This window comes from Limanda limanda, chromosome 2, assembly GCF_963576545.1.
Source record: "Limanda limanda chromosome 2, fLimLim1.1, whole genome shotgun sequence".
NCBI lineage: Eukaryota > Metazoa > Chordata > Actinopteri > Pleuronectiformes > Pleuronectidae > Limanda > Limanda limanda.
In genome coordinates, this window is record NC_083637.1 from 31037473 (window position 1) to 31159620 (window position 122148).

The 122148-nt window shown below is 41.1% G+C and overlaps 3 protein-coding genes, 2 long non-coding RNA genes and 1 other non-coding gene across 6 annotated transcripts; 1 reads left to right on the plus strand and 5 right to left on the minus strand.

The window, feature by feature from the left end:
• The first annotated feature begins 12516 nt into the window (after positions 1-12516).
• On the plus strand, positions 12517-74152 carry mtus1b (microtubule associated tumor suppressor 1b). Its single transcript, XM_061085672.1, has 15 exons — positions 12517-12817; positions 27498-27719; positions 30027-30245; positions 33915-34088; positions 46023-46141; positions 46479-46799; positions 60853-60919; positions 62498-62621; positions 62766-62856; positions 63884-63989; positions 68082-68155; positions 68725-68823; positions 70208-70324; positions 71515-71612; positions 73062-74152. Exons 1-15 carry the CDS (start codon positions 12517-12519, stop codon positions 73273-73275), a joined length of 2346 nt encoding a protein of 781 aa, XP_060941655.1. The 3' UTR covers positions 73276-74152.
• Positions 40000-41228, minus strand: LOC133022508 (uncharacterized). The gene is made up of 3 exons (XR_009683013.1): positions 40561-41228; positions 40348-40441; positions 40000-40256 (listed from the first exon to the last, which is right to left on the minus strand). It is a non-coding gene; the product is annotated as an uncharacterized LOC133022508 (long non-coding RNA).
• On the minus strand, positions 48806-50057 carry LOC133022515 (uncharacterized). Its single transcript, XR_009683015.1, has 3 exons — positions 49986-50057; positions 49831-49909; positions 48806-49180 (listed from the first exon to the last, which is right to left on the minus strand). It is a non-coding gene; the product is annotated as an uncharacterized LOC133022515 (long non-coding RNA).
• Positions 74147-78527, minus strand: LOC133019270 (fibrinogen-like protein 1). Its single transcript, XM_061085684.1, has 7 exons — positions 78333-78527; positions 77424-77592; positions 76144-76303; positions 75955-76052; positions 75771-75859; positions 74647-74852; positions 74147-74556 (listed from the first exon to the last, which is right to left on the minus strand). The coding sequence occupies exons 1-7, from the start codon at positions 78525-78527 to the stop codon at positions 74331-74333; spliced, it is 1143 nt and encodes a 380-aa protein (XP_060941667.1). The 3' UTR covers positions 74147-74330.
• Positions 78528-85210: 6683 nt separating this feature from the next.
• trnar-ucu (transfer RNA arginine (anticodon UCU)) lies at positions 85211-85301 on the minus strand. Its single transcript is given in 2 exon segments — positions 85211-85246; positions 85265-85301. It is a non-coding gene; the product is annotated as a tRNA-Arg (tRNA).
• Positions 85302-87601: 2300 nt separating this feature from the next.
• On the minus strand, positions 87602-117191 carry patl1 (PAT1 homolog 1, processing body mRNA decay factor). Its single transcript, XM_061089309.1, has 20 exons — positions 117133-117191; positions 112570-112675; positions 109291-109518; positions 108893-109153; positions 107786-107874; positions 104825-104905; positions 101177-101377; positions 100690-100791; positions 100111-100197; positions 98661-98881; positions 97554-97698; positions 96254-96371; positions 96053-96150; positions 95463-95522; positions 95218-95363; positions 94941-95100; positions 91692-91817; positions 88942-89033; positions 88703-88852; positions 87602-88530 (listed from the first exon to the last, which is right to left on the minus strand). The coding sequence occupies exons 1-20, from the start codon at positions 117145-117147 to the stop codon at positions 88509-88511; spliced, it is 2508 nt and encodes an 835-aa protein (XP_060945292.1). The 5' UTR covers positions 117148-117191; the 3' UTR covers positions 87602-88508.
• Positions 117192-122148: the final 4957 nt, after the last annotated feature.

Here is a 122148-nt window from a genome sequence, read left to right on the forward strand (position 1 = left end):
ATCTGTTAACGTCACACAAATATAGGCACACACAACAACTCCGTTTGATATTTAATCCAACAGTCACGCTTTACCAGATATTTACAATCAGAAGCAGTTTAAAATTCACAGGAAAACCTAGCATGTCCACATTGCTATGAGCAAGATGGCTTCTTTTCTCCTTATTTCCTCAGCATAAACATTCCCGTTCCCTGTCAACTACAGGGCTGACTCAAATGCAGACAGTGCCCTCTAATGGTGTAGAATACCCAGCTACAGATTGTTTATTAGGTATATATGTACTTGTCGTAGAGCTTACATCGGATCAACTTAAAGACGTTTAGACGAGTGTGATCATAACAAGATGGAGATCTAAAGTTATCAAAAGATCAACTTTTCGTCAGAGCGTGTGACCGCGGCGTGGCATCAAAGTTTGATTAAACGCCATCAAAACACGAGCATCTGTATCTCGTACATATTTGGTCCAATCGAGTCCAAACTAGACACATAAGACAAGAGACACGACTTGATGACATCTATACAGAAATCGTGACTTAAAATCACAGTGCCCCCTGGTGGCAGCAGGAAATGTCTTATTTTTGGTACGTCTTACACTTGGAAGTATTCCTCCACATCCACTTCGCGAAACTATGTCAAACTATGTCAAATGGGTCTCAAGACATTGATAATGAAGATATAAGAATACTGTGACTTTTCGTCAAACGCCATATTAATGGCGTGGCATCAAATTTCATCAACTTGCCATGACACACAAAAACGCTGTAACTTCCATGTTCATGGGTCCATCTCCCTCAAACTACATGTATGTGTCAACAGCCCCCCCTTGAAGACTGTCAGATGTTTTTTAGGAATGGGTGTGGCAAAATAACCGACTAGCGCCCCCTAAAGGGTAGCCCCGGCACTACGATTGGCCTACATCTACAAAAATCTATAGGGACGTGCGTCTTTTCATGACAAAGAAATAAGTCTCTTGAGTAGATATGCTAGAGTAAACAGGAAGCCCGCCATTTTGGATTTAGTGGCCATTTTGGCCATATTCTGCATATTTACTTTGATGTACTTGTCGTAGGGCTTTCATCAGATCAACTTAAAAGTTAGATGAGTGTCTTCACAACAAGATGGAGATCTAAAGTTATTGGAATTTTTACTTTTCGTCATACCATGTGACCTTGGCCCGGCGTCAAAGTTTGCTTACACACCATCAAAACACGAGCTTCTGTATCTCAGGCATATTTGGTTCAATCTAGTCCAAACTAGACATGTAAGACAAGAGTCGTGACCTGATGACATCTACAAAGACACCATGACTTAAAATCACAGCGTCACCTACTGGCTACAGGAAGTGAAGCGTTTATCCTTGCCCCAGTGCGCAAACGCATGCAACGCGGAGACAAGCGCTTGGTCATCGAACGCTCTCTCTTCCCCGACCGCAACAGACTTGGAACCGCCGGTGTGCTCGGGCCCGTTAGTGCTACAACGTAGCCCTAGTTTCATTTGTTCACCGTTGCCTTTCTCGGCTTATCAGATTACACTGGTATCTTAAGCTCTTTCTTTTTTTACTACAAATGCCTCCTTTTCTGGTTCCCCCTAGACTCTTGCAGCCAATAATAGCAAGGGACACACACGCTGCCTAGCAATAGCCAATCCAGTTAGTTGGGACGGTCAGTTCAGACTACTCCTACTTTTTTGGAGGTGGAGGACGACCCTGAGGGTAAGATTACCTGGCAGCCTCAACTTGCAACACCCCCCCCCCCACACACACACACACACACACACACCACACACACGCACACACACACACCTTCCTCAATGACAAGTGCGGGAGGGGATTGTTCACACACTCAAAGAGGAGGAAAATGTATGTGTGTGTGTCCATTGAGGAATGTCTTTTCCCTTTTCTCAAAGTCAGAAACAGCAGTGTATAATGCCTGTTACACACACAGACACATACAGACATACACACACATAATCAAACACACACAATTTTTTCTTACTTGGGAACTGAGCAGCATGTTCATGTTTCAGAACCAAAAAGGGAGGTGTTTCCCTCTTTTTTCTCTCCCTCCCTCTCCTGTCTCCTCCCTACTTTCAGCCACCGTCACTGCATGCACAGTCTTTCCTTGCCTGTGTGCTCTGCTAACACACACTTGGACACAGTCGTGTTGGAATAAAATAAGAGGCAAGGAGTGTAATGCAGTGCAGCTAGGGATGTTTGTTTGTCCGTGAATGTGTGTGTGTGTGTGTGTGTGTGTGTGTGTGTGTGTGTGTGTGTGTGTGTGGAGGAGAAGGATTGTGTGTAGGACTGACAGCTGAGTGTATGTCTGTTTGAAGTGAGGAGTCCATTCGAGCTGAACAGGCTTCCAGGATTTTTTGCTGGACGTGTTTTGCAGCAGTGCATTCCAGAAAGAAGGAAACAGACAAGTAAGTTTTATCTATGGCACCAGATTTATACCAGATCAGCACATTCATGAGTGAGCATTCTGGAACAGACATTATTTCGTCTGTAAAGTAAATGGTCTCTGCTCTTTGAGATGTTTACTTCTTTGCCAAACAAGTCAGTCATTACAAACAAAGTTGTAATTGTAATTTTTTGCTGGTAGCATGGACCATGTTTCATGATTCTGTACATGTTACTGTACAGTCCAAGACAAATTCCCATACATTGGTGTTGAGAAAAGGTTTTAAGTTGGGGATTCTGAACTGGGAGGAGCATTTTTGAGTGTGTCAGCGCTTTTTTCAAGGAAAAAAATCATAATGGGTGTCTCTCCATTCAAATACGACATAGGGCCACAGCAATGCCAACAACACAACAAATACCAAAAGGCAGTAGCAATGTCCATACAAAACAAATGCTATTGAACAATAATAGCTATTTTTTGCACCTGTATAAAGATTTATCAATATATATCTTTACACAGGTACACTGTCTCCAATGAGAAAGAAGCCTCTTACAATTGCATTCTACCTGAGTATGATGAAAATGTATAAACCTTGAATGTGGAATCTTAACTGTCAGGTTTTTTTCTTGACAGTTGATCATTAAACTGTTGTGTGGTAGCCTACAACAAACCAAATATGTTTACCATGAGTTGCAAGGCAGGTGCTCCAGTAGTTATAACAGTTAAAATGTGGCCTTACGCTCAGGGGTTGTGGAAATTAGGAGTCTTTTCTCTCTTCGCCAAATCACTATTGCTGCATCGTGCACCACTGACTCCATGGTTCCATGGTTTGGCAAAAGCAAGCTGGGTTTTGCTCACATTTGGAGCGTTGCTGGGCATTTTCAAACCTGTTTGCAAGGCAAAGGTTTCAACCTGGAAGATCATCTCATCCACAGCTCGCATCACCCCGGAGTTTGGCTATGCATTCTGTGAGCACACTTACGCATTCAGGCGAGCGAACCAAGGGTACTTGATTTGGATCTCTGCAGCCTCTTGGCAACTGATTCGCAGGGCTAAAAAATTGCTAGTGTCACAATTCAGCTCCATTCAGCTCCATTCATCATTCATTTCACCTGTCACTCACCCCGCCTGCCCGTCACTCAGCCTGTCAGTCACGCTCATAAGTCCAACTAAATTCACCTGCGCACAAACCTGCTCCTCATCATTAATTAAGCTACTATTTAAGCCCCAGTCATACACACACACACACACACACACACATACACAAAGTCCTTGCCAGATTGTTCTTTGCCATGCAGGACTCTCCAGCGTTTCTGCTCGGAGTGATGACCCATTGGCGACCCTGCCTATACCTGCCTCACCTGAATCCTGAAAAACAACTCAGCCTTTGTACCTGACAACGAGATCTGCTTCCGCAATTCTTGTTTCTGCCTGTTTGTTTTATCTTGGCAATGCCCCACTATGAGTGTTTCTACTCCTCAACCTGCACTCGCCTGTGGCAAAGATCACAGACACATATGTGTGACTTTCTCAGATCATCTGCCTGCTTTCTGCAACGGTGTGAGTTCCCGCATCGAGCTGTGCTCCTGCTCCGCACACTCCTCACCTGATCCCTGTGTCAACCCGTTCAGCTTGAGTCCACTGTTTGAGCCCAAACCCCCAGTGATTCCTTTTACTTAACTTTCTGATCACCTGTCTGCCTTTCCCAGAGTCTCCTGAGTTCCACAGTAACATGCTGATTCTCTAATTATAAAGGAAACACTCAACAAAGTTCAAAGTCCGAAAATATACAATGAGGCATATGGCTGCTGTCAACAAATTGTAAGTTGGATGAAAACTGCTCTGAAGTGTTTTAGTAGTAGTATTAGTTGTTACATCAGTAATTAATCCTTTTATTAGTTATGTCATCATCAGTTAATCCATTAAATCTTGATTCAGATGAATTGGCTACAATATCCTCCTTGGATAGCATGAGCAAACTGTTGGATGATTTAGTCTTGTACAGTATCAGACATCCAATTGTCTGTTCTACTCATCAACTCCTGATCTTTTGGAAGATCATAAGTGTAGTCCATCATAACTTCCTACAATATTCCATCACGTGTGACATCATCCCTTAAACCGGCAAAACTACATCCAAACGAAAGTAATAGGGAGCACATTGAGCTGCTCTTCTGGGCAGGCTTAACTTCATCTATCACTGCTACAGTAGTAAGATGCAAATTTACAAATCCTAACATGAAGTTGACATTACCCACCCTCTTCTGCCTGTGATTGACTAGTGATTGTTGACTTTGTTGATTGGATTGGTTAGGTTTTGGAAAGAGGAGTAGAATGATTCATTCCAAGGCAGCGTAGAGCTGGTCATGTCAATGTTATAGAAAAATAACATCTATGCACCACCAGGGGATGGTGCAGCGCATTCAGCACATTCAGCACCCCCATCCCCGCAGCCTTCCATGTAAAAGTAGTTTGGATGCTGGTTGAGGGAACAAGAGGTGAGGTCAGGTTGATGGCACTGTGGCAAAACTGAGCACATAAACCGGTGACATAGTTCTTCCCTTGTTATCTTTGAAGCAAGTGGGAATGATGGTTTCCAGATTCTTTGTTGAGATGATTGCACATGTAACTAAATCCTTTCATTATGTACTTATCGTCTGACCTGAATGTGGCAGAATTGTGGTCGTCTTTTGTGTGAATGATGTTTATTACTATACTTATTATACCTGATATTACTATTGTTGGTTTATGGATAAACTGTCAAATATGTTTTTTCGATTAAGGATATTTAATGTTAAAGTCATCCCAGAATCTTTATTTAACTTAACCAGTAGACCAGTTTGATTGAATTAAAATGTTCATGTGATTTTATGAAACATAGTAAACAGTCATGATGTACTATATAATGGTACAAGACAGATTAACAGAATGCTTTGCACAGTCTACCATCTATAAGTTGTTTCAGGTCCAAGGTGAGAGTGACTGTAAAGACTGATGGATTAATGACATTACCTGCTCATGATTGAAGTTTAGTGAATGGAGGTGAGGTGTCATTGTTCCCAGAGGAGGCTCAGTCTGTATAAACAGGATAACACAGTTTGGAGTGTAGTGGTACCTCCAACAGGCCACACAGGGTCTACCTTGAGGCCTCGTAGGAGCTGCTTTCAATATTTTGATGATTGAAAACTCCACAAGTTGCAACTTACACAGTGTAGCCATTGTAGAGCTCTGACTCAGTGTGAACATTTCTGACCATATATGGGCAGATCTGCTCCTGTATTTGAATGATGGAAAACACTTAAGTGAGTGCCAGAACCAATTCCGGAACCTCTCCTTTTTTTAATCGGCTTCATTCCAGTACCTTTTTAAACGGATCCAGTAACTGTCTAGGATCAGAAAGTAGTGTGCAGCTAAACGTTCATTAAGGAGATGAAGGTGATTTACGCACAGTACTGGCCTAAGAATGCAAGTGCGATGTGTGGAGAGACTGAAGTTGAATTGCTGTGTCAGCGCTTATACATTGACAGTCTCTGCGCAGTCATTTGGGCCTACAGAGTGTGCAGAGACTCCAATGGAAACGACATCCCCGATAAACCAAAGGAGCTATTTGTTGTTATCAACAGTGTTGTTAAGGCCAGGCTTCGGACATAGAGGCAGAGACAGAGGCTGAGGCAGAAGTAATGTCAAAGTAGAGTTTTAATGGAATGTCCAATAAGTAAGCAGGCAGGTAGACAGGCAGGTAAGCAGGTAGGCAGGCAGGCAGGCAGGCAAGCAGAACCCTGGAGCTTGAGTCGGGGCAATAATCCAGCTGCTGGTCCTGAGCAGGAAGACAGGCAAAGTCAGAACACAGGACTAACAGGAAGTTACAAAATCTAAATAGGTACGATTAGCGGCAGCTATAACTGACATGAACTGAGTCTATAGTCCGGCGCAGACTGAGCAGCTGGTCAATCAAGGCCCCAACTCCAGCACACCAGGTTCTCATCAGTAATCAGCCAAGCCACCTACACACCAAGAGAGAGAGAGAGAGAGAGAGAGAGAGAGAGAGAGAGAGAGAGAGGGAAAGAGAGAGCCTAGTAGGCAGGTGAGGCAGAGGGCATGACAAGTGTTCCCATTTCAAGTGCGTTTGAGTGTGGATTTTCTTTAATGAACTTGATTTGCACTCAAAGCGTGCCTCTCTGACGGGCTTAATTTTGAACATTGTGTTGCATTGTAGCACCATATATTTGTTAACTTTGGTGAAGTAAAGTAAAATAAATTCTAAAGTAAAATACAGTTGAGTTTCTCTCTGTGGGAAAAAAATATCTTGTGACGTTGTTCTCAAACAAAGAACCAAAGAAAACCAAAGAAACAACATCCTACTTGGATGACAACAATCATTGTTGTACAGTCAACAGTACCCTACTGCACAATATTGAAATATTAACCCATCAAAGGGCACTCTGGCACTCTTTAGCTTTCTACCTGTTAAACATTCACTGTTTGCTGAATCCTGCAATAGGGATATTCTGCGTTGAATGTTAGCTGCCATACATAGAGAAGTAGAGAAGGGTCAACTGTGTGAACTCAAAACAATCTAATAATGTCATAATAAAAAAAAAGAAATACATACAAATAATAATAATAATAATAATATTTATAATAATAATAATGTAATAAAACAATAGTAATATTAAATTGTTTTGTTTTTTCAGGTGTGAAGCATGTGGCAAATGCAGGGGGTGATTGCATAGCATGAGATAGCTTGAAGGAGATGTTTTCTTGGACCTTTCGTCTCTTGTGAATATTTAATAGTAATTAAATAGCCTTAAAAGCCGACGCATGCTTCTGCGTTTTCAGGGAGATTTAGAAGAACGAATATGGACCAAATAGAAGAGTGTTTGGCAGAAGAGATCCGAAAGTATGACCACTTGTATAACCCCTCACTGACTGGCGGATTCTTCCGCCAGAAAAAGACTTTGAGGAGCCGCAGTGGCGATGTAATTAAACAGTTGACGACAACTGCCACACACAAAGAAGGCGTCCCTAAGGTCGTCTTCGACAAAAAACGTTACTCCGCCTAGTGTTCTGGCGGCTAATTGCTTTGCAACACGCGCAACCCTTAGAGAAGCATAAATTAAAACGAGTCCTTTGACACAGCTGCGTGAAAAGCCGCAGACGCAATTGCAGAAGCATGTGCCGGCCTTTAAATGTAACAGACAGACAGTCATGAAAAAATATAGCATCACAGATGCTGCTGCTGAAATGTTCACTGAATATAGTCTAACCATACTGAAACAACCTCTATCTCACATTACATGGACATGTTCAGATTGTCTCTTTTCAAAATTGTATTTTATGTAATTTTGGCATCTCTAATGAATGAGTAGACCATAGTTTGAAATAGTTAACACTGTGCTATGCCTACAGTGAAAAACCACCTTGTTATTTACAGAATTTTGATTTTGAAAATCTGTACCCATAACTAAATAATAGTGTGTAGTTGTTTGCTGTTTAATAATGCTGGCTTTTATGGATCATAATAAATTCTTTGGTTAAACAGGAGATATGAAAAGATATTTTTCCCATTTATTAACCCTGTGAGAATATATTGTAGGTTCATATTGAACCTACAGTATATTCTCTTTAATAAGTAAAAAAATTATAACATAATCCATGTCCGTCTCTGTCTAAGTATGACAAATAGTCATCTTTAGAATATTTACCATACTGGATCAATATTTTTCATTGTGCATGATCAGATTTTTTTGTGCTGCGCATCTCCTGACATATTGCAGTTAATAAAACAATATGTATCGCATCTGCTTTGGTAAACTCAGTCGACTTGTTGTCCCATAGCTATTCTCCAAATTTGTTATATTCTTTCTATTTCTAATGTCTTAATTCACTTTGTATCCGCTGAGTCAACTCCCACATACGGTGGCCCTGAGAGCTCAACACACTGCAACTTAAGAGAACACATTACAGAAACACACTACATTTACAGAAACGCGCTGCAACTACAGAAACGCGCTGCAAATACAGAAACGCACTGCAATTACAGAAAACGACAACCGAAGTGTTTCCAAGGGATGCCTAAAAGTGATAGACACTGTTGCCACAGGAACCACAAAAACGTCCAATACTTCCAACAAATTCGGTTCCACAAAATGGACAATACATTGATATATTATGATAAAATAAATCTTGTTTGGGTATGGTTATTGAGTTAAAACCCATCTATGTATTCTGTATACATAGGAAAGACAGACAGTTGTCCAGGTGGAAAAGATTGCTGCAAAAATTAGCAAAAATTATGTGAACCAGTGCTAAATGATATCCAAGCAGGATGTGAATAGGAAAAGCAGTGTTCCTTGACAGTCTACAGTGGCAATGTGAATGCTAGGGGCAGGCACTGTCTGTTTTTATGCCTCCGGGCATTGGGCTGACAAAGAACAGGAGTCACTTTTGTGGGGAAAAGCCTTTGGGAATAATCAACTGTTGCCTTTATACGTCCGGGACAGTATTCGAACACTGCTTCTATAAAACACTTATAGGATGGCAAGGAGGGATTATGATGGTGACAAAAACAGCAGAGAGTTTAGTGAGGAAGATGAGATGAGGGAAAGTGAGTGGGGAGAGGTGGTAAGAAGCAGAAGGCCGGGAGAGCGAGGATTAAAAAAGGCTCTAGTAAAGGTGGGTCGGATAGCGAGGAAAGAGACCGCAAGGAGAAGGAGCAGAAAGAGGGAGTGCTTAATGTTATGGTAAGATTTGAGGGGGAGGGTGGAGTAAAGAAAGTCGATCTGCTTTAACTTGTAATTAAAACATATAAGAGTTTCTAGGAAATGAAAACTTGCTGATTGGATTTAAAACTGAGGCGCAGGTGGTTGAAGGCAATAAAGATTAAAGCTTCCAGGGTCCAAGAGTCAGGGCACAGATGTCAAGTGGCTGAAGGGGGGGATTTCCGGGGTTCCCCGCAGTGTTAATATGAAGGAACTTGTGGAGAACCTAAGGGTGACTAACAGTTCATTGAGGGGGGTGAAAAGAATGACTAGGGGAATAGAGAATATAGAGTCGAGGTGGAGTTTGATGAAAAAGTTCTCCAAAGGAAATATATCTTGTATTTCTAAGATACAGTGTAAGAGAGTACATATCAGCCAATGAGGTGCTTAAGCTGTCAGGAATTGAGCATGTGGCCAAAGCAGTGGCGTTTCTACATAAGGGGCACAGCCCCACCAGATGGCGCTGTTGTGCAGAAAGCCAAATTCTGTTTTATTTGAACTAAACCCCTCTGCCTCGCCTCATGTGTGCAGTGACAGCTGGCATACAGTATTGAAATATTATATTTATTTCAAATGCCAACAAGATAAAAAAATGTTATGCTTTTAGATGCAAGTTATGCAAGTCATTGTGAAAAAGATTTGTGTTGCACTATGTGGAGTGTGAGTTTTTTTCATGCTTCTTTGTAAGTGGTTAAAATGTGCAGTGTGTTATAAGTGAGGGAGTGGTTCGTGAACATTAGGTGCACTGTCTCTGGTATGTGGTTTTTAAAGATCCACTGAGCTGGTGACAGGTTTAAAACCTGCCCCAGCGTTCTCTATAATTGGCAGCCTCAAGGTTTGTCTTAGCACAGGGTGTGTCACAGGTCAGCTCTGCTACACATACAGTAACCTTAATGCCGGGTTCACACCGGACGCTGAAGCGATGCGTAAAGGCCGGCACATGCTTCTGCGTTTTCACAGGCCCGGAAGCGTAAGAGCCCTTCCGGGCCCCTTAAGTACTTACGTATCCCTTCTTACGTGCTTACGTGCGTCGCCCAATTTTTCCATTCTCTTCTGTTTGCTCCGTTCAATGTCGGGTGTCGAGGGTAAATTACGTATTCTCCACTCAAGCCTATGAGGAGAGTACGTAGACACCCCCCCTCTCTCTCTTTTTATCTTTATGACTGCTTGTGTGGCTGTAGTGGGGGCAGAGGGGGATATTCATAATGTGATTGATAAAATTGGTAAAATTAAAACCCCAGGACAACAGAAGGGGAATACAAACTTTGGGATGCATATATGATCATTTATATCATATAAAATATGTTATCAATATCGTTTAAAATCATTTTTCACTGTGTTTCCCGGAGCGATACGCTTGCGTCAAGCGCAAAAAATAGACTCATGCTATCTGATCATGATCAGACAGCACGATGCAGGAGTCCGCCTTTACAATCGAGGTTCTCTAATTCGCGGTCCACCATCATAATCCACAATGGGCCGGGTCCGTTTTTGCAATGTTTTTGGAGAAGGGTTTGATTACAGCTAATTAAAAGGACTGTGGTACATATCCTGATGATAATGACAGATTGATTGTGTTCAGTAACGTACTATCAATTAGGGGCAGAATTTCTTTAAGTATTTTTTTACGAATTGGATCTAAAATACAAGTTGCAGGATTAGAAAATGAGATTATTTTGGTCAGCTGATCAAGGGCGATCAGAGAGAAGTTTCCTAAATAAATATCAGGATTCTCAGCTGTTTCTGAGATTTCTGTGCTTGATAGGGTATTCATGCTGACGGCAGGAGATGGTTGATTTAATTTATAATAGTTAGAATTTTAAAGAACATTAAAGAAAATCGTAAAGATATTGCTATTCAGGAATGGAGGAATACTGGGTTCGATGGAGCTGTGACTCTCTCAGCCTGGCTACAGTGCTGTAGAGAAACCTGGGGTTGTTTTTATTTTTCACTATTGGTGTGGAGTAGTAGGCAGCTCTTGCTTTGTGGAGGGCCTTTTTATATGCTTAACACTATTCTTCCAGTCTAGGAGAGTTTCAACACGGTTGCTGGAGCGCCACTTCCTTTCTAGTTGTCTTGACGCTTTTTTAAATTCATGTGTGTTGGAATTTTACCAGGGAGCTAATTTACTATGTTTTACAAGTTTCTTTTTTAGAGGTGCTATGGATTCTAATGTTAATCGTAATGACTTAACAGAGCTATCGCCAAGGTGGTCAATCTCAGTGGAGCTAGGGTTTTTAAAGAATTTGTTGGATAATCAACAGATATTACGGGTTCAAATGTAAATGTAATCTCATCCTTAGATTTAGCTACAGCACTATCAGTTAGACATCTAAAAAATGTATTCTGATAATAAGAAATCAAAGGTTAATAAATGATGGCCTGATAGAATTGAAGAATTTATGGATCCTGTTTAGTGTGATGCTGGTCATATGTGATGTTGTGTGTTTGTTTCGCTTGTGATTCAAGTCAAACAAGAGATTGTTTCCTTTCCTCTACTGCCGTCAGTTATGCACTCTGATTATGCACAGACTGTGTATTTCATCATTGATGACTTGATGATATAATGTTGGCTCAGTACGTGATGTGGCATGTGTTAAGCTGTCTGGGTGGTTAGAGTAGATTTTCTGATGATATTCTGAATTTATTTTGGCTGCTAAGAGTTCCACGTGTGCTTTATTACACCCTATATCATTTCATATTAGCAAATAGAGTATCAGTTCGGCCCAGCTGAGCAGACAGCATCCACATCAAGTAATGCAGTGTGTAGATGGTGTGTAACAGTTATTCATGAGCTCAGCTTTTTAATTCTGCAGGAAAAAAGGCACCTTCATCTTCTGTGAACGATCTCTGCCTACTGTTCTTTGTCTTTGTCTGAGGAGACGAATATTGTCACAGGCTTTTTGAATTAAAAAACATCAAGGATTTTATATTAAAATGTCTTGACCCAAGTAAACATTTATTTTTTCATAACACAAAGGGCTGAGCAATGAGTTGTAGTGTGAAAAGATTGGGAAAGATGCCAGACCCTCATCCACAAACTCACTCCATGTGTGCTGGTGTTTACAGAGGGGAGTAGGAATGGGGTTGGCTGAGGCCCAGGGAGAGAGAAAAATGTATCTTGTTCAGAGAAAGGACTCTCAGGGGGAATGTAAAACACAATAGCAACTAACTTTTTTTTTACCTCTCTGGTGGTTGTAGCACATACTCCAGCTTTTCCTTTTCCCTCTTTCCTTTTCTCTCTCTATTTTCCTCCCCCTCTGTCTTAACTCACACTCTCTCAGTCACTCCTCCCCTCTGCTCCCTCCCTGCCTTTCGTCCTTCCCTCCGTTCACATTTCTGAGTCTGGGCTAAGAATGGCTAACACCATGGTCTCGGTGCGCAGCTCCAAGCTGGGACCCCTCGCCTGGGACACTGTCACTAAACATCAGCTTTTTTTACAGAAAGTCTCTTCCAAACTGGTGCCCAATGCCAGGATGCAGGGGAAAGGCCCTAGGCTGGATAAGGCCTCTGGACCAGCTCTACCTCCAGGCTCAGGGGCTGGACCTCCAGGACTGGGGAGCACCCAGATTGACGGCTCTATGTTAGATGAAGCTCAACATAGCAGTGGGGGTGGATCTCCAACAAAAGTGAGGCAGACCCAAAGTCAGAGCCAGGGTAAGTTAACATGTTTTCTGTCTGTATGTAGAAATTTTAAAACTTTACTTAAAAAAAGCTGAAGTAAATACACAACAGCACGCGGCAGATGGACTGTGCATCTTTACTACCTGTGTGTGCATGTGTCTGTCTGTCTGTCTGTCGGTGCATGCATGCATGCATGTGTGTGTGTGTGTCTTGGAATAAAAACACAGGAAATGAGTGGCCTGACACCGCGCCGCTGCGAGTTGACCGCACTGTCCACACTTTGTCACAGACTCTTTATGTTAAGTGTGCATCAGCTGTAATGTTGCGTAAGAGAGGAACAGTTCAGAAAGTACAGATGACGTACTGCAGCAGCAGGGACTTGCTGGTGGCGAGATCTCCATAGAGCATGATGTTTACCTCTACATGGAAGAGGCCACGGCCGGTCTGACTGAAGTCCTTATGGGTGTGTGTGTGTGTGTATGTGTGTGCGATCCATTCTTCCATCTGACCATTTATCCATGCATCCATCAGTCAATCAATCAATCAATCAATCAATCAATCAATCAATCAATACAAATTTGATTTGCATAGCCCATATTCACAAATCACAAATTTTATCATCAGGTCACCCGTGAGTTCAAGTGAATAGTGCCAGATGTATTAGTATTCCCCACAGGCAGTCCTGTTATAGCGCCTTCACAAAAACGTATGGTCACTGTGACCTTGACCTTTTGAACTTCGACTACCAAAATTATATCAGTTCATCCTTGAGTCCAAGTGAATATTTGATTTTTGCAATGTTATTTGCTAAAATCAAAAAAGTTCATTTTATTTCTCATTAATGTACACTCAGCACCCCATCTTGACAGAAAAAACAGAAATGTAGAAATTTTTGCAAATTTATTAAAAAAGAAAAACTGAAATATCACATGGTCATAAGTATTCAGACCCTTTGCTGTGACACTCATATTTAACTCACATGCTGTCCATTTCTTCTCATCCTCCTTGAGATGGTTCTACTCTTTCATTGGAATCCAGCTGTGTTTAATTAAACTGATTGGACTTGATTAGGAAAGGCACACACCTGTCTATATAAGACCTTACAGCTCACAGTGCATGTCAGAGCAAATGAGAATCATGAGGTCGAAGGAACTGCCCAAGGAGCTCAGAGACAGAAATGTGGCAAGGCACAGATCTGGCCAAGGTTACAAAAGAATTTCTGCAGCACTCGAGGTTCCTAAGAGCACAGTGGCCTCCATAATCCTTAAATGGAAGAAGTTTGGGACGACCAGAACTCTTCCTAGACCTGGCCGTCCAGCCAAACTGAGCAATCATGGGAGAAGAGCCTTGGCGAGAGAGGTAAAGAAGAACCCAAAGATCACTGTGCCTGAGCTCCAGAGATGCAGTAGGGACATGGGAGAAAGTTCCACAAAGTCAACTATCACTGCAGCCCTCCACCAGTCGGGGCTTTATGGCAGAGTGGCCCGACGGAAGCCTCTCCTCAGTGCAAGACATATGAAAGCCTGCATAGAGTTTGCAAAAAAACACATGAAGGACTCCCAGATTATGAGAAATAAGATTCCCTAGTCTGATGAGATCAAGATTTAATTTTTTGGCGTTAATTCTAAGCAGTATGTGTGGAGAAAACCAGGCACTGCTCATCACCTGCCCAATACAATCCCAACAGTGAAACATCGTGGTGGCAGCATCATGCTATGGGGGTGTTTTTCAGCTGCAGGGAAAGGACGACTGGTTGCAATTGAAGGAAAGATGAATTCGGCCAAGTACAGAGATATGCTGGGAGAAAACCTCTTCCAGAGTGCTCTGGACCTCAGACTGGGCCGAAGGATCACCTTCCAACAAGGCAATGACCCTAAGCACACAGCTAAAATAGCAAAGGAGTGGCTTCGGAACAACTCTGTGACCATTCTTGACTGGCCCAGCCAGAGCCCTGACCTAAATCCAATTGAGCATCTCTGGAGAGACCTGAAAATGGCTGTCCACCAACGTTCACCATCCAACCTGACGGAACTGGAGAGGAACTGCAAGGAAGAATGGCAGAGGATCCCCAAATCCAGGTATGAAAAACTTGTTGCATCATTCCCAAGAAGACTCATGGCTGTACTAGCTCAAAAGGGTGCTTCTACTCAATACTGAGCAAAGGGTCTGAATACTTATGACCATGTGATATTTCAGTTTTTCTATTTAAATAAATTTGCAAAAATTTCTACATTTCTGTTTTTTTCTGTCAAGATGGGGTGCTGAGTGTACATTAATGAGAAATAAAATGAACTTTTTTGATTTTAGCAAATGGCTGTAATGAAACAAAGAGTGAAAAATTGAAAGGGGTCTGAATACTTTCCGTACCCACTGTAAACTCTTACAGACTCCTAATGTAACAAATCAGTGGCTCCTTCTGAAGACATGACAGAATAACTGATCTTTCAGTGTTATATAAGACTAAAATAAATCTTATTTCAGTAGGAAGCTCAGTTATCCCCTGATATGTCTGAGATGACTTTACAGTGCACGAACATAAGGGGGAAATCTGTCATGTCAGTCATGAAAGCAACCAAAGGGTTCATGCTTGGCATGTGAAAGGCCATGTCCTTAAATACCTGACATTACTACTGACCATTCCCTGTCAGTTTCTTCAAACAGCAATCATTTCCCCCTCATGTCCGTGCAATTTAAAGTCAACTCAGACATATCACAGGGATAACTTAGCTTCCTACTGTCAGTTACTATAGTTTTCTAGAGTCATGCAGTTGAAAGCAGAATCATGTCCTGTCCGTACTTTCATGTGCCTGTAGGGGACTCAGAGAAACACAGTGAAGTGGTGTAGTTGTTTGCTGAAAAGCATTTATAATCTCCATCTGTTATAAAGTAATACCTAGAGGAAAGTGAATTGGTAATCATCGTTGCAGAAGAGAAGATGTCAATTTTTCAGTTGTCTAGATGCAGATTGTTTGGACTCAGATTTTAGTTCAGACTTTTTAAGTCAGAATTAGTTTAGAGCAATTACAAAGGCATAGAGTCACTAGCATACCCAGATTGGTGTTATCAGATGATTTTGTACATATTACATGTCAGGGCTGGCAGAAATGGCATGCGTTAATCCAAATGCACGACACAGAAGCAGGAGGATATAAGGAATAACCAAAGTTCTTGGTTTATTTACGGAGCAGGGGTCAGATACCAGGCAGTCAGTCCAATGCAAACAAATCCAACAAGGAGTAGGCGAAAGGGAGATCCAGGAAACAGAGCCGAGGTCAGGAGCCATGTGGTCAGTCCGAAGCAAACAATATCCGACAAGGAGTAGGCGAAAGAGAGGTCCAGGGAACAAACAGGTAAGTCACAAAGGGGATCAGGCAGGCGATGAGAAAGGAGGGTAACGCTGGGAGGTAAGGTAAGTAACACTAACGATCTGGCAGAGGGCAAAGGAAACTGGCAGGCAGATACTCTGAAACGACACAGGGATTAGTATGTAAAAATAAGACAAGTGAAAATATTAATAGGAGGGCGAATTCGTGACATTACATGTGTGTTTTTGTGTGTCAATCGTAAGCACGAGGAAGATCTACAGTAAGCCAACTCTTACCTAAGTTTTTTCTTTAACTGAATGCATCTGATTTCTCCTCTGGCATGTCAGAACCAAAGCCAAATCAAGCCAGATGTTTCCTGTTGGCTTCAGTCATAGTACACGTTTTATTACTGATCTACATTCAACACCAGGAACACTGTGTGTGGGTTTGATTTACTACATTTGTGGGGTCCAAAAACCAAGAGCCCACTATACCAATGGAGTCCAACCATTGACTCCAACCACTTTGTAGAAAAATATTGGACCTCACAGGTTTAAAAGACTCTATGATGTATGGGACTTTGATAAGGGTTAGGGACCGAATTAGGTTTAGGTAAGGTCATGGTTAACATAGTTAGTAATGCGTTATTTTATTTGCCAGTACCCACAAAGATTGTATTACAATGGTGTGTGTGTGTGTGTGTGTGTGTGTTTGTGCAGGCACGTGCACAGATAGACCCCTAGTGGTGCTCAAGCACCTGCCCTTTTGCCCTGGATGGGAAAAGTGCCCCTTCTGCTGGAGCCAAATTTTCTCTTCATTCATCAATATTTAAGAATAAAAATTACTCTCTCTGTCATCAATTCCCCCGAAATGTGTTTTGATATCTGACGAGGCATTTATTTGAGTTATTGTGAGAATTTCGCCCCGACGTGCTCCGCGGTACTCACAAGCCCCCGCAGGGCCTTCCCTCCTCCCCCTCCTCCTCATGCAGGAGGAGGGCTCCTGCATGATGAGTCTCAATCGTCAAACGGCTGCAGCCACTCCTTCTCTGACCGCAGAATCAGACACAGGTAACGGCGGTGTTTGTGCAATCCCCGACGTTGTTTGGTGAGAAATTAACCACAACATCATCGCCGCTGAAAACATTACGTCGCAACTGGTCCGACGTTTCCTTAAAAAATAAACTAACAAAAAACTCACGAAATCTGTGATTTCAAAGCCTTGTCCAGTTGTTTACTGACGTTTGTCATGTTTAATGAAGAGAGAGAGGGAGAGAGATACAGGCAGACAGACAGACAGACAGACAGACAGACAGACAGGCAGGCAGGCAGGCAGGCAGAGAATTGAAAGGCAGTTTTACTGTTCTACAAATTAGACAAGTTCACTACTTTTGTTAAATTTAAAATCGTAATTATTGAAATGAAAGGTAGGGCTTACCTGCCCCCCTAAAATGTCTGTGCACGTGCCTGTGTTTGTGTATCTGTCTTTATTACCCACCCCCCACTCCCTCCCTCTCCTCATTGCCAAACAGGACTCATTTTTGTAAGTTAAAGTACGGAAAAGTTTGAATGAATTTTTTTATTTGGACAAATGTCCACAATCTTTCTTAATTAACCGGACAAAATGAGTGCGAAGTAGGATAACTTTGATGTGTAGTTATTAACATGTTTGTTGGACTGTCTGTTTTAATGGGTGCCAGTTAGTCTTCATGGCTAAGACAGGAACTGGCACATGTCCCAAGTCATTTTGGGTCCTGTCACTGCCAAGGTTCAAGATTCAAGATTCAAGAGTTTATTGTCATTTGCACAACGATTACATTAAGGAAGTCGCTTGCAATGAAATGCTTGGGTCACAGGCTCTCATATAGCAATGCTCAGAATATTACAAGCAGACAAAATATCGAGTAAAATAAGATAAAATAGAATATCTAAAATAAAATATACATATCTATATATATATATACACCTAAAAAAAACAATAGTGCAAATATACAATAGTGCAAATATGCTAAGGTGCCGAGTTAGTGGAATTATGATAGATTAGCAGATTGGAGGAGATGAAAAGTCTTATGGCCTGGGGGATGAAACTGTCTTTGAGCCTGGTGATGCGGGCCCGGATGCTGCGGTACCGTCGGCCAGACGGCAGCAGGCAGAACAATTTATGGCTGGGGTGATAGGGGTCTTTAATAATCCGGTTTGTCTTCTTCCTACACTGCTGGGTGTAGAGGTCCTCCATGGATGGTAGCTCCATCCTGGTGATGTGCTGGGCAGACTTCACCACCCTCTGTAAAGCCTTAAGGTTCAGGGTGGTGCAGCTGCCGTACCAGGTGGTGATGCGGCCAGTCAGGATACTCTCTATGGTGCACTTGTAGAATTGCAGAGATTCCTGGCATCCATGTTGAGTCTCCGCAGCCTGCGGAGGAAGGAGAGCCGCTGTCTGGCCATTAGGGATGGGAATCGAGAACCGGTTCTTGTTTAGAACCGGTTCCCAGTGAACCAATTCCTTGGATTCGTTAGCGAAATTCTTTAACGATTCTGCTAACGGTTCCCTGTGCCGTTGCGCATGCGCAAACTTTTTCATTCAGACGGCAGCAAACATGTCAACCAGGCAGAAGCGATCTAAAGTCTGGTTGTATTTCACACGACAAAATGACAGCAACGCCACTTGCAACTCGTGCAAAAGGGCTATTTCGTCGAAGGGAGGAAATACCACCAATATGATGAAGCATTTGAACACGCATGGAATGAAGTTACAGGTGTGTCATGTGTTTGATGCTTGCAGCAGCGCAGCTAACGATAGCGCTGCATCTCTCTCTATCCAAGGTTGTAACAAATCGCCCTGATCAGACCCCAGGGAAAAGTTACGCATTAAATTTTAAGGACACGGGCGGACGCGGCCCGCTGTGTTCGTTGCACACTGCCTGAACAAGTTAACATAAACGAAAAATCACTAATTGGACCGATAACCTTGTTATCGGTCTTACCAAACATTAACTAAATATATCTATAAACGAAAAACACTCAAACAGGTTGCTTATAATATCCTGTATTCACACAAAACACAAATCAAACCCCACATACCCCTGTGTCCGCAAACATTGGCGGACCCATGAACATAAACAAGCTATTTACACACACTCGAACATCAATATTTTCCCACCCCAAGTCCATACATAATCCCCAAACAAACGTCCAAAACAAAATATCTGCATGTGTGGCGAGGTGAGTGTCGCAAACAAATCAAAGTCCACGCTTTCTCACCCCCTTCCAGTGCCCAGAAAAATGTTCAGTCCACGATATAATCCCTTACAAAACTCCCAGGCAATAATCCCGTTCCAGAGAAAAATCCTTGCAAGTTGTAAATGATATCCAGTCCCTCGAACCTCTGGCTGCACCGCCAGCCCGCAGCTCCAAAAAAAAACACCCCTTATCGGGACGTCACTTCCCCATATTTAACACATTTCCTTTACAAAAACCCCATATATACATAATCACACAAATAATAAACAATCACACAAATAATAAACAAATACATACATAGATCCATTTCCTCATTCCTATAGTTTTAAGGTGTCTGACCCATGACATATGTAACTTTTTCGTTCCATAAAGTGCACTGCGGTGACCTTTACAAGGTAAGCTCCTCAAACTTGTGTGAAGCAATTTGCCTTTATTGTGCGTAGTCGATCGAGTTATCTTCTGTCCCGTCGTTTGAAGCATACATTTTAGCTCCGGCATTGGTCTCCCATTATCAGTGATGGGCAGTAGCCACGCGACAGCGGCAACCCGCAGTAGCTCGCCGGCTACTGCGGCTTCGTTCGGCAGTAACGTCGCAGTAGCTCGGCGGCAACTGCGTCGTCGCTCGGCGTAAATAAACCCGTTTGTGCTCTTTTTTCCCCCCCTTGCCCAAAAAGAATCGATAAGAGAATCGATAAGCATGAATCGATATGGAATCGGAATCGTTCAAATCTTATCAATACTCATCCCTACTGGCCATCTTCCTGATGGAGTCTGTGTGGTAGGTCCAGGTCAGGCCATCACTGATGGAACCTGAAGCTGCTGACTAGCTCCACCGTAGTCCCGTTGATGGAGAGGGGGGTGTTCCACGCCTTCTCTCTTCCTGTATTCCACGATCAGCTCTTTTGTTTTGCTGACGTTGAGATGGAGGTTGTTGTCCTGACACCAAATGTCAGGACTCTGACCTCCTCTCTGTAGGCTTGTAGACCGCTCAAGTGCTATTTGTATTTGATGGTATTTCATGTATGTTACAGTATCATTCAGTCAAGGCGTACCCTTTGTCCTGAATGAATATGAGGACACCGGTAACTCAGCTTTGGTTTTCTTTTTCTTTTACTTCTTTAAATTGATGCGCAATCACATTTCAATGAGGAGAGACTTGGTTTTTACTTTACAATATTTATTTTGTAAACACACAAGATATGAATGTTTATGGTCTGTGGCATTTAGACCCCTGTGAGATGTCAGGGTTAGAAGGGGGCGGAGCAGGACATCGAACAGGAACACCCCCCCGGGGTCTAGACACTGGTGGTGGTTCATCAGTCAAGCGATAGTTTTGGATGGCCCATGTCCGTGAGAATTGTCCTATTGGACTTCGCCAATTGTAACATCCTCTGCCCTTAACCCTCACAAGAGTAAGGAAAAACTACAAAACCTTCTTAAAAAGGAAAAACGTAGAAACCTCAGGAAGAGCCGCATGCGAGGGATCCCTCTTCCAGGACGGACAGAAGTGCAATGGATGCCACGAGTACTAGTAGGTATATTGTCGGCAGGTTGTTGCCTTTTTAGTCCGTGATCAGCTCCCACCGTGATCGGGTGCCGCCGTAATCACGATCCGCTGACAGTCTTGGGATCCGTCATCAAGGTCCATGATCTCTGCCAGCATGATGTGAGATTAGGCATGTAGTCGGTTGAGGTCGATGAATATCCTACTGGGGACTGGAGGAGATTGGGGTGGAGGAGGGGTTATGCGCGTCACTGAAGGACGCCTGACTGCGGAAGAGAACAGAAGGGATTTTTAAAGTTTGCCAGGTGCTGAATGATTGGCTGAAAAGCCCGCGCCAGACTTGATTGGACATTTAGAAACGCCCACGATCAGCTGATCACTTTGCAGGTTGAGAGCTCCGTAGATCAGCTGACCGTGTGCAGCTTAAGTCTTCCTCACTGAACTTGCGCTGAGCTTCATTTAACAAGCTCCATGGAAACCCGCAGCTCAACCCATGGACATGAGCTTTACACATAACTCATGCACATGTCCTACCTTAAGGGACAAATTGGTAAAGGAGGAATGAAGTATGTGATAGACCAGTGATTCTCAAAATGTGAGGCAGAACTAATATTATAGCCGAACTAATGTTTTGACGTCCGCATCGCTTTAACGGCGGAGCAGTAAACAAATCGCTCTTTCGCCGTAGCCAGGGGTCGGCAACCCGCGGCTTCAGTCCCTCAGCAGTGGCTCCCTGTACAGTGTTGTGCATGTCGCGCATATTTTTTGGCGAACGGACAACGCACACACTTAGGTCCCGCCCCGCCCCCACTCACTCAATCAGAGACACACACAGGAGATCAGAGCTCGTTCACGTGAAGCAGCCGGTCAGGGACAAACAAGATACAGTGTTCAAAAACCAAGTTGAAAAGAAAGTACGATAAAGCCTGTCTTGCTTTTAAGTTCACAGTCAATGGGGTAGGAAATGAGGAGAGACCAGTGTGTATTTTATTTCTGAAAACTCTATGAGACCCGACAAATTAAGAAGACACTTAGAAACATTACACCCCAGTCACATGCATGTGTTATTTTTGGTTGAGCTTTATCATCCTAGTAACAACGTGATTATGATTTAATTAATTTTTTCTCTATTATTGAAAAAGTAGACTGATGGAAGAATGTAGTGATAAATGTCACCAAAAGTACTTCAATTAAGTTGAATTTAAGCAAAGTTATGGCACTATTTTTTGAAAAAGTGACAAATGTCACAAAAAGTTGTTTGAAAACTGTTTTTTATTTGTACATCAGAAATTCCTGAAAGTAATGTGGATTTAATGTTCATGTGTATTTTATTTAAATACACATGTTAAATATAATCATAAAGAAGGAGGCAGAGGCAACAATGCATTGGGGGGCACTTAGTCTTTATGCTAAAATAATAGACTGTAATATTGTTCTAGAGAGTACATTAGGATTTGAACAGTACCAATGTCAGATTTCTCACAGCCCGGAAAACCACTACAAGCAGGCTCAGTGTTATTTTTTAAACTATATGAGATTGTACCTGACAGCCATTGCTTCCAAAAGGATCACATGGTCACAGTAGAAGAGGCCATTTCAAAAACCTTAGTGTCCACCCACAAAATGATGTCTGGCTTAAAGGTGACAGAATTAACACAGTAACAACCCGTCCACCCATGGCAGCAGTCCTGATGTAGTTGGGACAAGCAGGGCTGCTGGGGCCTCCTTGCTAGGCTGGAGATCAGGCTCCATATCCTCATTGTCATTTAAAACATCCTTGTCCAACATAGACACTAAATATGACACAAGTGACGTTCGGAAAATGACACTGAACAATGTGAAATGATATATGTCATATATGGTGGCTATTACATTGAACCTTAGATTGACCTGAACCTAACCTTAAAACATATCTAAACAATCATTTGTTTTTTATCCCCATAAGGAAGACAAGTTCTCATAATTTAACAGTGTAAAGAGATATCTCAATTCATGATAGTATCCAGTATCACATGTTGTGCCTATGATATCTTAAGCATGAGACCACTAAATGGTGTGCCTTTGGGCATTCAATACATTTTGTTATCAGAAAAAGTATAGAATATTAATATTAAATTATTAATATTTAAAAAATGACTTTATTTGATTATATTTACCTCTGGACACCACCCTTCAAAGGAAGGGAAAAGATAGCCACAAATTTGGAACTCTGATTAATAATTAAATTTATCACTATAACCAAAATTACCATATAGATAGTTAGCAAAGTTAAAGGATATGGAGTTCTTGACAGTGTAGAGGTTGGCAAAATGCACACTAATGCAACATTAATGAAGATTTGTTGAAGAAAAATCTTTACTATGAAGCACCTTATCCTCTATTTCAGTGGTTTTCTAACCTTTTCTGCCCAATGCACACCGAAGGGCAAGCCAAAATCGAAGGGCACACCTGTATTCTTATTCATGCAAAACCCTTGTTATCATCCATTTATACCGGCGTTTCTATCTTTTTTTAAGTTGTTCTCCTTCACACTTGCTTTCAATCAAGGTCTTCAATGTGTCACACACTTGATCACTCCCACTATCTGACAACTGCACCAACAGTATTTTTGCCTGTATACGAAATAAATCTCAGAGAACAAAAGCTCAAAACTGTGCAAACAAACCTCTAACCTGGTACATTCTTAAACATATTAAGGTAGGCCCTTCCCAATAATCAATGTGTGTGTGTTTTCATGTCACATTTTTAATGGGTTTAAATATGTGTCTCATAAATCCGAATCAAACAAACACAAAGTAAACATCAGAACTGTTCAGGTTCTAATAACCTGTAATGAGTGTCGGTGTTTATTGTTAAAGTGTAAAGTGAGTGCAGGGTTAGGGTTAGTGTTTGGCAGGGTCTGGATGCAACAAAGACTAGGATACTGTGATGGAAGGATCTGTATGTAATCTTAACATTCAGATGCTGCGATATCACCTGTCACGTGTACTACCTGGTATTTCAAAGCCGTATTTTAAAAAAGCCAGAGTGCCAGTTAAACAAACATGTGAAGTTCTAACCTTATTAGTGTGGAGATCTAGATGATCCAGTGCCACAGAAAAAGAAACTTGATCCTGGACCTTACAATGTTCCTGAAATTGTGTATAAATTAATTCACTATGATTGTCTAAAACAGGGTTGTCCAAACTTTTTATCCCGAGGGCCACATACAGAAAAAAATACGAAGGTCTTGGCCACTCACGCCGCCACGCCCCCCTGCCCTGGAGCGGACTGTTGACAGTGTGCCTCAATTGCGTCGCTCAGGGCAGGGGGGCTTGGTGGCGTTCTGAGGGACAGCTGGCAGGTCAGGGTTGAGTTGGGCGTCACCTAGTGTCTAAACTGAGAAGCGCAATATAGTGGGCCATAGTCCATTACATTACATTACATTTCATTTAATTTAGCTGACGCTTTTATCCAGTGACTTAATAAGTGCATTCAACCCCGAGAGTACAAACCCAGAACAAGAATCAAGAAAGTGAAATTTCTTCAAAAATAAAGCAAAACTACAAAGTGTTATAAGTAAGTTACATTTAAGTGCTACTAAATTGTTAGTTTCCAAAATTGTTTTTGTGTTATTTTTTATTTTTATTTTTTTTCAATTTTTTGATGGAGTTTGGACACCCCTGGTCTAAAGCCTTATTGGTTAATTTTGAGTGTCAGTGAACCAACAACCTCCAAAGTTTATCAACACTTTTCCAAGGTACACATCATTATCTTGTTCACTCACCATTTACACAGGACCTTCTGACCCTGGAAAGACTTCTGCTCCTGCTGCTAAGGCCCTCAGGACGTGTCTCATGAGTCCAGCCATAATGGACCCGATAGCTTTACACTGCTCATGCAGTACCAGTAGAGACACATTCTGGTAACCTACCAGTAACTCGATCAGGATGGGTTGTTTGCATGCCATAGAGGCTCTTGTTCTGAGTGACCCCTTTTTACCACTCTTACGCCGGGTGCACACCGGACTCTGAAGCGCCGCGCAGCGCTATTCTCAAGCGCGCAGGCGCCAGGCTGTTCACACCGGACGCGCATTTCTCAACGCCGGTAACCCCTCAATTCTGTTTTCTCCGCTTGTTGTTGTATTTAACCCATTCAAAGTACTGGTTTTGGCGTAAATGATGATGGTCTTCATAGCCCCCCCCCTCTCTTTTTATCTTTATGACTGCCTGTGTGGCTTAAGTAGATGGGCAGAGGTGGACAATTAATTATGTGATTGGGAAAATTGGGAAAATTAAAACTCCAGGACAACAGGAGGGGAATACAAAGTATGTTGATGCATATTTGATCGTTTATATATAAAAAAAAAGTGTGTTTCCTGGCGCAATACACTCGCGGCGAGCTGAAAAAATAGACTCGACGCCAAAACCATCGTTGCAGGGCGCTAGGCGCATCGCAGTCAGTGTGAACCGCACAAAGGTTTAACAGGGGGGTGGATAGGAGGCGCCTGCCTTTCCTTGGCGCTGTGCGGCGCTTCAGCTTCCGGTGTGAACCCGGCGCTATGGTTTCAGATTGCAGTATTCTGTACTTACTTTTTTTCTGTGGTTCTGGTATGAGTTTTGTTTTTATTACATTGGAAATGAGGACATTTCGTCTGAGCAAAGGGAGAAGTTTGGAATGAGATTTGGTTTCTTGGGGATTTCCTTGGCAGATTGGTTTGTAGAGAATATATACAGTATAACTGCATACATACTCATATCATGTTCTTTAAGTGAGACGTGGCACTAATAAACATGGTCCACTCTAAGTGTACCTGATCTAAGTGATGAGTTAGATACGCGGTGTGATATGATCAGTCAGTGAGGTGATGTATCACGTTTGTTGTGAATGTTCTGTTGTCCTGTCGTTGGAGTGAACATAAGAGGGGATCCAGGTCTAACCGAAGAAGCTGGCCCGTGCTCTTTTTTTATCCACAGCCTGAGAGTAACTCAGTATGTGGAGGTGAGGGGGCTGGGAGAGCGCCTTCACCTGCACCATAGAGGATCAATCTGCACAGGTGAGCCGTTAGCAGATTGATCCTCATGCTTAAAAGGCAGCGTCTGAGCTGGTTTAAAACCAGTAGCCACAGAGATCATGGTATACTACTAGTATGAACAACTGTCGTTACGTTGCCTGTGCCTGTTTACACTGGACAAAACGTAGTGTAAGATTTTTAGATAGCATTTTTGGTTTTTGGAAGTAGAGATGTGAAGTGTAACACAACAGTGTAGACGTCACTTATAAACAGTCATCGATCCAGATCTCTGACAACCTGTGCTGCTGGCATTAACGCGGAACAACAAGTGTTTCATTTTCTGACACTGAGCTCTGACAGATGCTAAAGTGGTACAAGTTGTTTAATCATTGACTTACAAAAGCAAAGATTTTCAGGAGACTCCTTCATGTCCTTCGTGTTTTTCTTTCCTTTCTTAAGTTACAGTTATTAAATAAAACTTGTTTCTGATATTCTTTGTTTTTGTCCTTCTATAATAAGTAATGTATAAAGAACATACATCACCCATCTCCTGGAGACCTGGGGGCTGATTTGTGTATAACACTTTAGATTTTTGCTCTCCCGGATGGTGGCCATCTTGGATTTTGGGGTCAACAGGATGTCTTAATGTCAAAATGATGTCAGAATCACCATCTTTTTCGTCAATTTACCACAAAAAGTGTCCTCATACATTATTTTAGGTGCTCTGGTTAAAAGTTAATTTGTGTATCAAAAATTACGTTTTCGCTCTACCCGATGGTGGCCATCTTCGATTTCGGGGTCAAGATGATGTCTAAATGGCAAAATTATGTCAGAATCACAATCCTTATGGTCAATTTACCCCAAAAAGTGTATTCATACATTATTCTAGGTGCTCTGGTAAAAAAGTAACCTTTACAAGATAGTGCCGGCTGCCATTTTGGATTCGGCCCTCTAGCGAAAAATGCCGACATTTTTGCGAGGGACATGGGGGCTAAATTTTTTATAAATGTTGTATAGATGTCAAATCAGTCGTCAAAACATATTTGCCAGAGAATGGTCACGGAATTGACGTTCCTGACCCTACTATCAGTTAGTTTTTAAAAAAATAACCTTTGTTGCTGTGATGATTGGATGGGTGGATGCCTATGCTGCGTATAGCTTCGGTGGTTCAAAAAGTAATTTTCTCCATCACTAAAATTGAGAGTTTGAATGACTGGGAAGGTATAAGGCCCTTAGCCAAAAAACTATCAGTATACATGTTGCATCTAAAATTCACTTGAGTTACTTAATCTCTGATCAAAGAGAGAGAAGTTTTCCAGGGCAGGGTTTGGTTACTGTATCTGTGTGTATGTGCTAACTGCCTACAATATGTCACATGATTAACCACCTCTTTTACATAAAGACCTATGGACAGTGTCAAATGCTGTTAAAGGTTCAACTTTGTAAGATTTTTTTTTTTAGCGTTGTTGGAAACTGATTTCACCCTGGTAATTGAAGTTTTTATCAGTGGTCATATGTGTACTCAGTTATACATATGATTGATAGGTTATACAGTAGAGCTTCTATTTCCAATGGAGTCCATTTGACCTGTTTGTTATTAATTGAGCGTGACATCAAATACTTCAATTTAAAAATAACACAATTATTGTTTTGTATATACTCTCATTTCCAGGTATTCCCAAACCTCGCAGCACCGCAGAACAAGCATCTTTGTTGACTGCAGGGAGTCAAGCAAGCTCCTTCTTCAAACCATCAGCCCATCATCAGCCAGCAGTGGGGTCGGCTGGACGGCCTGTTGTACCCACATTGTCAAAACTACCTGTTAAGGGATTGCCCACAAGCTTGAGTTCTCTGTCACTGGGAAGCAACGAAAACAATGGAGCTACAAGCAAAGGTGTGATCTTTGGTGTGGTTCCCATTGGTGTGGTCTTAACTTCCCTCTCTTTCCCGCTGCTTGTGAAGATTCTGTCTCCATTGTACACACACACACACACACACACACACACACACACACACACACACACACACACACACACAGAGACTCACATATACCAAATACAATCAGCTGATAAAAGTGTGCCCACATTTAAGAGGCATTCATCCAATTTCCATTGGATGAATAAAAAACGTCAACGTGCTATAACATTATTATCACATTACGGAGGGAAAGCTCTAAAACATATCCTCAAAATGTTATTGACCTGCAATAGCATAGAGACTTTAGATATGGTGTCGATGCTTGATGAGACCATAACCTTAAAACTGAAGGTTATTCCCCTCTGCAATGACGCCTTTCAAATGGACGAGGCTACTGATAGCATAAAGACTGCTTATTTATTGCTTATATTTGCTTTGTCATATCAGAGACACTCTGTGAGGATTTGCTGTTTTGAAAGTATTACCAAAGTAGAGCCACAGCCGTCGGACCTCTTTAAGCTTCTTGACTATTACCCAACCAAGATGGACAGAAGTGGGAGAACTGTGTAGGATTTTGCTCGGATGGAGCACAGACCATGCAGGGAAAGGGAGGGGGTTGCAGGCACTGGTCAAGCGGGTCTCGCCAAATGCGCAATGGACCAAGAGTGTTATACAAAGAGAAGCGCTAGTGTCAAAGCAGCTTAGCCCTGAACTAAACAAGGTTTGGGCTGATGTTAACGTGGTAAATTTCATCAAAACAAGACCCCTAAAAGCATGGCTGTTCTGTGCTCTTAATGCAGTGTTTCACAGCGAAGCGAAGTGGCTCTTGTAAAGTTGCTGATGTAAAGTTTTGTCGCAAATCTTGGAGCTCAGATAGGAAATTCGGGTGTTTTTGATGGAGAAGAGGATGCATTAACTTGCAAACTGATTAACTATTTCTGATTAAACTGGCCTACCACAGCAATGTATTTGAAAAGCTGAATGAATTAAATCTTCAGCTTGAAGGCAGAGACGAGCACCTTCCACACCTGTTTGAGAAGATCAGTGCATTCACCCGAAAGCTTGAGATGTGGGGCAGGCAACTTGATCAAGGAAATACTGATACCTTTGAGAATCTGAGTAAGTTTGCTGAAACCAGTGATATTGGAGCCACTACAGTAACTCCACATCTTAAAAACCACATCTCTTCCCTTAGGAGGATTCTGTGAAAAGTACTTTCCAAACAACACTGCTCAGTAGGACTGGGTGAGAGATCCATTCAATGCAGCTCCACCTGCTGATTTCAGCTCTACTGAAGAGGACCAGTTCATTGAGATGACATCTGACTCGACCCTGAGGCTGAGGTTTACAGCACAGACACTGAGTGAATACTAGGCTCAATTGAACATGACTTAAGAGTGGCATTATCAAGCCTGCAACCCCATTTTTGCAATGATGTTCAGTGCAAAACAGTCTCTTTGCAGCCACTAATGCAGTGATAAATCTTGAATTATCATAAAGTGACTTGGCCATCGTTCTTGCCAAGTGTCTGCTTGTGTTTTTTTCAGTTAGAGATTGAACTTTGTAACAAAGTGATTGTAAATTTAAATACATTTTTCTCCTTTTTTTAAAAAGTACATTATACATTTAGAATATTCCTCCTCCTAAATGGGGCATGACAGCAAAGGTTTGAGGACGACTGCTCTAAAATAAGATGTAGTCAAAACTTGGAGTTGAGGACATGGCTCCACATGTTGTCTCCTACTCCTCACTCATACAGTCACACACATCACAAGGTTGTTATGGCAATCTGATTACGTTTGAGATTACTAGTTCACATGGTAATATTCAGGCTCTGTATTTAGATGTATCAGAGTCGATGTAGTGCACCTCCACACAGTAAGGCAACACTTTCATTTTACTTACAGAATCAGAATCATCTTCCTAGTCACTTTCTATCACATTTAGCATGTTTTGGAGTGAAATGTCCTCCACATATCAGTGAAACATTGACCCCAAAACACAAGTAAGGACATATTTAATAAAAAACTACAGATAGGGTTAAACAATAATTTGGTGATGTTTGGGGAACTATTGTTATGTCTGGTTTGGATGATGAGGTGTGTCCACGGTTACAATCTGTCCTTTGATGTGATTCCACTTTTATCAGATGTTTATTATTATAAATAGGATTTACAACAGTTAGGTAAGAATGCCAACTATTTCAATGCCCACATTATAAAGTTACATTCTTCAAACTAAACAAAGCATTTTAACCTCTTCCAATGTATCTTCTATCTTTTAGTTTCTCCAGCAACAGGGACAAGGCCAGATGAGCAGCCCAGTAGAAGCATGTGTCCCATGGGCAGCCAGAGTGTTAAAAAGCCCCCAAGCTCCAGCGCAACAGCAACCCAAGGCACCTTTACTACCAGTGACACAGTCTTCAGTGCTAACACTGCTGCTCCAAAGGCTCCTGTCATTAGGAGCAGAACACTGTCTCTGCAGTCAAGGACCATGGCTACAAGTTAGTGTGTAATCTCATTCCTTCACACCTAAAAATTGATGACATGCATTTAAGAGGCTGATTGTGTTTGTGAGTTTCAATTTAATTAGCAGGCTGTTAATCAGCAGTGATCGCTCTTAACAGAGCTGTTCAACCTGTGTATTTTCAGTGACCATTAGATGGCTGCTCTGACAGTTGGTGGTGTGTCTTTAATGGTTTGTAGATTCAGATTATATTTAATGTTCATTGTTAGACTCAGTGTCTAAGTGAGAAAATGTGAGTAGGACCAGTGACCTAAATGCTGTTTCTTGTTTTCCACATGAACCTTTAAGATGAATTTACTGTCTGCCATCCTGTTGATTCCAAAAGGCTGCTGTTTGTTGTTAAAGGCTAAAGGAACAGTGGGCAAAAGGAAAAGTTTAATTAACAAAAAATAGACACATCAAGCTCCAACTGTAGCCCTCCAAGAATAAACAGCTGAACAATAAAAATCGTTTGTAATGATTTTAATGAATGCAGTTATAAATTGCAGAAAATATCAGTGAAAACTGTGAAGAACCTTTTTCTGTGACTTCTTAAAATCCTGCATTTAAAAGCAGTTGCTTACACTTTATGTAAATGTATATAAGTATTTGTATTTAATGCCCCAGCTCATGTTTTCATTTTGGTACCATTGTAGACATGAGATACCTTATCATCTTACTGGTGTATAGCAGTTTCACATATGACTTGTAGATAAAGTCAGAAGAATTGGGTCCGGACTTTACCTGGAGTTTGCTTTTTACACATGCACAATCCAGAGAGAGTTCTCTGCACAGTTCACAACAGTAACAAATCCTCCACATTATTCAGGCAACAGGCGGGGCAGCAGGCAGAGATCATGAGACACACAGACACCCAGCACCACAAACTTAACACATCTTCGTCGGTGTCTACTACATGTATGACACTGCTTTTTCACTGGGAGCACCAACAACACCACCACACACACACACACACACACACACTAGCCCGCTGTGAATCCTCTGCTGTGTTCTCACATCGGATTCTCCAGACTTTGTGCAACTTTATATCAGGGGGCCAGGCATGGACAGTCTGCAGACGATCCGGAGGCTCTCACCTGGATATTTGCGTTCACACACACAGAGAAAGTGTGGAGATTCTCCAGAGTTCAATATATGTCTGAAAGTCATGAGACAGGCAGTCATACTTTGTGTTAAACGCAGGACAGTAGTCATAATAGTCATACTTGTTCAAAAGATGTCTCATTGCTTATTGATTTAACTTTAATGATCATTCCTATTCAGATAAGACATTTAAAATTATTTATTCCAGAACATAATGGCCAAAAACACCACCTCTTCACTGATAATATTTATTTCCTGTTCACTGTGCTGCGCTCAGAGTAAAGAGAGAGAGAGAGAGAGAGAGAGAAGGAGAGAAGGAGGATGCTGTCAGGGTAGGGAGAGCAGGTGACATGGAGGGGAGTGAGAACAGGTTCATGTTGATGTTTATAACCAAATAAGGACACCATACCAGTCAGTAGTTTGCTAATAACAGCCGATACACAATGATATCTTCCAGTGAAGACCAACAACCCTACAAACCTGTCCTGTTTAGTTAACTATCTTGCAGATATTTAGGACTGGATGACAAATAATAATATTTGAACTCTGACATTGTCTGAAAACTCTGATCTGATATTCTCATTATTGGCCTAAATCACTTACATTCCCAAATTCAGTCATCTCTGGGTCATCTATCCATCAAGTTACGTCTGTCACCAAAAACTTTGGTGTCATATTTGATCCCAGCCTACACTTTGAGAGCTATGTTAACAAACTTGTTCAGACACGTTTTTACAATCTCGGGAATAAAATAAGGATCAGATTGATCTTGAGTTTTAAAGACACTGAAATCATCATACATGCTTTTATTTCTTCACGGCCTGAATATTGTAATGGTGTTTTAACATATCTTAAGCAAAAAACAGTCAATAGGCTCCAAATTGTACAGAATGCTGCTGCAAGGCTTTGAACTAAATCTAGGTGACGAGAGCATATCACTCCTATTCTAGCTTCTCACACTGGTTGCCTGTCAGTTTTAGGATTGATTTTAAGATTTATTGATTTCTTTTAGGGCACTTCATGGCCTGGCCCCTAACCACATTATTAACCCCTAACAAGCCTGTGCGCAGCCTGAGGTCCTCAGGCAGGAACCTGCTGGTTGTTCATGAGTCAAGGATCAGGACAAGGGGTGACCGTGCGTTTGCTGTCAGGGCTCCTCTACTCTGGAACGATCTGCGTGAGGAGCTCATGCTTGCTGAATCAGTTTTCCATAATTTAAAACTTTGATATAGTATTGTATTTTCTTGGTGTTCTAATTTCCACTGCATTACATTTCATACATGATTTATTGTGTTTTTATTCTGTTGCCGATTATATATATATATTTTCCTCTATTTTATGTAAATCAGCTTTGATAAGTGCTTTATAAATTAAGTTTATTTTTATTGTGTGTGACAAGGAACCAATGTTGATGATTAAACTGTATATTATTATTATTATATTATATGATTATATATTACCAAATAAGGACATAATTCCAGTCTAATCCGAATACACAGTCTTGGCCTACATGTATTTGTATTAGGGCTGTCAATCGATTCTGAAAGCGTAACATGGCAAAGAGGGTCATTATCATACAACATGCCAGTGTTAAACACCATCAAAAAATATATAGTTATATAAAATACACATAAACATCTTTATATAACCAAGCACACATTTGACTTACAATATAGTATTAAACATTGATTTAAATAGCAAAATACAATCAAATTCATCTTGTGTGTTAACAATAATAATATGTCCCCCCCACTGCTCACTTCATGACTTATGGCCTCAGTTAAGTGTTAGACTTAATAAACACAACGTTTATTTCCTTTTACAGTTTATTTCTTTCAACTCTTCAACTGCAACACATGGAAGCTGCCATTACATTTCCACCCAGGAACAACACACCACGCATGCTGGTCAAAGCATAGGGTCAAAGGGTAAAACACCTATCCCGTAAAGCACATACTAGAGGGGAAATACATGTTAACAAAAGATGTGAATTACTGTACATTAACCTCCACCTATAACAGGGACAAGTTGGCAAGAACCTTTCATTTGTGCTTGAGGAAAAGCGACATGCAGCTGTTTCTGCTGTGTAGTCTGTCTGGGCCAATACTTGTGATCCTATTCACAGATAACAGAGAGAACACAGTGAGAGAGGGCCGGAGCAGAGTGTTATACAAAAATACTGACTCCAGCTGAGAATCAGGCTGTAAAACCATACATATAAAATATCGAGATAACGTTGCATGTATCACGTTATGATAAATCAGCCTCTTGTAGCTCATTCTCTGCATTTTGCGCCGTAGGCAACAGTCTGTGTCGCCTATGCCAAGAGCCGCCCATGGCTGGACTCACTCTCACAACTGTAGACACCTAAACTGTAACAAGATTTGTGTGTATTTTTCTTTCTAAACTATCGATAATCGTGAAAACCGTGAAACCATGATATTTCCTCTGACAATAATTGTGGCACCAATATTTCATATTGTGACATCCCTTGTTTAGAGACGGATAAAAAATCACCTTGGTTTTGCAATGGGCTTTGACTTCTTCTGCATTTTCCCTGCAGGGCTGAAGGCACCAGCAGCCACTAACCACAACACAGGCAAGACGACAGCTGCCAGTCAGACAACAGCAAAGGCTGCTCCCTCTGCCAATCAGGGCTTGACGAAACAGGACTCCCAGTATCCCTTGCAGAGAAGTGGCCTAGCAAGACTTGCAAAAAGTCAGCTGAACAGTATAGGTGAGTATGTGAGAGAGGCTGTTGATGTTATTGTGTAAATTTAGATGTTAGTGTGTAAAAGGCTGTATGTCAGCGTCTAAAGACCACATTAGCCTCACTATAAGGTTTCGTTCTAGACCTTGGCGCAATAGCACAACTTGCAGAGAGAGTTCAGTTTTTACAAAAATAAGTAGTCTGGTAATAAACCAGGCAGGGTTCGATACACAGGGAGTTAAAATCACCAGGGAAAGGTATCCGAAACGTGAGAAAAATAAGTCAAAATATCCAGGCAAACGTGGTCGAGAAAACATAAGACTTGGTGAGATCGCTGGAATGCTGCGTAGAATACGACTGGCACTGGCACTGGACAAGGGGAAGAAACAGACCTAATATACAGACATCAGCTAAAACAAAGACAAGTGGAACAACAGGAAGTGACATAGAACATGCAACAGGATATGGTGTGTGTGAGAGTGTAACCATGACACTGACAAACATTGTATTGCATTGTTACAGCTACTATACAACACTGAGGCGTTGTCAGAACAACTTTTTGCTTAGCGCCAAACCGGGATGATGCCTTTGCCTTTTGTTCTGTTATTTTATAAACGAGTTTATATGATGCAGCTATTTAAAAGCTGGTGTCAGTACTTGTTGCTGATAAAACTCCTTTAAAAATGTGTATGCAAAGCTTGAGAAACATTCAAAAGCTTGTGTTAAATCTAAAATCAAGACTCAGTAAAACTGCTAAGGTGAAAGCATGACATGTGAACCAGTAACAGATCTGACAGAAATCACTAATGCAACTTCCCCAGTTAATTATCTTATATTTCTTTGAATTACCAGTTTTCTGAAATTCTATGTTTAAATACTCAAATGATGCATTATCTTCTTAAATGTGTGATATATACATTTGCAGAACAGAAATCTGAACATTGGAGAAGGCTAGGTTCAAGATTCTTGTTTCATTGTGATGACATATCAGAGCCATAGCTTCTATTAAATAGATTTTGACGATCTGGTTTTATTATTTTATAAATCAGAAAACATTGTCAACAACCATAAAGAAATCAATCTGCCATGAAAACATTCAATAAAGCTGAGAATTATTAAACCCCCTTTTAAATACCTTTAGTATGTTGACAGCACCGAAACTGCTAATTTATCTAAGTACTGCTGAGGAGGAGGACATTCTTGGTTTAGAGTTTGAGAAAAGAACCCATTTTGGAAAAACAAGCCTTTAAAGATATGGATTGTGATTGAAATCTACCTGCAAAAAGTTTAGAAAAATAAACATTCAAATATGTATTTTGGATGTTTTCTTGCATGAAAAGATTTTATATTTTGCTTGTAGGGTTTGATGATGTTGGTTGGTCTTTAAAAGTAGTAGTAGTTGGTGCTGATAAAACTTTTTTAAACATGAGTGTTTTCAGTTATTCACCCTACAGTATTTCAACCTCCCGTTGTCAGGAGTCAGGGCCATGGTCAAACACGTCGCCTCTAAATTTAGAGTAAGCCCATATTCAGACCTTTACAGTAACAAAACAAGAGCAACGTCCATTTTCTACTGCAGTGGTCACCAACCTTTTCAAGCCTAAGGTCACTTTTTAAATTCAAACCTAAGTCGAGATCTACCACCCCGGTATCTTCCTAAAAACCCACTTAGGAGGTTCATATTTACTATTTTAGCAATGTCTGTTCAATGCACAATATTTAGCTTTTCAGTTCAACAATAAGTTTTGCAGAGGAGCTGTTACTTCAGCACAATGTTTTTGCATAGGCTTTGGCTTGAATATTGCCATAAATTTAGAATATAGGACAAGTTGTTGAATATCCCTCGTACGTTTGAAGGTCTTCGGCACAATTTAAGTACCAAGGCCAAGGCCAGTAGATGTAAGAAGGTGTAAAGTGGCCACGAGCAGATGTTAGGGACATTAAGTCCCTTTGCACCTTAGCGTCATCCGGGGTTTTTGCCTTTTAATCAATGATACAGGCCGAACTTGAGGGTACACTGAGGCTCAAGGTAAATCTGACTGGCTACTGGCTTGTATGGCAATACAATGAAAGCCATGTGGCCCACTCAGTAGATAAGACATCAATACCTCTGCCTTTTTAAACTTAATGCTTCCCATTTTAGAACATAGGACAAGTTTCGTTCTGCCGCACTAATTAATGCATACCACCAGTTTGTTATGTTAGTGGCTGCAGCGTTATGCAGTGTGTGATGTTTCTGTTATGGTCTGGCACAGGACCTGTCCATGGATCCCCTGATATTTGAGCAACCTGATGGTGGATGTTGCAAGGACACCCCTGCAGCCAACCTCCACAGGGCAAACTATTGCTCTCCACCCTCGCTGCTCTGCCTCAAATGCCATGTCTGAATACCGTAGCCTTTTTCTCTCATTTGCTTCATCACCATTATTGATCCTCATTCTGGTCCATGTGATGGTGTCTTCAAGTTTCCCTTGCAACCGTCCCCTGCAATGGTTGTTGTGGTCAGGGTTTCTCATGTCCTCCATGTAGGCCCGTTGGTGTTAATCAGACCCCGAATTTGGCTCCTCGCCAACTATTACCCATTTTGAAGCTCTAATTATAACTTCCATTGCCATGGTGAACAGTAGAGGGGAGATAGTGCAGCCAGCCATGATGCCTACTTCGAAACGCTGCCATATGATGATAAAAATCAATCAATCAATCAAATTTTATCTGCAAAGCCCATATTCACAAATCACAATTTGTCTCATAGGGCTTTAACAAGGTGTGACATCCTCTCCCCTTAGAATATACACTTTGTAGCATAATGGAAAGTAAATTAATTGATGGATTATTATAAGTATCTGAGTAGACATATTGTATATGCGGCTGTGGCTGAGGGGTAGAGTGGTCGTCCTCCAACCTGAAGGTCGGCAGTTTGATCCCCAGTCTGACCCATCTGCATGCCGAAGTGTCCTTGGGCAAGATGCTGAACCCTAAATGGCCCCCCATAGAATAACAAAGTGCTGTGAATAGATGCACTGTACGAATGGGTGTGTGAATGGGTGAATGTAAAACTGTACTGTAAAGCGCTTTGAGTGGTCATCAAGACTAGAAAAGCGCTATATATATACAAAAACCAATTACCATTTATATCAAGCAGTCTTGTTTTAATCCTAGTCCATGGTCAGCAGCCACCACGATCCAGATCCACCATCACGATCGGATCCCACCATATTCCACAATCATGATCCAATGCCGCCATCAGGAACCACCGTCACCCTCCCCCTTGATCGTGGTCCACCACCATTATCAGATGCCAACACGATACAGGGTCCGCCATTGCGATCACGATCTCTGATCATAATCCATGATGTGGCCGCAGCCGCTGCCCTGGATCTGCGAACGATAAGGCAAAGAAACTCCAGGGAAGAAGTCAAGTCAGTAACCAGTATTGATGAGACATTCATTTCTTTGATGTGATAAGGATTGAGAACAGAAAGGAGGAGCTGGTAAGAGAAGCTCCATGAGTCGTGTGTCCCCCGACATTCTAGACCTATAGCAGCATGACTCAGAGCAGATCCAAGGCAAGGTCCTGGACCAGCTCAATAAGCTATAAGCTTTATCATAAAGAAAGGTTTTAAGCCTACTCTTAAATGTACAGACGGTGTCTGCCTCCCGAACTGAAAGTGGGAGATGATTCCACAGGAGAGGAGCTTGATAGCTGAAAACTCTTGCTCTTACTCTACTTTTAGAGACTTTGGGGACGACAAGTAAGCCTGAATGGGTTGATATGGTACTATCAGCTCTTTGAGGTATAATGGTGCTATATTATTAAGGGCCTTGAAGGTGAGGAGGAGAATTATAAATTCTATTCTAGATTTAACCAGAAGCCAGTGAAGTGAGCTAGAAAAAGAGAAATGTGTTCTCTTTATTTCTGGTTCTTGTGCTGCAGCATTTTGGACAAGCTGCAGTGTCTTTAACAACTTAGTATTGGAGCCTGATAATAAGGAATCACAATAATCAAATCTGGATGTAACAAAGGCGTGGACTCGTTTTAACCCTAACCCTGTATCTTTTTGAAAAAGAACATGTCTGATTTTAGTGATATTACGCAAGTCCAATAAGGCGTTCCTAGAATTGTGTTTCACTCACAAGTTCCTGACTGTTTCATTGGAAGCAAGGGCTATGTCGTCTAGTGCAGCCATATCATTAGATAATGTATCTCTAAGGTGTTTAGGGCCAAGTATTAGAAACACTGTTTTATCGGAGTTTAATAAGAGAAAATTGCTGGTCATCCAGGTTTTTATGTCCTTGAGACATGCTTGGAGTTAAGTTAATTGATTACATTATTCAGGTTTTATTGACAAGTATAACTGGGTGTCATCCGCATAGCAGTGGAAATGTTTCCTAATGGAAGCATATATAATGAGAATAAAATTGGGCAGAGCACAGAGCCCCTTGGAACAGCATGGTTAACTTTGGTGAGCACAGATGACTCATCGTTAATTTTCACGGAATTGGAAGAGATCAGAAAAATAAGATTTAAACCAGTTTAGGGCGGTTCCTTTAATGCTAATTAACTGTTCTAGTCTCTGTAATAAAGTTTGATGGTCAATTTTGTCGAATGCTGCACTATGATCTAACAGATTGAGGACATATGCAAATCCCTGATCTGAAGCTATTAAAAGGTCATAGTGACTTTTGCCAAGGCTTTCTCTGTGCTGTGATTGGCTCTAGACCCCGACTGAAAGCCCTCATATATATATTATTTTCCTGGAGAAACTCTCTGATTGGCTACAACTTTTTCTAGGATTTTAGACAGGTAGGGCAGGTTGGATATCGGTCTGTAATTGGCTAAAACCCCCGGGTCTAGGGTGTTTTTTTTGAGAAGGGGTCTGATTACAGCTACTTTAAAGGAATCTGGTACATATCCTTATGATTATGACAGATTGATTGTGCTCATTACATTACATTACATTAAATTTCATTTAGCTGACGCTTTTATCCAAAGCGACTTTGCATTCAACCCCGAGGGTACAAACCAAGAACAAAAAATATCAAGAAAGTAACATTTCTTCAAAAATAAAGCAAAACTATAAAGTGCTATAAGTAAGTGCCATTTAAGTGCTACTAAATATTTAGTTAAAAAAATTGTTAGTATTTTTTTTTTTATTCAAGTTATAGTCGGAAGAGGTATGTTTTTAGTTTGCGGGGGAAAATGTGTAAACTTTTTGATGCCTGGATGTCGATGGGGAGCTCATTCCACCATTTAGGAGCCAGGACAGCAAACAGTCTAATTTTGATGAGTGTTTAGCTCACAGTGAAGGAGCAACGAGCCGATTGGCCGAAGCAGAGCGGAGTGAACGGGCTGGGGTGTAACGTTTGACCATGTCCACTAGACGAAAAGCAGTATTATTGTCACAGTGAACCTCTACGGACAGGCCTAATCCCCTGCTGTAACCAACTGTTTCCATGATGTTACCTCGGCGTTCGCCAGTGAAGACAAGGTGGGTCTATCGGCGTTTGCGGACCTTAAGGGGGATTTGGAGAACAAAGGAGAGAGCCGCGGGGGGGCTCGCTGAGCCTCGCGGACCGATCGCGACGTGTGATCTAATTAGCATATGAATCGGAGTCCAGCCGCTGGCTAGAACCTCTCTCTACTCACCATTGGAGGATACCACAGACCCTTGAAACTAATGTCACTCGTGATTGGCTGGTAGAAGTGTTTCTATTGGTCACCTTATGGGTCATTGCAGTGCACACGTGGGGTCACAGCATTCCGCACGTGGGGTAAGCCCCTCCCACACAATATTTATAATAAAAATGTATATAGTAATATTTATTATTATTTATAAGTAAGCCTTTACCAAAAGCACTGCAGTTAATTAAAACTAAACATTCATGTGATGCTATAGGTGAACATATTGTACAGGGAACAAATGTGAACAAGGTATATGTGGAGTGAAAGCTTTATTTACATACAGCAAAAATATTGTACAAAAACTCAGATGAGGCTTGAAATGTTTCTCTGCAGCCTCTGGGTCATGACTTCTTTGTGGGACTCTGTCTGAATCTTCTCCAGTGTGTAGACGTCTGTGGTGTGTAGCTGTGAGATCAGTGTAGCTTCCAGTCTTATATGAAGTGTGGGACACAGGTCGGTGCGCTCCTGGCTGTGGAAGGATGGATCCATGTCATCTGTCCCGCTTCAATCAGCTGTAAACACATTCAGTAAAATTAGCACAGTTCAATGACAACATACACCTTTACATGTAACTGGAAAATTATTTAATGAATATAACCTTACCCTCTTTCTTCTCCGACTACTCCTCAATGCTGATGTAAGGTCTGGTCGGATCATACTGGCTAATAGTGTGTCTTTGTACGTCATGGACAGGCAGCTGGAAAACAACACATGTAACATGACTTTATTATTAATAAACGGAAATAGCCGCGCTGCATCACCGTTGGAAGATCCACAGCAAAAAAACACCAAAACAATTCATAAACAGTTACTTACATTCAATGGCTTAATTTTCTGCACTTTAAATCCGGACTTTCAGCGTCTCAGCCTAACGCCTCTTTGTTTGTGTGTGTGTGGGGGGGGGGGGCTGAGGCTGTGAAAACATACAGAAAAAAGTCACGTTGATGAAAAAACTTAACGAGAACAAACTGTTACATCTAAGTAATTCATACATATTTACACATGCACTAGATCTGCTCCAGCACTCGATGCTGTATTCGTATTATAGCAACTTTCTCGCTATCCCAAAGAGTGGCGGACATGCTTTCAGATGTAGGGTTAGCTTAGTGGTTAGCATGGCGTCTCTAGCTTAGCTCTCACCTTAACTCAGGGACTGTGCGCCCGTCTTCTCCGCCTCGACTCGTCCACACCGGCCCCGCGGCTCTGCCTCCACACGCACTCATCTTCTCCTCCAGGGAAAAGCGTCGCGTCGACTTCAGCAAGTTATTTACCCCGAAGACAGAGTCACTCGTACGGGACAAGCTAAACACGACCCGCTTCCTGTCTGCGGGACACTCGACGCTGCTGCACTGTCACTGTCACCATCAGCTGATGACTCGAGCGGGTGACGTGAGCAGCGGTTACTTCATATGGGATGAGCATGTGACTGAGGCCAGGTTTATTTTTTGTGGTGTTTAGTACATTTACACACATGATTCACGCTGTTCTGTGTTCGTAACCTTATAGTTGAATGCACTTATTGTAAGTCGCTTTGGATAAAAGTGTTGACTGTTTTAATGGAATACCGAGAAAGTTTAATAACAACAATTAGACAATTGAAGTTCAAATTATGAAGGAATTTAAGCTCTATATTGTGTCTTCTTTATATTTAAAATAATAATCAAACTGAGTGGAGATGTATGTTGTAGCCAAACAGCCGGCTGCTGTGTTTTGTCACTGTGCAGTCCATGGGGGATTAAATATTACACTGAAAAAATAAATCATTAAATCAATGAATGTTTCATAGCAATTTTGAAAGTAGTGGTGAAAAGGTACCATTTATAATTCATGGAACAGCTTAGTTTGCCATTGACATGTGAATTTAATGCCAGTATTTTGGGAGGACAGATATTTTTATGGAAAGCCAGTAGAAGTTTGGAGCTTACAGGACACAGATGATCATACCCAGCACCATTTCTTTGCTGGTAGAGGTGTGGTTAACAAATCCTCTGTGCATTTAACCAGCACAATTGAAAAAGTGACTGTAATCATGCCACTCTGTACAGTTGTTGAGATTTAGGATTGTTTTGGATGACAATAAAAATTTGAAATAAAGTGCATTGTTTCATTTCTTTTGACTGCATTGACCTTTGTTCGTGGTATACAATATAATTCATTATAGCACACTTACTTACTTAAGAACAATTTAAAATTTCAGGTTTAATATTTATTTTAAGCCTGGTTTACTCAGCCAGATAGTTTGTTGGTGCCTCTTACACATGTGTGTTATCTGCTCTCAGGGAAACTGATTTGCATTTGTGAAGCTCAGAGCATTGTCATTTGCATGTGAAAGCGTCCTCTAGGAGTTGGAGCAGGGGGGTCAAATCTCAACAGCTCACAGGCTTGACAACTGCAGGAACCCTGAGCGTTTCCTTTGCTGCCTGCAGATACGTGTGAAAGTCGTTAACCGAAGGATGTGCCAACACTTCTCTGCGACACAGATTGACACAAACGCTTCTTTTCATGCAGTGGTCCTGGATGTAGACAGGACCTGATCCGTTCACAGCATGGTACGCAAGTAATAATGTTTTGAAGCGGATGCGGGCAGCCACTGGTAACCAGTGAAGGGAGCGGAGGAGCGGAGCAGTGTGAGAGAATTTAGGTTGGTTAAAAAACAGTCAAGCTGCTGCATTCTGAATGAGCTGCAAAGGTCGGATGGCACTAGCAGGTAGACCTGCAAGGAGGGAGTTACAGTAGTCTAGGCTTGAGATGACCAGGGCCTTGACCAGAACCTGCACTGACTTCTGAGTGAGAAGAGGACGTATTCTCCGGATGTTGTACAGCATGAATCTACACGAACGTGTTGTTACAGTAATGTTGGCAGTGAAGAAAAGTTGGCTGTCGAGTGTCACACCCAGGTTCCTAGCGGTCTGAGTGGGGGTTAACACAGAGTTGTCAAAGTTAATAGTCAGGTCATGGATGGGAGAGTCTTTTCCTGGAAGGAAGAGTAGTTCAGTCTTGTCAAGGTTAATTTGCAGGTTTGTGTGCAGTCATCCACTGAGAGATGTCAGAGTCAGACAGGCAGAGATTCTAGCTTCTCCCTGTGTTTCAGATCGGGGAAAAGAGAGGATTAGTTGGGTGTCATCAGCATAGCTATGGTAGGAAAAGCCATGCGAGTGAATGACAGACCCGTGAGAGTTGGTGTACAGAGAGGAGAGGACCCAGGACAGAACCTTGAGGGACCCCAGTAGTGAGAGGACAAGGTTCAGACACAGATCCTCTCCAACATACCCGATAAGTGCGGTCATTGAGATAGGAAGAGAGCAGGGAGAGAATAGAGCCTGAGACACCCAGGTCCTAAAGGGAGGAAATAAGGATCTGGTGGTTCACTGTGTCAAATGCAGCAGAGAGGTCTAGAAGGATAAGGACAGAGGAGAGAGAGGCTGCTGTAGCAGTGTGAAGTTGCTCAGAGACAGCAAGTAGGGCAGTCTCAGTTGAGTGACCTGCCTTAAAACTAGACTGGTGAGGGTCAAGAAGGTTATTGTGGTTAAGATAGGAGGAGAGTTGATTAAAGATAGCACGCTCGAGAGTTTTGGAAACAAATGGAAGAAGAGAGACAGGTCTGTAGTTATTAACTGCAGACGGGTCAAGGGTGGGTTTCTTCAGGAGAGGATTTACTCTTACCTCCTTCAAAGAATTAGGGAAACAGCCAGTAGATAGGGAAGTGTTGATATGATGGGTGAGAAAAGGAAGAAGGTCAGGAGCGATAGACTGTAGAATGTGAGAGGGGATGGGGTCAAGGGGGCAGGTGGTCGAAGGGGCAGAGGTTACCAAGGTAAGAACTTGATTGGGAGACAGAGGGGTGAAAGAGGAGAGCGAAGGGGGTGAAGATGAAGATGATGGAAATGTAGTTATAGAAGGAGGATCAGAAAATGAAGAGCGTATGTCATCTATCTCTTGTAAAGTAGTTAACAAAGTGGCTTGGTAGAAGGGAGGAAGGAGGAAGGGGACTGGGGGGGTCAAGGAGGTTGGAAAAGATGAAGAAGAGTTTTTTGGGGTTAGAAAATGAGGATTGAATTGCAGTTTTGTATAAAGTGGTTTTGGCTGCAGAAATAGAGGCAGAAAAAGAGGAGAGAAGAGACTGATAAGCGAGCAGGTCGTCCGGGTATTTAAATTTCCGCCATTTTCTTTCTGATGCTCGCATAGTGGCTCTGTCGGCACGCACTGAGTCAGACAGCCACGGAGCTGGGGAGGACTTGCGGACCTATCGTGACGTGAGAGGACAGAGGGAGTCAAGAGAGGAGGACAGAGTAGAAAGGAGAATGTCTGCGGGAGAGTTAGGATGCATGAGTGAGAAAGAGTCAGTGGAAGGGAGGGCTGATAAAACAGAGGAGGCTAGAAAGGCAGCAGAGAGGGAACGAATGTTGCGACGGACAGGTACAGAGTCTGTTGATGTGGTAGGGTTGTCAGTTTGAGATAGTGGTAGAGTGTACGAGATAAAGAAGTGGTCGGAGACATGAAGTGGGGTTACAGTGAGGTTAGATGTTGAACAGTTTCTGGTGAAAATATAGTCAAGGTGGTTACCGGCTTTGTGAGTAGGAGGGGAAGGACTCAGTGAGAGAGCAAAAGAAGACAGTAAAAGTAATAGGTCAGTTGACTTGTCTGTCTGGATGTTAAAGTCACCCAGAAGGATAAGTGCAGGGCTATATTCTGGGAAGTTTGACAGGAGGATGTCTAAATCCTCCAAAAAATCTCCCAGAGAACCTGTTGGACGGTAGAGAACAACAATAGTTAATTGTACCAGATGAGTAACTGTCACAGCATGAAATTCAAAAGACGTGGAAGCGGGTAGAGAGAAAAACTCCATTTGCGGGAGATGAGTAAACCTGTACCACCACCCCTACCAGTGGGTCTGGGTGTGTGGGTGAAAGAGAAGGCAGAGGAGAGAGCAGCTGGGGTGGATGTGTCCAGTGTGATCCAGGTCTCAGTGAGAGCAAGGAAGTCAAGCGATTGCTGTGTAGCAAAGCCAGAGATGAAGTCTGTCTGGCGGGTAGCTGACTGGCAGTTCCAGAGGCCCCTGTGACAAGGGTTAGGGTATGTGTGGAACGTGTGGGACATTCAGTAACGTACTATCAATTAGGGGCAGAATTTCTTTAATTCATTTTGTAGGAATGGGATCAAAGATACAAGTGGTTGGTTTAGAACATGATATTATTTTGGTCAGGTAGGATTTCTGTTCTTGGTAGGGTATTAGTGCTAATTGAGGGCAGGTGATGGTTGATTTGATTTCTGATAGTTACAATTTTATCATTAAAAAGGTCATAAAGATATTGCTATTTAGGGATCGAGGAATATTATTATAACTCCTCTGTGCATTGTTCTATCAGGCTCAAACCTCATTCACACATTCACAGTCCTGCCCTGATCAGGTGTCAATGTGTCAATATTTACATATCATTGAAGTGACATGTTTTATACTTTGATGCACTGCTCCTGGCTGCTTTACAAATGAGCTGAGACAAGTCATTGGGTCATGGTCAGAATTGTGACATTTCCTCAAACTGTGTAAACATTGAGTTGCGGCGAAGGTTCATCCTTTCGCCAAAGGAGACGATGTTGGCATAACTCTACTGTACATTGTCCTATCACCACCAAACTTCTGTCTCATGATCAGAGTCCAATCCTGAACAGCTCTATGTGTCAATATTTCCTCAGGGTCATAGCGCCACCTACTGATTTCCCATGAAACCAGAAGTACTTTGTGAATCCACTCTGATTATCCAACCGGCCCCCAATTACTGACCTATGATCACAATCCTGACCTGAACAGCTCCATATATTAATATTAGTTCAGGGTCATAGCGCCACCTACTGATCAGTGTGAAAGTTAAGTTGTTGTTACATTGTCCAATTGACACAACATTTCTCAAGATCAGAGCCCCTACTTGAACAGATCTATTCATCTGTATGAAATAATAGTGATGGCGTCACCTACTGGCAGCAGGAAGTAAACAATGTGTGCTCGGACCCGCTCAATGCTACAACCCTTTAGAATTAGATTTACATCTAAATCAATTAAAGACTTTTAAAATTTTGAACAAAATGATGGGTTTAATATGTCACTGCATAAAGGGTTAATTTCAAGATTTATGTAAAAATACATACAGAATCAATATGGATGAAACATGTGTGTTTGTTTTTTCATAATTTACTGTCATGATTTATTAATGGGCTGAGTGATGACGTCATGTTGAACGCTGTGCCGGCTGTCCATATTAAACGTCATGGTTCTCTTGCAGTCTGCAAAAACAAACCCCGGGAGGTACAAGTGAGGCCCACAAACACCAATAGCAGCTCGCAGGCAGCAGCGCTCGCCAAAGTAAACAGCCAGAACCAGCTGCAGCCTTCACCTGAACTGGTACGCATTTTTCTTTTTTGTAAGATCCAAATTCAGCTCAGTCAAAAGAAATACACTAAATCAAAATCATTAGAGAAAACTGTGAGTATTACACTGTAGGATTTAATCAGTAAAAGGAGGCATATGGATGTATCTATCCACAACATCCTCATTATCTCTGTCCATGTTTGTCCTCAATCTGTAGTCTACATACTCTCAATCCTGGTGTTGCCAATAGTTTTTCTTAATCTCCAAAGTGAATAGTTTAATTATTTTTTGCTTAATGAAAAACTGTCTTTCTCTAAAAACCAGGTCTTCTGATAATTGTCTATATTGGCTTTATGTTGTGTCTTGCCAGGTACCGAACTTGGTGAATACAAATATGCCAGTAACGGCTGTCCCCCCAATGCTTGTCACTGAAGTCAAAAGGCTTGGATTCAAAGCGAGAACAGGGTCTCGATCCAGCCCCAAAACTGGATGCCGCATACAGAATGCATCCAAACCTGGTGTGGCCCGGGTTGCTGCGGCGGAGGGAACGGTGATTACAGCTAAACAAAACCAGAGCAAACAGCAGGCAGAGAAGAAGAACCAGGTCATCAATCAGCTGAGGAAGCTTCTTGTCCAGGGGAATAAAAGAGTAGAAGCTCTGGCTACAGTCATCCAACATCTCTTCACCGAGGTACTACTATTACAAACAGTGAAAATACTCATACCACCTGCTGTGGAGCAAAAGTTATCTTATTTATTATTTGCAAGGGAACACATTATTTGCATTATGACAGTATGTTGGTCATCAGTGTAAAATACTACTAAAACATAGATATGGATTTGTGTGATAGTTATTAGAGTGCTTCTGTTGGTGATAATGATTCAGAAGTTGCTGAAAGAATGATAATGAAGAAATAACTCAAAGCTGCTTAATTGGCACATTTACAACAAATGGGACCAGGCAGTGATTTTATTCAGTCTTTCAATAAACCAAGTGGATTTCTATGATTTTTTTATTGGTGGCAATGAGAAGTAAGTTGGGTGAAGGGATAAGAGTGAAACAGTGGCTGTTATGCTTTTCTATATGAGTTAACCATTTACATTTGCACTGACATTTTAATAGTAAGATTAAGATTCAGCTTTTAACCCATCTGGTGCAGGACACACAGAGTAGTGGGCAGCCATGTACGGCGCCCAGGGAGCAGATGTTGGGGGAGTACCTTGCTCAGGGGCACTAGACAGGGTAGGGAGAATCCTCTTGGATTTTTGGACAGATCAATCCAGGTTCGTCTTTTTGTTGTTTCTCCGTGGAGTTGAACCAGAGACGAACCAGAGACCTTTTCTGCCCATAGCCCAAGTTTCTGCCACTGGTCCACCGCCTCTCCCTAGTTTTAGATGTAGTTTGAAATTGAATTGAAATAAATGAACTTACTCCATAGATATAAATGCTACAGGTATCTGCTCTCTATAGTCACTGTTTATAGTGATTCTCTGTAGTGACTCTCTATCGGACTCCTAGTGGCTCACTGAAGTTACTCTATAGTTAATCTTTATAGTGATTCTCTAAATTCTAAAGTGACTCTGTAGTGAATCTTTATAGTGATTCTCTATAGTGACTCTGACTCTCTGTAGTGACTCTTTATAGTTATTCTCTATAGTGAGTCTCTGTGATAACTCTCTTTCAGACTTATACTGACTCTTTGTAGTGACCTAGAGGCTTAGCGACGTAGACGCTCGGCTCCGCTGCTTAGAACCTCCGTTAGCTGTAGTTAGCCAGCCCCCGCAAGCGGCCGCGGAACCACCTAGATTAGCACCTAGCTTAGCCTCCGCTAGCAGTCCCTCAACTTGTACCGTGCAGTTGGGAGCCCAGGGCGGGTGGGTGACTGTCCGGAGGGGGCATAGTAGCTTTCCTTAAAAAGCTCATGTTTATAGATTCTGTCCACTCAGCGACGCACCCGTTGAGAACAAACTCTGGTCATTGGTGACTAGGTTCTGAGAAACGTGAGGTTAGCTACATCAGCGACCACAGTCAATTGGATTCCAGGGGCCAGAGTCGGCGATATCGAATCTGAAGCTGCTGGCTAAAACTAAACGTAAATACAGTAAGATCGTATTTCACGTCGGCAGCAACAAGTCCGGGCTTTGTATGTCGGAGGTCACTAAAGTTAATGTGGAGTCGGTGTGTGCTTTTGTAAAAACGATGTCGGACAGTTATTTTATCTGGACCTCTTCCTAACACAACAGGGGTCTCATTTATAAAACAGTGTGTAGGATTCATACTAATAGTGTACTTACGCACAGAAGCCGGAAATGGCGTAAGCAAAAGAAAATTCAGATTTATAAAACAGTGCGCACGCATCCCTGAACGCAACATTGGCTTTATAAATCACAGTCCACCTGGAAACGTTCGTACATGGATCTGCCTCCAAATCTGCCCTCTGGAAGTAGGAAGCAAACCCGTTTGTCTTATTTGTTCTCAACTAGTGGCTGTAGCAAAGGAGTACAACATCAAACGACACTACGAGACCCACGCCGAGAAATATCGCGAATACTGTCTTTGCGTGTTCATTTATCCTAAATATGAAAAGAGCTGATCTTGATTTGGTTCAATCAATTATTTATTTAGAAAACAATGAAAAGTTATGAAAATGTAGCGCCTTTAACCCTAATGGAAGAAGGCAACTCACATTCCTCTAGGTTCAGAAAGTCGGACTCTGACTGGAAATTGAAGAGTGATCATTTATTGCCTCACAACAATTATCATTCAACAGTGCATGGAAATAGGAACAGTGAACCAAAAATAGAGCTCTTTCAATAAAATAATAAAAATAAAATAATAAAATAAAGTTCAAAGAAAAGTGTCCTTTCTTCTAAATCAGAAGATGGGGTTTCAACCCTGTGTTCATTCTACTACCCGGGTAGGTTTTATGGTGAACGTTCTTATCTGTATCAAGTGTATCTGTGTCTTTGGTCTTCGGAGTGGAACCCGATCTCCGTCCGCTGTCAATCGCCTGGCTCGCCACTGAACCACCAAGGGTTCAGAATTCTGATCAATCTATCAAAAAAAACAATCTACACGCATGGTGCAGACACTAGATTTCAATTATCCATATTCATCACATGACTCTAACTCTGATTCTCTGCATATACATATCAAAATGCAGTACATTGTTCCAATCATTGTAAATGGCGATGTACACATTTACAGTACAAATATTTTAACACAATCATTCATCATGTACTTGTATTTAACACAAATAGACTTATTTATCTCTATAAGCAGTATTTATATTCTTAAGCAATATTTATCTTTTTAACTGTAAATGAACTGTATCAATTCACTGACCTCCATGGATTAATCACATTATGTACACAGTAAATTATATCAGATCGATATTATTACACCCTGACATCATAGTCCATCTCTGTCTCTATCATTAAATATTGTGTTGGCCTGGTAGTTTAGCCAGCTACCCATTAGCTATGTTGAACACCATAGTATATCTGAGCTAGCTTTAGCAATGCTACGAGGTAGCTAGCGATCTTTTAGAAGCTATTTTCCCACATATCACAATGATACAGATAGTACCACGGTGGGTTTAAACATTAGGAACATTCCTTTAACTCCGATTGGTTTTATGAAAGTATCTCAGTAAGCAGCATGTTCATCTGAGCTAACATCAACAAGCTAATAACGAAGCTAGCGTTAGCATGTAGCTTACCGGAGTCCAACAGAGGCTTAGGCCTACACGGCTGAAGCAGCTCCGCTCTCTCTCTCGTACAAACGCACAAAGCTCTCTCCTAATAAACAAGAGATTTATCAGTATACTACGTGGGTATTAATCATTAATTTATGAGATTTACATCACTATCATACCCAGGTTCGTCAGCTAAAGGCCGAATTATAGTCGTTTTTTACGCACGCACGCAGCTTCTACGGACTCGTTTTGGTTTATAGTTCCCCCAGAGTTGCGCGTGTTGCAACGCAATTCACCGCCAGACCACTAGGCCGAGTAATGTTTGTTGTTGAAGTCGGCTCTTCTTCGTGTGTGGCACACGTTTATTGACATCGCCACGGCGGCTCCTCAGAGCCTTTTTCTGGCGGACAAATCCGCCGGTTAGTGACGGGTTATACTAGTGGACATGGTTTCGGATCTTTTCTGCCAAGTGCTCTTCTATTTGGTCCAGATTCGTTCTTCTAAATCTTCCGTGGCTTCCGCAGTTTCCGGGATTGAAACCGGAAATGCGACTCCGGACGGGATGTAGTAAGCAGACCAATCACAAGCCTTGCTTATATATAGATATATATATAGAACAACACTTAAAATAATCTGTTTCTCATTATGACAATAGGTTTGTCATTAACCCCACTAACCACACTCATATTTAGAATTTCCCCACCCCATGACAGATTGCACTGACACCATTTCAAAACACTGCTTTCAGTAACTCATTAACAAGTATTGCATTTTAATTGTCCAAAGTGGACAAAAGCAGATCAAACATAAATGACAGTACTAGGGCTATACAGGAATGTGACCTCATGAAAAAAATCAACATCTGAGTCAGAGAAAAAGAGGGGTACAAACAGCAACATATGCAAACAGATGTGTAGGTCCTGCCACAAATACAATGATGCCTATCAATCAGTGTGATCCCTGACCTTGCCTTCCATTGCTGAGCTCCATTACCTGGGGGTTGTAGTTAGTGACTTTAAGTTGCACACATACTTCGGAGTGGTCATAGTCAAATGACTGAGGGAGGGGCTGAGCAGTGACCAATGCGATAGCTCGCCTCGGTCCCATGGTTTTTGGCAGTGGCAAATATGTTCAGAGAGTTGCCTGCTTTTCATACCTGGACACTGCACGCCTGATGTATTCTCCCTTGTCTGCCTGGTCTTTTAGAGTTTGTTCGTGCTTGGTCTCAAAGTGGCGTTTAACGCTTGACGTTCGACAAACCATATTTTCTAAACATAAAGTGCACGGTCCTTATTAAAAAAATAATCCATAGTCTTCATACCATAAGGGCTGAAATGCCCGTGCCTTCAGTTTTTTAGACAGCGGACCTGCCATCGCTTTTACACCTGAGCGGATGCACTCCGCAGAGATTCATGCGGGAAACTGCGAGCAGCGCCGGCTGGGAGGTTTCTTATTATTGTTATTTAATGGCGATTGGCTTCCAGCCTATGGTGCAATACTGGCACCTAGCGGCTGGGAGATGTTAATACAGGCTGCGTGCCGAGTGACAGTTTTCTGGCAGTACCGACAGTTGACATCGAACACAACCAAGATAGCCAAGCATACACACCACTAGACACACAAGGTGTAGTTAGGACACGTGCTGGTAGAGTTGTTAAGAGGGTTAACCGTTTGGTAGACACAATGGCTCAGACACAATTCACTTTTAGGGGTAGGCCAATTCCATCGATAAGAGATCACAGTCCCTTCTTACCCTACTTAAGAGGGGGGGGGGTTCCAGTATAACTTATTGGTTTGAGATACCTTAATTAATGTGTTTATTTTTTTTTCTAACATGTACACTTTGGGACTCATTAGGTACTCTTCTTTGAGAGATGTGAGGCTTGATCACCCTTTTTATTTCTCTGAACCTGGTTACCAGGTAGCTTATACAGCTGAAGATAAAGATTGTACTCTTTAGGTGGACCCGTTCCAGTTTTGACAGGATGTCAGTTGTCTCTGTTGCAATCAGGATTTTGGTGTTATTCAGGAGGGGTGAATGTAGCAGGTATTAGAATAATAGTGATAACTAATAGTGCATTCCACCAAAATCCCTCTGCTTTTGTTTATTATTAGTTCATTGTATTGGGTGTTTGGCGCCCTCTATTGGTTGCGGGTGGGCATTGTATTTATTTTCCCGGTTCTCGTCAGAATCCATTGGAGCTGGCTGAGAGCGGCATGTGTCTATTAAATTACAGAGTTGGGACCAGGAAGCAGAGCTGCAGTGCTAAACACTTGTCTGCACTCCCTCTGGATCAATCACACAACCACATACCCATAACTGTGTCTGTCCCCCGTCCCATAAAATTATGTAAATCAAACAATAACAGAGGGAGAATTCTACACAAAAAACTAATACAAATTAACACAACATCTGCAACAACTCAAGAAACAAAGACTTTTAAATGTATACTTTCAAATATAAGATCATTATTATCATCTGCTTTTTTAGTAAATTAGTCTCAGATCAAACAATAGATGTATTGTCCCTCACTGAGACGTGGCTGAATCTTGATGAATACGTCAGCCTAAATTAATCTTCTTCCCCCAGTCATGTAAATTCACACGTTCCCAGAGAATTCGGCCGAGGAGGTTATTGCTATTCTTAGCCCCAGTCTATCAATTCATCCTAAACCTAAACTAAGCTACAACTCATTTGAATGTCTTGTTCTTAGTCTTCCACACCCATCCAAGAAATACCAGAGGACTAGGTTTTATCAAACCTAGTCCTAAAGACCGATAAAATGATTATTGTTTGTGACTTTAATATTCATGTTGACAATAATAATAATAGCCTTAGCGTAGCATTTTTTTCGATACTAGACTCAATTTTCAGTCAGTTAGTATACCAACCTACTCATTGTATACTCATAGGGCGGCTGTGGCTGAGGGGTAGAGTGGTCGTCCTCCAACCTGAAGGTCGGCGGTTCGATCCCCAGTCTGAACCATCTGCATGCCGAAGTGTCCTTGGGCAAGATGCTGAACCCTCAATAGCCCCCCCATAGAATAACAAAGTGCTGCAAGTAGATGCACTGTATGAATGTGTGTGTGAATGGGTGAATGTGAAACTGTACTGTAAAGCGCTTTGAGTGGTCTTCATCAGACTAGAAAAGCGCTATATAAATACAAATCCATTTACCATTGTTGTAACCACACACTTGACCTTGTATTATCATACGGTGTCAAAATTGAACATTTAACATTTAATAACCTTTGATTTTTCATTATCAGAATATATGCCACTAATAAAAAACTCATTTTCAAGATGTCTACCTGATAGTGCTGTAACTAAATTTAAGGAAATAATTTGGATTACATTTAAACCCGTATTATCCGTCGATATAAACCACAAATTTGGAGGTATGAGAACAAGGTAAAGAACAGTATATTGTATGCCACAGATTCAAAGTTCCCACAACAGGCAGCAGCTCTTATCAGACCTCTTATCAAGGCAGATGTGAGACTGACCAGCGATGTGATGCACACACATTTTAACCAACTTCAAGATTAACCCTAAGCAGCAAAGTTTTTTAAATGTCACTTTGTGAAGGCCATATATCTGGCCCAAACTGCTCCTGCCCCTGTTAAGCGTGTTCGTTTATCCTTTAAGAGAAGATGAGCCGAACTCGGTTTCGTTCAAACAAGTATTTATTTAGGAAGCAATGAACAGGTTAATCATCAGCAAAGTAATGGGATTCCACACACTAGTTGTATCAGAGCGCCACAAACATCCGGCGCCTAACCATTTTATAACAGTAGATTTTCGTTCCTCCTCCTCGAAAGCACGCAGGCGCAAGCCATCCTCCTGGCTTTTGGAATACGGAAGTGACAAGGAGCCACTCCCAATGACGCTATAGTTGCTTGGCAACCTGTTCACTTCATGAAAGGCCTTGACCCAGCAGATGCCATGATGGCCAAACTGTTGTCTATTTGAGCAAAGAATATTATGTTTTCTGCTTCATCAAAACAATCCTGACTCTGTAAACATTCGGATCCTCGAAACCAAAGCAACGAAACAGAATTAAGTCAACAAAGTCACTCTGTCCAACCTCCAGAACTTATCAGACAGCTGCTCTAAATCTATGTGAGTTTAATTAACCTAAGGGAATTACGCTTTAATACAAAAATTAGAAATGAGAACAAGTGAAACATTCATTCTTTACACTAAGCAGCAACGGTTATTGGGCGGCTGTGGCTGAGGGGTAGAGTGGTCGTCCTCCAACCTGAAGGTCGGCGGTTCGATCCCCAGTCTGAACCATCTGCTTGCCGAAGTGTCCTTGGGCAAGATGCTGAACCCTCAATAGCCCCCCATAGAATAACAAAGTGCTGCAAGTAGATGCACTGTATGAATATGTGTGTGAATGGGTGAATGTTAAACTGTACTGTAAAGCGCTTTGAGTGGTTATCATCAGACTAGAAAAGCGCTATATAAATACAAATCTATCCATTTATTAAAATCATTTGTATGAAGGCATAATATCTAGCTAAAACTACTCAGATCTTTATTGTTAAGAGAACAAATATAATTTGAAATGATTCTATCTTTATTTGTTTAGAATTCTGTCAGCCACAACCTATAGTTAAAATATTGAAATCGTCACACCCCCACCTTCCTTCATTTTCCATCTTCACAGACACACACACACAGACAAGCTAAAATTTTAAATCTCAACACACACTGCCTCCTATCAGACAGGAAGTCTGTCACTGCGGTTACATGTGTCCGATTGAAACTCGATTTCTGGCGTTGTCGGGTTTCAATCGAAGATCCATTTCATGTAACGCCACAAATCTAGATTTCTTGTGTCTGACTGAAGTCGGATAACCACCCCCAGATAAGTACATCGGATTTGGCTGTATATCGGACAACGCGCGCATGTGACGTCTTTGCGCATGCTTGAGATCCTGCCCCCCCCCTCCCTGGCCGTGACCCGGAAATGCGCAGTACTCCTAGAGTAAACATGCGCAACATCATGTAGAGGGACGTAGCTTCATCTTGCTCTCCGTTCGTCATCTTTCTCGCATGCTGAGTTGAAGGCTGTTGTTGTTTTTTGTTGGTAGTGGTGACGAGGTCAAGCGGAAATGGCTTTATCACCACTAGCTGTAATGAAAACAGGGCCACCTATCGTAGCGGGGTATGAAATTCTTTCGGACAAGAGTCGGATTTCTCAGTGCCATGTACCCTGAGATAGAGCAGTTAACCCCCCATGGATAGAGAAACCGGGCTTCAGCCGAAATCGGGTTTATGCCATCATGTAAACGTAGTGTGTGATCCACCTGCAGATTTAGTCAGTCAAGCTAAATTGTGACAGCTTGTCCTGGAGCAGAGCAGGGATTATTGTGTTAAATGCAGAGCTTAAGTCCACAAACATGATCCTAGCATAGGTTCCTGAGGAGTCCAGAAGCTGGAGGATGAAGTGGAGAGCCATGTTTACCGCATCGTGTACAGATCTGTTGGCTCTCTAGGCTAACTATAGAGGGTATAGGTCTAGGAGGTGGGGCTGGTGTTGTCCTTGAGGTGGGACAGGACAAGGCTTCCAAAGGACTTCATTGCCACAGAAGTCGGGGAAATGGGTCTGTAGTCATTAAGACCTGTGATCCTTGGGTTTTGGGGTACGGTGATGATGGTGGAGGATTTGAAACAGGCTGGCACCGGACATGTCTCCAGTAAGGTATTAAAAATGTCTGTGAATACTGTAGTGTTGTGCAATAGGAGTAGACTTGACGTTGGCTAATTATTAATAATCATGAAATATGATTATTAAAATAATAAAAATTATCTATCAAAAATAATTAAATTATTAATTGAAGATGATCAGTAATCAAATAACAATAAAACCACTAATGAGAAAATAGGAATTATCAATTAGAAAGTACAAGCTATCAATTAACAATGATAAGGTTATCAACCAAGACTAATGAAAATAATTAGTCAAAAACAATAAAATTATCAATTTAAGAATAATACTATCTATATTAATAATTGAGAAAGGGGGGCACAACCCTGGTTTCCAGGGACCAACGATGTCAAGCTATAATTATCAGTCTCATAATGATAAATGTCAAATTAATAATGTCAATATTTTAATATTAACGATTACTTAATAAACAGTGAAGGCTTCTAAGTTCGAGCACAGGCAATCATAATCCAGCTGCAATCACACACTTATGCACAAATAATCACAGACTACAGATACTTTAATTACAAAAGTATTTATTAAAAAGGGGAAATAAAGTTATAATGTTATTCAATGATTTATCATTTTAACAAGCTCCAATATTTCAAAGATAAACACAGCAGCAGCACTTATCACAATTCAGAAAATACATGTAAAACCTGCGGTCTACCTATGTATGTCTGTGTGTGTGTGTGTGTGTGTCTGTGTCAAAGTGTCTCTCTGTGTATGTGTGTCTATGTGTGTGTATGTGAAATAAAGTTAGTGTTATTTAATGATTTATCATTTTAACAAACTCCCATATTTCAAAGATAACAAGAGCAGCTTATCACAATTTAGAACACGCATGTAACCTCTGGTCCATCTATGTGTCTCTGTGTGTGTGTATCTGTCTGTGTCTATCAAAGTGTCTGTGTGTGTGTGGGTGTGTGGGTGTGTGTGTGTGTGTGAGAGAGAGAGCGAGAGAAAAGAAAGGGGGCGTGGCGATGACGCAGTCACATCTAAGATGGCGGCCGATCATGATTCGTGGAATCAAGGCCTAAAAACTCTCCAAATGGCGGATTGACTACAAAACAAGATGGCGGAGCCGTTATGAATTTAGAGCCAGGATGGGAGGAGAGAGAGAGCGGAGGCGTGGCAATAATAGACTCAAAATGGTGGGTTAACTTGCGTTATTCAAGATGGAGTCTATGTTAATGACACCATGTGGCCGGAGCGCACACTGGTGGTCGTCACATGAATTACACAAAGGAAATTTTAGACAAAGAGAATTCTTATCTCTGCTTGGCTTTGGGGGCCGAATGGTTTCCAGATGTGTTCAGCCTCTCTAAGCATAGATTTAACTATGTAACATGAACTGTATTATAAATACAGATCGGAAGTGTGTATAGGTCGGTTTAGAAGGAGAGAGAGAGAGAGAGAGAAAACATGTCAGGAGAGTTCAAAGAAGCTCTTAAAAATACGCCTGAGATGAGTTAACAGTGATTCACCCCTCAGCCCTCAAGCGAGCGTTGTGGGCCGAGGTTCTGATCGGTGAAATCACTGCAGACTCACACAGACGCTAACAGTGCGGGCGGAGGCGCTTCTCGCGGCCCTATTTACTGCAACACAAAACATTGCGATCAAACCGGAAACCGGAAGTAGCGGCTCGGAGTAGTGGCCGGCTAAAACAATGGAACACGGAGGTTCCACCCACAAAATACACTCAAGTATTAAATCAATACGCTACGTATTAAAACTAACATCTGCCCAGATAATCAAGTCTCTTACTGTACCACCCTCGCGGTGTGTCTGCGCGTCTGCGCGAATGTGTCGGGGGCCAGTGAATCACGTGGTCTCTCTCACGAGCGGAGCTCCGGGCTCGGCCGCTGGACCGGAAAGGGAAGCGAATTATTCCTGCTGTCTTGACGGAATGAAACTTCGTCTTCTTCTGTAACAGCGGAGAACGTGCTGTTTTACAGGAACGGAGTGGATTGCCTCTTACTCTTCAGCGGGATGAACGTCGCGCTTCTGCAGGGGACGGCTGGTTTGAAGCCGTTTGTAGATCGTTGGAAAAACAAAAGTAAAGTCCGTGGGGAAAATGAAACAGTCTGAGATCGTCCAGCGAGAAATTTCCTGTTTGATCTTTCCAAGTTAAAACAGGAAAAGTCCTTTTCAAAATAAAAACGTCGACTAAGATAAAAGAATAAATGAATGAAATGAATTGAAACAAACATCTTATTGCCTCCTTAAGCAACGGGAACCTCTGGTCAGACCGGAGGAGGCCTAACTGGAACGTCAGTGCTGGAGTGAAAAAGAGCAGTTAAGAGAAAAGTAGTTCCCTCCTTAAGTTTGCTGGAACCTCTGGGCAGACCCGAAAGGGCCTAGTGGGAACGTCAGCATCGGAGGAAAGAGAGAAAGGTTTCTGGAAGCACAGCCTTTTTAAGTCATGTTCCAGGTGACTTCCCCCTGGGAGGAGGGGTCAGGAGTCAGTGTGGCCCTCCAGCCAATTGAGTTGTCAGGATTTGGCCCCCAGGGGCGGGCTTACAGTCGGGACCCAGGAAGTGACCTGCTGCCACATGGAGATAAGGGCCCCATGCTGGATTTTTAAATGTAAGGGGTCTCCTGAAGCGAGTCTAAGGTTTTACGACTCTTTGTTCTAAGTCAGATCACTGGGCCTTCCCCAACAGTAGACAGCTGAGCGGCTCAGCGCGGAAGGTTAAACAGAGTCAGGTCCGGCTGCTTTGCAGGGGATCTGTCTCTTGATGAGCTTGTTAACATCCCTCTCCAGGATGGAAAGGTGTGACACTTTGGTAGAGGGGAAGGGGGCACTGTGGTGGGCAGGTGTGGAGAGTCACATGGGGAGCTGGTGTTGGTGCTGCTCTTGGATGGGGGATGGGGGATGGGGTCAGGTCTGTCCAATTGTCTTTCAAAACGAAAGTAGAACTCGTTCAGCTGGTTGCACAGGCGCAGGTCATTAAAGAAGTGGAGAGCTGAAGGTTAGTCGTGTCTGATCTGTCTGAGCCCTTTCCAGACAGAAGCAGAGTCGTTAGCTGAGAACTGGAGTTGGAGTTTCTCTGAGTAGTCTCAGATGCTAATGCTATCTAGCATCTCTCACCGCCCTGCTAGAATTGTACTTGGACTATTTAAACCTGTCCCTGTCTTTACTCCTAGATACAGTGGATCTGATAGGTGCATTAATAATGTAATGAATGAGTATAGTGATTTTTTACAGATCAATACAGATAGTGCTGTAATGACTTTGTATGTGAAATGACGACCCAAAAGCACAACTCTGAAACAGTGTCAAGTTTAAAAAAATAGGTTGTTTTCTTCCAGTTCGCTAAATATGAAAATGTAGTGAAAAGCACAAGACAAGACAAGACGTGGGTATAATGCTGGAACTCTACGTACAAGATGAGAAGAACTGGCACAGGACAGGGCTAAACGCAGACTCTATACAGTATACTAACTGAAGTTAGGTTTACTAGACACAGGTGTAATATATTAGGGAGGGGAAGGTGAGGGTGAGGGTTCTTTTGTCTTTTCTAAGAGTCACAGGGGTCTTTTAAACTGGATGCCAACCACCATTAAAAAGAAGAAGAAGAAATGGCAGCAAGACCTGTAATAAATAACATTTCCACTTCTTTTTGTTAAATTTAGCCCTTAATTTGAAAACCAAACTGGACAAATAAAAAGTCTAGGACTAAAAGTTAAGACATAAGTTTATACCAGTTAGAAATGACTGAGTTAATTTGACCAAACTTTGCCAAAATTATCTGGACAAAAATTTGACCAAAAAAGAAGAAAGGCATTAATTAAACGTAGATAAATGCAGTTTCACCAGTTTCATATGTAAATCTGGTGCTGAAATAACTTGAATTCCTCTATCATACAGTGTGTAGACAGGAGGAGTAGAAACTTTTGGAGGGAGGAGTGGAAGGGGCAGAGTGAGCAGTGTAAGAAAGAGAGAGAGAGAGAGAGTGTGTGACTTTCCACTTTTGATGGGACAGAATCAGTTTGTGTGTGTGTGTGTGTGTGAGAGAGGGTTTGTGTCTGTGTTTTTAAGTGTGTCTCTCTTCATCAAGTCATGGGCTCCACGGCCGGCAAATCCCTTGCAAAGCCCAGGGAGCCCCCCCCCATCGACGCAAGGTGTGTGTGCATTTTTGCCCAGATGTGTTTCTGTGTGCTGCTCTATATCTACTTCTTTGCTGTTTTGTCTGCTTATGGCTCTTCTCAGAGGGTCAGGGATTCAGAAGGAATTGTATCATTGGGTCACAGGAATTCAGGGGTGGTCATCTCTGTCATTAAGGGGTGTATTTTTTCCGACTTTGACACATTTACTTTGTTGGGTGCTGCTGATCAGTCCAACAATCTGGCCCTGCTTCATCTGGATCACAAATATTTCGAATAAGCTTTGAAATATCATACCGAGGTAACAGTGTGCACTGAACTCTCCTTATTTCATATTGTTATGACACCTCTTCTCATTGTCATTGTCTCATTCATGGTTCTATATGGTAAATGGTTTTGTATTTATATAGCGCTTTTCTAGTCTTGATGACGACTCAAAGCGCTTTACAGCACAGCTTTACATTCACACATTCACACACACATTCATACAGTGCATCTATTCGCAGCACTTTGTCATTCTATGGGGGGCAATTCAGGGTTCAGCATCTTGCCCAAGGACACTGCGGCATGCAGATGGGTCAGACTGCCGACCTTCAGGTTGGAGGACGACCACTCTACCCCTCAGCCACAGCCGCCCTATAGAATCATAATGTTCTCTTTTAATGCTCATTGAAACACTTTGATATGTTCATCTCAACTGTGTGTGGCTGTCCACTTGTTTGCACAAGTGTGTGTGTTATTTTTTAGACATCTTTTCATCCTTGATTAGAGTTATACTTTTTTATTTTTAGAAGTTCAGTCACTGATGAAAGATGCTGGATACTGTTTTGTTAATTGTCTTATAGGATTGGTTCCACCCATGTTTCCCCTGTGTTGCTCTAAAACAACTCCCCTGTCGTTAAGTGTGAAGTCTATGATTACAATCACTCACTTTTGATGAGTGCAAGGTCTACACTTGCTTTCTGAGAGCATGAGGCTGTTTCCAAAATAATAATTTACTTACGGTATACTTCACTTGATAGTGTTTGACTTGCTGTTGTCAAAGCCTTTAGTTAGAAATATACAACTTCATACAGTGCACTGACACTACAGCAGCTGACAGCTGATTATTATTGTGAGGGAGGAAGACAAATGTATGAATGAAATCTAACTGCAGCTTCAGCGCCTCTGCTTGTATGTTAAGTAATTCTGTTTAAATGCAGTATCTTGTTTTCTGCAGTACGAAGAGGCCTTGAAGCAGAAGAAGGAGCTGTCACTGGAGCTGGCAAAGCTCCGAGATGAGCTGGGTAAGAGACACACAATACTGCACGCACGTTACTGCACATACTCCCGTGCAGTCAGCTGCTTGCTTCTACCTTCTACCTTCTACATTCTCTCTCGCTTGTTAGTTGCATACAAAACTTGTACTCAAAGCTTATGAAGGGCAGCTCAACAAAACAAAGTGTTATTTGTGGTTTAACACTGATGCCGCTTCTCCTCAGTGAAGGGAAAGACCCAGAGCAGGAGATGCCTCTGCACATGTTGTGAGCTGACTACATTGGTTTTTATAACTTTTTTAATGAGTACACAAGGATGAAGAGATTGTACATGAGCATCAACAAGGTACATTTTGAGACATTAGGGCCAAGCCAATGTGAGGTAAAACAATCAGAGAAACAGACTCTTTCATTTGACAGCATTTCTGCCACCTGCTTGGGCTTTGTACTAAAATCCGGAGTACAAACTGAAAAAGCTGGGAGAGGCTAAGTTTGCTAGGTTGAAATACTTCTTATAATGATTTAATAATTTATTCAACAACCTTTAAGTGCATCAGATGAGCTAAGTTAAAATGTCAACAGCAAATTTGAACAGTAAGAAAAATTAAATATAAAACACAAGGCATCATGTCAAATTCTAAAAAGAACTTGAGACAATAAAAAAAGGAACTTGGTATTTAAAAAAAAAGATAATATAATTAAATAATTAAAGAAAATTGTGAAAGTAACAGAAAGATGGTGAGTAAAATTAAGATGAGCAACATTGAAATTATGCAGAATGTGATGTGGCTCCTGAGATTTAAGCTCTTCATGCAAGGTTCTTTGACCTGACAGCTGAAAGTGAGAGAAAGAAATCCCAACTCATAAACAAAGAGATTCAGAGATCTTTATTAGTTTATCTTGATATTTTGATAAATATTTCAGACTAAGAACAAACTGGAATCAGAATGGTGATTGATAGAGATGGGGGGAAGCATGCATGGGTTTGTGAGTGTTTAAATTAGTCATGAGAGTAATGAGTCCTGCTGCACACTTCTGAGCTGACTTGCAGATGTTTTAGGGGGTTGGATGCTATGTCTGTCGTAAGAGTAATTCAATTGGAATGTGGTTGTATTGGAATGTTGAGAAAGACACACACACAGAGGAAGAATGTTACATGCTGACTGTTCTGGGCCTGTCCCATCTCAGTCCTCTTTAGAATTGCATACTGTAATATGATGACTGTACTGGTGTGTATTGTGGATATGAATCTGATTTATGGTGAAACAGTAAAAATTCAAAATAGTAGCAAAGCACATCTTGTCTCCACACGTTTCACGTTCACTCACAGAGATTTCTACCTGAGCTTATATCTTGTGGCGTAAACAGGTGATCAGTTCAGTCTTTTCTTATTTACCATTAATTCACATCAACTAAACTGTGAACCATTAGGACTATCCGATGAGATCATCTGTCATTTTCCCTTTTGAGTGAATTATGGATGTAGGTTTGATGTGATAAAAAAGGTTCACCCCAATTTTCTCAGGCAACAAACCTAAACTATAGACCATTGATGCTCTTTCAAAGGTACAAACTAACATCCAGCGCTCTCTCGTTGTCTTCTTCTAGTCACAACATCACAGTGCTGTGAACGTCTGGAGAATGAGAGGGATGAGTTGCGCCTCTGCTTGGAAGAGGCTTTGAAAAGGCTAGAGGAGCAGCACAAGGAGGAGCTGGCGCAGCTGGAAGTCAGGTACGCATTCACCTCTGCTGGGATGGGATTTTAGAAAAAAGCTATAACTCTGCAGTGTTACCACAGTGTTATTACTGAAAGTTAAAGCCTGCAGACGTTACTGTTCTGAAAATGTTTCTAATTGTGTTTTTCTGTGTGTGACAGACTGAGAAGTTTTTACCAAACAGAGTGGGACAATGTCCACCAGACGTACCAGGAGGAAGCTGACAAGTGCCGCATGTTGATGAAGCAGCAGGTGAGAACACACACACATTTAAATATTATTGTAGCTGTCACTATGCATAAAAAGGAACAAGTAGTTGTCTGTTAGTCCTGTAAAAATCTGGTTTTCTTCTGAAATAATGAGTTAACGATGTCAGGTAACAGGGACACTACCCCTTATAAAGCAACCTGACACATAGCGAAACCAGTTCCTCAGACCATTTACTGAAACTGTAACTGCTGTCCTTTGGAAGCAGTCTGACATGTGGTCTATGTGTGTGAAACTTGACCATTATTACTTAAGACGATGGCAACACCTGTCCACAATCTGATCGGTTCACTGGACATTGGTTTGACTCTTGGGGGCAGCTGGGTCTTAAGAGGTAGAGTAGGTCATCCGCTAACCAGAAGTTTGGCGGTTCAATCCCAGTCTTCCCCATTCCCTGGGCCAAAATGTCCATGGGCGAAGATACTGAACCCCAATCCCACAGTGTGTGAGTGATATGTGACAGATAAATTGTTGTATATTGATGCACTGTGTGTGTGAATGGCACAAACTGCACTGTAAAGTGCTTTGAGTGAATGGTACATTTTCTGTATTTAAATAGTGCTTTTCTAGTCTTGACCAATCAAAGCACTTTACAGTACACTTTTACATTCACCCATTCACACACACATTCATACAGTGCATCTATGTGCAGCAGTCTCTCTATGAGAATGGCAATTTGGGGTTCAGTATCTTGTCAAAGGTCACTTCGGCATGCAGACTAGGTAAGACTGGGATTGAACCCCCAACCTTCTGGTTAGACTGTTGCCTTGGTGACATCCAAGATGCATCTTAGCATGACTGTGAATGTGAGGCTGAAGTAACGTCATACTGCACAACATGATCAGGGATGGGATTTTCACACTTTTCATCCATGTAATAATCCGTGTTTAACCTTGTTTAATTTGATATATCTACCATTGTTTTGCTATATCTGTGTTTGTTGTAGTAGCATCTCCACTGTCCCACAGACACTTTGATTTTTTTTTTGATAACCTGTGTCTGCTGTCTTCAGGTCGAGGAGCTGAGGAACCAGCAGGAAACAGAAAAGAAGAACCTAGAAGTGAGTCATAGACAGAGGATGGAGTCTGTCAAAAAGCAGTATGAAACCTCAATACAAGGTGAGTGTAATTGCGACGAAGCATTACGAGATGTCTGGTTAATTTTTGGATATTATTACTACATTAAGTGATAAACATATGACTAAATTATGTACTTGGGCTGTTCCATCTCACTGTTAAGCTTGAAAATATGTAGTGGTTTATGTCTAAATATCAGCAGAATATTTGATCTTTTAGAAGTAAATAAGGAGACTGACATTAAGTGAATGCAATCATTAACAAGAACATTATCTATCATACAAAACCTACCGCTACCCCACACACCTGTCATTAGTTGCAGGAGGGTATCTACAAGCAGTAATACACAGACACAGTTGTTGTTGTTTTTTTGCATTTGCATACATATAAAACTTCATAAATCCAAATAATGAAAAATAAGAAAATTTGTTAGCAGAGATAAGGAATCAACAGATTCATATAATGGACATTTCCTCTCTTGTACAACAGCAATATAAATAAATAAAGGGAGTTTGTTTGTGCTGGTTGAATGATTTATATCTATTTAGTGTGTAAATATAAATTAAGATTATACTTATACTAAAAAATGGTTTAATGTATTTTCTTAACACAATGAGCATGAATGTTCAGTGTTGTGAATGGTATGATGGTATGATAACAACCAGCCTTGTACAACAAATGTAGTGCACATGGTGTGATGTAAGAGTAAAATGTTTTCATGATGAAACGGCTGGTGCTGCTCCTCATTTACCGCTCAAGCGACAAAATAAAAAATTTCAGTAAGGCTTTGTAGCTTTGTCATGACACACAACTAAATGTACATACTAAACTGACTGTCGTGATAAATACGAAAGGCCCTTTGAGAGATAATTACTACTTGGTCTCACACAGACCAGTATACTCTCTCAGACACACTACTATACAAACACTACTACTATCTCTCTCTCTCTCTCTCTCTCTCTCTCTCTCTCACAAACACACACACACACACACACTACTATTTTATCTTACATCAACCATCATGCTCTCTCACACACACTACTATTTTCTCTTACATGCACATCATACTCTCTCACAAACACTACTACTCTCTCTCTCACACACACACAAACTATCACGCTCACACACACACTACTATTTTCTCTTACATGCACATCATACTCTATTACACACACTACTATAGTCTCCTACATGAACCATCATACTCTCTTACACACTACTATACAAGTCTCCTACATGAACCATCATACTCTCTTACACACTACTATACTCTCTTACATAGATAATCATACTCTCTAACACACACTTCTGTAGTATCTTACATGTACCATCGTTCTCTCTCACACTCTTCTATACACTCTTACATGTACCATCATACTCCCTTTTTGTACTGTCATACCTCATAAACACAACACTGATCTCTCTTGCACATATATATTATATTTGAAAGAATAATAGCACATGTAAGAGAAATCAATTGTACACGTGAATGCAAATAACCATGTGCGAGGAACAAAATGACAGTGAATGATTTGATATGTGAATGAGAATAGCAGTGTGTAAGAGAGAGTGATTGACACGAAAGTTACATTGAATTCTCAGTTCCTGATTAGTTATCTCTGATGAGGCCTGGTTTCACTGACAGGGGCCTGTGTCTGAGGAGGACACTCGGAGGTTATTCAGACCTGGTTCGTCAGGTGCACCAGGGGCACTTCCTCGCCTGACGCCTGGTCACTGGCTGCGGTTGCGCCACGGATCGCTTTTCATTTCAGTGTCCATTTAACAGATCAGAGTCAGATCCTGTTGTTCAGCCACGGTTCAGGTCTCGCTGATTTTCTCCGCGTGGTTTGCAGCAGAATATACAGAAAAAATTTAAATCAATGTCAATGTTAATCTTTAAAATTGTCACAAATATAAATGATTGCAATACTGCCTGTTCACATTTAAAAATATAAGCACACCAGCATTTCTGTAGACCAAATCTACATATTTGTTTTGAAATGCTTTTAACCCTTTGATACACAACATGGGTCAAAAGTGACCCGATGGAGTTTGAATTGTAAATATCTTTGCAATAAATGTATTTCATCATTCAGAATTCCAGGAATTTCTCAATTAACTTGTTTTTGATCATTACACACTCTTATTTTTATTTGTCCTTATTTACTTTTTTAATAAAAATCATTTTTGTATCACTACCCCTCTAAGGCACAACATGGGTCAAAAATGACCCGTATTCATTTCACATGTTATTTCATGCATGGCTGTGCTTCTTTGCTATAACTTTTAAAATCTATTTATTTAATCATTTAATGTTACAAAGTATTAATTAAAATATCTTGTTTTTGATTACTACAAATCATTATTTTCATTTTCTTTGTCTTAATTTTTGAACTAAAATGGTTTTTGTATTACTACATCAAGTTTACACACATGGGTCAAAAATGACCCATGTATGCAAGTGTGAATTTGATAGGAACCTTTGATTTGTAAATGTTTGTAGTTAGGAACATGTTTACTGTGGAAAACTTTTCACATGCCACACTTGTCAGAACTACTTGTCAGAACTAAACGGGCTGCTTTTGCACATCTGATTCATGTAAGTCTTGTTTTACAATGGTTTTACCTAAGAAAATATTTGATATCTTGTGAAAAGATAACTTCACATAACATTTGAACATTATTTCCCTCTACTGGTGGGAAAGATAAATATGTCCAATATTATTAGCTAGCTGTTAACATATTCTCTTTTAGCTAGCTAATGTTAGCTTATGGAAGCTAGGTAAATACTAGCTAACGATAGCTAGGTCAACATGATTTAGTTCTGACAAGGAGTTCTGACAAGTGTGGCATGTGAAAAGTTGTCCACAGTAAACATGTTCCTAACTACAAACATTTACAAATCAAAGGTTCCTATCAAATTCACACTTGCATACATGGGTCATTTATGACCCATGTGTGTAAACGTGATGAAGTAATACAAAAACTATTTTAGTTCAAAAATTAAGACAGAGAAAATGAAAATAATGATTTGTGGTAATCAAAACCAAGATATTTTAATGAATACTTTGAAATATTAAATGATTAAATCAATAGATTTTAAAAGATATAGCAAAGAAGCACAGCCATGCATGAAATAACATGTGAAATGAATACGGGTCATTTTTGACCCATGGAAGGGTAGTGATACAAAAATGTTTTTTATTAAAAACGTAGAAAAGGACAAATGAAAATAAGAATTTGTGATGATCAAAAACAAGTTAATTGAGGAATTACTGAAATTCTGAATGATGAAATACATTTATTGCAAAGATATTTACAATTTAAACTCCATCGGGTCATTTTTGACCCATGTGTGTAAACTTGATTTAAAAATACAAAAACTATTTTAGTTCATAAATTATGAAAGATAAAATGAAAATAATGATTTGTGGTAATCAAAAACAAGATATTTAATGAATACTTTGAATATTAAATGATGAAATAATTAGATTTCCAAAAATATAGCAAAGAAACACTCAGCCGTGCATGAAATAACATTGAAAGTCAATACGGGTCATTTTTGACCCATGTTGTGCCTTAGAGGGGGTTTGCATAGCTTGTGTATCAAAGGGTTAATTGTGAAATATTTGCAGGAGCAGGAGATGTACTAGAATTGTGCATCTCCTGTGGTGTTTTGTCATGTTTAGGGCTGAAAGACCTGTATAATTGTTGTTGGGATTTTTCTATTGATAAGTTTTCTTTTGGTTGTGTGGGAGTAACGTGGGTTATGGTTCACACCTCCTTTGTGTTGGCTCAATGTAGTTAATTTAGATAAGTTATTGTCAGGGTTCTCCCAGGCTGGCATACCAGAACCATAAACTCTTACCATGTAACGTTAAGCTGTCACAATGTGAGCGAGTATAGTAGTGTGTGTTTGAAAGTATGATGGTACATGTAAGAAACTATAGTAGTGTGTGTGAAAGAGAATGATGGTCTGTGTGAGACCAAGTATTTGTCTCTCAAAGGGCCTCGCATAGATAAATGTACTGCTTGTGCAATTATTGTTTTTTTAGATTAAACTAATTAATATTTTCAAGATAAGTTATTCATTGTTGTAAATTTATGATTAATTGATGCTGATGTGTGTTTCAGAGTTGAAGAGTATCCAGCTGACAGATCTGGACACCCTGGAGAAAACACTGACAGAGACTGAAACTTCTCTCTTTGTATATGTTTCATTCCTATTTTAATTTGTACCCCTTCTTTTGGTTAACATTACTGGAAATAGAAACATGCTGTACTTGATAATAGTGTGTGTAAAATGTTGACCAATGGGAACAATGTGCATACACACACTGAATGTATGTAGCTGATATGAATTACAGTGCAGGCTGTTTAGAAGTCGAGTCCTTTGTACAAGGCTGCAGCAGCAATCAGACCACAGATGTTTCCAGATTGATCAGGAAAACATGCAAAAGATCTTGCTAACCACAAATATTCTATATTTAAAAAAGAAATTGGTAGGCATGCTGAGCATTAATTATAGAAAAATTTGAATGTAGTAAGGTGTGCCATGCCAAACCTCCTGCAATTTAACAATTAATGTTGGGAGGGAACCAACCACACAATCAATCTGTGACAAAAGGAAGACATAGATTCCCTGAAGGGAAACGGGATATGTAAGACTCATTTATTGTTTCATATGAAACAAAATCCCCATGATTGATAGTTTTAGATTAATCTTAACTCAATGTCCACTGGTGAACGATGCATGTCTGTGTCCTTCTCTTACCAGGAGAAAATATCTGAGCTGTCGGCTGAGAAGGAGGCTCTGAATGAGAAGCTGAAGGCAGAGGAGGAGAGAAGGAGGCGAATACTCACAGACAAGAATCTGGTAAGACATTAATGAGGGACTGTCATCCTAGTGTAATACATGCAGTCACATAAATAACATTCTGTCAAGTTACAGTTCTATGGAGCTAAATCTATGCCATAACTCATCAAACAAATACAAATGCTTTCAGAAATTCCCCACCATTCACTTGAAAACACAGTGTGATTTGCAAATACAAAGCACCATTAATAGTGGGTGGCTGTGGCTGAGGGGGTTTATTAAACGTAGCAGAGGTCAGGAGCCAGGCAGTCAGTCTGATACAAACAAATCTGACAAGGAGCAGGCAAAAGGGAAGTCCAGGGAAAAACAGGCAGGTCACTATGGGGATCAGGCAGAAGATGAGTCAGGAGGGAAAACGCTGGAAGGTCAGGCACGAACACACTAAACGATCTGGCAGAGGACAAAGGGAACAGGCAGGCAGATATACTGGGCAGACTAATGAGTAGATGGAAGACAGGTGGGGCCGGTGAAGGGATCTGAGGAACAAGGAAGTGCAGAGTAGGAGGGGAGTGGCTGAGTTCTGAAATGACAAAGGGATTAGTATGCAAAACTTATGATGAGACAAAATGAAAATATTAATAAGAGGGTGAATTTGTGACACTTACTGGTCAAACCAACTGCCTCTAAATTTGGAGTGCGCCCTTACTCAGACATTTATGATTAATTATCTCGCCCATAATGTCAGTCTGATCGTGACTGTTGATATTATTATTATTAAAACAACTAGTCTGTCAGAGCTGAAACATGATAGTGTTCCTGGTCTCTCTCTCCTCTCTCTCTATCTCCCCCTCTCCTACCCATCCAATCTATCTCTCTCTCTTAATGAGGGAGTTTTTCTCTCCACAGTCGCCAAAGTGCTGCTCGTTGTGGGAACTGTTGGGTTTCTCCATACATTTTTAAGGTCTTGACCTTCTATATAAAGTGCCTTAAGACAATGTTTATTATGATTTGGAGTTATACAAATATAATGAAATTGAATTGAATTGTGTATGATAGTGGCATCTTCTGCCATAGACATAGATTTAGCTCCATACATTCCTCCCTTGAAACAAGTTTCCTTAAACCCTGGGGAGACATGATTCATTATAGACGAGCTTAATTGGAGTCATTAAGACCAAAATAATCAATCGTGCATCATTACACTGTAGATGCAAATTCAGTGAAGTACAACCAGCAGTGAGTGAGCTGGAGAGAAGGCACTATGCTCAACACCACCTCTCTCTGTTGGTTAGGAAGAATCCCACAATGACTTTAGGCATCAAGTCACATCCTCTGGCCCACCAGTGTTCATTTGTTTACAAGACATTTCATCTACTTCTTTGTAGAGCATCACAGATTCATATAACCTGCTCTAACTTGTGTGTTTGCTGTTTTGTGTGTGCAGAAGGACTCCCACACAGTGTACCTAGAGCAGGAGCTTGAAAGTCTGAAGGTGGTACTGGAGATCAAGAACAACCAGCTTCACCAGAAGGAGAAGAAGCTCATTGAGATGGACAAACTGGTAAGGATCTATCTTTCTTATATAATAAGAAGCCCACAATAACGTATAAGTAAGAGTGAGTAAGTGAGATTTTATGAAATTTTAATATTACCTATGAGCAGAGGTGGGTAATAACGCATTACATTTACATCTTTACATGTACTTGAGTTTTCAGTAAATTGTATTTCTGAAAGAAGTAGTATTGCAGAATACTTTTTACTCCTACTAAGTTACATTTATGATGAAAAAATAATACTTCTAGTCCGTAAGCTTGGATCACACACTTCTACCTACTTTTCTATGTCTATGATTTATTAATTGTACACTCAGCTGAGTGGACAAGGGGTGTCCATGTGAGGATTTAGATGTGATCACTGTTTTTCCTTGAATAAAAGTACAGCTATACACTACTTGCCTGGAAACTACGCTATGAAACTGTGCATCTTCCGATCCTGCAAAACAATACAAAAACTTGTTGCAAATATTTACGTTTTTGACATATTCATCATACAAACATTAAACCTGGTGAAAGATCATTTTCATTATTTATTCAGTTGTGAACAGTGCAGTATGTGAAGAAGATAGACTAGACCTTGATTCAAAAGATGGATGTTTTTAAAACAAGAGGAAAAAAAGAGTGTCTATTACTGATATGCTAGTGAGTATTCATGGTCTTAATTTATGTTACATTATTTTAATTGTAAAGTTTTACTATGTTTAGATACATTGTTTTTGAATGACTGCATCTAAACCACTCCTGCAGTGATTGATAGTTTTTATATATATGTGCTTTTATCTTGTTCTATGCCACTGAACCAAAACCATGTGCATGTTAACATTTTAAAGTAAAATTTCAGTTTAGTTTGGAAACTGAATGCATGTGCACACACAATGCAGGCTGCATCCAAGCCTTTCCTATTTTTTTCTTGATGTTTGAAAGCAAACAGTGCTTAACATCATATATTTTGGCATTTGCCTAGTTTTCAATGTGTCACTTTATTCATTACAATCAATGTGCACTTAACTATGTTATTACCTCTTAATATCTTGTCAAAACGCAATACATTTTACTTGAGTATTTTTTCATGAGTACTTTTACTTCTACTTGAAATTATATTTATAAAGTAACGATACTTTTACTTGAGTGCTGTTTCTATTTACATATGAAACACATTGGAACCCCATCACATCAGATTACATGTGTGTTGCAGCTGGAGACTAATGTGAAACTGGAGGAGTGCCTGAAGAAGGTTCAGCAAGAGAACGAGGACTACAAGGCCAGAAATGACAAACATGCTGCTCTCTCCAAGTATGTGCTCTTTCTGTGTGTTTGTGTTTTGTAACTCCAGTTAGTTGTCCAGTGACTATATCTGTCTTTATCAAACCTCTCAGGTTTTACACTCTGTCACCATCTGGAGTCAGTGTATTTTCTTTTGAGACACATTTCAGTGGTAACAACCTCTCTGTAATGTGTGTGTAGTTTCAGCTCACTGACTTTGATGTAAGGAGGGAGGTGTCTTCACTTTAAGGCCTGAGGATTCAACACTAACAATAACTAGGCTGTGGCTGAAGGAGTAGAGCGACCGTCCTCTAACCAGATGGTTAAGGAACCCCGAATTGCCCATAGATCACTGTATGTACAGAGAGGAGGTAAAAACCCTGACATCCAGGATAACAACCTTCATCTCAACGTCAGCAAAACGAAGAAGCTGATCGTGGGCAAAGGAAGAGACAGGGAGAATAACTGTCCTCCCTCACCATCAACGGGACTAAGGTGGAGAGAGTTAGAAGGTTCTGGTTTTAACACACAGACTCCATCACAAAGAAGGCCAGACAACGGCTCTTCTCCCTCCAGAAAGGTCAGATTGGTTTGAGATGATAGAAAGACAACAGTAACTCGAATAACCACTCGTTACAACCAAGGTATGCAGAATACCATCTCTGAACGCACAACACGTCGAACGGTGAAGCAGATGGGCTACAGCAGCAGAAGACCATACTGGGTGCCACTCCTGTCAGATAAGAACAGGAAACTGAGGCTATAATTTTTCCAGGCTCACAAAAATTGGACAACAGAAGATTGGAAAAACGTTGGCTGGTCTGATTAGTCTCGATTCCAGTTGCGACATTCAGATGGTAGGGTCAGAATTTGGCGTAAACAACATAAGGCATGGATCCATCCTGCCTTGTATGCATTCTGCCTTGTATCAACAGTTCAGGCTGGTGGTGTAATGGTGTGGGGGATATTTTCTTGGCACACTTTGGGCCCATTAGTACCAATTGAGCATCATATAAATGTTTATATTCTATTTTTTAATATTCATTTTTTTGATTCCGTGGTTTTTTAAATACTTTGAGCATGGCAAGAAGGGACCCTGTGGCCCAAGCATTTCATTGCCAGCGACTGCTGTATGTAATTGATTTGCACATGATAAATAAAGGCTGGAGTCTTAAATCTTGAAACTTGGTCATCAAGACTAGAAAAGCTACATATATGTATATATATATAAATAAACCATAATACACCAGTGAAAAGAATCACATGGGTCTGCATAAAGTTTCTATACTGTGTGTCATCTGACAATTGAAAACGTGGATATGTGATATGAGTTTATTTTGCTGACCTCTTTGACCCTTCGATTGTGCAGAACTGACCAGTATGACACAGTTATTACATCCTGGTTCTCCAGATCCTCTCAGCTCTGTTTCTATCACTTTGTCTCCCTGCAGCATCACAGCTCTCTGTCTCCCCCTGCAGGCAGCTGTCCAATGAACAGGCCGTACTCCAGCAGACGTTGCAGAAAGAGTCCAAGGTCAACAAGCGTCTGTCCATGGAGAAAGAGGAGCTGCTGTGGAAGTTGCACAATGGTGACCTGCTGGCATGTCCCCGCCACGTCTCACCAACCTCTTCTTCCAACTCAACGAGGAACTCTGCCTTCTTCCCCACGACTACACAATTATCGCCTAGATAGCCCCAAAGTAAACAGTGCCCCCCCTTCTCTTGTTTGGCCCCCTATCACCTTTTTAAGCCTTGGAAGGATGGAAGAGAACTCAGCAGAGTTGTTGGATGTTAGTCACCTAATTAAGTTGGACATTTTAAATTAATTACATTCAAAGATGCTTATTTTGTAAGCAAGAAGACTGCAGTGAAACTGATGCACTTGAATCTGAGCAGGGGACTGGCCTTGCTCTCTATCAGTCTCGACCGAACGCCTAGTTCATAAACAAATCTTTCTGAAAAAAAGATATCAGGCAAACCTCAGGGTCTTTAAATAGCGCCTCACTCTCGTTACTACTATCCGTACCATTTTGTGGTCTTTCCAGTGTTGTACAGCTCATCTTGTTCTTTTATACTCCTTCTGTTTGAGAGATGCTTGGGAAAAAAAATCTTTGGATTTGTTATGTATGTAATCAGAAATTAAAGGTACTTCTTGGTGGATTTGGAAGGACACTTTTGTCATTTTCCCCTACATTCAAAGAGGATGTTTTTTTCCCTCTGCCAAAGAGCGTAGCTCAATCACTGTTCTGAGGAAGTGGATCACCTTGTCCTGTTACTTGTCCTTCTGCTGGCAAACCAGAGGAAGGGACCTTATTGAACCTTTGAATTAATGTCTCTCCATGTAAGCTTTTCACAACCTCTAACTTAAGCTACTATGTGGCATGTATTCACCATTTGATGTTAAGTCTGAGCAGGCCAGTTCAGACACACATAAAGTCTCAGAGCCAAATATGCAGTTTGTTTAATAAGAAGAAAAAAATCATCACTTTGTTTTGTTCTTTGTTTGTTACCTAAATGCCTCAGCGGAATATGTTATATTGTACACAGAATAAATACAATATGAGTTAAAATGAACATTATTTTATTTCAAATGATGAAATTAATACAACGGTCAAAGTCAAACAGCAGTCATAAGGGAACAATGGCACTGTATGTCACCTGTAACAAATGTGAAAAGATAACAACAAAAAAGGAGAGTTTCTCAGCTCCAGTGAGTGGACCCATGCTGCTTCCTCACTTCTTTTCAGCCTATTGGCCACGAGCAGCATCAACATCACTGCCTATGCTGTCAAGTTGCCCAAGTAAAGGAGCGATGACTGGCAGTGACTGCTTGAGGTCAGCGGCTCGCACCATCATGACTACAGATTTGATGGAGTACCACCAACCGTGCCATGTATACCACACCACCCCGTCCTCAGCCATGGCTTGGGATGGCCCTTTGTAGTAATGGCCGTTCAGATTCCCTGAATCACACCTGTAATGATAAAAAAAGAAACACAAGTGGAATAAATGTTAATTTGAGAACTGACAAGCTGTGAGTAAAACTGAAGAGTGTGTCCATTACCTGCTAAACCACCAGCCTGACTTGCTGTGTCTGATACACTGGGCGTCGCTGTTTTCCTGATCGCTGTTGTTCATCTGATCAAAGGTACTGAATTTGACCCCACTTGGTCCTGTCCATTTCTGCCCAGCAGAGGGGGGAGTGTGAACATCAACCAGCGCGTCCCCTGCATTCCCATTGTACTCTCCCAAATGTATCTGGTACTCGTCCTTTGAGTGGAAAGAGGAGAAAAAGCTAAACGCTCTGAAATAATCTTCGGTGAGTACGAGTGTATTTACACTTTTATCGGAAGTGAAATTCAAATTGTTCCTTTCTTCATAGAAAGCATTATAAGGATTGTTTTGAGTAGAGTAATATGTAGCATGTGATATCTATTGCACTTCTGTCCATCCTGAGAGAGGGATCCCTCACATGTGGCTCTCTCTGAAGTTTCTAAGTTTTTTTCCCCCTGTTAAAAGTAATTTTTTTGTTGTTTTTCCTAATTTTTGTTGAGGGTTAAGGGCAGAGGATGTTACACATTGTTAAAGCCCAATGAGACAAATTGTGATTTATGAATATGGGCTGTACCAATACAATTATTGATGGATTTATAGTGTGATTATAAGTGACATAAAAATATGCAAACAAGGGGAGTGAGATTGATAAAGAGAAACTAAGAGATGGGGACTGAGCATGATAGTGATAATAGGATAAGTGTTGAGAGGAAAAGGAAAGAGCAGTGGGATGTAGACGTATGAATAAATGAGGAGATCCCGAAAAGGCTGAGTGGAGAATAAAAGAGATGGAACACAGCTGGCAGACCTAGACCCAGACATCATTGCTGCTATCTCCATAGCAAAGGACATAAAATACAAAGTAACTAGTCTAAATAACACATCTGCTGTTATGGGAAAAGAAGAGGTGACAAGGTTAAATACATAGCTGCTACAGGCTGTACAGGAGAAGTGTGCAGTGGATTACAAAAGGACAGGATACGATTAATAGTACAGAATTAATCCATTATGCAGAATTTAATAAAAAAGTTAGATTCCACCTAAGAGAGTGAAAAAAGCTTTATTTATTTTATTTTGCAGTGACAACCCTCACCCATAACACATAAGGAAAGACATTTATTTTCTCAGTGTTACCTTTTCATTGTCCACTTTGAAGTTCTTGTACTCTGCAAAGCGTTGATTTCCCTCAAAGTCCTCCATGTCAATGTGTAGGTCGTAGTTTCCTAGAAGATAGAGAGTTTCATGGGTTACCATCAGATTAGGCTTGATATATCCCCCAAACCCTAATGTGTACACACATGCATACAGGTACACACACCTTGGGAGGTGAGATAGTGTAGAGGCTCATTTCCCAGCCAGAATTCTCCATCGGGGGAGTAGAGGTCTCCAAATCCGTGCTTATACTCCACCCATTCTCTGCATACAGTGGACACATTTGCATTGTCAGATTTCTTGACACGTGCAACATATGAATACCTATATTTGAAAATTTGACACACAAACACACCTGTCAAAGCTCTCTTTGCCGTCTCTCCTCCTCTGAAAGACGGTCCATCCTCCTCCATTGCTCATGTCACAGTAAACACTTAGAGCAGTTGGAGAGCCGTCAGGGAGGATCACATAGAGCCCACTGGCCACGTTACCGTCTGCAAACACCTCAGAACAGTCTTTGCATAGATACAAACGTAATCTTTACAAAGGTGAAATATTCGCCACCAGGGTCATCACCACAAACTGCTGATTTGCTGCTTGATACATGTTTGGTCCACAATGATTTGCAAATATTGTTTTTTTTTTCATTCAGTTTTTCTTGGACACATGAGTTATCTCCATTTAAAGTCTTTCAGCTAACTTACAGCAGCCTATTAACATACATCGGCACAGAGCAAGATAAGTGATCTGTAAGTACAGTACAGTAATAGTAAAGTATCTATAAGATACTGTACTATTCTTATATACTGTCTAACAATACCATTACCATCATATCATCAGTACTTTTACCATCATCTTGCCAATGCACCTTATCTACCTATTTTATTGTATTTTTATCTTGTGCTTCTGTTTTTTTATTCTTTCTACCTTTTATTTTTAATTTTATTGTATTGTATTGTATTGTATTGTATTGTATTGTATTTTATTGTATTCAATTATACCGGCTGCTATGACAACTTAATTTCCCTTCGGGGATGAATAAAGTACTCTATCTATCTATCTAAGCTTTTGTGTGGATTCCCTGCATAAGTCATATTCTCTCCCTTTTGGTATCCACCAACTCCACTGGAAAACCCTGTGTTGCCAAATAATGCAAAATGCTCCACTGTGTTCAGTAACTATTTGTATTCTCCATGTGTATTTGTTAAGTTTTGTATCTGTCCCTTTAACCAGGGGCTGAGAAAGTCCAGAAGCTCTCACTCGGATATTTTAGTTTTTTCGTCTGTATTTCTTCGGTATTTGTATAGCGCTTTTCTAGTCTTGATAACTACTCAAAGCCCTTTATAGTACAGTTTTACCGTTATATATAGAGTGCATCAATGTGCAGCACTTTCACAGATCAAACCTACAGGGGCAATTTGGGGAAGATCTTGCACAAGGACACTTCAGTACACGGGAAGGGGGAGATGGGGACGGAACTGCTGATCTTCTGGCTAATGGATGAGCCACTCTACCTCCTGAGCAAAGTGCAGCCCCTCTGGAGAATGTCCAGAGATTATTCGAAATTCATGTCTGAAAGTGGCTAATGATGTGCTGATACAAACGTATGTATCTCTCATAGAAATCTAACCCTACCTCTGTACAGGTTCTCGGGATCCAGGTGTAAGTTGGGCATGTTCTCCAGCTGCTCGGCCTGGCTGTTGTGAAGCTCCTGGATGTAGCGGTGCTGGTCATTGATGACATTCACCAGACCTTGGATCTCCACTTCCAAACTGACCACCGTGTCCTCACACGGCACCGGGGCCTGGATAGAGACAGAAAGATACGTCGAGTGAGAATTTAAACTAAGAGTCAGAACCAGTCGAGAAACAAACAAGTTAAATCCTTCACCCTAATGGAAAGAATAATCGTACATGTTTTATTTGCTTGGCATATTGTGGATGTGCATTACTGAAGATACAGCTTTATATTATCATATATACTCTCAGCGAGTCAGGAAAAGTGGGTGATTAAATGATACTCATATTTTTAGTTGAAGGATTGCTTTTCAAATAGAAGAGAAGCTACTATCAATATAAAAAAAGGCATAGCAAAGATGACGTTTTTTTTTTAAAGGTTTATATCACATCCTCAAGTGATCCATTCTTCCACTGTTCTAGATACATGTCAATATTATCAGGTAGCATACCCAAATCTGCACCAGATTAAAGCTACTGAACATGTTTTCATCATGTATGCATTGTTAGGCCAGGAGGCAGCCAGGTAACACTCAGCTCAAGCAGCTGACCTATTAAGAGCAGTGATTATAGCGACAGAGCCATCACCCTGAATCCAAAAAGCTACAGTGGATCCAATGCACACTACATGGTCCTCCCATGTATGGGATGTCTTATGCTGTCTTAATGTTGACAACTAAGGAGCATAACTACTCTCTACCAAAAACTAGTCTCTGAAATCTGTGGATTACTCAACAAAAACTATTCTTAGAAATGCTTAGAAATCACAGAATCTACGATGATATACAGAGCATTTAGATTTTCTTACGGCCATGCATGCAGCCAGCTGAAGAAGAAAGGCCACTGATGTCCTCCGAGTTCCCATAATCAACGATCCAATCAGTAACTGAATCAAACTGTTGTCTGACTGTTTCTGTGTTGTCTCACTGACACCCCTCCTCTCTCCTACGTCCTGTTTGGATGTTGGATGTTGCAATATCACTTCCCTGCTCGTTCTCACCATGACTCTGTATAGCAGGAGATTAGCCTGCACATAATCTGACTTTTTGTGAAGTCGCCTCCATCTAGTGGTTGGAGTTAATAGACATAATTTCATATTGCTTCATTTTGAACCTTCAAACTGTCTGAATCCTCAGAAAAAACAACTCTGATACCAATGAAATATGTGTTAATAAACATGACTAATTCATTGCTGTTTTTATAAATACATAAATAAACATACGTTCCAGGTCCAGTGGGTAGAATTTCATATCATATTAATAGTTCATAATCATCTGAAAATAATATCATTGTATTTTTGTGTAACGAAGAGAACTTCGTTCCCTGGAGCTGGAGATGGGGTGGGGGAATATTGCACCATACACTTTAATAATTGCACAGGCGTTGGTAAACAGTGCACTTTATTGGTATATTTGCACACTTAAAAACAGTTAACCGTTATTGATTGGTGTTACATATGTTGTCCTTTGTGGGTCTGTGCTGGTGGGTTCTGTGGTGGCCGCATGCACCTGCAAAGAGAGGGACATGAGTTAAGGTGCAATAGTGTGTGTTTGTGTGTGTAATGTTACTCACCAGTTCTCTTGTCTCCAGGGTGTTCGGGTAAAAGGCCTCCCCAGCAAACACGCACCATATTTATAGTTCCGGGGCCATCCAAGTGGTGATTAGTGTGGGTGTGGGAAGTTTAGGGTATGTGATTATTGTAAGGTGTTGGAATTGGGGATGAGGGGGTGTTGGTAAATAAATGTGTGGGTTTGTGGGTATATAGTAGAATGATGGGGATAATGATAAACAAAAAGGTGTTGTCAAAAAGAGAGCCTCGCAGCATGGGGAATGGTTTCTCCCTACTTAATTAGGCCCCTATATAAGGGCCAGTTTGTTGTCAGACTGGGGGGGTTGCTGCATGAGGTGGAGGACCTGTGCCAGGTGCCTGAGAGACACAATAAACTCGTCTTGACACACAACTATCCTGCCTTGGTTCTTCTTTTGCGGTACGGTCCAGCCGTGAGCGTGGTCATCCTAACATTTTGTTACCTTACAATAAGACCTTTATATCAATCAATCAATCTAATTTTATTTGTATAGCCCATATTCACAAATCACAATTCGTCTCATAGGGCTTTAACATGGTGTGACATCCTCTGTCCTTAACCCTCAGCAAGAGTCAGGAAAAACTACCCTTTTAACAGGTAAAAATACGTAGAAACCTCAGAGAGAGCCACATGTGAGGGATCCCTCTCCCAGGACAGACAGAAGTGCAATAGATGTCAAGTGTAGGAAAACATCATCGGGATAAAAGTTTTTGGCAGCATCGATGAGGGTTTTACATTTTGAAGGATAACTTCAATACTATATGTCCAGCAGTCCTGCTGCATTGTCTCTGGTCAGCAGCCAGCAAGATCACGATCCAGCATCAAGATGGGATCCACTATAGTCCACAGTCATTGTCCACTGCCGCCAGTTAGGATCCATCATCAGCCGTCGCCTCGGTCGTGGTCCACCACCATCGATGCCAACGCGACAAAGACTCCTTAACCACTACGATCAGCAGGCACGATACAGAATCCGCCATACTGGATCCACCATTGCGACCTCTGATGCGCGATCCACAAATCGTAATCCATGGTGCGGCCACAGCTGTGGCCCTGCATCTGCGGGAGATAAGGCACAGAAACTCCGGGGAAGGGGTCAAGTTAGTAACATGTACTGATGAGATAAGAGTTACTTTGATGTGATAAGGATGGAGAAGAGGAGGAGAAGCTGGAAAGAGAAGCTCCGTGTGTCATGTGTCATAAATTCCCTTTGCGCCTTAGCGTCATCAGGGTTTTTTGCCATGTAATCAGTTATACAGGCCGAACTTGAGGCTACACTGAGGCTCAAGGTAAATCTGACTGGCTACTGGTTTGTATGGTAGTACGATGAAAACCATGTGGCCCACTCAGTAGATCAGACATCAATACCTCTATGCCTTTTTAAACTAAACGCTTCCTATTTTGGAACATAGGACGAGTTATTTTCTGCCGCACTAATTAGCTCAAAATATGCTACTATAAGCTTTATAAAAAAGGATGGGTTTTAAGCCTACTCTTAAACGAACAGATCGTGTCTGCTTCCCAAACTGAAAGTGAGAGATTATTCCACAGGAGTGGGGCTTGATGGCTGAAAGCTCTGGCTCTTACTCTACTTTTAGAGACTTTAGGGACGACAAGTAGGCCTGAGTTCTGGGATCGGAGTGCTCTAGTGGGTTGATAAGGTACTAACAGCTCTTTAAGGTAAAAAGGCACCATATTATTAAGGGCCTTGAAGGTAAATGGATTTGTATTTATATAGCGCTTTTCTAGTCTGATGAAGACCACTCAAAGCGCTTTACAGTACAGTTTCACATTCACCCATTCACACACACATTCATACAGTGCATCTACTTGCAGCACTTTGTTATTCTATGGGGGGCTATTGAGGGTTCAGCATCTTGCCCAAGGACACTTCGGCATGCAGATGGTTCAGACTGGGGATCGAACCGCCGACCTTCAGGTTGGAGGACGACCACTCTACCCCTCAGCCACAGCCGCCCAGGTGAGGAGGAGAATTTTAAATTCTACTCTAGATTTAACAGGAAGCCAGTGTAGCGATGCTAATACTGGAGAAATGTGCTTTCTTTTCTTGGCTCTCGTCAGGATACGTGCTGCGCAGTTGAACAAGCTGCAGAGTCTTTAACAACTTACTGCTTGAGCCTGATAATAATGAATTACAATAGTCCAGTCTCGATGTAACAAAGACGTGGACTTTTTCTGCATCTTTTTGCGAAAGGACATGTCTGATTTTTGAGATAATACACTAGTGGAAAAAGGCGGTCCTAGAAATTGTTTTAAGTGACAATTGAAGGACAAATCAGATATATTGACCTCACCGGTGGGTCTTTTCCCACAGAGTCCACCATGTTGCATCTACATGTTTCTACATTAACCCATGCAGAATGGACAACACCAAATACTGGCTCAAGTAGGCTCTTTCATGTTTATATATTTATACAGAAATAACAGGTGCACACATTGACATCAAAGGGTGCTTGATCCTGTGAAAGTGATCCTTTTTCAGGGGTGTTTTTTTGAATAAATGAATATAATAACTCCTGTTTGCACACAGCTTCCCTGTCAAACAAATATATTGATTGTCAAAAAAAATTAATATCCCTCCCTGCCCTCCCTCCAGGTCTTGTGCACAGTGGTGAGCACACAGTCATCACAGTCACATCAGACAAGCAGCACCTCCCACCTCCAACCTGCCATCTCCTGTCCAAGCTGTGGTGGTTTTTCTAGTCTTGTGTGGAGGTGAGTGGTGATGAACAAAGGACTAAGCTACAAGGGCTTCGATCTTAGGGCTTACTGCAATTAAAGGGAGACACTACAGCTGAATACAGTCAAATTTTTATATAATAATGTCATCAGAATCGCCACATTGATATGCAAATTAGGCATTAACCCATTGGCCCTGCGGGTGAATAGGATTTTTTTTTTAACACTAAAACATATCACCACCGAACTTCCCCAGCTTAATAATTACACCAAGAAATGTTATATTTAAATATGCAGATAAGCTTGATTTGTGAATTTAGGAGAAATCTACAGATACAACCAGACAGAGGGTAAAACCAATTCCATCAACATGTTTTCTTTCCATAAGAGTGAAAAAGGAATCAAACCAAAATAGACCAAAATCTCAAACTTGACCAGTACATGAAACAAATTTTTAATGTTTTTGCCTGTAGAGCTTTGCATTAAACAGTAACTGCATAATTTTTAATTGTAGGCTCCTCATGTAACAACTATTCATTCTACTAGTTTGTTCTATACACTGATCTTTATCAATACATGATACAGACAGCCCTCCCTCAAATGTGAAAGGAGGGTTGTAGGTACACTGAAACTAAGTCACCATCAGTTATTTTGTGTGTGTGTGTTTGGTAAGTATAAGAGTAATAATAATAATACTAATAATGTATAAGATCATTAATGTATTCAGGCTTTTTTTTAACAGCCCTTTTCAGTCTTGTGTGAAGATATTTGTGTATTTGGAAGTGCTATCTATTTCAATACCACCAAAATAATTCAAATGATTTATTGTAATGTGCAAAAATAAACAAATTGTGCAATTTAAAAAAATGTTGACCTCACTATTTTCCTCTCCCTGTGCAGTCAGTTATTCTAAATATATACTCGAAAACGTGCACATTGTGGCATAGTTTCTTTTGTTGATGCTGCTCTTGTGATAAACCTAGTGAATACTCAAAAAAACTAAAGGCTCCAGTATGCTTCTACGTCCTCCGTTTCTCGGAGAGGGCTCCACAGGGGTCCAAGAGTCTTTTTAATATTTACTTCTCCGACCACTCTACGTCGGAAAAAATTCATCGTCAAACCCATAGGTGGCGCAACGGGAGACGAGCTCAGAGAAGCCTACCCCAATTATCGGAAGAAGAAGTCCACTTGTGTTTATATTTCTCTGTGTCTCCCACACACTGAACCATGGCAACTAACAGAACTAAATAAAGTGACACCCAGCGGGTCAAGATGCTGATGTTATCGTTTCTTAGCGCAGCGGTTCCCCGGTCTTGTTTCCGAACTGTGTTGCTGATTCCACAGCTTGAATCTGCTTGAGGCTACATGTAGCTAGAGGCTACACGGACCTAGCTCCCCCCAGCTTCCACACATAGTCAGCAGGGACTCCCGACACTAACTACTACCCAGTGTTTGCTTCTAACCTGGTGGTATTATAGAAACAGTGTCATGATAGAAGTGGAATTAAAGTCGTGACGGCGGGTTCTTGCACTGTTACCACCGCAGTTAGCATGGTGGCTAGCCTAGCCCGCTTGCGCCGTTTTGAAAGCTCGTTATAACCGTCTGTGACCGTGCACACATGCCATCAGTGCTCGAACGAGCCACCGTCAGCCGGACAACTCCGCTGGCTTAACACACACGTCACATTAATCGTAGAATCGTAGTTATGTATGTGTTTATTGTGAATCAGGAAGTTAGAGGTCCGGAAATGACGTCGAACAGAAATGACGTTGTACGGAAATGACGTCATACGGAAATGATGTCGTTCGCGGACCAATCACAGCCAAGAGCTGTCGGTCGGGTCTCCGACACAACACGGAGAAGTTAGAAAAATCAGACCTGTACGAAAAGCTGTCCGAAGCGCTCGGAGAGGGCGTTTCACGACGGATAGGGCGGTCTTATCTGTCCGTTTTTTCAAAAACGCAGAACCGTTAATTGGCCTTAAAGGGTCATCATAGATTATCCTACACCCTTAGAGGGAGGGTGTATTCAATTGGTTGCAATCTTCAACCCTATACCTTTAAGGCCAATTTATGCTTGTACGTCTTTTGTAAAACGGATAGATAAGACCGCCCTATCCGTCGTGGAACGCCCTCTCCGAGCGCCTCGGAGAGCTTTTCGTACACGTTTGATTTTTCTAAACTGTCCGTCTTTATGTCGGAGAGCCCACGGAGAGCCCTTGGCTGTGATTGGTCCACGAACAACATAATTTCCCTACGACGTCATTTCCCTACGACGTCATTTCCGGACCTCACACTTCCTGCCTTCTTCCCTGTGTCACATCAAACCCAATCAAACTACGATTCTACGATTAATGTGACGTGTGTGTTAAGCCAGCGGAGTTGTCCGGCTGACGGTGGCTCGTTAGAGCACTGACGGCATGTGTGCACGGTCACATACGGTTATAACGAGCTTTCAAAACGGCGCTAGCGGGCTATCCACCATGCTAACTGCGGTGGTAACAGAGCAAAAACCCGCCGTCACTACTTTAATTCCACTTCTATCATGACACTGTTTCTATAATACCGTCAGGTTAGAAGCTAACACTGGATAGTAGTAGTTAGTGTCGGGAGTCCCTGCTGACTGAGTGTGGAAGCTGGGGGGGAGCTAGCTCCGTGTAGCTTCTAGCTACATGTAGCCTCAAGCAGATTCAAGCTGTGGAATCAGCAACACAGTTCGGAAACAAGACCGGAGAACCGCTGCGCTAAGAAACGATTACATCAGCATTTTGACCCGCTGGGTGTCACTTTATTTAGTTCTGTTAGTTGCCATGGTTCAGTGTGTGGGAGGCAAGCTAACAGAGATAAACAGACACACGTGGACTTCTTCTTCCCAAATGGGGTAGGCTTCTCTGAGCTCGTCTTCCGTTGCGCCACCTATGGGTTTGGCGGTGAATTTTTTTCGATGTACTGTACAGTGGTTGGAGAGCTAAAAATCAAAAAGACTCTTTGCCCTTTCTGGAGCCCTTTCCGAGAAACGTATACGTAGAAGCATACTGGAGCCTTTAGATGTAATTAAATCCTTGCCCACAGAACCTTAAATGCACAATAAACATTTAAGTTTACGAGCTTTAGTAGTTTTGTCCTTACTCTTGTTGAGGGTTAGGGGCAGAGGATGTCACACCTTGTTAAAGCCCTGTGAGACAAATTATGATTTGTGAATATGGGCTATACAAATACAATTTAATTGGTTGACTGATTGAAGTACATACACATTGGATACAAAATAAAGAAATAAGTGTCTGAGCTAGGTGGAACTAATATTAGATAGCACTACTTATAAGATGTCCACACCACATTAATACTGGAGTGTTTACATCAGCTGCATTTACATCAGATTGAAAATCCAAAAACAAATACGACTCCGGTGGGACTCGAACCCACAACCTTTGAATGCCAACTCACTGCATGACTAGAAGTCCAATGCGCTATCCATTGCGCCACGGAGCCACTAAAAATACGATCGTCATTCAACATCATTATCATGAAGTGATCAGAGAACGGTTTGGACGTGAGGACAATTGTAGTTCATTTCAGCCCCTGCAATTGTCCCACTTCACATATCCGGTCGTAGCGGATCTAGGAAGCGCACGATTGCGCGCGCGACATCCTCGTCAACTCTGCACGGTCCCCATGGACCGTGACCTAGCGCGAGAGCCCGTACGTGAGACCCCGGGCCCCGGCGATCGTGTTCCATCTGCGGGTGGGCAGCGCGCATATATGTAAACTTAAATTGAGAGCTTTTGTTTGACCTTCGTTTTGGCACACACACATGGAAATCTGAGTCATCATAGAGTGCTGCTTAAAGCTGTTCACTGTTATGCCACCAGTGTATTTGTCTATCATTAGAGTTCTGAAATTCATTTCAGCCTATATGATATCAATATGAATACTTCATGTTCAGTTTACTTCTCTTAGTTGCAGGGCGTTGTAGGACACATGAACTCCATAAGCTTGTATGAATTCCTTTTCAAGTAGTTTATTGGTTTGAGTGCAGATAAGGAAATGCTGGAGTTGCAAACATTTATTTTCATTCAATGTTTGTTTAAAGCTATGCATGTTCATTGGTGGATTTACAAATGACATAAACCAATATCACATGAAAGGGCAATTTATTATTATATGTTCTATGTATACATGTATAAGGGTTAGCTAAAAAGTTTGGAAAGGCTTTCCTTCCGCCTCTCTTTAAACGTTTTTGTATCTTTTTATACTGCAGGATTTGAACAACAATATGTGACGATTGTTTACAGAGGCTTTCCTTTGCCTCTCTTCAAAAAGCCAGTGTTTTGGAAGGGACATGATATTAATATCTACAGTTGCAATCAGAATTATTCAACCCCCTCACCTCAGTCGACATTATAGTGATGTGGATTACAGATAATGACAATAAATGACAAAAAACCTCATCAAACAACAAAAGATATTTATTGATGCATATTTCAGTTATTTTGACAACAGAAGTTGACATAACTTTGAACTCCAAATGAAAAATGTAACTCAGTTTCAACACATGCGCATGTGCAGTATTATTCAACCCCCAGCTTCAGTACTTTGTGGCGCATCCTCTAGCTTTTATAACTTCTAACAAACGTTTTCGGTAAGTGCGGACAAGCTTCTTACACCTCTCGATTGGAATCATTGCCCATTTTTCACGTGCAAAAGCCTCTAGCTCAGTGATGTTTAATGGCTTCCATGCTGCAACTGCCTTCTTTAAATCCCACCAAAGATTTTTTATCGGATTTAAATCTGGTGACTGAGAAAGCCACTCCAGGACATTCCAGGATTTTTTTCTCAACCAAGCTTTGGTTGACTGGAGGTGGGCTTTGGATCATTGTAATGCTGGAAATTCCAATGATCACCAAGGTTTAATTTGTCAACAGAAGGCATCACATTCCTCTCTAAAGGGCCTGGTATTTCTGTGAATTCCATGATGCCAGGTACACGATAAAGATTGCCCGTTCCTGCCGCAGAAAAACAGCCCCACATCATCTTTGACCAACCTCCATGCTTGAGTTTGGGGATGGTATTCTTCTGGTCACAAACCTGTTCTTTTGCACGCCAGACATACCGCTGGTCCATACGTCCAAACAGTTCCAGTTTGGTTTCATCAGTCCAGAGAACTGTCACCCAAAAGTCAGTAGTCTTATCCAAATTCCTCCTGGCATATTCTGGTCGACTTTTGATGTTCCTTGTGGTCAAGAGCTGAGTGCGTCTTGGAGTCCGGCCATGAAGTCCTTGATTATTCAGTGCACGTCTTATAGTTGCCACTAAAGCACTTGTACCAGCCTTCATCAGGTCATCCTGTAGGTGTCTTACAGGGGTTTATCTGAGTTGGTCTGACTAAGTTGCTGAGGGTCCTTGATTAAATGTTGGGCTTTCTTTCCTCCCCTCCCTTCTCCCTTTACTTGGTTCTGTTTCATTATTTATCTTTGTGTTGTACTTTAAATGTTTTCATTTTCATAAAGGTCAAACTGGTCACTAACTTTGTTTTTCGCCTCCCATAGTCTGTATCTCTCTCCCTCTCTTTCCTTTATATTGTGCAGGTATCTCTGACTCCAGAGCTGCAGGAGCCAGATGACAATCATTTATTATCATCATTATTAATATATTAACTGGTGCTTCTATCATTTAAAACACTGTTACATGTTTAATTTTCACGTATTATTCTAATAATAACAAGTCTGACAGAGCTGAAATGTCAGGCTGTAGCAATGGTTGATGACAACATTAAGACCGGAACTCATCCATCACGTCACGTATGTCCAGTTTACACTTTAATGATCTGGTGTTCACAGACAAGAGGATTGGCGGATATTCACTAATTACACTATTTATTCAATATTTGTAATATACAAAGTATAAAATAACTAAACTTAAGTTTAGGAGACAAGAATTCAACACATTGGCAAAAAAGCCAACATTTTGCTTGCTTGGTTCGCATACAACACAAGGTAACGTCACAAACACATCCAGGACATCAGGGTTAAAGTGGCTTGAATGATACGGATTCATGATTCAGTGGTGGCTTCATGAAGATGATTCTTCCCGCAGATTGTGATGCAATGCAGTATTTTAACTTCATTGTTGTAAAATAAGTGAGGCCCTGCTAGTTTATCCAGGAACAAAATGATTAATTCAGCAGGTTATTATAAAGATCAGTTCTTCGTGTGAGTGAGGAGAAGAGTAGAGTCACTTGTTGAACGACACTAAGTAATGCGCCGAATGACAAAAAAATCATTAATTAATCGTAATCAAGGTTAAAGTTTGAAATAATCAGGATATTGATTTGAAGTCATATCGCCCAGCCCTAGTACACTAGACCAAGACTTTAAAAATTATGATGTATAGCAAATATCGGAGTTCACATTCTTATATAATAGAAATATTTTTAATTTGAAGGTTCATCACAGGCATAATTCAAACAAGATATTTTAAAATGCAGATTTAATTTTTAATAGTCTTTCAGCCATCTCATGCGCAGAGAGAGAGACAGAGAGACAGACACACACGCACGCACGCGCGCGCACACCTCTCTCTGCTGGATTAAAATGACCCACAATGGATTCACCTCATAACTTACTCACACCATTCCCTCTTACACACAAAAAGAAAGGTCTGCATCGGGAGGGGACGTGTTGATGTCTGTAGTAACTTCTACCTGGACAATGAAGAGATCCTGGGAAAGGCAAAGAACACTATTAGTTTACTATTCATGACATCACCAAAGTAACTTTAATACTCTTTAAGATTCAGAGTCCTTTTAAAGCTAAAACAATGAATTATTCAGTACAACCAGTCTCTTAACCTTTGTATGTCACCTTGTATGCTTGTGTGTTTATGTAACTCACTGTAACTTGTTCTGTAACAGCTCCAGCCTCTGCCGATCGACATAGCGGGAGAAGAGGGAGAGCAGGTTGGCAGGGGTAATGAGGGGAGGAGAGAGGGACGAGGAGGGAACACTGAGCAGCTCCCTTGTCACAGCAAATACCAACTCAGTCCTGGACAGAGAGAGAGGTTCAGTGTGTGCGTAAGAGAGCGATTAGGGACATTTTTAATTAATAATGATGTCACAGCATTAATAACTTACCATCGATTGTCATCCATGAGTTGACAGTTGGGGTCTGAACTTTGCATCTTCTCTCCTTCACTCAGGATCAGATACAGAAGTGTCACACCAAACTAGACAGAAACAAGCAGAGAGGTGTGTGTAATTGATGTCTGTTTGTGTGTGTGTGTCCACACTGCCTGCGTGAGCAGTGCGGTACAGCTGCTCTTACAGAAATTCAAGATCTCACCTATTTCAACATGTACAGTTCACAGATAGTGAAAATTATGATTCACCACAGTTTTAATGTTTATCCGAAGAATATGTCACAACAAAAGTGTTGCAACACAAGTAAAAACAATCTTGCTTTTTTGTTGACTGACATTTATTCGTTTTAACAAGGATCTTGTTATTACAGGACCAGAAGATGCAAAGCTTAATACGAGTCTCACGCAGGAACTGTTGACTGGCTGTTTGTCTCTTAATACTTAAAGGGGACATATTATGTATGGATGTAATGAAAATATTTTGGTCAAAATACCACAAGGATCATTAAAAACAGCACCCTTTTTACCCTGTCTAAAACAGCCTTCCTCAGATTGACTTGAGTGCCACGCTGGGGATGCACTCAAGATGCGCTGTGGTCAGCTGCACAGATCCGCACAGATCTGTACGTAACGTCCCAGCCTCAGAAGACACAAGAGCGAAATGGATTGAATTCATATTTGAAGGCAATGTCCCACAAATAATTGGCAAAAGTCTGTGCGCCCTGGTAAGCCCCGGGTTCCTCCCGTAGCTACGCCTGTCTGAGGGTCGCTTTTCCATCACTCGGGAGACGGTGAGACGGCGCCGGGCCACTGTCTCTCCCCGGGGAGACAGCGCCGACACGTCTCTCCCCGGAGCCAGTGAGATGATGGTGAGGGGCGGTCCAAGGCCACGTAGCGAGACTCCCTACATGGGCATGGTTCGACAATGACATACTTATCGGTCGTAATCCCATTGCACGCACTCAAGTGTACCGTTTCTGACATAGAGGAACCATAACAAATCGCGGGAGTTGTTTTTTCCAGAGTTTTGGGGACTGTAGACATGCCAGATACCCCTATTAACGTGTAGAAGCACTACAAAAGTGGGATTTTCATAATATGTCCCCTTTAAGATTTACTCTCCTTCCCAGTACAACCCCAGCTCACAAATATAGTCATTCTTAACTGTGCCTAGTTAACATTACACTTAACTCTGATTGCAACACACTCTCTCCATGGCTCTGACCACACAAAACATTGGTTAATAGCTACTTCAAAATCAAGTCAACAAGACGCCTCAAGTATGTCTTTATTTCTCATGCAAAACAGGTGTTGAGTCATTCTGTAGTCTTGAGAATGGACTGTAATCAGGTCTCATTGGTTTGCAGTGCGAGGTTGGGCAGTATCCAATTTGTAATGCTGTTAAAATGTTCCTTTTTTTTTCTTGGAACAACAAAATAAACAATTAACACGCTTGGAAATCTTTTTTTTCCTTCTTATTCTGTCTTCTGAGGGACATCTGTCAAGTGACTCGTGAGCAATGACATGATCACTGTTGTTTCCAAGTATTTAGTCTTCTTTATGATTATTAAATTGACAAATTATAAAAATGATAAGTTCAGTCATCACTTTCATGGCATCTTTAACCATGCAGGCAGTGTTGGTGAACAAATTCCGTCTCCATTTAGATCGGATGTGACATATGTGTATATACCCCTTTGCCAATGTGGGATATTTGCCGGCAGCCTACTTTGGAGCCGGATGAGATTTGAGCACGATTTATATGTCATAGTTTTCAAGACATGTTACATGTGAAATTCATTGCAATTCTCTGATAAACGCAAAATGCATTATGGGAAATGTAGTTTGTTTGTTCAGTGCCCTTAGCCTGCAAAAAAGTAGTAATGCTGCCTTTCAGACAATGACTGCTTGAATAATGCCCCCCTTGATGAGATTGTCAGAGTTTCACTGACAAATAGAGCAATGAAAATATTAAAAAAGATGCAGACATAGTCAACGTTTCTGCCGCTCCAGGCTCAGTCTGTGGGAAATGGAAGCAAGGAGGACCGGCTTCCTGCTTAAAGCAACCTATGATGTCCTTCCCTCATCCAAAAACCTACAGTGGTGGCTAAATGAAGATCCATCCTACTATGCTCAACTCCAGCTACCCTCAGACCCATCCTCACTGGTTGTAAAGTAGGTCTCTACCAGGGTAGGTAAATGTGGAGACACAACTAAGTACTCAGATGCCTGCCAGCCACAATTGAAACAAAGATAATTGCTACCAATGCCTTGCCATCCAGAACATTGAGTGGAGTTCCACGGACAACATTGGTCCGAGAAGAGGAACAGGGACAGAGAGGGTCTCCTCCGCTGAGCAACCCCGAGACTTGGAAATATTTAGCTTATAGCCCCCCCCCCCACCCACCCACACAAATTGTAACTACCATCCTGAAAACAGACTCTGGTCCAACACCCTGCATGTCGTCCACTTCGTACAATTGACAGCACCCTGGGTAATGTTGATAAAGCAAAAGAGAGGAAAAGGCTGCGGTATACAGACATGGCATCTGAGGCTAAATAACATGACTGGAGGGCAAGGGTTTGACCTGTGGAGGTTGGCTGCAGAGGTTGCATTGCAACATTTAAACCAATAGTTAGGCTTAATCACCGGACAACATATAGAAACAGGTTTATTTATCAGTCTGACCAGAGGGTCATTGTTCTTTCTTCTTTGCTCTCAAGTTATTGAGTTGCTGTGTGTACCTTGTTATGCAGTACTGTGGCCAGTTGGCCCTCGCTGCCTTGAAGCTCCTGGAGCAGGTCCGTGATGGCGGAGCTAGAGAGTGATTGGATCACAGCAGAAAGGGGCTCCACTAACCAGCAAAGCACCTGGAACGGACACACACAGAGAGTGGAAGAGGTTAACAATGTGTTCTGAACATTTCTGGATTCTTAGATGGACAACTGTGCATCAATGCAGCGAAAGAACAAAATTGATTCATGTTTTCTGGTACATACATTGTTTTAGCGTCCCATTGCTGAATAATTATAACCACAGTGCTTCAGGATCAAGACAGACACACATTAAAGGTCCAGTCATCATGTACTGTATCGGAGTCTGCTTCCTCCTCACTCCTCCGCTGACCTGCGGTCACTTTACACTAACAATATAAACCAACACTTATCAGACGTCACTAGGATACGTACAGTACTTAGTGTTGCACGGTGTACCGGTACTAGAAAGGTACCGCGGTAGCCTTACGTTAAAAACGATACGGTTTAGCATATTTTTAGTACCGGTACTTTATTATAATAGCAGGCAAAGAGAGCGCACTCTCTGCTCCGCTCCCTGTCCCGCTGTCTGCATGCATTGACTGCGAGGGGCGGGGCTACCCAGCTCTCACACATGCAACAGGCAGTCCTCACTCACAGCGAGGAGGGGAGACATGGCCGAGCCGACCGTCCTCGGCTTGTTGGAAGTGATTCTCTCTCAAACTGTGTGGCGCAACATGCGGAGACATGACAGGTGGAGCGAGCGAACCGGAGGGGGGGGGGATGCGAGAACTAATGCTTTGACGTCCGCATCTCTTTCACTGCGGAGCAGCAAAACAAGTCGTTGTTTCTCCGGAGCCGGGGGGTGGGGGGGGGGGGGGTCTCAGCCCGCGGCTCCTCAGCCCCTCTGCAGTGCTCCCAGTGCAGTGTTCATATGTTGAACGGGAACGTCACGTTCATTTGTCAAATCAGCATCGTATCAGACCAGCATGAAAAAACAGGAGCGGGCGTGTGTGTGTGTGCGTTTGCTCGCCCGCGCCCAGGCAACGCACACACACAGGCCCCGGAGCCCCGCCCCCACTCACTCGCTCAGGTGGCATGTTTTTACTTTTTTTTCACCTCAAACACACATCTGTAAAATAATGTAACTCTTGTGGAAATAACTATGTAGTCATATAGTCAGATACGGACAATAGGCCTGCATAGCCGTATATAATCACCATGTAGTTTTCATTAATATCTTGCTGTAGGCTAATACTAATATGAATACCATTTGTTAAGTGTTCAAAAAGTTGGGCAGGAACAAGCTGGTAAAAAAGGGAACCCTACAGATGTTTTATTTATTACTATCATAGATAAATATACCAGTATCATATCGTGGTTGTGGTATCGTATCGTATTTGTGGTATCGTAACGAAAGTATCGAGTATCGTGATATTTTGGCAGGTATAGTATCGAAGTCATAATTTTGGTATCGTGACAACACTAACAGTACAAGAGGTAACATGACACGCACAGCAAGGACATCAGTGTTAAAGTGACCGGAACGATACAGATTCATGATCCAGCATCCTTGATTAATAACTTAATACACATGATTATCAGTTTGTGTGAATAGCAACAGGGACCAGCAGACACACACAAACATAAAGGCTGGGGACAGAAGAGAAGTTCTTCCCACAGGTTATGATGTAACGCAATGTTTTAACTTCATTGTTGCAGAAGAAGCAACGCCCCGTTTTTCCAAAAGCATTAATATGAATTCAGCAGTTTTTTTTTAATAAAGATCAGTTCTACGTGTTAGTGATTAGAACAACCCAGCTGGTCGAGGCAGATGGCCACCCACATTGAGTCTGGTTCTGCTAGTTTTCTTTCAGTATTTTCTCTCCACAGTCGCCAAAGTGCTGCTCATTGTGGGACCTGTTGGGTCTCTCTATGAATTTAAAGTCTTGACCTTTTTATTTTATGATCTGGCTCTTAAAATTGAACTGAACTCCTGTTAATATAATTCAGTCCCCATTTTGCCATGGATTTTTTTGTGTGAAACACTTAGTAACCTTGTTTAGATAAGTGCTATACAAATTAAGTTATTTTTGTTATTATTAGAGGAGTAATGCACCCCAGTGCAGTGGCGCTGCTAAGGGGGGGGCCAGGTGGGGCAGCACACAAGTCTTAACTGATTGAATGTCAAATCAGTGTGGATAACACTGACCAAAGTCATAGACTTACTGTTGTAGTCCTATTTTTTTTATTTATTCATTTTGTTAATTACAGCACACTTAATAGCAGTAACAGTCAATAATATTTTTAAAGCACTTTCTAAAAATCATATTACTAATTGTATTAATTGATAAAAAAGCAAGCCCCTTGAAGTAATAAAGAAAATTGAGGATGTGATCAATTGAATTGCATTGATGCATCGTTGTACATTCGAATCGTTGACCCTTCACCTTCATATTTTTTTGGCCATCGGATGGTGGTGGCCGAGGCGGCGGCTGATGATGGATCCTAATAAGCGGCAGTGGACAATGACTGTGGACTATAGTGGATCCCATTTTGATGCTGGATCATGATCTTGCTGGCTGCTGACCATAGACTATGATTGCAGTTGGTTGACATACAGTAGTATTGAAGTTATCCTTCCAAATGTTTACCCTCATCAATGCTGCTAAAAACTTGAATCGCAATGATGTTTTCCTATACTTGACATCTATTGCACTTCTGTCCATCCTGGGAGAGGGATCCCTCACATGTGTGTCTCTGAGGTTTCAACGTATTTTTATCTGTTAAAAGGGTTTTTAGTAGTTTTTCCTTACTCTTGTTGAGGGTTTTGGACAGAGGATGTCACACCATGTTAAAGCCCTATGAGACGAATTGTGATTTGTGAATATGGGCTATACAAATAACATTTGATTCATTTATATTTTAAAAAGTTCATCCAAGAGTCCAAATAAGTGAAATGCATTCATTCACAAAAACAGGAAGTGACTGACCTTTGACGACCAAGATCTATTCATTCTAACTTTAAGTGCAAGTATCAAATATTAAGAAAATTCCATCAGGGTCTATTGGTACGGGCTGGCTGTCACTGGCATAGTGTCATTAAAATGTATACACTGTTGTGAGATGAAACATGAACATTAAGGGTATAGCAGAAACACTTTTCCACCATAACCAATCAAATTTAAGGAATGTTGTTGTCTTTGAGGAGCATTAAGATGAACATCTTGAAATAATTACCTGGTCCTGCTTGTCCTTCTTGGCCAGGGCAGGAAGGTTGCGTGCAATCGCCATGACAATGGCGGTGGCCTGGGGTGAGGGCAGGAAGGGGAGGAGCCTGGATATGAGCCGCTTGCCCTTCCTCACTGACATGATCATCACACATTGCTCATCACTTACTCTTATCAAGAGGAATAGAAAAATAGTTAGTGTGTAGATTCACATATAATTACTTCAATGTGCAGCTCTTGTAGTCAGGTGTTCTTATACTTATGTTTAATCTATCCCTCCATCCTACCTATCATCCCACTCCTTCTCTCGCAGAGAGTTGCACAGCTGCACTGTGTTGGTTTTATGCTGCTCCAGCAGAGCCTCCCTGTCCTCCTCTGGGGCCTGGAGAAAACGTTTCTCAAAGTCTTGAACCTCCAGCAGCAAACTGTACATCTGGAGGACAGGGTGGGATACAGGGACAGAAATGGGTCACAGAGGTGTATTTAGGATCTAGGGTTGTATCCGTCTCTACATGCACAGCCAGTCTCATACCTTCTCCACAGTGTACAGGATCTGTCGCCTCTTATTCCAAACCTGCTTCTCTCTTTTCTCCTTAAGGCAGACAGACAGGTAGACAGGAGTGAGCAGCAAAACTTTTAAGTTTTTAATTAGGGCCACAGTACTACCTCAATGCTGCCAAGGCAGAAGACCTTATCAACTTTATTTTGTAAATTACAGACCACTGGTAATGACAGTAACAGTTTAAAATACTTTTTTAAAGCACAAATCATGAAGCAAGTAAAGATGTACACCTCAAGTAGTCAGTGATAAAATCCAATCAAGAAATGCATAATAGTATCAAGATAAGATGCATCAATAATCTTTTTATCATTGAATCGTAGCCCTCTGAATGGAAATCGAATTGAAAGCCTACATATTCCAACCCATAATATCCAAGCGAAGTTGGGGTTTTACAATGACATATCCTTAGATGCTGCAGTTATACTTAACTGAATCAATCTGCATATATATTTATTAACATGTACAGCAAATGCCCCTGCCCCAAACCTCCACACAAAAACTGTAGAACACTGACTTAATTACTTCAAAATAAAATAAAACCAGTTCATATGCAAACTGACCTCGTCGTCTGTGCGAGTGGTCACCACAGCATCAATCATCTTGCGGGGGTTGTTGACACTAGAGACCGTCAGTTTACCCAGAGATCCTGCAAACTGAACTTTTGACACAATACCAGGCAAGATTCAATACAGGTTTCAAGTGTCCATGTGGGTGATGTTATATGGAGAGAATATATTCTGGTGTGCTCTGTTGTCATTTACCTGGTCTGTAGGTGTGTTCAACCTTAGCAACCTGTGGTGTGATGAGTTTGGTGGTGTATTCCTTCTTGCTGCTGTCTCTCTCTCTTTCCTGCCGTTTCTCCATCTTTTCATAGTAATTCTAATGTCACACACACACACAAACACTCAACATTCTCATCCAATGTTAAAACTGAGTACAGGACTAGCAAGGTATGATTGTTTACATTATTGTTAAAACTCAATTATAATGGATTTATGACAGTAATCTTTTAATTAAACTACCATCTAGTTCATTAAAATGTCAAACAGGGGATGTTTATTACAGCAAATCCTCACATCTGATCATTCTGAGTAGGTTAATTTCAGATTAACAACAGAGCAGTATCAGTATCAGGGCCAAACTGAATAGGGATAAATTATCACACCAACCATACAGGCACTTAACACCCATTCACATACTTTGGAGTGTTGTTCTGAAAAAACAAGCAATCTGAAAATGTCCAATAAGGCTCAGGGAAAAACAGGCCTGATTTTTTTCATCAAGATGCATGATCCATGAAATATCACAGTTAACCACAACCCACAACTAGTGTTACCGTTTTTCCATTTATAAGATCAAATAAAAGAAGTACATTGGTCAAATCTGAAATTAAAAAAAACAAGTCATTATTTCGTTCATTCATTTATTAATCTTTTTTTTCCGTAGTTTTGATTTTTTGCTCAGATCAAAAACAGGAAATTAAAAAAACGAGTCACGGTCCGAACTTGATTTAGATATTATATTTGTACAATACATGTAGGTGCTCATCGGTGCAGCGTTACGTACAGATGGCTGAAACCCTTTTTTTTGTTTCAGATTCATAAATGAATAACAAAATAATGACTTACTTATTAATTTTCCAATTTTGGGTTTGTAATTGAATATGAAAAGAGCGAATGATACACGGATTTTTGCCTTTTTGCCTTTTCTTATTATTGATCTGATAAGACAAAAAAGAAGCACATAACGCAGGGGAAACGCACAAAGAAAATGTTGACGTGAAAGAATATTCCTGAATCTGCAATAAATTGATTGGGTTCTTGTCTGACCCATACCAAATCCTTCCACTAAACTTTGTGGTACAATGTCCATTAAAGTTTGTGTAATCCTGCTAACTAACAGACAGACAAACAAACTCAAACAGAAAACATTTTCACCCCCATCACCTCTTTGGGGGTGATAACGGTTAGTTAAAGCCCTTAATAATATTTGCACTTAACTCACTGAGGTTATATACAAATCATTAAAGCCATTTAAAGGGCACCTAAGTGAGTAACTGACCTGATAGTAGTAGTCATCAAGGTAAGGGTCAGTACTCTGCAGTTGCATCATCTGGATCTTTGTTACCCACTCTTTCTCCTTCTGAGTCATCAGATTACTGTAGGGGTCCCTGCTGTGCCGGTCCCCTCCAGTCCTGCCACGATCCCTGCAACGAGGCAGAGATTAAGGCTGCACAATATATAGAAAATGTATTATCATCGCAATATCAACATGCGTGATGTATACATATCGTGAAAGACTGCTTGAACTACAATAAATGGTGCTCCTTGTGCCATGCATTCACGCTCTGCATGTCAATACATTTGGCCAATCAGGTGAAGCCCTACTGCCAGTGATAATATATTAAAAGATATTCTGAATATTGGCAGGTTTTTCCCTCAATGTATCATTGTCGGAAAAAGAGAAGAGAGAGAATCGCAAAGCAGCTCCGTCAGATCTTGTGCCGCCTCCTTAAGACAAAATTCTACTGTGGAGTTTAGTTCACATTTGTCCGGAGTCAAATTCATCTCTGCGAGCGTTCGATTATATAAAAGAAATGCGTAGTTTATTAATGATAGTCTCAGAACCTGGTACACACACAGACACACACGCCCCATTATTTAAATGTTAAATTGTTTGAAATGGTGCCTAAATATCAACAGTGATCATCAAATAATGATAGATATTTTTCTAAATCAGTGAAATCTTTCTTCAGAGCAGCACGCCATCCCTCTCACTCTTTTTCTCTATCTCTCTTTCAGGCGATGTATGGAGCTGGAAGAGATGTCAGAGAGCGCTTGGTTTGGCTTGATGCGGTTGGCGCAGTGCGCAGCAGGAATGATAGAGACACAGAGGGGAGCAGTACATTTCTGACAGAGTTGCTAAAAACTGTAAAAATACACTTTTCACATGGTAAGTGGACTTAGTGGAGCTGTGCATGGCTCTCTAGGTGCCTGACCCAGACTTGGTGGTGCTGTGGCCAGGCTGTGCACCTTATTGTACTAAAAGTTTTCAAGTTGAGTGTAACATGTTTCACCTGCTCAGGGGTGTGTTGAGAATCACATTTGCTTTTTGATGGTGATACAGTGATGTGTGACACTGCAGCTCGAGCTACAAAAACACACTTACCCTCCTCGGCTCTGCATGCGCTGGGTGAGCATGCGTCTGTGCTGAGGGTGGAGGTGGGTGGTGTTGTGGCGGATGGGTGCCGTGTGGTTAGGGGGACAATGAGGGGGCAGTGGGCCCATTCGGTGACCATGTGGAGGAGGAGGGCCCCCGAAAAATGGCCTGAAAACTCCACCACCTGGTAACAAAGGAGGGGGTGGCCCGCCATGGACGAAACCAGCCACCTGGAGAGAGACACATACCAAGACGATGAAGAGTGTGAGAGGGGGACTTGTGATTCAGATGTGAACTACTTAATTACTGAGAATCCTGTGTCAGTTATAAAGTCTACAGTACAAGTTCAAGAAGGGGACGACCTTCAGCTGGCCTTACCTGGTTTTTACGTCGAGGCCGCAGTCAATGCCATTCACAACTACGCTCTTAACCACCTTCACCTAAAGAATGGCTGCTATTATAATGGAAAATTAACTGTGTGAAACCTATGTTGTAGTTGGAAAGTAAGTTTTTGTAGCTCTGTCTAAAGGCATTTATGACCTTTCTACATACATATACAAACTGTTCAAATAGTTTATGACCTGGACTGTCTTAATAGTCTGAACTGTGTATGTACCTGAAAACTGTTGGACCCTTTAAACCCCCAAATAACTGAATGTATGTGTGCTTATCTCAAAAGGAAACGCATGTAAATCAGTTGTCTGTGTTTAGATAGCTCTCTCCCTGCACCTTCAGAACCAGTCTGGATTGGCTGAGAGAGATAGCTTTAGTCCTCCTATATAAGATCATGTATTTGACTGTCCTGCATCTTCACTGTGAGATCTTTGTGACTCCCTGTGTTGATCTTCTCGCAGAAAGCCCCTTATTAGTTACACGTAGATAACTTTGGTGTTTCCAGCCTCTTGTATCTCCAGATTTCCATCACATTATTCATAGACCCTAGACATCTCACGAATTGACTCGTCTACAGCAAATTTGGGTCTTTCCTGATTGAGAAGCAGTTTCTTAATCTGCCAAGTTCTACCTTTCATGTGGGGTTATCAGTTTAACATAATTTAGTGAGATGGTACAAACCCTAGCCAGTCAACAGCTAATAAGACACAATTTTGGCTGGATTTGTTATGATTTTTCATTTTGGAATTGAGGTGAATAAGCTTCTCATTTTGTCTACTCTTTCAGTTCTCTAAAATAGTAGAGCAGTCATTCCATGTGTATTTTAGGAAAATAAAGCCCACCTTCATTCTTGTGGTGCTTTCGTAGAATTTTATTTAGTAGTTTTTCTCTTGCACAATTATTTTAGTCTTCAGTATTCCATTACTTCTGCATTTCATCACATTTCTCAGGAAGAATCATTACAAGTTTTGTTATTCCGTTTCCAGAGTTGTCATGTAAATCTAAATAGTGAGTCAGTAGCACATCACCAGTCTGGAAAGGCTGTGAGGTTGTGTTTGATACTAACTTGAGAGTTGAGCAGCTTGGCCCGTTGAATCTGAGACAGAACTGGGACAACTCCAGGAGGGAAGGGGCTGCGACACAGCGGAGAGTTCTGGGCATAATCAGTAGATTTAAACTTAATAGCTCAGTATAACTTGGAATAAATAAGATTGTAAGTTTGTTACCCTCATTTTTTCTCTTTATTTAGAAAAGAAAAAGGGTGAAATCTTGGGAAATTAGTTTTTTAAATTACACGAAATTCTTCTTAAATAAAATCAAAAAGACAGTGTAAAAATAAAAAATTGACTTTTTTCATTTTACTGAGGGATATGTGCAGAGAGCAATGCCCGTGACTACCAGCAGAGACACGAGGAAGGTCTTCTTACAAGTCACTGTAAATCAGCAACCGATAAAATATAAGAAAAACACAACATGAACACTATGAAAAGCTCTGTGATGCAATAAGCACAGTTTATCATTACAAAATGACTCGGGTTGTGCCATTAAAACTTCAAGGACATGTTGAGCACATTATAGGATTTCATGTTCACACAGAGCTGAATAACTGAGGAAAGGAGGGACAGAGGATAAAGGGAAAACTTACAGCTAAGTTGAGGAGGGTGTTGGGTGACAGACGCTCAGGAAAAGGAGGAGGGTATCTGTGCTGGACCGGGGCTCTCACATGAACTGCTGTGGGATGATGCGCCTACACATACAGATAGAGGCGTGCACACATGTATAGTTAAAGGGGACATATTATGAAAATTCCACTTTTGTAGTGCTTCTACACATTAATTTGGGTATCTGGCATGTCTACCGCCCCCAAAACTCTGGAAAAATACATCTCCCGCGATTTGTTATGGTTCCTCTAAGTCAGAAACGTCATGCTTGAGTGACTCAGAATGAGCTTCCGTATCATTCTCTCGTCACAATGAAATGTGGCCTTGGCCCCCATGATGGGGCTAATGGACTTCACCAACTAGATACCATATTTCATACTTTGCAAAAGGACATGAGATTTACTTTACTTAATAAAAAGGAAGGGGTGACAGAGACTATTTTCAGTATTAGCGTAACAGTTGTCTTCATACCTGATGATTTAGACTGTGGCTCATTGGCTGTTTGGGCGGGGTCCCAATAGGCACGGCCCTCACCGGAGGGGAACCAATCACAGGGGAAGAACACCGAGGTGGTGGTACCCTCTCTGACAAATCCAGTCCTTCATCATTCCTACCCCGAGGAGGTAACTTAGGAAGGCCCACCTCTTTGATGATAGACATTAGTGGACTATCCTGCAAGAGAAAGAAGGTGGTGAATTTAACATGAGAAAAATATAAAATGGGATACTGTAAATACAGTAATGCACATCATATTTTAAACACAATGCAAGACAAAAACTGTTATTAAACTATTGTTTCTCATTTGAATTGTCAATCAAATAAAAAATAAAAAACAAAACAAGTCTTGAATGTAAAAATCAAATGGCAATTAACCTTAAAATAACCGTATGCTAGAAATGTATCAACAATTTCATAAGGCTTTTATTTACTGTTCAAAACACCGCAGCAAACAGCAGTGTAATGAAAAACGTATTTAATCGCCTTAAAGTCCTTTCACTTCCCAATGATTAGCAAGCTGATCTTGAGGTAGCCATCATGCAGGAAGACACTGTAGCTTTCTCTCCAGGACCTGAAGGATTCTCCTCAGATTAAAAAAACAAAACATAAATTCCCCCAACCTGAACAAGAAATCACGACAGTGATGATTTTGTTCTTGGAAGCTGGTCCTGGAATTTGTCCTCTAAAGTTAATTGCATATTTTAGCCTTGCTGATCTAACACAAGGCGTCACAAGAATATAATTAACAATAATCCTTGAATTTTAATTTAATCTCCCTCTAACGATCAAAAACAGCAGATAACTTCATGAAAGGACTGAGATGAGGATCAGGGCCTAAAAAAGCTTGGTGAGAAACTGCTTGAGGCAGACAATTAAAAACCTAAATTTTTCTAGAATGTATTTATATAATGTCTCCTCTAACATGTACTCTCAAGGAAAAACAAAATATTTGGTACATTTTCCTTTGTGCCCCTAAATTTTTTTCCGATTGCATAAACACTAAAATCAAAAGTATAACACAATTATCAAAACCTTACACTCAAGGAGCAAAACATGGGCCCAGATATGCACCACTATAAGCACAATGTCAGCTTCACACTTTTTGCAAAACAATACACACAGTGATCTGCAAAACATTAAACACACTTGTGTACATTAGACACAGAAGTATACCAAGATGTCACTTCCTTGCAATTCTTAAGCACTGACTGTCAAATGACTCCCCCTATGAGCCAATTGGTTAAACACAGCCATCAGGTGCGCAAACACATGATTTCTTAATTGTAGATACACTAATTAGGTTTAAGCACTATACAAATGCAGCAGCTGAGTTCACCTGTGTTCAACCAAAATGGAGCTTGTGCTCAAAAAAGAAAAAGAGTGAGGGGGAATCCACGGAGGAGGAGAAGGCTGCGGCATTAATATGTGGAGGGATGTATTGTTCACTTTAGCACTGTGATGTTGCATAGTGCACATGTAACCTTTATAATGTAAATGTACCGTATACCAGACCTATGCTGAACTACACAATCTTGTCTTCACTGTATTTCGGAGAGTTTTACAGATGGATGCTGAGGAAATCCTGCATGAATTCATATATATATAGATGAGGCAGGGGAGACCTGACAAATGCAAGAAGGAGACGCAGAAATACCATTGGCCACGGGGCTATAATCAGTGTCCCAGGGCAACGTGGGGGTTACATCACCCTTTCCACTGCCATTACACAGAATGGCGTACTCCTCCAATATGGGCCCTTACAATTAGGGGTGCAACGATTAGTCGACGTCGTCGACAAAAATCGATGACCAAAATAGTCGCCGACGAATTAACCCGTCGATGATTCGTTGGTGACGTCATAGCGCGTGTTTCTCGTGCCGCGCAGCGGAACTAAACGGCGTTTTACCGGAGGTGCTGGTGGAAGTACCTGAGGAGTGAGCCATCTCGCTTCCTTCCTATCTCTGAAAGTCGCGCATGTGCAATAGCGACGAAACATGAACCAATGTCGGCGTCCGCTGCCGCGCGCAGTCGCGCACCAGGAAGTAAAAAGTTCGGGAGAACTTCACTATTAACATGGCCCGAGAAAATCTACCTGCAGTATCTGTACAGCGGACCTGCTCTCCATGGAAGCAGGACACGCGCATGTGAGGAGGAGGAGGCACGTGTGACATCGTAACGGAGACGATGCGGACTCGCCTCTGTCAGATGTTATATATACACGTATATATCTGCGCGCAGGATTCTAGCATCCATTACAAAAATATGGTTTAAACTTTTTATTAACGAGTTTAAAAGCGTTATGTTATCCTATTGCCTGACAAACGTCTTGTTTTAATCACAATTATTTAGTCAGAAGAAGACTAGTTTCGTTTGTTGATGTTTTTATTGCTGTTACTTTCCCTGTCATTTTTGTTAACAGGAAAAATGAATACTTGATTTTTAATTTATTTGTTTTATTAGCACTTTGCCTGTCCTTGCTTTTAAATGGACAAAAACTTGATTTGTCTTTGCTTTTGTGTCAACAGTACCCTTATATGAAACAAAGTTTATTAAAAGACATTTTTTTTTAATGAAGTATCAATATTTATTTCCTTTATTTTCAGTCATCACATGCCTCGAACAACCTCAAGCTAAATTTAAAAGCTGCTTGCTAAATAAGAGCAATTGAGAATTTGTGTCATTCATAATCCGATTAGTCGATTAATCGTTTCAATAATCGGTGACTAATCGACTATCAGAATAGTCGTTAGTTGCAGCCCTACTTACAATACACCTCACATTCTCACATTTTTGGAGCGATTGCAAAACATTGTCACAGCAGTAAACCACATGCACCAGATGCAATACACTGTCATCTGGGACAATGTGTCATTCCACTGCTCTGGTCCAGAACTGGTTTCAACACCATCCACAGTTTACAGCACTATACCTTCCACCATACTCTCCCTTTCTAAACCCAATCAAAGAGCTTTTCTCTGCATGGCGGTGGAGGGTTTACGATCTCTGGCCCCAGGCTCAGGTAGTCCTCATTGAAACCTGAACTGGATACAGAATTTTCTGCTAGTCTGATATTTGCTGAGCTTACAGTGTTATGCACACTCCTGTAGTAGCATGAAAACTGGGACATGTTTTGTTTTGATTCTCAAAGTTGACTGATTTGGGAATATGGAGAGAAATAAAATCTATTTTCATGAGACTGCAGCATTGGTCTTGTGTAGTGTTTGGTGAATTTATTGTATATTTGCACTTTCTCTGTGTACCTTACTTACAGGACTCTAATCACTGAGAACTGGAATTGCTAAAATTAAGTCATATGAAGCATGTGTGTTTCATATGGTAAAAAAATATGGTTTTGATAAATTAGTGTATAGTTTTTACAAGAGTGTTTCATTTTACAAAGGATCTGAGGTGTTCTGCTGATTGGGTGTGTGGTTGTGCTAATTGTGTGTAGTGTTTTGAAACACCGGGCTCTGTTTTGAAACTCGTGCTTAAGCAATCGAGAAAAACTGTAATATTTCACTGGGGAGAAAATTCACATGTCAAGCCTTGAAACACAAGCTGAGGAAAAGACATTCAATAAGACAGTGATGAAGAAGAAATAGAGGAGTGAGTGACCCTCACCTCCATGTGCGTGACAAGTCCTGGGGTGACACTGACGGGCCCGAACCCCATATTGTTCTCCCAGATACTGTGAGAGTTCATCTGAGAGTGAGAAAGAAATCAAGCCAAAGTCAAGTTAAACAAAAGGATTTTACACAAATTAATTTTAAATTATTGTTAAAGCAGTGAAGTTTTTTTATTTGGCACAACAGTTATATAAAATACAATAAATCTGATAGTATGATGTTCAACATTGTAGAAAAACACTGATGTAAAAAAAAACATACCAAAACACTTTGTATGAAAGATATGTCAATTCATGTAGTGGGACCAGTAAGAGAACAGTGTTAACATAAGTGAGTGACAGACAGTGTTAAATTATTTATCAAGAGATTACAGTTAGGTCCAGAAATATTTGGACAGCGACACAATTTTCATATTTTTGGCCCTATATTCTACCAAAATGGATTTGAAATGAAATAATCTTGATTCTATTGAAGTGCAGACTTTCAGCTTAAAATTGAGGGTATTTACATCACAATTGGAGGAAGGGTTTAAGAATCGCAACAATTTTCATACATAATCCCCTCCTTTCAAGGGAACTTAACTAATTGGAAAAATTAATATAATCCTAAATAAAATGTTCATTCTTCGCAGGCGATGACTGCCTGAAGTCTGGAAGCCATGAACATCACCAGATGCTGGGTTTCCTCCTTTGTGATGGTTTGCCAGGCCTTGACTGCAGCTGTCTTCAGTTGTTGTTTGTTTTTCTGTCTTAATTGTCTTAAGCAAGTGGAATGCAAGCTCGATTTGATTGACTCTGCCATTGTAGAATATTCCACTTCTTTGCCTTGAAAAACTCCTAGGTTGCTTTCGCAGCTTGGCAGAGGGCTATTAGTTTAGGCTACCAGTAGTGTGCAGGCTAATCCTGGGTTTTAGCTGAAATGACAGACATACAATGTCAACGATGAGATGAGACAATGTAATTTACTGAATGTTAATTATTTCCATGCTCAATAAAATTGTAATTTATCTGTCAAGTGTTTTCTTATTTGTTTGTATGCATGTAGGTGGGTTTGTGACAATAGCCTTCCTTTTATAGCATCGGGCTACAGCAGTGGCTCTCAAACTTTTTCTCTCATGCCCCACTTTGGAGCTCGAATATTTTTCATGCCCCACCCGCTCCCCTGCCCCAACAAAATGGGCCAAGTTTAACATGTATATTTACATAACATTCACATGAACATTAAATCCACATTACTTTCAGGAATTTCTGATGTACAAATGAAAAACCTTTTCCAAACAACTTTTTGTGACATTTGTCACTTTTTCAAAAAATAGTGCCATAACTTTGCTTAAATTTAACTTAATTGAAGTACTTTAGGTGACATTTATCACTACATTCCTCCATCAGTCTGTACTTTTTCAATAATAGAGAAAAAATTAATTCAATTATAATCACTTTGTTACTAAGATGATAAAGCTCAACCAAAAAGAACAAATGCAGTTGACTGGGGTGTACTGTTTATAAGTGACTTCTTAATTTGTTGGGTCTCATAGAGTCTTCAGACATAAACTACACACTGGTCTCTCCTCACGTCCTACCATATTGACTGTGAACCCAAGAGCAAGACAGGCTTCATCATACTTTCTTTTCAACCTGGTTTTTGCACAATGTCTCTTGTGACTATGCGCGTCATGCACAACACTGTACAGGGAGCCACTGCAGAAGGGCTGAAGCCGTCCCCTGGATACGGCAAAAGAGCGATTGTTTACTGCACCGCGGTTAAAGAGATGCGGACGTCAAAACATTACTTCGGCTATAATATTAGTTCCGCCTCCCATTTCCGCCTCCTGGACCTGTTATGCCTCCGCCACACAGTTTGAGAATCACTGGGCTACAGGGAGGCACTGCAGGTTCGCCTGCATGGAGTGAAAGCAAAGCATTGCACACACAGGAAATACACAGCTAATTTTTAAAAAAAAAATCACACCCGGACTACACTGGCTGCAGTTCAGCCGTGCTGCCCTTTCAGGGTTCGCGTCTTGCCGGGTTTTTTTCACCGCGGTTTAGAGCAAAACAGAGAAAAGTATGTTTCAGCACAGTTTCGATGTTTGTCTGTCCAATAAAAGCACTCCAGCGTTTCTGTTGACTGAATCCATTTATTTGTTTAAATTGTGAAATACTTGCAGGAGCGGAAGATGCACAGCTTCATACTGTATAGTACCGATATTTATGCAGCCATTCCCCTGCCCCTGTGCTCCATAAAGTACCAATACACTAATAAAATAAGGTATGGTAACGTTTTTTAACGGCTTGATAGTGCGATACCTTTCTAGTATCTGTATACCGTGCAACACTAGATCATACGTACACCTCCTCCAGAGTTCATTGCATGTCTGAAAGCAGCTAATGACAGTCGGTTAACCCTGTTCAGACCTGGTATTGACATGTCCCGAGTGATCGAAACACAACCGGTCAGCTCTAAGTACAAGTCTGAACACACCCATTTGTGTCTTCAATGCATCCTGTGATCTGATCACTCGAAGGTGTTCGAGAAAGCAAGTGGCCACATTCTTTTTGCTGTTAAAATGCAAATGCATTGTGGCCAGTTCAAACACGGATTTGTTTGTGGCCACCGCAACAATATGAACACTAGGCAACACATGTGAGTGATATGATTCAGCCCCTTTCTGATTCCGCTCACTCTTTCATGTCGACACACCCACACTGTCACACACAAACGCACCATCATTGGCCATATTTGAAGCCTCTCCGACTGGATAAAAAACACATTTGGTTTTCACAAATACAAATAACATACATAATTAATTTAAGAAGTGAAGTGAGATGTGATCACAAGTGGTCACAGAAGAGACATTCAGGACAGATTTTTATGTGTGAATAGTGCTGTTCACTTGTGATCAGATCTCTCAGGATGGATGTTAATACAAGGTCTGAACAGGGCATCGAAAGCTTACCTGGGCGATTGGAGCAGACCCTCTGCGCAGCATGTGCTGCTGCTGTTGGTAGCTGAGCATTGATGGTGAAGGAGGACCAAGGGAGATGCCTGGAGTAGTACAGGGTTCATTAGAATGCAGAAGATTTTGGTAAAGCCAAAAGCATTCCATAGCAATGTAATACCAAGAACCATATGTTGACAAAACAGAAGATGTAATCTGGGATAAACAATAACACCACTGCACAATTTAGACTGAACAAAATGCAGTGAATTATTGGATTACCTATGCGTGTTGTTTTAAATGGGGGATTTGCACGTTCCAAGTAGGGGTAGGCTGTCCCAATACTTGCTGGGACAGAGGTGGAGGGCCAAGTGTTAGGGCAGTACAGCCCTCGAAACGGAGATTTTTCAGGCCCACACTTCAAATAAAGGGCTATGAGAATTTCCCAGAATGCCTTGCGAATCACCAGCATGTTGGGAGAGAGGCCCACAAATGTAGTATTTCCCCCCTTAATAAGGATTTAAAAATTATGATAACAATTGTAATATCTTTAGTAACTGCAAACTATAGCATTGGTTTATTTAAAATCTCAACAATGTTATTATAATGACTTTTGTTGCGTCTGTTTACAGCGGCGACTACTGAGGACGTGTCTGGTTTTCGCAATGACTACTGAAGATGTAATGGTTTCTTGAAGTGCTGAAGCAATTCGTAGGGGAAGATTTCAACCACTATCCCTTGTGACTCTGTTTCAAGGGGCAAGATAACCCTTGAAAACATGAGGCAGAGGGAAGGGTTGAAATGGGATTGGGCCTAATTCTTGGGATAGGACCAAAGGCTTATTCTGTGAGCCAACAGTGACCTTTGACCAATCACACTCAATTCAATTCTGAAGTTAATATCCAGGTGCTTTTGAGCACTTGGATATAGCATGACCTGGATTACTGAGAATCTTTACAGACTGAATCAGTTAATCTTTAAATCCAAGTGAATATTTATGCCAAATTGCAAAAAATCCCACAAGGTGTTCTTGTGATACTGGGTTGATGAGAACGTGACAAACAGACAAAACATAATGTCAATGCACAAAGGGAATTTTAAGTAAAGTACTGCATTCATTGTCACCTGAGATGGAGGGCCCAGGAGGCAGCTGGTGCTGAGGGTGTTGTGGAGGCTGATGTGAGTGGGTGGGATTTGGGATGGAGTGCTGCGGCAGGACTCTGGGTTGATCCAACCTGTGGAAAGTGGTAAGGGTGGATGCTGTGGAGCTCAGGGATGGACAGGGCCTCTCAGTGGCTCCGACCCCAGCGATGGCTGGGTCTGCCTCCAAGATGAGTCTGGCCAGGGACTCTGCCAAGTCACCTTCCCCTCCTCGATCCTCTACATCTGAAATTATAGATTTTCCAAAGTCTGAATTATTGTGCTCCATGTCAGAGCATAAAACATATTATTTGGCCAGCAATTCTGTCGTAATCCAATCAATTTAGCACTGATGGTTAATCTCCTTTAATCACATGACTGACCTGGTGGAGGCAGTTCAGAGGCAGACGAGGAGAAGTTGAGTGACGGAAGAGAAGATGGAAGGGAATGATGGCCTGCATAGGTAGAGAGATGGGAAGAGGTTGAGTCATCTCTTCCTCCTAAATCTGATTCTCTCTCCATCCCTCCTCCCCCTCCTCCTCCTTCAGCTCCTTGCTCATCCCGATCATCAAGGTTTGCGAGGCGTTTGTGTTCCTCCTGCCAGTCATCATCTGTAAAAGGAGAAGACGCAGAAAGTGTTATTGGTTGACAGAGACTTATTTATATACAAACTTGTGCTATTTAAAGGAATATTAGTCTTTTTTTGTATATAAATTTAGTCTCCCAAAGTTAAATTCACAAATGAGTGCAACCTTGTAGTTAACGACAGTAACCAACAACAGCTGAAAACATCTTCTCTAAACTTTTCAAACACCTTAATTTCATCTGTTGTAATTTATATAGTATGTCTCAGTGTAAACTGAAATTAAAGCATGGAAAAATCGCGATTAAAAGTTTGTTTTTCTTCTAAAGACTAAATCTAATGAATTAACGAGTAATCACTTCAGACAGCCTGTATTTTACACAATGCTGTGTTTTCAAAGAGACTCAGGCCTATAACCCCTACCTATAAAGTGGCAGCCTGGTCGTTAAATATCATGTATGATAAATTGTGTAAAAAAAATATTTAAAAACAGCTGAAAATATTCCCAATGTCCTTGGAAACAATAACACTGCTTCTTTCTTCAGTGAAACATCCAGATTAGTAAAAGGTAAAAAAAAAGGTGTATTTGAGACACCATTACGAATACGTATTCTCCACATCGGGGAGATGAGTGAAGAATACGTAATTTACCCTCCACACCCGACATTGAACGGAGCGAACAGCGGAGAAGTTCTTGAAGATGGATGACATTAAATTAATAATTGAAGTGGAGAAGTAAAGTGAGCTGTATGATCCTCAGCACATGAGGCAAAAATACAAACGTTGGGACGCTGTTGCAGTTAATGTTGGAGCAACAAGTAAGTATATGCTTGAAAAAAATGATTAAATGCGGTTTTTACTGCAGGCTGATAACAGCAAAAGTATGTGATATTATTGGCGCTGCGCTGCGCTTCAGCAGCGCAGAGTAGGACTACACACACGAACATGCGCACAAACACACACACAGTTCGAGGAAGATTAAAAAAATGCACATGAGAGGACGGAAAGAGTGGAGTTGCCTGTGTGACGGTCTCTGTGCTGCTTTCTTCATTCACTTCACTTGACTCAGGCTTAGTGAAACAGTTTAACTTTATTTTCTGTAACATATAACGGGACACAGTCACAGTTATCTACAAAAGAAAAGTTGCATATTACTAAACAAGTTTCATACACTAAAATAACCATTAGAAACTAACTAAAACACTAACAGACAGAGCGACACAACTCACTCAGACCGGGGGAATCTGCTTCTGAGATAATAAAGGGTGCGCTGCTTAACTAATCTCTAGAAGTTCCTGCTGTGGGCCTTCAAAATAAGACAGACACGGCAAAATAAAAGAAATACAGTTCAGCCAGTGCTGAGCCAGGGTGGCAGCGAGCAGACCCTTGTTTCGCTGGATCCGTTTGATGACCTCCAAGGCAGAATTCCACCGGGTGGCAACATCTTGAACTAGCAACTCTTCCTGCTGTCCTTGTGCAGTTTGCTGTGCTTTCAGATGGGACTAATCATTTGACGGGCTGTGTTTGAAGGGCGACGCTGGCAGCTTGCTCGAGGAGCTGAATTTTCTTCCGCACACCGGATGTAAACAAAGCTGCGTTAACTGCGTTAAAATATTTTATCGCATTAATCTAGGTCACAATAATCTCATAGATTAACGCTTTAACTTTGACAGCCCTAATTTATATAGCGCTTTTCTAGTCTTGATGACCACTCAAAGCGCTGTACAGTACAGTTTTACATTCACCCATTCACACATTCATAAAGTGCATCTATTTGCAGCACTTTGTTATTCTATGGGGTCCATTCAGGGTTCAGCATCTTGCCCAAGGACACTTCGGCATGCAGGTGTGTCAGACTAAGGGTTCAAACTACCGACCTTCAGGTTGGAGAACGACCACTCTACCCCTCAGCCACAGCCGCCCCGTGTACATACTTCTACATACTTTTTTCCAGATTCATATTTGGTCACTGTGACCTTATATGAATCTTTGACCTTTGACCACTGAAACATAATCACCATCTTTTAGTCCAAGTGACAACTGATCAAGAGATGAAAAAATTTCCAAAGAGTCCAAAAACATGTTTTTGATGTCAACGCGACTTTGACCTTTGACCACCGAAATCAAATTAGTTAATCAGTGAGACCTTTGGGTTCATCTTTGAGTCCATGTACAAAATTTTAAGACATTCCCTTGAGCTGATCATCAGATATGTTCATGAATAACGTAAACATAATTTGTGAGGCCACTGTGACCTTAACCTTTGGCTTTAAAATGAAATCCAAGTTCAACTGTATGTTTGTGCCAAATTTCAAGATATTCCCTCAAGCTGATCTTTAGATATCACCGTGACACTATGTCAATGGAGGGGTGGTTGAAGTGTACAAGTCCACAACACACTATGGAAGTTTCAGGGTTAAACAGTAGGACTGCATGATATTAGGCAGATATGCGATAATATCGTTTAATATCACATTGACTTGCGATAAATAAACATAAACAGTGCCTGGCTACGGATGCAGAGACCACGGACAGCTCCACAGCTTGGAGAAGGCACACAGCCACCAAATGCGGGGCACCAGGACGCCATGCACAGCTCCATTATATCCACTCAGAGTTTGGGCCGTGAAAAGTATTTAATTTTCTTTTACAGCTCTGTCAGTAATTTATCATTCCTCTTTGTCACCATTATTCGCGCTGTGCACTCAGTAAACAGTATTAAGTCCAACAGAGCGCGCCGCGGCCCCTCCTCCCGTCTAATCAGTTCATCCTTGAATCCAAGTGAATATTTGTAACAAATGTGAAGAAATTCCATCAAGGCATTCATGAGTTATTATGTTTAGAAGAATTGGATGGACCGACGGACGATCCGAAAACATAATGCCTGTTTTTCTTAAACCTTTTTGTGTTAACAGAATAAACAAAACATTTTTTCTTTTATCAACAAAAGGAAAAGGTCAATTCAAGAATGGAAGAGCAGACACAAATTGAGGTATTTTAGGCACAAAGAATCCTCACTTGAATTTTAAGAAAAGTACTTAATGTAAACACATTTGCAATTTAATTATGCAAGACTTACCGATGGCCCCGGCTCCGAAGGTGTCGTCATTGAACTGGTCGATTTCTTCTTCCTCTGCTGCCAATCCCACATCTTCCTCCTCCAGCGTACAGTCTTCATCCAGGGACTGCAATGACAGCAGGGAAGATGGGGAAGAAGAAAAGGGTTGAGAATAAGGTGGTAGGGATGCAGAATAGGGCTGCACGATATATCAAAAAATCTTATCGCAGTCATCGCAATATTAAAATGCGTGATGGACTTATCGCAAAAAAAGGCAAAAAACTCTGTATTTGGTGTTCCTTACATCACACACTCACACTCTGTCCGCCAGTAGCGGACACGCTGCCATGTGAACAACAGACAACCAACACACAGCTGATCTGCGGCACCACCGCAGCAAGTGAGTCCACAGAGTTCGGGATCGACAGTGAAGATTGCGAGATCGACCGGTAGATCGCAATCCACGATTGGTGACTACTGCTCTACAGCAACTCATAGTAAACGTCAGTCCTGTATGTGTCCTAATAACTTGTCATCAGTGATAGTGTTTATTGTTATTAAGAGTAAAGTGAGCGCAGGTCAGAGGGGGAGTGAGGAGGAAACACACTCTGACAGACTCAGACACAGGATGACCGGAGCTTTAATGAGCGTCTCTCCTCACTCCCATCGTCACTGCATCGATGCATAGTCGTCCAAGTCTGCATCGCGTTGCATCTGAGGATCATGAAATTTTCACCCCTCTAATGTCAATATATTTGGCCAATAAGATGAAGCCCTGCTGCCCTGGATAATACATTTAAGACATTCTGATAATTGACAGGTTTTTCGTCAATTAGACAGAAGTTGAAAACAGAGATTTGACTGAGCAAGTCTCCGTCAGAACTCGCTCCGCCTCTTCTGAATACATTTTACTGTGAAAACTTCTAGTGATCACGTTTGTCCCAAGTTAAATTTATCACAGTGAGCTTTTGATTGGTCTGACGTGGTTGGCGCAGCGCAGAGTGAATGATAGAGCACAGAGGAGTAGTAAATGGGTGACTGAGCAAAAAAAAACTGTAAAAAAAATAGCTTTTCACGCTACGAAAAGACGCCAAATTAACACTGTAAGTGGGCTCCCTGGTGTCTGCCCAGGACTTGGTGGCACTGTGGCCGGACTGTGCACCTTCTCCAGGCTGTGGAGTCGTTTGTGGTATCTGCGTCATTAGCCAGGGACTGTTTGTATATTTATCGCATGTCATATCGCCATCGCATATATTAAACAACGTGTACTACGGGTACCAGGAGGTCAATCAATCAAATTATATTTGTATAGCCCATATTCACAAATCACAATTTGTCTCATAGGGCTTTGACAAGAAGTAAGAACGTCCGATGGCTCTAGCTCCGCCGCTAGTAAGTGTTGATCGATGGAGAGGGAAGTAATGCTTCTGGGGAAATCCCTGCAAACAAGTAATTAACATATTTGTATATGTTTTAGTAAAAACTGAAATGACAGTTAGCTGTCTGACAGTGTCTAACAAGAGGGGGGGGGCATCACGATTTTGACTCGACTCAATTACAGACACTCAGGCACCTGCAAAAGAATTTCTTAGGAAATTAATCGATTAATTAATAGAATACTTGATTACTAAATGAATCAATAGCTGCAGCCCTATATTGCTGCAGACATATTTCCTATGTTGAAGAGTTGGGACATTTTGATTTACTTTTGCGTTGCACAAGCATCATATAAATAGACAGTGTATAAGATACAATTGATGGTAGTACTACAGTGTGGCTACATCTGTCGAGTTAATTTTTTGCAATAAAAATTAGCACATAAAAAAGAAAACATACAAACCAACCAACAAACGGACAGGAGTATAAACACAACCAGTGTAAATGACACATTTGTAAATTATTCTCAAGAAACATTAATATTCTAATGGTTTGTTAACTACAGATATAAATTCAAAGTTTTTTGTAGAAGAAATACAATTCTTTGAGTACCATAACTGGTAACATTTTGACTGGTGAAAATTATTAAATTAATTTGGTAACAAAGCTGAATTTGCTGACTAGATTAATAACATTAATAAAGACATAGTTATCTTCCCCTTTAAGTAAGTTTATCCTCAGAAATAAATATTTATTTGGTAAGGGAGAAAGATAGTTTAGGGGTGTGTCTGTCTTTCTCAAGTTTAAAACAATGTTTGGTTTGTCACCTAGATACTACCAAATGTGCAGTCAGGCTCCCTGCAAATTGGACATTTAACTGTGCTTCGCATAAGGATAGGGCCCTAAGTTTTAAACAGTAGTACCTACTCACCATTATAATGCCGATGGAGGGGTGGGTGAAGTGTTTCAGTCCACAAAACAATTCTGGAGTTTCAGGGGGAAACAGCGTTGCAGCAGAAAATACAATTGAAGTCAATGGTGTCCTCTTCTTCAGACTGAATAAAACAGAAAAAAATATAAAATGCCTCCATACTACTCATTCGGTGTCATCCAGGTGTCTGCAAGTCTCGACATTAATAAACGACTTGAAACAAGGTAATTTACAAAGCGATTTCGCCTAACTGTCCCCGGACATCTTCCTACGAGGCTGAAAACATGGTGTAAATTACGCTGTTTTTTAAAGTCGAATATGAATATTGGGTCTTACGGACACTTTTTACGTTTGAAGAAGGGGGTCGCCATTACTTCATTTGTATTGGATTTGGCTGCAATGCTGTTTACCCCTGAAACTCCAAAAGTGTTTAGGGGATTCAAAAACTTCACCCGCACCTCCATTAGCATAGTGGTGAGTACATAATGAGTGAAGTTTCATCTTTAGGTAAACTATCCCTTTCAATTCAAGTAACAAAATAACAGTTCACCACCTCAGATTGTCACCAAGACAATTTCACGACAATATGCTTTAGAATTTCAAAGTAAAAGCCCTTGGGAATATACAAAGATGACATAACTGCAAAGATGGCAGAGGAAAATTAGTTACTGGTGCTTTGTGTGAAGTGAGTGGCCTTTAAAAAGGAGTCAAATTCCCCAGCCTGAATTATTTTTTGTTGTCCGCCCCTGTTGGCACCTATGTTATCCGTTTCATTGGCTAAATTAAATAATTACTAGTCTGAACATCTGATTCTTTAAATTTTTATGTTATATAGAGCTGCACAATATATCGAAAATGAATAAGTGAAAATATGAACATGCATGTTATATGTATCCATAGATTGAAAAAAAACTGCGATAAACGGTGCTCCATCTGCCATGCATTCCAGCTCTGCATGTCAACATATTTGGACAATCAGATGGAGCCCTGCTGCCCTAGAGAGAAAATGAAAGATATTCAGATCATTGACTGGGTTTTCTGTCATTGTCTGAAGGGGGCATAGCGATGCATACAGCAAGAGCTGGGATTGGTCCACTTGATAGAATTGCAGAGTTGAATTGAGGTGAAGATAGGAACACAGACGTTTTAATTTTCTTAGCTGCAGTTTTTTAAGAAAAAATGATTGCACTTTAACCTCCATCAGTTTCCACTACAACATGATACGCTTAGAAAATATTTCCATTGTTTTAAAGTAAACAGAGAGGCCAGAGAATTTGTAAATAAGTGGACCTGAAGACGGAAGATACTAAACACCAGCATAAAATTTCTACTGCCACTAGCGTTTCGGCGGTGTAATTGCAGCGCGGCTCATATTCACTTATGCTCAACTATGAATGCTCGGCCCATGCGTGCCTACGGTGGAGCTTGAATTGGGCTTCACGCTGTCACATTAAACCATATTACCAACGGGTGGGGTACCTAGATTCCATTAATATCTTACTCGGATGGATGACAACTTTCCCTGTAGCATGATGTAGCTAAAGCGCTTAAGTATGCCAAGAGTTTAGAATCCTGTTTACCTTAAACACTCATGTTTGTCACGAGTAAATTAAAGGTGTACTTTAGAGCCTCTGGACATACTTCAACATATCAGCAAAGTAGTGTAATATTCATGTTGTGTCATATCTGCAGTTAGCGAGCGTGTTTTCTCACTCAGACAATGCAGATTCACAACAAACACGAGGTATTAACATTATAAAGCATGGTGTGTGTATACACGTTAGTAGCTCCACTATGTCGGTACAATTTTAAATATTATAAGTAAATACAATCCAGGGCTTCCTATCCACGACCCTTTAATACCCTGAAGGGAGCAGGCAAAGCCGTTAGCCGAAAATGCTAATGCTGACGTTACATCACGTAGGACCCACGTCGTTTTAAAATTGCTGCCCTAGAAACTAATATGATACGGTCTACACTGAGCTTATGATTACTATCTAACACCAGATAATTATTTATGAAACAAGAAGCCAATATCTTGTCACCAATGTTGAGAAACTGCTCCCTTTCCCTGCGGCTCAAGTCACCAGCCAGGCAGTCTAGCTGCTTCTCAGGCCGCCACCAACCGGATTGAATATGGCAGGCGCATAAACAATAGCCAACACACACCTTGTAAAAACACATGCAGCGGTTGAGAATGACCGCCTGCTCTCAGTGAACCATTACAACCGAGACTCACAAAAGAGAAAGTGAGTTTTTTGGGACACGATGCTCACCTGAAATCGAAACATCTATCTTTAGGCTTTCGGGAAAAGAAGTGCATCAGAAGCCAGGCGGCGCGCAAGTGACGTAGCCGAGACGTCCACTTGAGCGTGCGTCATGGAGCGACGTGAACGGGCACGCATCTGGGCACAGACCGGGGCGGTGTCGCTATTTGGTTTTAATTGCGCGCTTCCTCGGTGAAGATTTAAAAGAGACATCAGTACTAACTAGATATAAATTACCGTTATATGTTATCACTTTTATCTTGTAATGACAGTAATGAAGTGTCTCAGAGATTTTAAATACATTGACATTTTGAATAGGTGAACACTTTCACAAAAATAGTTACTCATCTTTAGGTTTCACAAACATAGTTCGATGGTTTTACAGCTATGGCGTTTGGTTATAATGTTCAGTCCAAATGAATCCTGATAATTATGAAACGCACGTTTATTTCTGATTCTGAGATTAGAGATGACCAAGGACATGCAAGCACCTCCGAAACAACCCAATTCTAAACCTGGCATGAATTCATTTTTTTTTTGGCGGAACCCAGCCCGAGCCAAAGGTACCTAATTTAGCTGCAATGTGTTTGTTTTACTGTGCCCCAATTTAGTTTTAGGTCCGGGATTTCTGTGTATGCACACGGCACTGCAGTCTAATGTTTTCTTATGAGCTTTAGGTGTGTTTTTGATTAAATTTTATTTGTATAACGCCAAATCATAATATACATTATCTCAAGTAACTTTATATAGACGGTCAAGACCTTTAAAATTATAGAGAAACCTAACAGTTCCCACAATGAGCATAACTGTGGCGATTGTGAAGAGAAAAAAACACCCTTATTAACTGGAAGAAACCTCTGGCAGATCCAGACTAGAGGTGGGCGACCGGTTGGGGGGACCACAGAAAAATGGGGAGGATTGGAGAGATGGGTCAAAAAGAGGGGAGAGAAGAGAGATAGATAGTGGGGAGGGGGAGGAGAGGGGGAGAGAGAGAAAAGGAAAAGGCAGAACCATCATGTTTCAGCTCAGACAAACTAGTTGTTATAATGAACACAATAAGAGTAATAATTATGGATGTAGAGATTTAAATGATAATGTCAAAGATATAAATGACAGCAGCAACAGTTCATTTAACAATAGTAATAATAATAATAATTATAATAATTATATTATAATCATTATAATAAAAATTATAACTATAATTATTGTTTTCTGGGAGAGAGAAAGCGAGAGAGAGCGAAAGAGACAGACAGAGAGAAAGAAAAGAGAGAACCTAGAGTGGGAGTTAGTTCCACAGGAGAGGAGCCTGGTAGCTGAAGGCTTTACCTGCAATTAATGAAAAACGTATTTTCCAGATGTGTGCCCGATAGTACTGTAGCTAAATTTAGGGAAATAATTTTCAGATACATTTAACCATGTATCATACTTCAATTTAACTGACGAATTCTTTAAAAACCCTAGTTTCACTGAGATTGACCATCTTGTCGATAGCATTGCAGGCTTACTACGAGTAACATTAGGCTCCATAGCGTCTCTCAAAAAGAAAAGGTGTAAAACGTAGTAAATTAGCTCGCATGGAAATATAGCGTTGAAGTATGAAGGCCCTCTTGTATAGCCAGGCTGACAGAAAGTGATGGTGGATCGCTAATCAAACAACGTGATGGCGGATTGTGATAGCAACAGAGATGGAAGCTGATGGTTGATCCTGTTGTCAGCAGTGGATCAGGACGATTGACTGTGGATAATGGTGGTATCTGATTGTGTTGATTTTCAACAAGACTACTTGATATACAATATTTCTACTCAGATACTCTACCAATACTGACAATAACACCTCAATGAATTTAATTTCCATTATGTTACAAACTGTTTCTTCTAAGAAATGTTGTTAATACTCCTGGAAGAGGGATCCCTCACATGTGGCTCTCTCTGAGGTTTCTATGTTCTTTTTCCCCTGTTAAAAAACATTTTTTTGTTTTAGGATGTCACACCTTGTTAAAGCCCTATGAGACAAATTGTGAATATGGGCTATACAAATCAAATTGGATTGATTTATTGATTGATTGAGAAGAGCTACTGTAAATGTTCTGCATAAGACATCAGCTGCTGCCTCTGTTGTCCTTTCACCAGCTTCCAGAGAAGTTCATAACAAATTGGCGTCAAAACAGGATCTCAAAATAGCAAAGATACGGTAAGTTCCAAGTTAATCTTAGATTTGCCTTACCGTGTAAGAGCTTGACAAGATCATAAAGAAAACAAGCAAAATTTCTGCCATTTAACTGTAAAATCCATATTGATCTACTTGAATCAAAACTGAAATTACCATGGTGACATCCGATCGTGATGGTGGATCCTGATCTTGGTGGCTGCTAACTGTGGAATATGATTACAAGACTTCTTGATATACAGTAGAATATGTCTACTCATATACTCTACCATTACTGACAATAATCCATCAATTCATTTATCTTCCATTATGCTACAAACGTTTTCTTCTAATCAATGCTGCAAATACCCTTATGTTTCTCATGTTCTCTGTTACATGTGGCATCTATTGCATTTCTATCCGTCCTGGGAGAGGGATCCTCACATGTAGTCCTCTCTGAGGTTTCGACATAGTTTTTACCCTGTTCAAAGTTTTTTTTGGGGTAGTTTTTCCTTACTCTTGTTGAGGGTTAAGGTCAGAGGATGTCACACCTTGTTAAAGCCCTAATGAGACAAATTGTGATTTGTGAATATGGGCTATACAAATAAAATTTGATTGATTGATACAAATTCAATGGATAAAACACAGTGTTAATTCAACATGAAGGTCTTGTGATGGAAATTTGACCTGGTGAGACTTCTGAAATAAAGAAATTTGAGAATAATAGTCTTTTAAGTATACTTTATTCCTTGCAAGGAAGGTCAGACAATCATACAGCATGTGAAGAGCATTCTGCAGAGGGAATGACAAAGAAACAGTGAAGCCTGTGTTTTTTATGTAGATGCAGTGAAGATATGTGTGTGTGTAAAGAGTTGAACTACGTTGGTGTGTGTGTGTGTGTGTGTGTGTGTGTGTGTGTGTGAAATATGCGTGTGAACTGAGTGAATAGTAAAATCCAAGGAGATAAGACACAGACACATGCTAAGGCCTCTTAGAGCTCTTGGTGGGGGGAGTCTCAGATTTGTGGCCCTGATGTTATCTTGGCAGTTACACAAACAGAAATAGTATGCATAAGCAGAGATAATATATAGTGTGGTATAATGGTAAAAATTTCCATTACAGATGAAACGCACTGCAAATACAGAAACACGTTGCAAATACAGAAACATGTTGCAAATACAGAAACGCGCTGTGTAGTGGAAAAATGACTTAGTGTAGTGGAAAATAGGGTGGTTGAAACCTACTTCATAGTTAAAGAGTAACTTTTTGCATACCTGTCTAAGACTCCATGACCTGAAATGTTTATGACCTGAAATGTTTATGACCTGAAATGTTTATGACCTGAAACCTGTATGACCTTTCTATATACCTGTTTGACCTTTCCATTACTCAATGTAAATGTATGTAAATCATTTGTTCCTGTGCTTTGGTTCCTGTCTTAAACTACCCTACATAACCAGTCTGAACTGGCTCAGGCAAACAGCCTTGTTCTCCTATATAAGATCATTGTTTTTGACGCTTCATCTTCACTCATCAGATCCTTGTGGTTTCTCTGTGTTGATCCTTTCTGAAGAAAGCCCCTTATTAAATACACGTAGATAACTTTGTTGTTTTACAGCCTCTTGTATCTCCAGATTTCCATCATAATTTGGTGTCAGAAGTGGGATCACACGATTGGATGCATCTGGACTCGGTGTCTATGGTTGAGTGATCTTCATGGGAAAAAAGTTTCCAACCTTAACCTCCCCATTAGGACAGGTGAGATGCAGGGACCAAGACCCGAGCCGGATCATTTCAGGGCTGCTGTCTATCTGGTGAGAATCTGAGATTTCAAGTATAATTTATACCAGCAAACATAGTGTTACGGAGAAGTTGGTCTAAGGGGATAAGATCCTCCAGACGGGTGAAAGCCCAGTAAATTTTTAACCGAGGGTTTGTTAGGATTTCAAATTTTAACTATAGTCTGTGCTGACAGAATTCTAAACAAATAAAGATAGAAACATTTCAAATTATATTTGTACTGTGTAACAATAAAGATAGAAGCAGTTTTAGCTAGATATTAGGCCTTGATACAGATTTTTAGCAATAACCTTTTGATTCTCAGAATGTTCAATCCTGAATTTAGCTAGAAAAGTGTGTGCGTCACAACGATGGTCAGTTTCACAGCTGTCTTGATAGGAGAGTCTAGAGAGAGTTTGTTATGGTTCATTTAGTGCAGCTAAGATGGCAGGAGCATGACATTTTCTACTCAAGGCTAGGTGAGGAGACAACATCAGACTGTCAGGATAGAGTTGTCTATCAACTATCAGAGTAGTAGGATCGCATTGTCTCCCTGTCTACTTCTGTATTCCAAAAGCCAGGAGGATGGACTGCGCCTGCGTACTTCGAGGAGGGAGGAACGAAGATCTACTATTATAAAATGGACAGACGCCGGATGTTTGTGGTGCTCTGATACAACTAATGTGTGGAAGCCCATTGTTTTGCTGATCCATAACCTGTTCATTGCCTCCTAAATAAATACTTTGATTGAACAAACTGAGTTCGCCTCATCTCCTTAAAGGATAAACGAACACGCTTAACAGTTTAGAAGAAACCTGGAAGGTAGACTGACGAGGTAACTTAAAAACAAGTTTGTTAAATAACAGAACCACAGAGAGGACATAATACTGAGTTGTATTTGCATTGTGTGAAACAACTCTAGAAAAGCGCGCTATGTAGAGAACTTCTATAAGGCACTATGATTTGTGTTGGTCAGGCAGGATATTTAAGTGTATTAAAAAAATAAAAATAAAACAAAAAAGGTTAAAATAAATAAATTTTAAAAAAGAGATGAATTGAGAAACTAACAGTTACCAAGTAGTTACAACAGGAAATTACGA

Bases quoted from the DNA above. Each gene is read 5' to 3' on its own strand.
- LOC133019270 (XM_061085684.1), bottom strand. From the start codon at position 78,527: ATGGTGAGAACGAGCAGGGAAGTGATATTGCAACATCCAACATCCAAA. The intron at 77,593-78,332 runs GTAAGAAAATCT...GTCTCTATCCAG, and splicing joins AGCTGGCTGCATGCATGGCC to GCCCCGGTGCCGTGTGAGGA. The intron at 76,304-77,423 runs GTAGGGTTAGAT...ATCTATGCAAAG, and splicing joins TCCCGAGAACCTGTACAGAG to ACTGTTCTGAGGTGTTTGCA.
- patl1 (XM_061089309.1), bottom strand. The intron at 109,519-112,569 runs GTAAGTCTTGCA...CTCCTTTTACAG, and splicing joins CTTCGGAGCCGGGGCCATCG to ATGATGACTGGCAGGAGGAA. The intron at 88,531-88,702 runs GTGAGTTACATA...TGCCTTTCCCAG, and splicing joins CTGTTACAGAACAAGTTACA to GATCTCTTCATTGTCCAGGT.
- mtus1b (XM_061085672.1), top strand. From the start codon at position 12,517: ATGGCTAACACCATGGTCTCGGTGCGCAGCTCCAAGCTGGGACCCCTC. The intron at 63,990-68,081 runs GTGAGTGTAATT...TGTGTGTTTCAG, and splicing joins GTATGAAACCTCAATACAAG to AGTTGAAGAGTATCCAGCTG. The intron at 70,325-71,514 runs GTAAGGATCTAT...TGTGTGTTGCAG, and splicing joins TCATTGAGATGGACAAACTG to CTGGAGACTAATGTGAAACT.